The 130,137-nt window shown below is 43.9% G+C and overlaps 2 protein-coding genes across 2 annotated transcripts; both read left to right on the top strand.

Moving 5' to 3' along the window:
* Nucleotides 1–25,128: 25,128 nt before the first annotated feature.
* On the top strand, nucleotides 25,129–119,546 carry LOC138663730 (zinc finger protein 585A-like). The gene is made up of 9 exons (XM_069750051.1): nucleotides 25,129–25,174; nucleotides 27,644–27,793; nucleotides 35,229–35,408; nucleotides 35,492–35,615; nucleotides 35,699–35,862; nucleotides 36,585–36,675; nucleotides 37,608–38,565; nucleotides 79,135–80,228; nucleotides 118,596–119,546. Exons 2-9 carry the CDS (start codon nucleotides 27,716–27,718, stop codon nucleotides 119,411–119,413), a joined length of 3,507 nt encoding a protein of 1,168 aa, XP_069606152.1. The 5' UTR covers nucleotides 25,129–25,174; nucleotides 27,644–27,715; the 3' UTR covers nucleotides 119,414–119,546.
* On the top strand, nucleotides 111,139–117,857 carry LOC138663728 (gastrula zinc finger protein XlCGF66.1-like). The gene is made up of 5 exons (XM_069750050.1): nucleotides 111,139–111,266; nucleotides 112,276–112,404; nucleotides 112,510–112,686; nucleotides 112,769–112,892; nucleotides 117,739–117,857. Exons 2-5 carry the CDS (start codon nucleotides 112,321–112,323, stop codon nucleotides 117,816–117,818), a joined length of 465 nt encoding a protein of 154 aa, XP_069606151.1. The 5' UTR covers nucleotides 111,139–111,266; nucleotides 112,276–112,320; the 3' UTR covers nucleotides 117,819–117,857.
* Nucleotides 119,547–130,137: the final 10,591 nt, after the last annotated feature.

The following is a 130,137-nucleotide window of genomic DNA, read 5'->3' as shown; positions in this document are numbered from 1 at the left end:
ATGAAGAGTGTGCTCCATTTTAATGATTTTGGCACTATAAACGTCAGTAAATAACTCAAGACAAAAAAATGCTTTAAAGAAATGAACCCACCTCCCCACAAATGATGAAAAGGGACTAAAATGTCTGATTGTTGACCCAGGTTATTGTCAAGGGTGGGAGAGTAGAGCCAGCTTTGACATCATGTACGGTATCAATGTAATAATGCCTGTTACAATATGGAGCCTTGCTGAAAATGTTTCCTGAAATGGCAGGATGTATGAGTCTAAAATAGCACCTGACTTTTAACAGGAATGCCTTTATCTCTGAACTATAGTCCAGCATTGCGATCTGTATAAAATCACTTTTTTTTTTAGCGCTAAAATCACATGGAAAATCCAAATATGCATTTTGGACCTAATCTGTTAAATGGTTTTGTCCTCATCAACAGGATAAGGGATAAATTGCTGATCACTGGTGGTCCAACTGCAAAGACCACCATGAATCCTGAGCTCAGGAATTTGGTACTCCGAGATTAGAGCTCTGTAGTTCTGTCTTGATTAGAGTGGAAATGCAAACTCACAGACTCTACTCCATTCATTATCCATGGGATTCTGCAACATTCAGATGCTATCAGCAATCCTACAGAAAATGGAGCAGAGACCACGCATGCTCACCCTCACTCCAATCAAGATGGGACAGCAGAGCCCCATTATCGGTGTTCTAATGCCCAACCTAGGGACTGCTCAGGGTTCCAATGGTCAGACCTCCAGAAATTAACAAGGTAATACAAACAGAGGTGACAAAAATACCAATCATACAAACATACACCCATAAACAACATACAAACACTGGGGAGTGGATGATTGGGTTAAACCAAAGTAAGAGAAGAAAGGGAATTATCACACACTCAAAACCTAGCAATAGTCACAGATAAATCCACCAAACGCCTTTCTCCAATAAAAACCACCAACAACCTCCAGCCATGCAGCATAAGCTAACTCTGACAATGAGTGCTAGCCATGTGTTATGACCTGGTGGTCAGGACAATAATGGACCTGGTGGTTAAGAGCACATGGAATGACCTGATAGTTACTGATAATATAGGACGAGCTCTGGGACGTGGGAACTCTGCTGACCGCAATCCCTAATCCTATCACACACACTAGAAATAGCCGTGGATTGCTCCTAACGCTCCCTATGCAACTCGGCACAGCCTAAGGAACTAGCTAGCCCTGAAGATAGAAAAATAAAGCCTACCTTGCCTCAGAGAAATTCCCCAAAGGAAAAGGCAGCCCCCCACATATAATGACTGTGAGTAAAGATGAAAATACAAACACAGAGATGAAATAGATTTAGCAAAGTGAGGCCTGACTTACTGAACAGACCGAGGATAGGAAAGGTAGCTTTGCAGTCAGCACAAAAACCTACAAAAAGACCACGCAGAGGGCGCAAAAAGACCCTCCGCACCGACTCACGGTGCGGAGGCGCTCCCTCTGCGTCCCAGAGCTTCCAGCAAGCAAGACAACAAACAAAATAGCAAGCTGGACAGAAAAATAGCAAACCAGAGAAAAACAAGCAGGCACTTAGCTTCTGCTGAGAAGACAGGTCACAAGAACGATCCAGGAGAGAACAAGACCAATACTGGAACATTGACAGGTGGCATGGAGCAAAGATCTAAGTGGAGTTAAATAGAGCAGCCAGCTAACGAATTAACCTCGTCACCTGTGGAAGGAAACTCCGAAACACCCACAGCCACCAGAGGAATTCCATGGATAGAACCAGCCGAAGTACCATTCATGACCACAAGAGGGAGCCCGACAACAGAATTCACAACAGTACCCCCCCTTGAGGAGGGGTCACCGAACCCTCACCAGAGCCCCCAGGCCGACCAGGATGAGCCAAATGAAAGGCACGAACCAGATCGGCAGCATGAACATCAGAGGCAAAAACCCAGGAATTATCTTCCTGACCATAACCCTTCCACTTGACCAGGTACTGGAGTTTCCGTCTCGAAATACGAGAATCCAAAATCTTCACCACATACTCCAACTCCCCCTCAACCAACACCGGGGCAGGAGGATCAACGGATGGAACCACAGGCGCCACGTATCTCTGCAACAACAACCTATGGAGCACATTATGGATGGCAAAAGAAGCAGGAAGGGCCAAACGAAATGACACAGGATTGATAACCTCAGAAATCTTATACGGACCAATGAAACGAGGCTTAAACTTAGGAGAGGAAACCTTCATAGGAACATAACGAGACGACAACCAAACCAAATCCCCAAAACGAAGTCGGGAACCCACACAGCGCTGGCGGTTAGCGAAGCGTTGAGCCTTCTCCTGGGACAATGTCAAATTGGCCACCACATAAGTCCAAATCTGCTGCAACCTATCCACCACAGTATCTACACCAGGACAGTCCGAAGACTCAACCTGCCCTGAAAAGAAATGCGGATGGAAACCAGAATTGCAGAAAAACGGCGAAACCAAAGTAGCCGAGCTGGCCCGATTATTAAGGGCGAACTCAGCCAACGGCAAAAAGGACACCCAATCATCCTGATCAGCAGAAACAAAGCATCTCAGATATGTTTCCAAAGTCTGATTAGTTCGTTCGGTTTGGCCATTTGTCTGAGGATGGAAAGCCGAGGAAAAAGACAAATCAATGCCCATCCTAGCACAAAAAGATCGCCAAAACCTCGAAACAAACTGGGAACCTCTGTCAGAAACGATGTTCTCCGGGATACCATGTAAACGAACCACATGCTGGAAAAATAATGGCACCAAATCAGAGGAGGAAGGCAATTTAGACAAAGGTACCAAATGGACCATCTTAGAAAAGCGATCACAAACCACCCAAATGACCGACATCTTTTGAGAGACGGGGAGATCTGAAATAAAATCCATAGAAATATGCGTCCAGGGCCTCTTCGGGACCGGCAAGGGCAAAAGCAACCCACTGGCACGAGAACAGCAGGGCTTAGCCCGGGCACAAGTCCCACAGGACTGCACAAAAGAACGCACATCCCGTGACAAAGACGGTCACCAAAAGGATCTAGCCACCAAATCTCTGGTACCAAAGATTCCAGGATGCCCAGCCAACACTGAACAATGAATCTCAGAGATAACTCTACTAGTCCATCTATCAGGGACAAACAGTTTCTCCGCTGGGCATCGGTCAGGTCTATCAGCCTGAAATTTTTGCAGCACCCGCCGCAAATCAGGGGAGATGGCAGACAAAATTACCCCCTCTTTGAGAATACCCGCCGGCTCAGGAACACCCGGAGAGTCAGGCACAAAACTCCTTGACAGGGCATCAGCCTTCACATTCTTAGAGCCCAGAAGGTACGAAACCACAAAATCCAAATGGGAGAAAAATAACGACCATCGAGCCTGTCTCGGATTCAACCGTTTGGCAGACTCAAGATAAGTCAAATTCTTGTGATCTGTCAAGACCACCACGCGATGCTTGGCTCCTTCAAGCCAATGACGCCACTCCTCGAATGCCCACTTCATGGCCAACAACTCTCGATTACCAACATCATAATTGCGCTCAGCAGGTGAAAACTTTCTAGAAAAGAAAGCACATGGCTTCATCACCGAGCCATCAGAACTTCTTTGCGACAAAACAGCCCCAGCTCCAATCTCAGAAGCATCAACCTCAACCTGAAACGGGAGCGAAACATCTGGCTGGCACAACACAGGGGCAGAAGAAAAACGACGCTTCAACTCCTGAAAAGCCTCTACAGCTGCAGAAGACAAATTGACCACACCAGCACCCTTCTTGGTCAAATCAGTCAACGGTTTAGCAACACTAGAAAAATTAGCGATGAAGCGCCGATAAAAATTAGCAAAGCCCAGGAACTTTTGCAGGCTCTTCACAGATGTCGGCTGAGTCCAATCGTAAATAGCCTGGACTTTAACAGGGTCCATCTCGATAGTAGAAGGGGAAAAAATGAACCCCAAAAATGAAACCTTCTGAACTCCAAAGAGACACTTTGACCCCTTCACAAACAAGGAATTCGCACGAAGGACCTGGAACACCATTCTGACCTGCTTCACATGAGACTCCCAATCATCCGAAAAGACCAAAATATCATCCAAATACACAATCAGGAATTTATCCAGGTACTCTCGGAAGATGTCATGCATAAAGGACTGAAACACAGATGGAGCATTGGAAAGCCCGAATGGCATAACCAGGTACTCAAAATGGCCCTCGGGCGTATTAAATGCTGTTTTCCATTCATCGCCTTGTTTAATACGCACAAGATTATACGCCCCTCGAAGATCTATCTTGGTGAACCAACTAGCCCCTTTAATATGAGCAAACAAATCAGACAGCAACGGCAAAGGATACTGAAATTTGACTGTAATTTTATTGAGAAGGCGGTAATCAATACAAGGTCTCAAAGAACCATCCTTCTTGGCCACAAAAAAGAACCCTGCTCCTAACGGTGATGACGACGGGCGAATATGGCCTTTCTCCAAGGATTCCTTTATATAACTCCGCATAGCGGCGTGTTCTGGCACAGATAAATTGAACAATCGGCCCTTAGGAAACTTACTACCAGGAATCAAATTAATTGCACAATCGCAATCCCTATGAGGAGGTAGGGCACTGGCTTTGGGCTCATCAAATACATCCCGATAATCCGACAAAAACTCTGGAACTTCAGAAGGAGTGGAAGACGAAATAGACAAAAATGGAACATCACCATGTACCCCCTGGCAACCCCAGCTGGACACAGACATAGATTTCCAGTCCAATACTGGATTATGGACCTGTAGCCATGGCAACCCCAAAACGACCACATCATGCAGATTATGCAACACCAGAAAGCGGATATCCTCCTGATGTGCAGGAGCCATGCACATGGTCAATTGGGTCCAGTACTGAGGCTTATTCTTGGCCAAAGGCGTAGCATCAATTCCTCTCAATGGAATAGGATACTGCAAGGGCTCCAAGAAAAAACCACAGCGCCTAGCATACTCCAAGTCCATCAAATTCAGGGCAGCGCCTGAATCCACAAATGCCATAACAGAATAGGATGACAAAGAGCAAATCAGAGTAACGGACAATAGAAATTTAGACTGTACCGTACCAATGGTGGCAGACCTAGCGAACCGCTTAGTGCGCTTAGGACAATCGGAGATAGCATGAGTGGAATCACCACAGTAAAAACATAGCCCATTCCGACGTCTGTGTTCTTGCCGTTCAGCTCTGGTCAAAGTCCTATCACATTGCATAGGCTCAGTGTTGTGAATTCTGTGGCTGAATTCACTCCTGTGGTCACAAGTGGTACTGCAGCTTCTGAGCTGCCTTCCTCAGGTGTTCTGGTGAGCTCGTTAACTGCTTCGTTACTTAACTCCGCCTGATGCTGCTATCGCTGCCCCTTGTCAATGTTCCAGTGTTGGATCAGAAATCTATGTTAGAACCAAGAATTCCTATTCCTGATTTGTTTTTTGGAGATAGAACTAAGTTTCTAAGTTTCAAAAATAATTGTAAGCTATTTCTGGCCTTGAAACCTCATTCTTCTGGTAATCCTATTCAACAGGTTTTGATTATTATTTCTTTTTTGCGCGGCGACCCTCAAGACTGGGCATTTTCTCTTGCGCCAGGAGACCCTGCATTGAGTAGTGTCGATGCGTTTTTCCTGGCGCTCGGATTACTGTACGATGAGCCTAATTCAGTGGATCAGGCTGAGAAAAATTTGCTGGCTTTGTGCCAGGGTCAGGATGATATAGAAGTATATTGTCAGAAATTTAGGAAATGGTCAGTACTCACTCAGTGGAATGAATCTGCGCTGGCAGCTTTGTTCAGAAAGGGTCTCTCTGAGGCTCTTAAGGATGTCATGGTGGGATTTCCTATGCCTGCTGGTTTGAATGAGTCTTTGTCTTTGGCCATTCAGATCGGTCGACGCTTGCGCGAGCGTAAATCTGTGCACCATTTGGCGGTATTGCCTGAGGTTAAACCTGAGCCTATGCAGTGCAATAGGACTATGACCAGAGTTGAACGGCAAGAATACAGACGTCTGAATGGGCTGTGTTTCTACTGTGGTGATTCCACTCATGCTATTTCTGATTGTCCTAAGCGCACTAAGCGGTCCGCTAGGTCTGCCGTCATTGGTACTGTACAGTCCAAATTCCTTCTGTCCATTACCCTGATATGCTCTTTGTCGTCGTTTTCTGTCATGGCGTTTGTGGATTCAGGCGCTGCCCTGAATCTGATTGATTTGGATTATGCTAAACGTTGTGGGTTTTTCTTGGAGCCTTTGCGGTGTCCTATTCCATTGAGAGGAATTGATGCTACACCTTTGGCCAAGAATAAACCTCAGTACTGGGCCCAGCTGACCATGTGCATGGCTCCTGCACATCAAGAAGTTATTCGCTTTCTGGTGTTGCATAATCTGCATGATGTGGTCGTGTTGGGGTGGCCATGGCTACAAACCCATAATCCAGTATTGGATTGGAATTCCATGTCGGTGTCCAGCTGGGGTTGTCAGGGGGTACATGGTGATGTTCCATTTTTGTCGATTTCGTCATCCACCCCTTCTGAGGTCCCAGAGTTCTTGTCTGATTATCAGGATGTATTTGAAGAGCCCAAGTCCGATGCCCTACCTCCGCATAGGGATTGTGATTGTGCTATCAATTTGATTCCTGGTAGTAAATTCCCTAAAGGTCGATTATTTAATTTATCCGTGCCCGAACACGCCGCTATGCGCAGTTATGTGAAGGAATCCCTGGAGAAGGGACATATTCGCCCATCATCATCACCACTGGGAGCAGGGTTCTTCTTTGTAGCCAAGAAGGATGGTTCGCTGAGACCGTGTATTGATTACCGCCTTCTTAATAAGATCACTGTTAAATTTCAGTATCCCTTGCCATTGTTATCTGACTTGTTTGCTCGGATTAAGGGGGCTAGTTGGTTCACTAAGATAGATCTTCGTGGTGCATATAATCTGGTGAGAATCAGGCAAGGAGATGAATGGAAAACTGCATTCAATACGCCCGAGGGTCATTTTGAGTATCTAGTGATGCCGTTCGGACTTGCCAATGCTCCATCTGTGTTTCAGTCTTTTATGCATGACATCTTTCGTGAGTATCTGGATAAATTCCTGATTGTTTACTTGGATGACATTTTGATCTTCTCAGATGATTGGGAGTCTCATGTGAAGCAGGTCAGAATGGTTTTTCAGGTCCTGCGTGCTAATTCTTTGTTTGTGAAGGGATCAAAGTGTCTCTTCGGTGTGCAGAAAGTTTCATTTTTGGGGTTCATCTTTACCCCTTCTACTATCGAGATGGATCCAGTTTAAGGTCCAAGCCATCCAGGATTGGATTCAGCCGACATCTCTGAAAAGTCTGCAAAAGTTCCTGGGCTTTGCTAATTTTTATCGTCGCTTCATCTGTAATTTTTCTAGCATTGCCAAACCATTGACCGATTTGACCAAGAAGGGTGCTGATTTGGTTAATTGGTCTTCTGCTGTTGTGGAAGCTTTTCAGGAGTTGAAGCGTCGTTTTTGTTCTGCCCCTGTGTTGTGTCAGCCAGATGTTTCTCTTCCGTTCCAGGTCGAGGTTGATGCTTCTGAGATTGGAGCAGGGGCGGTTTTGTCACAGAGAGGTTCTGATTGCTCAGTGATGAAACCATGTGCTTTCTTTTCCAGGAAGTTTTCGCCCGCTGAGCGTAATTATGATGTGGGCAACCGAGAGTTGCTGGCCATGAAGTGGGCATTCGAGGAATGGCGCCATTGGCTTGAAGGAGCCAAGCATCGCGTGGTGGTATTGACTGATCATAAGAACTTGACTTATCTCGAGTCTGCCAAGCGCTTGAATCCTAGACAGGCCCGTTGGTCGTTATTTTTTGCCCGCTTCGACTTTGTGATTTCGTACCTTCCGGGCTCTAAAAATGTGAAGGCGGATGCTCTGTCTAGGAGTTTTGTGCCCGACTCTCCGGGTTTATCTGAGCCAGCGGGTATCCTCAAGGAAGGAGTCATTGTGTCTGCCATCTCCCCTGATTTGCGGCGGGTGCTGCAAAAATTTCAGGCGAATAAACCTGATCGTTGTCCAGCGGAGAAACTGTTCGTCCCTGATAGGTGGACTAATAAACTTATCTCTGAACTTCATTGTTCGGTGTTGACTGGTCATCCTGGAATCTTTGGTACCAGAGAGTTAGTGGCTAGATCCTTCTGGTGGCCATCTCTGTCACGGGATGTACGTACTTTTGTGCAGTCCTGTGGGATTTGTGCTAGGGCTAAGCCCTGCTGTTCTCGTGCCAGTGGGTTGCTTTTGCCCTTGCCGGTCCCAAAGAGGCCTTGGACACATATTTCGATGGATTTCATTTCTGACCTTCCCGTTTCTCAAAAGATGTCAGTCATTTGGGTGGTCTGTGATCGCTTTTCTAAAATGGTCCATCTGGTGCCCTTGGCTAAATTGCCTTCCTCCTCTGATTTGGTGCCTTTGTTCTTTCAGCATGTGGTTCGGTTGCATGGCATTCCTGAGAATATTGTTTCTGACAGAGGTTCCCAGTTTGTTTCAAGGTTTTGGCGAGCCTTTTGTGGTAGGATGGGCATTGACCTATCCTTTTCCTCGGCTTTCCATCCTCAGACTAATGGCCAGACCGAACGAACCAATCAGACCTTGGAAACATATCTGAGATGTTTTGTTTCTGCTGACCAGGATGATTGGGTGTCCTTTTTGCCGTTGGCTGAGTTCGCCCTTAATAATCGGGCCAGCTCGGCTACCTTGGTTTCTCCATTTTTTTGCAATTCTGGGTTCCATCCTCGTTTCTCTTCAGGACAGGTTGAGTCTTCGGACTGTCCTGGTGTGGATTCTGTGGTGGACAGGTTGCAGCAGATCTGGACTCAGGTAGTGGACAATTTGACCTTGTCCCAGGAAAAGGCTCAACTTTTCGCTAATCGCAGACGCCGTGTGGGTCCCCGACTTCGTGTTGGGGATCTGGTTTGGTTATCTTCTCGTCATATTCCTATGAAGGTTTCCTCTCCTAAATTTAAACCTCGTTTTATTGGTCCGTATAGGATTTCTGAGGTTCTCAATCCTGTGTCTTTTCGTTTGACCCTCCCAGACTCCTTTTCCATACATAATGTATTCCATAGGTCGTTGTTGCGGAGATACGTGGCACCTATGGTTCCATCTGTTGAGCCTCCTGCCCCGGTTTTGGTGGAGGGGGAATTGGAGTATATTGTGGAGAAGATTTTGGATTCTCGTGTTTCTAGATGGAAACTCCAGTATCTGGTTAAATGGAAGGGTTATGCTCAGGAAGATAATTCCTGGGTTTTTGCCTCTGATGTTCATGCTCCCGATCTTGTTCGTGCCTTTCATGCGGCTCATCCTGGTCGGCCTGGGGGCTCTGGTGAGGGTTCGGTGACCCCTCCTCAAGGGGGGGGTACTGTTGTGAATTCTGTGGCTGAATTCACTCCTGTGGTCACAAGTGGTACTGCAGCTTCTGAGCTGCCTTCCTCAGGTGTTCTGGTGAGCTCGTTAACTGCTTCGTTACTTAACTCCGCCTGATGCTGCTATCCCTGCTCCTTGTCAATGTTCCAGTGTTGGATCTGAGCTTCTCCTGATTGTTCCTGTGACCTGCTGCTCTGTATAGCTAAGTGTTTTTTTGCTATTTTGTTGCTTTTTTTTCTGTCCAGCTTGTCTTTTGTTTTGCTGGTAGCTCTGGGAAGCAAAGGGTGTTCCGCCGTGCCGTTAGTTCGGCACGGTGGGTCTTTTTTGCCCCCTTTGCGTGGTTTTTGCTTTAGGGTTTTTTGTAGACTGCAAAGTTCGCTTTACTATCCTCGCTCTGTCTAAGATTATCGGGCCCCACTTTGCTGAATCTATTTCATCCCTACGTTTTGTCTTTTCATCTTACTCACAGTCATTATATGTGGGGGGCTGCCTTTTCCTTTGGGGTATTTCTCTGGGGGCAAGTCAGGCCTATTTTTCTATCTTCAGGCTAGCTAGTTTCTTAGGCTGTGCCGAGTTGCATAGGTAGTTGCTAGGCGCAATCCACAGCCGCTATTAGTTGTGTTTAGGATAGGATCAGGTGTGCAGTCTACAGAGTTTCCACGTCTCAGAGCTCGTTCTTTTGTTTTTTGGTATTTGTCAGATCACTGTGTGCGCTCGGATCGCTAGGCACACTGTGTCTCTGGATTGCCTTCATTACACCTTTCATTAGCAGACATAACAGCTCAGGCCCATGCTCAGATAGTACCGCCAAATGGTGCACAGCTTTACGCTCACGCAAGCGTCGATCGATCTGAATGGCCAAAGACATAGACTCAGACCAGCAGGCATGGGAAATCCCATCATGACATCCTTAAGAGCTTCAGAGAGACCCTTTCTGAAGATTGCTGCCAGGGCACATTCATTCCACTGAGTGAGCACACACCACTTTCTAAACTTCTGACAATATATCTCCGCTTCATCCTGACCCTGACACAGAGCCAGCAAGATTTTCTCTGCCTGATCCACTGAATTAGGTTCGTCATAAAGCAATCCAAGCGCCAGGAAAAACGCATCAACATCACGCAATGCCGGATCTCCTGGCGCAAGGGAAAATGCCCAGTCTTGAGGGTCACCACGTAACAAAGAAATAATGATCTTTACTTGTTGAACAGGGTCACCTGAGGAGCGAGGTTTCAAGGCAAGAAACAATTTACAATTATTTTTGAAATTCAAGAACTTAGATCTATCACCAAAAAACAAATCAGGAATTGGAATCCTAGGCTCTGACATCGGATTCTGAACCACAAAATCTTGAATGTTTTGTACACTTATAGTGAGATTATCCATCAAAGAGGACAGACCTTGAATGTCCATATCTACACCTGTATCCTGAACCACCCAGAGGTAAAAGGGATAAGAGAGACAAAACACACTGCAAAGAAAAAAAAATGGTCTCAGAACTTCTCTTATCCCTCTATTGAGATGCATTAGTACTTTGGGCCACCTGTACTGTTATGACCTGGTGGTCAGGACAATAATGGACCTGGTGGTTAAGAGCACATGGAATGACCTGATAGTTACTGATAATATAGGACGAGCTCTGGGACGTGGGAACTCTGCTGACCGCAATCCCTAATCCTATCACACACACTAGAAATAGCCGTGGATTGCTCCTAACGCTCCCTATGCAACTCGGCACAGCCTAAGGAACTAGCTAGCCCTGAAGATAGAAAAATAAAGCCTACCTTGCCTCAGAGAAATTCCCCAAAGGAAAAGGCAGCCCCCCACATATAATGACTGTGAGTAAAGATGAAAATACAAACACAGAGATGAAATAGATTTAGCAAAGTGAGGCCCGACTTACTGAACAGACCGAGGATAGGAAAGGTAGCTTTGCAGTCAGCACAAAAACCTACAAAAAGACCACGCAGAGGGCGCAAAAAGACCCTCCGCACCGACTCACGGTGCGGAGGCGCTCCCTCTGCGTCCCAGAGCTTCCAGCAAGCAAGACAACAAACAAAATAGCAAGCTGGACAGAAAAATAGCAAACCAGAGAAAAACAAGCAGGCACTTAGCTTCTGCTGAGAAGACAGGTCACAAGAACGATCCAGGAGAGAACAAGACCAATACTGGAACATTGACAGGTGGCATGGAGCAAAGATCTAAGTGGAGTTAAATAAAGCAGCCAGCTAACGAATTAACCTCGTCACCTGTGGAAGGAAACTCCGAAACACCCACAGCCACCAGAGGAATTCCATGGATAGAACCAGCCGAAGTACCATTCATGACCACAGGAGGGAGCCCGACAACAGAATTCACAACAGCCATGGCTCAGTTTATATAGGAGAAGTGAATGGCTAACGGTGCACAACTGAGAGCCTTAGTGCAGGAAAGCTTCCAGTAGCTCTCAACTAAGCAGATTAACCCCCATACTGCTAAAAGAAACTTACACAGATTAATATGAAGGTAAAGTGCTTTTAATCAGTGCAGGACACTGCGGTCTTCTGGCTCCTCTCCGTCACTGTAAATCCTTGACAACTGTATTATTGGAAGTAATAAGAACAAAATAAATGCAGAGGATGTTCTTCTGGTGGTGATGCATGCACAGGAAAGATCTGATGATACAGCAAGATCAGGACTATGGATCTCTGCACTGCACCCGCTGAAAAAAACACCGGTGTCGGGAGTGACTGGCTGCACGAGATTTCCAGTGGGGAAGGCTAGTCACTGAGCCAACTCTGACCTGTCAGTCAGGGAGCAAATGATAGTGGCGGGCAGGGATTATTGAAGAGGTGACAAAGAGCTGTTAATTCAGGGCCAAACCCTCTGCACTTGAGACACATTGGCATAAGAATTGAACAGAGGATTAGTTCAGAATGCAAAGAAGGATTACAAAGCTGAAGGTATGGATTGATTCTGGATTATAGGGATTTAACATAGATGTTTTTGGTTTGTTGTTATAAAACCTTCTGACAGGTTCTGTTTAACGAAAATAACACACATAAAGGTGCAACCTACATCAACGCATTTCATTTCCAAACTCGGGAATCACCCTCAGGCATAATAATACGTAGGTTCGATAGTAAATATACATGTTTTTGATCCACTCATGACCAGAAACTGATGCTCTAATAGTGTATTCAGGGGTATCTGAATTAATCTGCATCTGTTGCTCCATAAGGGACAACATCCAAAGGAAATAATCTTCAGGCTGTATTTTTATCGAAGAAGAAAAAACAGCCAAGAAGTGTACCGACAACCTTTAGGCAATGGATCGTGCCACGATCCTCTCAGATAAAACATTGTGTATGTAGCAAGGAGAGAAGTATTAACATATAACATTTAATGTATATTAGAACGAAAAAAATAAACCTTAAAGGGCTATTAAAAGAGAGAGATATGGTTAAAAGTAATTAAACCAGTATTCCCAGAATGGGACGATTCTCACAAAATAACAAGCTGTGGCTACCAGTTGCAACAAAATCAGTCCACAAATGTACAAAAAAGGTGGTCATGAAAAACAGTACATGATGATAAATGGTTGGATTTCACCCCATTTCCAGGAACAGATCTGTGATGTCCAGGAGCAGGTAGGTCAATTTCGGGCTATGTATTGCCTAAACCTTCTTGTTGTGCCCCATGCATTTGATCCCTCCATTACAAGGGTAGTACCCAAGTGTAGGATACTGGTGCTATACAGTATCTAAAATAGCCTCCCGACTCATTTCTTTCTCTGTCATGAGGATTCATCATGGGATATACTGGAGGAGGGTTTAAAATACATCAGGCGAACCATTGTCATCAGGACCTCAGCACCAGACATGCAGAGTGCTGCACTACCTAGAGAAAGTGAGGACATATACAGTGCCTACAAGTAGTATTCAAAGCCCTACAGATTTAGCAGGTTTAATAAGATGCAAATAAGTTAGAGCCTTTAAACAAGAGCAGGATTTATTAACAGATGCATAAATCTTACAAACCAAAAAGTTTTGTTGCTCAGTTAAATTTTTATAAATTTTAAACATAAAAGTGTGGGTCAATTATTATTCAACCCCTAGGTTTAATATTTTGTGGAATAGCCTTTGTTTGCAATTACAGCTAATAATCGTCTTTTATAAGACCTGATCAGGCCGGCACAGGTCTCTGGAGTTATCTTGGCCCACTCCTCCATGCAGATCTTCTCCAATTTATCTAGGTTCTTTGGGTGTCTCATGTGGACTTTAATCTTGAGCTCCTTCCACAAGTTTTCAATTGGGTTAAGGTCAGGAGACTGACTAGGCCACTGCAACACCTTGATTTTTTGCCTCTTGAACCAGGCCTTGGTTTTCTTGGCTGTGTGCTTTGGGTCGTTGTCTTGTTGGAAGATGAAATGATGACCCATCTTAAGATCCTTGATGGAGGAGCGGAGGTTTTTGGCCAAAATCTCCAGGTAGGCCGTGCTATCCATCTTCCCATGGATGCGGACCAGATGGCCAGGCCCCTTGGCTGAGAAACAGCCCCACAGCATGATGCTGCCACCACCATGCTTGACTGTAGGGATGGTATTCTTGAGGTCGTATGCAGTGCCATCCAGTCTCCAAACGTCACGTGTGTGGTTGGCACCATAGATCTCGATCTTGGTCTCATCAGACCAGAGAACCTTGAACCTGTCAGTCTCAGAGTCCTCCAAGTGATCATGAGCAAACTGTAGACGAGCCTTGACATGATGCTTTGAAAGTAAAGGTACCTTATGGGCTCGTCTGGAACGGAGACCATTGCGGTGGAGTACGTTACTTATGGTATTGACTGAAACCAATGTCCCCACTGCCATGAGATCTTCCCGGAGCTCCTTCCTTGTTGTCCTTGGGTTAGCCTTGACTCTTCGGACAAGCCTGGCCTCGGCATGGGAGGAAACTTTCAAAGGCTGTCCAGGCCGTGGAAGGCTAACAGTAGTTCCATAAGCCTTCCACTTCCGGATGATGCTCCTAACAGTGGAGACAGGTAGGCCCAACTCCTTGGAAAGGGTTTTGTACCCCTTGCCAGCCTTGTGACCCTCCACGATCTTGTCTCTGATGGCCTTGGAATGCTCCTTTGTCTTTCCCATGTTGACCATGTATGAGTGCTGTTCACAAGTTTGGGGAGGGTCTTAAATAGTCAGAAAAGGCTGGAAAAAGAGATAATTAATCCAAACATGTGAAGCTCATTGTTCTTTGTGCCTGAACTACTTCTTAATACTTTAGAAGAACCAAACAGAATTCTGGTGGGTTGAGGGGTTGAATAATAAATGACCCTCTGAAAAGACTTTTCACAATTTAAAAAAAAAAATAAACAAAGAAATAACATTCTTTTTTGCTGCAGTGCATTTCACACTTCCAGGCTGATCTACAGTCCAAATGTCACAATGCCAAGTTAATTGCAAATGTGTAAACCTGCTAAATCTGCAGGGGGTTGAATACTACTTGTAGGCACTGTACATGCGATACCCAGCCCTCATTTTCTCCATGCAGTGCAAAACTACCCTAACTGCTCACCGTTTTTTTTTTTTTTCCAACATCCCATGCCGCATCTCCAAGACCTCCAGCCGTGTCCAGGCCCCAGGAGGTCACTGTGCGGCATAAGGTTACAACATTGATGTCTTGACCTTATGAAGAACAATGCCCTTCAAGGCCTGGACAAAGCCAGAAGTCCTGGTCTATAATGAAAAGGCTGGATATATAGTGCATGATGGTGGAAAGAAGACTGGATGGTGGGCAGTGAGAAGAGTATGTTTTTTTCTTCACAGCCTGTTCCAACATACATACATATTTGTGTTATGACTTATGAACAAAGCTATAATACACGTCCAGCTCATAATCTACGAGGATCATCTTGTCGTTGGCTGCTGAGCATACATGAATTGTCCAATCTATGCACTAACAGTGTTATTTTCTAGAGCAGTAATGCAATTCCAACTTCATATATTTTCATGTTTGAGTGAAACTTTATTTGCTAGTGATATATAGAGATGGCTACTCTTAGTAGTATGTATCTGTTCACACCAGGTCTCTGGAAATGACGGTCAGTCTTTGATATTCATAACCCGGGCACTGCCTGTACATAAATAGAACAAAAAGTCATATAAAAAAAGGTACAATTGTAAAAAAAACAATGCAAAAACTAACTATAAGTTGTAAAAAAGTTTTTTTGTAGCAAAACATAAAAAACTAATATAAATGTAGCTGTGATCCTACTCACTCAAATAGAGAGAGCTATCTTATCACTGTTGAAGAAAACCAAAAGTTGCTTTTTGTTTACCCAAGAATTGTTATGTAGTCCATAATAGTACCTGTAAAGACTATAATTCTTCTTACAAAAACTAAGCTCCCAAAAAACTCGCAATGAAAAAATGTGAAGTTTATAGGTCTGAGAAAATGTTGATGTGAAAACAAATATATTTTTTATAAAACTGTGTTTTTAACTTTCAAAAATACTAAAATATACAATTACAATATAACCCTGGTGTCGCTGTAATTGTATCTGAATAAAAAGTGATTAAAAATTATTATTTTAGTCCCAAATGGCACCAAGAAAAACTTCAACTTATTCTGGAAAAAAACAAGACTCTAGATACATCTGTCATGTCAATGCAAAAAGTGAGTCTATCCCAAATCAAATTCTTGATGGGTGCAGTTTCCAAAATTGAGTCACTTTTGATATTTCTGCTGTTTTGCCACCTCAGGGGCTCAAGAAATTCAACATGGCATCCGCAATCTATTCTGTAAAAATCATGCTCCAAAGTTCAAATCGGGATCTTTCCCCTTTGAGCCCTCCTCTGTGCCCAAACAGTAGTTTACGACCATATACAGTGGGGCAAAAAAGTATTTAGTCAGTCAGCAATAGTGCAAGTTCCACCACTTAAAAAGATGAGAGGCGTCTGTAATTTACATCATAGGTAGACCTCAACTATGGGAGACAAACTGAGAAAAAAAAATCCAGAAAATCACATTGTCTGTTTTTTTAACAATTTATTTGCATATTATTGTGGAAAATAAGTATTTGGTCAGAAACAAAATTTCATCTCAATACTTTGTAATATATCCTTTGTTGGCAATGACAGAGGTCAAATGTTTTCTGTAAGTCTTCACAAGGTTGCCACACACTGTTGTTGGTATGTTGGCCCATTCCTCCATGCAGATTTCCTCTAGAGCAGTGATGTTTTTGGCTTTTCGCTTGGCAACACGGACTTTCAACTCCCTCCAAAGGTTTTCTATAGGGTTGAGATCTGGAGACTGGCTAGGCCACTCCAGGACCTTGAAATGCTTCTTACGAAGCCACTCCTTCGTTGCCCTGGTGGTGTGCTTTGGATCATTGTCATGTTGAAAGACCCAGCCACGTTTCATCTTCAATGCCCTTGCTGATGAAAGGAGGTTTGCACTCAAAATCTCACGATACATGGCCCCATTCATTCTTTCATGTACCCGGATCAGTCGTCCTGGCCCCTTTGCAGAGAAACAGCCCCAAAGCATGATGTTTCCACCACCATGCTTTACAGTAGGTATGGTGTTTGATGGATGCAACTCAGTATTCTTTTTCCTCCAAACACGACAAGTTGTGTTTCTACCAAACAGTTCCAGTTTGGTTTCATCAGACCATAGGACATTCTCCCAAAACTCCTCTGGATCATCCAAATGCTCTCTAGCAAACTTCAGACGGGCCCGGACATGTACTGGCTTAAGCAGTGGGACACGTCTGGCACTGCAGGATCTGAGTCCATGGTGGCGTAGTGTGTTAATTATGGTAGGCCTTGTTACATTGGTCCCAGCTCTCTGCAGTTCATTCACTAGGTCCCGCCGCGTGGTTCTGGGATTTTTGCTCACCGTTCTTGTGATCATTCTGACCCCACGGGGTGGGATTTTGCGTGGAGCCCCAGATCGAGGGAGATTATCAGTGGTCTTGTATGTCTTCCATTTTCTAATTATTGCTCCCACTGTTGATTTCTTCACTCCAAGCTGGTTGGCTATTGCAGATTCAGTCTTCCCAGCCTGGTGCAGGGCTACAATTTTGTTTCTGGTGTCCTTTGACAGCTCTTTGGTCTTCACCATAGTGGAGTTTGGAGTCAGACTGTTTGAGGGTGTGCACAGGTGTCTTTTTATACTGATGACAAGTTTAAACAGGTGCCATTACTACAGGTAATGAGTGGAAGAAAGAGGAGACTCTTAAAGAAGAAGTTACAGGTCTGTGAGAGCCAGAAATCTTGATTGTTTGTTTCTGACCAAATACTTATTTTCCACCATAATATGCAAATAAATTGTTAAAAAAAACAGACAATGTGATTTTCTGGATTTTTTTTCTCAGTTTGTCTCCCATAGTTGAGGTCTACCTATGATGTAAATTACAGACACCTCTCATCTTTTTAAGTGGTGGAACTTGCACTATTGCTGACTGACTAAATACTTTTTTGCCCCACTGTATGAGGTATTGGCATACTCAGGAAAAATCACTTTTGCAAATTGTATTGAACATTTTCTTCTGCTATCCTTGCGATGGGAAAAAATGGAACTAAAACAACATTTTTGTGGAAAAAATTATTATTTCTAATGTTTACATCCTACTATTATAAACTTTTGTGAAGCTCCTGTGGGTCCAAAAAGGTCATGATTACAATAGATGAATTCCTTGAGGGGTGTCGTTTAAAAAATTGGAGACAATTGTGAATACTTTCAGCTGTTTCAGCACCTTGGGGACGTGCAAATGCCCCACGGCGTTTGCAGTCTATTCCAAGCAAAATTGCGCTCTAAAACGCAACCAGCGCTCCTTCATTTCGGTGCCAAGCTGTGGGCCCAAACACTAGATTCCAGCCCCATGTTGGACATCAACGCATTCAGTAGAAATTCTGGAACAAATTTTGGGTGCATTTTAGTTAAAAGAATGTAAGTTTTCATTGTTTCGGTCAATTTTGCCTTGATTCCCATGAAGCAACAAAATGGTTAATTAACTCCCTGAATGCAGTTATGAATACTTTAAGGGGTACAGTTTTTAAAATGATAGCAGTTTTGGGGATTTTCTGATGTACAGTTATGTGCAAAATAATATCAATGTTTTAAAACAACTGATAAAAAGCTCAATCCTCAGAATAGCATTTGTTTCCATATACGCAAAGGTGCTGGGAACATGAACAAAAATATCAATTTGTAAACTGAAAAGGAAAAATCGGCTGCTCAAAAAAATAACATCATTTGCATTTTAATTTACAAACTGGAATACTTATAGTATAAACTATATCCAAGAAGTATTGTTTCTCCTTGCGGAGATTGACATGCTAAGCATGCCGACATGAGGAGACTTAAAGCCGCAATGCTCCTCTGGCAAATATGCTAATTGTCTCTTCAGAGAGGAAGAGGACTAGAACTCTAGTGCCACCTATTGGAAGTAGCAATCCTAACAGTTAATGTTGACCCTTTAGCGAGCCTTGTCACATGAATTAGAATAATAGCCAAACCAGAATCTCCATTTGCAGACACTGTGTTTCAGGGTACTGGCCCTCGTCAGTGTAAAGCAGAGATCTGGTTGGGCTGAGTGAGAGGTGTCTGACAGTTATCCAAGAAGTATTGTTTCTCCTTGCGGAGATTGACATGCTAAGCATGCCGACACGAGGAGACTTAAAGCCGCAATGCTCCTCTGGCAAATATGCAAATTGTCTCTTCAGAGAGGAAGAGGACTAGAACTCTAGTGCCACCTATTGGAAGTAGCAATCCTAACAGTCAATGTCGACCCTTTAACAAACCTTGTCACATGACTTAGGATAATAGCCAAACCAGAATCTCAATTTGCAGACACTGTGTTTCAGTATAAACTGAAATTTGTTTCCTGACTTTGCTTTTCTGTTAAGCACTCAGCTAATATTTAGTTTTATAACCTTTTATTTCTGATCACTGCTTTACATCTGTGCGGTATGGAGTCTACTAACCTCTAACACCTGTAAACAGATGTTCCAGCCCAAGCTGACTGCACTACATTCCACTGTTTTATTGCATTTTAGGTTTTGTAACAAAAAGAGCATTTTATGTCACTCCACAAATTTTCAATTGGATTGATGTCTGGGGATTGGGCTGGCCTCTTCATAACATCAATTTTGTTGGTCTGAAACCAGGATGTTGCTGGTGTGTTTAGAGTTGTTGTCCTGCTGAAACATCCATTTCAGGAACATTTCTTCTTCAGCATGAGAAAGCATGGCCTCTTCCAGTATTTTGATATATTCAAATTAATCCATGGTGCCCAGTGTGCAATATATGGGCCAAACTCCATAGTATGAGAAACATCCCCAAACCATTATGCTTGAATTCAGTGTTTATGGGTCGTCTCACAAACTTCCTCCAGTCTTTAGACACAATAAGAACAATCTTGCTCTCGCCTGTTCATGGAATGCTGCACCACTTCTCTTTAGGCCTATCAGTGTGTTCTTAGGCTGCAACCTGTAATTGTAACTTATTCAACTCATGTCTTTTTTCAGCAATTTGCTAGGGTTTTTGCAAGTAGTTTGGCTTCAAGTAGGCATCTTCTGACGTTTGAGTCATTAAACTCAGTCACGAAGTGTATTCAATATTAAAACCAAACCTTTATTCACATATAAACAATACAAAATGTTAAAACAGTGCCTCAAAATCAGACTATATATTCTATCAAGGTAAGCGACGGGAAATGCAGGTATATTGTATCCAATGACTACAAAAATTAAGTAGTCCCAAAAAAAGGATATTTCCTTATGAACAATATCGCAGTCATAGGGTGATCCTTAACCAAATTGTTAACACATCTCTCCATGGAAACCACTCGATTTCTCAAAGTGTCCTGGATCTCACCAATATAGTACATCGTTATGGGACATGGGATTTGTGTAATATTTTGCAATCTCCCTTGGATTTGAATATTTGTGGAAGGGATTGGCCCTGGGTCCTGAGCATATTTCTCCCCTATGTGGACCATTCGCGATTTATTAAAAAATAATTTTGGTGCACTGACACTTTGAGAAATCGAGTGGTTTCCATGGAGAGATGTGTTAACAATTTGGTTAAGGATCACCCTATGACTGTGATATTGTTCATAAGGAAATATCCTTTTTTTGGGACTACTTAATTTTTGTAGTCATTGGATACAATATACCTGCATTTCCCGTCGCTTACCTTGATAGAATATATAGTCTGATTTTGAGGCACTGTTTTAACGTTTTGTATTGTTTATATGTGAATAAAGGTTTGGTTTTAATATTGAATACACTTCGTGACTGAGTTTAATGACTCTATGGTCAGTATGTTCATAGCTTATTTGGAGTGTGACTCATCCTTTATTTGAGGAAATGGGTTGGTGCTGTATGTTTATTATCTTCTGATGTTTGCAGGACTCAATAACTGAAGATCTTCTTGGATCTCCCTGGAGCTGATCATTGGATGCTTCTTTGCCATTCTTGTTATTCTGTAATCTATGCAGATGGTAGTGTAATTGTGTGAAAAAGTGTTTGTCCCTTCCTAATTTTCAATTCTTTTGCTTGTCACACTGAAATGTTTCAGCTCACCAAACTAATGTAAACATTAGACAAAGATAACACAAAATGCAGCTTTTAAATGAAGGTATTTATTAGAAAAAGAAATCCAAACCTATAGGGCCTTATATGAAAAAGGGATTGCCCCCCCCACTCTTACTTAAAACAACTTAACTGGGGATTATCACATCTTTCGTAACTGAAGTTCAAAATCCCTTACAAGTCCTGATTACTGCGACACCTGTTTTCAATCAGGAAATCACTTAAATAGGACTTGCCTGACAAAGTGAAATGGACCAAAAGGTCCTCAAAAGCTATACATCATGCCGTGAACAAAAGAAATTTTGTAACAAATGAGAAACAAAGTAATTGAGATCTACCAGTCTGCAAAAAGGTAATAAAGCCATTTCTAAAGCTTTATGACTCCAGCGAACCACAGTGAGAGCCATTATCCACAAATTGCAAAAACATGAAACAGTGGTGAACCTTCCCAGGAGTGGCCGGCCAACCAAAAATACCCCAAGTGTGCAGAGACTACTGATCCAAGAGGACACAAAAGACTCCACAACAACATCCAATGAACTCCAGGCCTCATTTGCCTCAGATAAGGTCAGTGTTCATGACTCCATCATAAGAAAGAGACTGAGCAAAATGGCCTGCATGGCAGAGTTCCAAGACGAAAGCCACAGCTGAGCAATAGGAACATAAAGGCTTGTCTCGGTTTTCCCATGAAACATCTTGATGATCCCCAAGACTTTTGGAAGAATACTATGTGATTTGACAAGACAAAAGTTGAATTTTTTGGAAGGTGAATGTCCCATTACATCTGGTGTAGTAGTAACATAGCATTTCCGAAAAGGACCATCATACCAACAATAAAATATGGTGGTGGTAGTGTGATGCTCTGGGTCTGTTTTGCTGCTTCAGGACTGGGAAGATTGCTGTGCTAAATGGAACCATGAAATCTGTCTACCAAAATATCCTCAAGGAGAATGTCTGGCTATCTGTTCGTGACCTCAAGCTGAAGTACACTTGGGTTATACAGCAGAACAATGATCCAAAACACTCCTCTGAATGGCTTAAGAAAACTAAATTAAGACTTTGGAGTGGCCTAGTCAAAGTGCTGACCATAATCCGATTGGGATGCTGAGGCATGACCTTAAAAAGGCTGTTCATGCTCGAAAACCCCTCCAATGTGGCTGAGTTACAATAATTCTGCAAAGAGAACTGGGCCAAAATTCTTCCAGAGCATTGTAAAAGACTCATATCCAGTTATTGCAAGTGCATGATTGCAGTTTTTGCTCCTAAACCTGTTTGTGGCTCTTGAGGCCAGGAGTTGGGGACCACTTCTGTAGAATGACAAATCTGTGTCCCTCGTGATGAAGCCATGATGTCTTGGCTGCTGTCCTGAAGAGAGTCTCTGGTTCTTTGGATGTCTGGGCTGAATATCTGTTTGAAGTTACAGAGGCATTTAACTTCTTTTTATAGTCAACAAGTGTCCTTCAAGCCAACATTCACAGGTAAATGGGAAGAATGGTGACGAGATCAAGTTGCATTATTTGATTATTTAATCTATTTGCATAGTTTTTCCTCCTCTGTTTTGCAAACTAAGTCAACAAACTGGCTGGCATGGACAATGTGTAATCAGCATATCAGCAAACATCATTGTTCAATGACACTGTATCACTAGTCATCCAGGATAACAGCACAATATGTTACATCAAATGTCAACTTACAAGTCAATATTACAGGCTTATACGAACAAAAGTGTTTTCTTGACCAACAAGAAAGAAACACTTACATTCACAAGTCAACATATAGATAAGTCTATTCTTACTGGCTTGCTCAAAATAGATGCATGGTTAAATACAAGTCTGTCATCACAACATGCTGTTGTGCTTAATAACAACTACTTTTCTCTTTACAGCAATTTACAGCATATGGCTTCTTTTACACTTACTGCGTTTCTTTGCGGCCCGTTATTGCGGGCCTTTTTTGCGGGCCGTATTGCTGCAATTTTCACGGCTTGCCGCAATAACGAACCACAAAAAACTTGCTGATCGCTGTTTTTCGGGTTTCCAATACCATTGCAAAAGTATTGGAAAAAAAATGGCGTTCTGCAAAACTGGAAGTCACGGTGCACCGCAAAAACAAGCTTCTGTTTTCTTGCAGCCCCATTCATTTTCCATGGGGTCCATGTCCGTAAGCTGTGAAAAATATCGAGCAGGCTTGATATTTTTTCACTGCCGTAAATACGGCCCTCACGACCATACGTCGCGCCATGGAATTATTGCGGCCCCATAGGTGTAAAAGAAGCCTAAGGGGGAAGTCATATCCGACTCCCATCACTTTGATAAATTAATACAATAAAATAATAAAATATGTATTCAAACATAGTTGGCCTCCAGGAAGCGCTGGCTATATTGTTGCTCTGTCATACAGTCAGTAACTGTCTCCCCTCACTGTGCCATTTACAGTGCTCTTTAATCCGGGTCCACCTTACAAAGCAACAGAGCTTTGAGCTCACAAGAAGTTGGTGGCGGTGCTGCTCTTTTGCAGAGCATGGAGGATGTGACATAACTGGGGAGTCCTGGCACACACCACACAGACTTATCGAGCCATGTACAAATGTCTGTCTTAGGCTGGAGTCACACTAGCGTATGGCATTCAATATGAGAGCATCGGATGTGATATGCTAATGACACACGGGTTCTGCTATGCTGCGAGCGTGAACCGAGTGTCAGTATGCTGTGCTCCGAGCCTCTCTCAGGAGAGAATCACAGCACAAGTGCGGAGGAGACTGAGAAAGTAATTTCTCCATCTACTCCATTGCCGGTGTCCAAGGGAATTGCACTGCACTCGGGTGATATCCAAGTACACCTACACATACAAGTCTATTGGTGCGTGCTATCCGATTCTCAAGCCAATCCCAGCATGAAGTACACACACGGCTCTGCTCCATACACCTCGTACACACACGTCTCCGCTCTGTACATCTTGTACACAAATGTGGCTCTGCTCCGTACATCTCGTACACACACAGTTCTGCTCTGTTCACATCGTACACACACGGCTCCGCTCCGTACACCTCATACACACTCGGCTCCGCTCCATACACCTTGTACACACATGCGGCTCTGCTCTGTACACCTTGTACACACATGCGGCTCTGCTCCGTACATCTCGTACACACGGTACTGCTCTGTGCACATCGTACACACACGGCTCCGCTCCGTACACCTCACACACACTCGGCTACACTCCATACACCTTGTACACACGGCTCCGCTCCATACACACGGCTCCGCTCCATACACCTCATACATACTCGGCTCTGCTCCGTACCCCTTGTACACACATGCAGCTCTGCTCTGTACATCTCGTACACACGGTTCCACTCTGTTCACATCGTACACACACGGCTCCGCTCCGTACACCTCATACACACTCCGCTCCGTACACACTTCTCCGCTCTGTACACCTCGTACACACGGCTCTGCTCCGTACACACATGCGGCTCCACTCTGTACACCTCATACACACTCAGCTCTGCTCTGTACAACTTGTACACATGCAGCTTCGCTCTGTGCAACCCGTACACGCGGCTCCGCTCCGTACACCTCATACACATGCTGCTCCATTTTGTACACCTTGTACACACACGGCTCCACTCCGTACACCTTGTACACACTCAGCTCCGCTCTGTACACCTCGTGCACACGCGGCTCCGCTCCGTACACCTTGTACACACGGCTCCGCTCCGTACACCTCGTGCACACGCGGCTCTGCTCCGTACACTTGTAGACACACGGCTCCGCTCCGTACACCTTGTACACACGGCTCCGCTCCTTACACCTCGTGCACACGCGGCTCCGCTCCGTACACCCCGAACACACACGGCTCCGCGCCGTACACCTCGTGCACACGCGGCTCTGCTCCGTACACCCTGTACACACACAGCTCCACTCCGTACACCTCGTACACACGCGGCTCCGCTCCATACACACACACGGCCCCGCTCCGCACACCTCGTACGCACACGGCTCTGCTACATCCACCCTGTAAACCCCTCCTGACCCCACACATAAACTTCCCCTCATCCAGCACCATGACAACCAGCACAGCAGAGTCCTGCATACACTGAGGCCCCTGATCATGTGACCCCTGACTCCTCCCCTCCTGTGACCTCATCACAGGTCCTGTGCACAGAGCAGCCATATATATGGAGTGTGGCTCTGTTGGTGGAGGTAGGTGCTGGAGCCCCGTTACAGGGGCCACATAAAGGCTAGGGTCACATTGCGTTAGTGCAATCCGTTTAGCGCTAGCGGATTGCGCTAATGCAATGTTTTCTATGGGGCTGCGGTCGGGGTCGTGGTAACGTCCCCGCTCTCGCAGATCCCCGATCTGCGAGAGCGGGGAACGGACCGCGGGCGCGCCTCGGATGCTGCAAGCACCGTCCGCGGCGCGCCAGGAATCACCGGCGCGTCGCTAGCGCGTGCCGAACATGGCACGCGCTAGTGAAGCGCGTTCCCATTGCCTTCAATGGGCGCGTTAACGGACGCGTTGCACGGCGTTAATTTCGCCGTGCAACGCTGTCCGTTAAACGCGGTCCCATAACGCAATGGGAACCCAGCCTAACCCTTCCATCACTTAGTTACCCTTTTTTCCTGTTGTCGTGTGTTCTTATTAGTTTTTCCCTGTATTTTCGGCCACATATTATCAGTGGTGTAGTTGTTTGTGGAGGAGAAAGTAAGCAGGTGTCAAATACCAGAGTGGCTCAAAATTGTTCCCCCTCCTTCACCACCACCGCTGTCAATATGATGCTGGACCGGCCCCTAAGGAACGTTCATTGAGGGCTAACAAGCCCTGTCTACCCTCGGTGCTCCCGGCCACCTTAATTAACCCCTTTGCCTTTGAAGCCAATTTCAGCTTTTGTTTTTCCTTCCCTTCTTCCAAGAGCCATAACTTCTGATAGTTTACCCTCCCCATAAACACATGGGGCTTGTTGTTTTAATTTTTTTTGCGGAAAAAAAAAATTAATTTTAACATGCAAAGTACAGGAAAATGGTGAAAAAATCCAAATACATCGAAATGGTGAAAAAGCCCACAATTTTATAGTTTTTTTTGCTTGTTTTTTTTTAACGACGTTCATTGTGCTGTATACATTACACTGCACTATGTTTTTATTTTTCAGCTTGGTACGATTAGGGCGATAACATCTTGTATTGATTTTTATAGGGAAAAAATGTTAAGTTTATTTTTTTAGAATTTTTTTTAGGGAGGAGTGGTGAAAAAACTTAATATTGGTGGTTTGATTTTTTTTTTCCTAGGGGTTAATTCATTTCAGACTTTTATGAAGGCAGGAATCTCAAATGTTTATTTTTTTTATTGTTAATGTGGAAAAAGGTAGGTGGGCCAAACTTTTATATTTTTTTTTATATATATTTTCTGAACACTTGCTATAGATTGGAGCTCGGTGCCTGAAAATGTGATCATTTGCAGATCTTACTTTCACCTGTCATTTCTTTGATTTGCATGACTTTTTGACTAGTCCTTCATTAGGTTGAAAATTCAGTGTATTACTGATTGTTCTGTGCACATCTGAAGTGCGGTTGGTCCATCTAAACAGGCTAATAAATTATCGCTGATCGACAAATTTGTAGCTGATCGGCAGTTTTAACGCCACAGATGTGTGAACACGACTAGTGTATACCCGCCTTAAGAGTGAAGACTGTGTGGACAGTGGCATAATATGCAACCGCCCCCCCCTACATACAAGGCTAAGTTCACATTTCCGTACAGTAACCTTCGACTCTGCCCTGTCCTTCAGACCACATGCGTGGGCAAACATAGTTCCGGTACGTGTGTCGGCGCATGACACTTCTGTTTTTCGGCTTTGCCCGCAGTTGGGTAAAGCATATACTGCACAGGTGCGAAATGCTATATTTCTGAGCAGGTGCGAGATGTCGCATGGTGCAAGAGTTCTAGAGAAAAAGACGTGCACTCTGCTGGATATGAGGTAGGTGCAGACTGGAGTCAATCCAGTCATAATCATAGAATAGAAAAAACAGCTGCACTCAGAGTATAGATTTTCAAATGCATAACAGAAGTCAGGTATTTATTTGAATCGCCACAGAAGTAGAAAGAAGTGTCAAGGTAACGTTTCGACCCCGTAATGGGTCTTTATCAAACCTCACTTTTAAGAAGATAAGAGTAGGAGAAGAGGAGCCACAGTAGAGTATAGGGGCTCACAGACAGAGCTATATGGAAGTATTTGAGTAAATCCAGAAAGGCACGAAAAAGGACATTGGTCCTGGTGGGAAATGCGGCTCCCGTATGGCGGGGATCTGTGGTAATTCAAATAAATACCTGACTTCTGTTATGCATGGTGCAAGAGGCGTCATCCATGAAGTACGACGGCGAGCAACAGCCGATGGGAGTGATGTAGAGGTCCGAAACCACGCACATTGGACCAGACTGAGATTACCATACAGTGCGGGAGAAATTGAAAAGGTTTTTCTGGAGTATACAATGGGAGTCGGGGTTATATAAGGATTTAGGGAATGCATAGCAGACGTTGAATAAGGTGATATTTTTAGCTGCTATGTCACAAAACTGGTGACAGGTTCCCTTTAACAAATTTTTAATTTCCATTAATAGTATCATTATACGGCATTCTTTATGCGTTTACATCGGTTCATCTACTTCCCATTCAGGACCCTTCAATATCGGATCCTCTCAGTGGAGATCTTCTATATAAGAGCATTTTCCTGATTGACCCATTAAGGATGAATAAGGATAGGGACAAGATGGTGAAGAGGATATTACACCTCACCCTAGAGATCCTCTTCCGGCTTACTGGAGAGGTGAGAGATTCTGATGTCACATTTTAACATTTTTATTTATGGGAATTAGTGATGGGCAAACTCGTGGATGCTTAGTTTCGGCCAGATATCTAAAAAAAAGTTTGATTCTGGTACCAGAATTGTACTTAAACCCAGACCCCATTCAGATTACTGGGGGGCTCGAACATCAATTGCACGCCACACCGCTGATGGGAGTATTCATCAGCCGGTGCCTGTGCTATAAAGAAATATGTTTTTTTCTCCAGTCACCTTCCACGACAGTCACCTTGGGAAGATGTCTGCCCGCCCTAATGGGGGACAGGAAACACAAAGAAGTTAAATAACCCTCCCCTTCATGCTGTCTCCAGTGTTTTTTCCTGTCCCCCAGTGGGGCATGAAGAGGTCCGTCCAGGTGCTGCCGCGGCCGGCGAGCGGAGCCCTGAGAAAGCGTTACCGTAAGGCCGGGCAGTCTGAAGTCTGAGGTTTCCCCTCTCCTCCTCCAGGTGACTGCTCCCGTCTCCATGTCTGGTGTGACTCGGGACCCCTTTCCGTGCCTCTTTGGGAGATAAATCGGGGCTGTGATGTGCAGCTGGGGTCCTCTCCGAGCTCCCCGTCGTCCTCCTCCCCTGCAGCCGCGCGCACCAGAAGTGACGGGGCGCGCACCGGAAGTGGGGCCGGCGTTCACTTCCGGGTTCACATTTCGGCACCATGCCTGATCGCGCGCGCAGTTTGCGGCAGGGACGGCACCTCCAGTCCTGGGTCATTCCTTGGATCCTCCCTACGGATCATGGGAGGAGGAGCACACAAACGACGCTGGACCTCGATCTCTATATCCTGGTCGTGAGCCCCCAGGTAAGACGCAGAGTCTCTGTCTTGTGTGACTGGTGACAGGTCTGACCATAGATGGCGACAAACCTATTGCTGCATCTGCAGATCCCAGCGTTCACCCTCCTACCGTGAGTAGCTGGGCTGGTCCCTTTCTATCCGGGCTAACACCTATGGGTCACTTTAGTATACCTTCTCTTTTAGGGAGAAAAGGTCTCTGCCCCAAAGAGCAAACCCAGCCGAAAGTGTGGTGTTTGTGGTTCCAGGCTCCCTTCAGGCTATAATAAAACCTTATGCCAACCGTGCACGGACGATATACTGTACTACGTGCCGAACAGCCCTCTCTCCTGGATAGTATAAAAACTCTCATCAAACAAGAGGTGCAAACTTCCATGGCAGCCCTTTCCCAGCCTCCTGTGCCTCATCCCCCTCCCCCTAAAAAGAGGAAATTGGCATCGGCTGAATCGGACTCTGACTCAGGCAAGATTCATACATCATGGTCAGACAACATTTGGGAAAATGAGGGCTCCACATCCACCCCTATGCCTGACAATAAAAAATACTATTTTTCTTCCATGGATATGGAAGAACTTATTTCCATAGTGAGGAGTACCATGGGGGTGGAGGACGTAGAGATAAAACATTCTATTCAGGATGAGATGTTTGGGGGGCTGAAACCCAAGGGTAAAAAAGGGTTTCCGGTTCATGAAAATGTCCAGAACCTTATATTTCAGGAATTGTCTTCCCCAGAAAAGGGACTTGGCATACCCTCAAAGTTGAAAAATCGCTTTCCCCTTGAGGGTGATAGCTCTATTTCGGAAATCCCTAGGGTAGGCATCCAGGTCTCTAAAATAATCAAGAAGATGTCCCTCCCCTTTGAGGATTCATCCCAATTAAAAGATCCAATGGATCGAAAAATTGAAAGTCACCTGAAAAAAACCTGGGAAACCTCTACTAACCTGATTAAAAATAATATAGCTTCTACTTGTGTCGCCAGATCCCTCTTTCTCTGGCTGCGTAAATTAGAGGAACACCTCTCCCAGGGGACCTCTAGAGAGGAGATCCTTCACTCCCTTCTCCAAAAAGCCACGGGCTTCTTAGCCGATGCCTCAGGAGAGTCAGTTCGGGTAGCAGCAAAATCCTTAGTCCTCTCTAATTCCGCTAGAAGGGCTCTTTGGTTAAAATCGTGGGGGGGGGGGGAGAATGGACATTACCTCTAAGACTAAACTCTGTGGCATCCCCTTCCAGGGACACCACGTATTTGGTTCAGTCTTGGATGATATCCTTGAGAAGGCTTCTGATAAGAAGAAGTCGCTTCCTGAGCAGAAATGTACTAGGAAGCGTTTTTTTCGTCCCCCTCGTGAACAGCCCCAGAAGGAATTCAGGGGAAAGGGTAATTCTGAACGGTGGAGCTACCCGATAGGAGGTAAAGGCAGGAACATCCTTGTCCCTCAACAACAACAGACCCTGGACAAACAGTGACTCCCGTGGGGGGCCGACTCTCAGACTTCCTTGCCCAATGGCAGTCTATATCCACAAACCAGTGGATCCTTCACACCATACAGTTCGGGCTGAAGTTGGAATTTGAGTCTTCCCCCGAGTGTCTGAGGATTACTCCGTCACAGCATCCAGACGTCCAAAACTCCTTCCTCCTACAGATACAGGACCTCTTGTTAGAAAAAGTAATTTCTCAAGTACCCCATCAGGAGATGGGCAAAGGCCATTACTCTCACCTCTTCCTCATAAAAAAAACCCTCCAGAAAATGCAGGGTCATCATAAACTTAAAACCCCTAAATCAGTTCATCAAATACCGGAGGTTCAAGATGGAGTCGATCAAGATGGCAATCCCTCTAATTGGAAAGAACTGGGTGATGGCTACAATAGACCTGAGGGACGCTTACTACCACGTTCCGATCCATCTGGATCACAGGACGTTCCTTAGGTTCGTAGTCGCCCACAACCAAGAGATCACCTATTTCCAATTTAACACGCTACCATTCGGTGTGTCCTCAGCACCGAGAGTGTTTTAAAAAATCATGAGGGAAGCGTTTATATTCATACGGCTCCAGGGAATATGTCTCGTTCCTTATTTGGACGACTTCCTCATAGTCACCCCATCGACATCGCGGTTGAACCAGGATGTATCGAAAACCCTGGAGCTCCTTGAATCTCTAGGCTGAATCCCAAACCTTCTAAAATCAGACCTCCACCCTTCCCCAGGGAAGACATTTCTGGGGATCCTCCTAGACTCAGAAAAAAGGACATTCTTCCCAATGATTGTCAACACGACCTTCGCCGGAGGATCTCAAAATTCAAACAGCTGAGATCACCAACATTGAAGGAATCCATGTCCATTCTGGGATCGCTGACCTCATGTATTCAGGCAGTATCCTGGGCTCAGGCGCACACTCGAATGCTCCAATCCCACATCCTTCTATACTCTTGAAGGTACAACAACGTACTGTCCAGGAGAATTCCGCTTCCCGGACATGTGAAATTGTCTCTCTCCTCGTGGCTGAATTGCAAGAACCTGCGGATTGGGGTGAGCTGGGACCACCTCCCCCTAAAGATTCTTTGTACAGATGCCAGCCGAAGGGGTTGGGGAGCTGTGGTGGAGGAAACATATTTTCAGGGGTTATAGCCCCAGAACATAAGATCCAGATCATCGAACCTGAGGGAGCTAAAGGCAGTGGAGGAAGCACTGATAGCTGCCTCACCTCTAATTCAAAACCATCGTGTTCGGATCTACTCCGACAACGTAACGACAGTAGCCTACCTTCGACATCAAGGGGGAACGAGGTATGCCAGCCTAAAGCTAGTCGCGGAAAGAATATTCTTCCGGGCAGAAAAACACCTGTTGTCTATCTTGGCAACACATCTCAGAGGCTCAGACAATACCCAGGTGGACTTCCTAAGCAGGAGGGATGTCCATCCAGGAGAATGGTGCCTGAACCAAGCGGTCTTCCTATCCCTGACTCCGAGATGGGGGAGCCCGGATGTAGATTTGTTTGCAAATGCTCAGAATGCAAAAACAAAAACTTTTTTCTCCCTCAGTCCGGCTTATGGGGCTCGGGGGGTAGATGCTTTCGCCCATCCGTGGAACTTCAACCTGGCCTATCCCTTCCCGCCTATAATAATAATTTTTATTTATATAGCGCCAACATATTCCGCAGCGCTTTACAACTTATAGAGGGGACTTGTACAGACAATAGACATTACAGCATAACAGAGATCACAGTTCAAAACAGATACCAGGAGGAATGAGGGCCCTGCTCGCAAGCTTACAAACTATGAGGAAAAGGGGAGACACGAGAGGTGGATATCCTATCACCAACATATCCCTATGTTGGTGAAAACTCTGCAGAAGATTCGATTGGACCAGGTCACAACGATCCTAATTGCTCCAATGTGGGCAGGGCGCAGCTGGTACAGCGCACTGATGGACATGGCATTAGAAGAACCCTTACTTCTACCTCAGACCTCCGACCTCCTTAACCAGGGTCCCCTACATTACGTAGACTTGAACAGACTAAACCTAGCGGCTTGGTTACTGAAGCCAGCATCCTAAAAGCCAGAGGTCTCTCGGACAGGGTAATCCAAAGGCTCCAAAAGAGCAGGAAACAGTGACGAATGCCATCTATGGCAAAGTATGGAAAAAGTTATCTTCCTGGTGCCTTCCCAATGTCCATGACCCCTTCCACCCCAACATTGCTCAGATCCTTGACTTCCTCCAGAAAGGGTTGGAGCTAGGTTTTTCCCCGAGCACTCTGAAAGTCCAGATTTCTGCTCTTAGTTCTTTCTTTGACCAAGACCTGGCGGGCCACTGCTGGATTAAACGATTTATAACCTCTGCAAGTAAAATACGTCCTAGGCTCCCTAACCGGGTCCCTCCCTGGGACTTAAATTTAGTGCTCAACAGTCTAACCCAGACTCCTTTTGAGCCCTTGTCCTCAATATCTTTCAAAACCCTGACTCCTAAGACAGTTTTTCTGGTAGCAATTACCACGGCCAGACGCGTAGGAGAATTGCAGGCCCTGTCAATACAGGAACCCTACCTAACTATAAACTCTGATAGTATAGTTCTGCGTTTAGATCCCTCCTTTGTGCCCAAGGTTGCCTCAGACTTCCATAGGGGTCAAGAGATTGTGCTGCCCTCATTTTTCCAAAATCCTTCTAATGCGAAGGAAGAGAATTTCCAAACTCTGGATGTCCGTAGAGTAGTGCTCCATTACAATCTAGGGATTGGAGGGTCGACCAGAATCTTTTTATTCAATTTTCAGGTCAAAATAAAGGTAAAGGTAAAGGTTTGCACGATTGCAAATTGGATCAAACAGGCCATTTGCCTAGCGTACTCGATAAAAGATCTTCCTTCTCCTGCTTCACTAAAGGCTCACTCCACCTGGTCGGTCTCTACATCCTGGGCAGTGAGAGGGAACGCTTCATCTGAGCAGATATGCAGAGCGGCTACATGGTCTTCTGTACATACCTTCACCAGACATTACAGACTGAGCTTTAACAGGGATCTAATATTCGGCAGACGTGTTCTGCAAGCTGTGATCCCTCCCTAAAGAAAAAAAAAGTGGAAGGTGACTGGAGAAAATAGAATTAGTCTTACCGGTAATTATTTAAATACATAATAAAAAAGTCATGGGGTCTCCCTCATTTTTGAAAACCAGCCAAGTTAAAGCAAATAGCTGGGGGCTGGTATTCTAAAACTGGTAAGGGGCCATGGATATTGGCTCACCCCAGCCTAAAAATAGCAGCAGGCAGCCATCCCAGAAGAGGCGCATCTATTAAATGTGCCAAATCGGGCACTGTACCTGGCTCTTACCACTTGCCCTGTTTCGGTGGCAAGTGGGGTAATGATTGCGGGGTTGATGTCAGCTGTTTTACGGTCGCTGACATCAAGTCCACAGGTTAGTAATGGAGAGGTGTCTATAACACGCCCCTATTACTAACCTCATAGTTAAATTGTAAAAAAGACACAGCCAGAATAAAATCCTTTTATTGAAAAAAAAAAAAGATACTGACACCTATATTTGCAATCAAAAACAAAAGTTATACTCAAAAGAACCTGAAGACCTACCTCTTCCGGCAAGCCTATAACCTGCAGTAACCACCGATCGACCAAACCGCTGCATGACCAGCTCTACCCTTGCCTACTGTATTCTCACCCATCCCTTGTAGATTGTGAGCCTTCGCGGGCAGGGTCCTCTCTCCTCCTGTACCAGTTATGACTTGTATTGTTCAAGATTATTGTACTTGATTTTATTATATGTGTGGTCTATTTATAAAAAAAAAAAAACAAAACAATCAGGTTCCTCGCATCATGTTCTCATACACTTTATGCAGTTAATAGCCCTCTGTGTCTGTACTGCTACATACTTAGGCAGTTAACTGGTTCATGCAGCTTTACATGAACACCCGAGCCTTACACTATGGCCGGTCCGAATAACTAAAGCAATTGTTACCATCCACCTCTCGTGTCTCCCCTTTTCCTCATAGTTTGTAAGCTTGCGAGCAGGGCCCTCATTCCTCCTGGTATCTGTTTTGAACTGTATTTCTGTTATGCTGTAATGTCTATTGTCTGTACAAGTCCCCTCTATAATTTGTAAAGCGCTGTGGAATATGTTGGCGCTATATAAATAAAAATTATTATTATTATTATTATGTATACCCCTCCTTACATGTAAAGCGTCATGGAATAAATGGCGCTATAACAATAAATAATAATAATAATACTCACCTTACGCCTATTCCATTTAAGCCCTTGTCACCTGTAAAAAACAAAATAATAAACAACCGTATTGCTCACCTTTCGCCCATTCTGTTGAAGCCCTTGCCCCTCATAAAAAAAAAATAAAATAAAAAATAAACAACCATATCCCTCACCTGATAAGGTGAATATATATTCAATTTTGTTTGTTATAATTAAAATACACCAAAGCTAAGTTTACTTTTGGATATTTTAATTATAACAAATAAAATACATTTTTTACGGAATATATGTTCACCTGTTTTTGACTCCCTTTTCTTGATTGACACTTTTGATGAAGTGAACATAAGCCATACTTTCCCATGCCATAATACATCTCTGCGATATCTGGTTTACAACCTGGAAAGAAAATGCTTTTTATTTAATTTATTTATAGCACAGGCACTGGTTGTTGAATACAGTCATCAGCGGCAATTATCAGCAACAGTAGGCATAGGCTGATGGGAGTAGTACTCTCTCCCAAGCCGATACCTGTGACCGAGTGTAATCTTTTTACCGCCAGTCACAGATGCTGGCTCACGCTGTCATCTGTCAGCTTGGAAAACGCAGCTCTCTGAACGGCGGTAGTGATCTTACCGCTGATCAGAGCCGGTGGTGTTTCTCGCACTGTCATGCAGATGACATCGTGTAAAGCACTCAATGTTGGGAGTGCCGAACCCGAACAATAAAACGGACTTCCTGGAGAAGTCCATGTTCTGGTCCATGCCCGAACACTAGGTGTTCAGTACAGTCCTCGAACTCTACTGTTCGGTTTCACTCTTCTTTAATTGGAATAATAGATGGACAGAATTGGAGAGTTGAGGACTCTGAAAATGTCTGTAGTGAGAATTATTAATGCGTCTCTCCATAACCAGGATTATACAGTGGTGAAGAAAATTTCTAGCGAGCGCTCTCAGGCCCCTGTGTCTGAGGGAAAGGGAAGACCCTTGAGCCCAAAAACTGGTCCTTCATTTCACCCCCTGATACATGAGGACATCAATGACCAGAAGATCCTAGAACTCGTCTACAAGATGATTGAGCTGCTGACTGGAGAGGTGACACTGCTGGGAATGCTGGGACATTATACAGTAACGTTATGAAGGGATCGGCGGGATGATGGTATAATTGTATTTGTTAGGTTCCTATAAGGTGTCAGGACATCACAATCTATTTCTCCATGGAGGAGTGGGAGTATTTAGAGGGGCACAAAAATCTATACAAGGATGTCATGATGGAGGTTCCCCAGCCACTCACATCACCAGGTAATAGACAGGACTAAATACACACCAACAATAATTATCTGTATGTAAAAAATGAATTCAGTCCCTGTATGTGTTTCCTCCAGATCTATCCAGTAAGAGGACAACACCAGAGAGATGTCCCCATCCTCTTCTTCCACAGGATTGTAAACAAGAAGATCCCAATGTTCCTCAGGATCATCAGGTCGATGGAGATCGGGAGTTACAGATAAATGGTCTTGGCAACTATGAGCCTATTGAAGGCCCCCAGGTTTGCCATTTTTTGTAATCCTATTTCTTGTATTATACCAGCATTTGAAAAATGACAGATTCTTTGAAACCATTTAAAAAAAAAAATAAACATTGAAAAATAATACAATATGGACAGACTATAAAAGTTTAGATTATCCCCATTTTCAGAATTGTAATACAATTTAAACAATAAAAAACTCTTAAGAATTACCGTAGGATTTTTTTAGTATAGAAATTTATCATAAAAACGATAGTATTTGATATCGCTCTAATCATCTTGACCCAAAAAAAAAAGTTGAAAAGAACCAGTCAGTCTATTCATGCTGTCCAAACCGCAGGTGGCATGAATCGGAGCGTAGCTGAATGATTTCAGATGGGCATCCTTTTCCCTAATGCGCTTTGACATTGTAGAGAAGACATAGTTTAAAGATCTACTAGATACGAGTAAAGATCTAGAGACTAGTTCGGAGCTGCCTCGGGCTGGCTTGTCACCCCACTCCTCTAGGTGATTGACAGATATCTCCCATGTGTGTATGTTGAGAGAGATTACCTGCACAGCCGCCTGGGGGCAGCACAGGACTAGGCTGATTTCTGCCTTTGGCCCCCTTGCTATATCTTTAAATTGTTCCTATGAAACATTTTGAGTGTTTCATAAAAAACATGGCTGAAATTCACACTACAGACGTAGGAATCATTATTTTTCTTCTGAAAGATTTTTTTTATTTTATTTTTTAATTTCAGGGTCAGGATCTGACCCATCTTAGTACTACAGAGACATATGTGAGAGGTGTTGAACGGTGTAAAGAGGAGATTCCTTCAGATAACCACACAGGTGAGTAGTAATCACTAAATGCTGAGAAGTCACAGATTTTGCTCTGTCACAAGCCACTGTCCAATTTTGTATTTGTTTCATCCTCTGGTTTTAACAACTGTTTCAGTTTTAGTCTCTCTCTTTCAGTCAAAATGCTCATTAACTATGGCTAAAAATGTAATACGTTATAGGTGATAACACAGCGTAAGAGGGTGTCAGGAAAAAGTGGTTGACCGTGTGTGTGTGTGTGTCACCTAGGGTGACTGGCCTTGGTGCTGTAAATCCTGGGAAGACTGTACCAGTAACACTACAATACTGAGTAGCTTGTGTAAGTGGATTTTGAGTCCAGGATTTAGGTGGGACCAAAAGAGCTTGGGTGGTAAAGGATGCTCCTCTACTCCTGTTTGAATCTTACAAGCTGAATGAAAGACAGCTGAGACCGCTCAAAGAGTGCGTTGTGCTGGAGCTGAACAGAGGTGCGTTTGTTGATAAAAGCATTTAAAACTGTGAGCTGCCATTGCCTGCAATACCAAGATTGGTTAGACCGTCACATTTTCTTTGTTGTAATGTACTGAAGAATGGACTGTTCATTTGTGTTGTAGAAAGGCTGCTTTCATTTTGCAGTGGTAAAGAATATTAAGGACAATTAACTTTTTTTTGCTTTGACTTTGAAACCCGGTGCCTGTGTGCAATTCTAAGTGAATAGTAGGGAGCTAAACCCCTAGAAGAGATAAAACCTAAATATGAAATTGAACATAAAATATTTCATCTCTGCTTTGTGCAAAACTGCGGGTGAGTAAGTGTGTGAAACAGACATCAATACAGAAGGCAGAAACTTTTACAACTGTTAGAAAATTGACTACATAACTTGCAATTATAACATTTCTATTTAGAAAATGTTTAAAAAAATAATTGATTTAAAAAACTAACAAAAGTAGGTTTGTTCTTAACAGATGACTGTTCATGGAGCCCAGAAGGAAATCAAGTATCTTCAGTTTTTAAAGCAGATGATCATGTAATCACACAAGACATATATGAAGCGAATGCTGTTATTCCAGATATACACTCAGATTTTTGCTGTGAAGGACTATCACCTGAACCTTTTCCACAGGTCCGATCTTCTGATTCATCACGAATTGTTAAGCAAAATAAAAAAGCTCACATGGGAAAGAAGCCATATTCATGTTCAGAATGTGGAAAAAGTTTCAACCATAAATCAGATCTTGTCACTCATGAGAGAATACACACAGGGGAGAAGCCATATTCATGTTCAGATTGTGAAAAATGTTTCAATCATAAATCAGATCTTGTTAAACATAAAAGAACTCACACAGGGGAAAAGCCATTTCCATGTTCAGTATGTGAAAAATGTTTTAGCCAGAAATCAACTCTTGTTAAGCATCAGAGGGTTCACACAGGAGAGAAGCCATTTTCATGTTCACAATGTGGCAAATTCTTTAAACAAAAATCAGTTTTGGCTGCACATGAAAGAAGTCACACAGGGGAGAAGCCATTTTCATGCTCAGAATGTGGAAAACATTTTACCAAAAAATCACATCTTGCTACACATCAGAGGCTTCATACAGGGGAGAAGCCTTTTTCATGTTTAGAATGTGGGAAACGGTTTAACCAAAAATCAGTCTTGGTTACACATCAGAGAAGTCACACAGGAGAGAAGCCATATTCATGTTCAGAATGTGGGAAATGTTTTAGCCAGAAGTCAAATCTGGTTACACATCAGAGAATTCACACAGGGGAGAAGCCATATTCCTGTTCTGAATGTGGAAAATTTTGTTCTCAAAAATCAGATCTTTTTAAACATCAGAAGAGTCACAGAGGGAAGAATACATTTTTATGCAGTGGATGTGGGAAGGGCTTCAACCAATACTCAGATCTAATTGAACATCAAAAATCTCACACTGAGAATCCTTGTCATGTCGAGAATATAGATAATGTTTTACCCACAGATCCCTTGTTCTTGGACATCAAGGAATTCATATATAACTAATATATTAATAACCATACATTAAAGGAGTTGCCTGTGTGTCTTTCAAATGGCCACTATACTGGCTACTATACAGCTCTGGAAAAATTAAGAGACCACCACATCAAAACCCTGTCATGGACAGCCCAATAACCAGACCTGAACCCCATTGAAAATCTCTGGAATGTAATCAAGAGAATGATGGATAGTCACAAGCCATCAAACAAAAAAGAACTTACATTTTTGCACCAGAAGCAGTGTGAAAGACTGGTAGAAAGCATGCCAAGATGCATGAAAGCTGTGATTAAAAATCCACAAAATATTAATTTCTGAACTCTTCCTGAATTAAAACATTAGTATTGTTGTTTCTAAATGATTATGAACTTGTTTTCTTTGCATTATTTGAGGTCTGAAAGCACTGTTTTGTTTTTAATTTTGACCATTTTTCTTTTTCAGAAAAAAATACAAAATGTATTGCTTGGAAATTTGGAGACATGTTGTCAGAAGTTTATAGAATGAATGAACAATTTACATTTTACTCAAAAATATACATAGAAAGAGAAAAATCAGACAAACTGAACATTTTGCAGTGGTCTCTTAATTTTTGTCAGAGCTCTAAGTAGCAACTGTCATCTCCTATCTCTGTAATGTAACAATCTGTCTCTAGCGAATACAGATTTTACTGTGAACTGAGGATTGTGAAAATTAATTGCTAGTCCTGGTGGAGAAAGTAGTAGATTTATAATGATTTGCTTATTTTCACTTATACTATTGATTTATGAAATAAAAACTAAAACGACCGTTACTCTTTAAGAACCCTTTCAATGCTCTGGAACATAAAGTGTGACTAATTTCCTCAAGCTTTCCAAAATGTTTTAACAATAAAGAAACATTATAATTGTGTAATCGTTATCTGACATCCAATGTATTTGTTGTATGGCCAATACATTACAATTATTTACATGTGAGCTAAACGTGGATTTTCTATGATTTTTGTTTTTTACAAAAGAACTTGGTGACAAAAGTGTTTCTATTGTTGGAGTCTTTTGGAAACAGACCCACCCCAAAGCTATTAACATAACTACAATTTTCAATTCATTCTGGAAGGATGATACTTCTTTACTTTTTATTTTATATGTGTAAACTATTTATTACAAGTAGTTACAAAGATCACAATTTGTTGATTTTTCATTTTTGTTGTATTTAATAATTGTAATTTTCATAAAGTTTTCTGATTTAGATTCTTGTTTTTTTGTAGGACTCTTCAAATAATGTCCTGGGAATTCCCAACCTTTCTGTCACAGAGTTTTTAGGTTTTACTTTAAAGATCGCATCTTTTGACCCGTTCCTGAGAAGTCTACTTAGCTAACATATGCAATATTTTTTGGACTATAAGAGGTACTTTTTTCCTCCAAAATTTTGGAGGAAAATAGGAGTGCGTCTTATAGTCCGGATATACTGGCTGTGGATGGGGGGGTGGGGCAGAGGGTCACAGGAGGCAGGAGAAGGTGGCTAAAGCCTTTGCCCGCTGTTAAAAAGAAATGAATATTCACTGCTCCCCACGCCCATAGCCCCCCACCTCTATGCACTGAAGCCGGAACCGAGAGGTGGGAGGGACTATGGAAGGCACACTGTTAGCCACAGCCGCCAGTTTCCTGCAGCGGCTAGATTATCACGTGTTCCCGCTATTAAAGAGAATGAATATTCACTTCTCCCCACGCCCATGGGCATTTGACAAGGTTTGCCAGGTTTGACAAATTTTTTCAAAAAAATTGATTCATAGTGAATTACAATACTGCAAAATCTTCAAATGCCATCAAAAGCCATGACTAAAATTCTGAGTTTTCTTAAGACAATATCCATCACTTCATGCTCTTTAACACAGACACAGCCTATGTAACATCAAAGTGAAGAATAGGATAGTAACCCAGAAATACCAAAAAGTAGGATGGTAACCTGTAGTAAATTATAGCCTATTTAAAAACTTAGTGCACTGATTTTTCAAAAAAACATTTTTATCAATTGTTGGTTATTTATTCTCAGGTAGACCATTCTTTGCAGAACACTGTCTTAAACTGTGTTGCTGTCAGAGGTAATATATTTTCCTATGACTGAAAAAGTGATGTGCTATATATTCCATAATGACCTTCATTTCACACCCACTAATAAGGTTCCAGAGGTAATGGAGGCTAATTGTGGTAGCATCTTGCCCTGATCGCTGGTTCCATTGGTGGTGGTGCTTGTGTGGTTGCTAGTGGCTCCCACATTCTTAGCTGTGGTATGTTTTTTCTTCCCCCCTTTTTCAATACCCTGTACGTTGCCTTTTTCACCTTTTCTTTTCCCATACATTTTGAATAAAATTATAATTTAACTTTTCTTATTTTCATTTAAAAAAAATGATTTAACAAGAAATGCTGAGCAAGGTAAGTACAGAAGGCAAAATGTCGCAGCATTTCACAGTATAGATGTAGTATGAACAGTTGTCAAATTGGAATAGTAAAACAAAGTCCGACATTTACTGTTAAATGTCTACTTTTCTTCTAAATTCAACTCCCTTCCCAGAAATATAGCTATTTAAAGGGAACCTGTCACCCCGTTTTTTCAGTAGGAGATAAAAATACCGTTAAATAGGGCCTGAGCTGTGCTTTACAATAGGGTATTTTTTGTCTCCTGATTCCCTACCTATGCTGCCGAAATACCTTACAAAAGTGTCCTTTTACGCCTGTCAATCAGGCTGGTCAGGTCAGATGGGCGTGGTCACAGCGCTGTTTCTCCCCCACATCTTGCTTAAGTTCCCGTTGGTGGCGTATTGCTTCTCGCATGCGCAAGTGCCGAATGCACTGCGCAGCTGTAGAAAAAGCGCGCTCGCCGCTATTCAGCGGTTTCTCGGTGGGCGCGGCCATCTTCCTGAGGCCGCGCGTGCGCAGATGGAGTCTCCTGCTTCCCGGGGCTTCAGGAAAATGGCTGCGGGATGCCGCGCGTGCGCAAATGGACATCGCGGTGGCCATTTTCCGGAAGCCGAGATTCGAACTTGGCTTCAAGAAAATGGCCGCCGCGATGTCCATCTGCGCACGCGCGGCATCCCGCGGCCATTTTCCTGAAGCCCCGGGAAGCAGGAGACTCCATCTGCGCACGCGCGGCCTCAGGAAGATGGCCGCGCCCACCGAGAAACCGCTGAATAGCGGCGAGTGCGCTCTTTTTCTACAGCTGCGCAGTGCATTCGGCACTTGCGCATGCGAGAAACACTACGCCACCAACGGGAACTTAAGCAAGATGTGGGGGAGAAACAGCGCTGTGACCACACCCATCTGACCTGACCAGCCTTATTGACAGGCGAAAAAGGACACTTTTGTAAGGTATTTCGGCAGCATAGGTAGGGAATCGGGACAAAAAATACCCTATTGTAACGCACAGCTCAGGCCCTATTTAACGGTATTTTTATCTCCTACTGAAAAAACGGGGTGACAGGTTCCCTTTAAAAAAAATATGTGCAACATACACTCTTTGTGAAGTAGACAATCCCTGTTAAATGTCTGGATTTTGGGGAATTTTCTTGTATTTTTAAAAAAACTAAAGAAATACAAAAACGCAGTACACTCATTGGTAACTTGCAAGCACACCGTCTGACACTGATTTCAGATTTTTCTTTCTGCAAAATATATTGTGCTGCCTTGCTGCTGCTCTTTAGTATATTAAGAATAAAAAAAAGTGTTATTGTAATTCAAATGCAATAAGGCAGACACTATAACACTGATCGATCACACTGAGTCTGCCACTGCTAACACCTCTGTCTCTCTCTCTTCCCCCATCAATTGAAAGTCTGTATTATTCACAGACTGCTGTAATTGTACAGTATATTAGTATGTGTACTATTTGTCCAATGTTTTAAGGCTCTCTCTCCCTTTATACTGTATATTGCTGAGCTGTGAGCTCTAATGTCCTCTCACTATCCTAAATGTGTAATGGCTGTTGCATTTCTGCCTTGCCTATGATAGTCACTTCAGATTGGCTGCTCTATACTACAAATGTGAAAGCTGCAAGTCATTATGGGGAAGCCTGCGTGGTCACACCTGAAGTAACATAGTAACATAGTAACATAGTTAGTAAGGCCGAAAAAAGACATTTGTCCATCCAGTTCAGCCTATATTCCATCATAATAAATCCCCAGATCTACGTCCTTCTACAGAACCTAATAATTGTATGATACAATATTGTTCTGCTCCAGGAAGACATCCAGGCCTCTCTTGAACCCCTCGACTGAGTTCGCCATCACCACCTCCTCAGGCAAGCAATTCCAGATTCTCACTGCCCTAACAGTAAAGAATCCTCTTCTATGTTGGTGGAAAAACCTTCTCTCCTCCAGACGCAAAGAATGCCCCCTTGTGCCCGTCACCTTCCTTGGTATAAACAGATCCTCAGCGAGATATTTGTATTGTCCCCTTATATACTTATACATGGTTATTAGATCGCCCCTCAGTCGTCTTTTTTCTAGACTAAATAATCCTAATTTCGCTAATCTATCTGGGTATTGTAGTTCTCCCATCCCCTTTATTAATTTTGTTGCCCTCCTTTGTACTCTCTCTAGTTCCATTATATCCTTCCTGAGCACCGGTGCCCAAAACTGGACACAGTACTCCATGTGCGGTCTAACTAGGGATTTGTACAGAGGCAGTATAATGCTCTCATCATGTGTATCCAGACCTCTTTTAATGCACCCCATGATCCTGTTTGCCTTGGCAGCTGCTGCTTGGCACTGGCTGCTCCAGGTAAGTTTATCATTAACTAGGATCCCCAAGTCCTTCTCCCTGTCAGATTTACCCAGTGGTTTCCCGTTCAGTGTGTAATGGTGATATTGATTCCCTCTTCCCATGTGTATAACCTTACATTTATCATTGTTAAACCTCATCTGCCACCTTTCAGCCCAAGTTTCCAACTTATCCAGATCCATCTGTAGCAGAATACTATCTTCTCTTGTATTAACTGCTTTACATAGTTTTGTATCATCTGCAAATATCGATATTTTACTGTGTAAACCTTCTACCAGATCATTAATGAATATGTTGAAGAGAACAGGTCCCAATACTGACCCCTGCGGTACCCCACTGGTCACAGCGACCCAGTTAGAGACTATACCATTTATAACCACCCTCTGCTTTCTATCACTAAGCCAGTTACTAACCCATTTACACACATTTTCCCCCAGACCAAGCATTCTCATTTTGTGTACCAACCTCTTGTGCGGCACGGTATCAAACGCTTTGGAAAAATCGAGATATACCACGTCCAATGACTCACCGTGGTCCAGTCTATAGCTTACCTCTTCATAAAAACTGATTAGATTGGTTTGACAGGAGCGATTTCTCATAAACCCATGCTGATATGGAGTTAAACAGTTATTCTCATTGAGATAATCCAGAATAACATCCCTCAGAAACCCTTCAAATATTTTACCAACAATAGAGGTTAGACTTACTGGCCTATAATTTCCAGGTTCACTTTTAGAGCCCTTTTTGAATATTGGCACCACATTTGCTATGCGCCAGTCCTGCGGAACAGACCTTGTCGCTATAGAGTCACTAAAAATAAGAAATAATGGTTTATCTATTACATTACTTAGTTCTCTTAGTACTCGTGGGTGTATGCCATCCGGACCCGGAGATTTATCTATTTTAATCTTATTTAGCCGGTTTCGCACCTCTTCTTGGGTTAGATTGGTGACCCTTAATATAGGGTTTTCATTGTTTCTTGGGATTTCACCTAGCATTTCATTTTCCACCGTGAATACCGTGGAGAAGAAGGTGTTTAATATGTTAGCTTTTTCCTCGTCATCTACAACCATTCTTTCCTCACTATTTTTTAAGGGGCCTACATTTTCAGTTTTTATTCTTTTACTATTGATATAGTTGAAGAACAGTTTGGGATTAGTTTTACTCTCCTTAGCAATGTGCTTCTCTGTTTCCTTTTTGGCAGCTTTAATTAGTTTTTTAGATAAAGTATTTTTCTCCCTATAGTTTTTTAGAGCTTCAATGGTGCCATCCTGCTTTAGTAGTGCAAATGCTTTCTTTTTACTGTTAATTGCCTGTCTTACTTCTTTGTTTAGCCACATTGGGTTTTTCCTATTTCTAGTCCTTTTATTCCCACAAGGTATAAACCGCTTACACTGCCTATTTAGGATGTTCTTAAACATTTCCCATTTATTATCTGTATTCTCATTTCTGAGGATATTGTCCCAGTCTACCAGATTAAGGGCATCTCTAAGCTGTTCAAACTTTGCCTTCCTAAAGTTCAATGTTTTTGTGACTCCCTGACAAGTCCCCCTAGTGAAAGACAGGTGAAACTGCACAATATTGTGGTCGCTATTTCCTAAATGCCCAACCACCTGCAGATTTGTTATTCTGTCAGGTCTATTAGATAGTATTAGGTCTAAAAGTGCTGCTCCTCTGGTTGGATTCTGCACCAATTGTGAAAGATAATTTTTCTTGGTTATTAGCAGAAACCTGTTGCCTTTATGGGTTTCACAGGTTTCTGTTTCCCAGTTAATATCCGGGTAGTTAAAGTCCCCCATAACCAGGACCTCATTATGGGTTGCAGCTTCATCTATCTGCTTTAGAAGTAGACTTTCCATGCTTTCTGTTATATTTGGGGGTTTGTAACAGACCCCAATGAGAATTTTGTCATATGAGTCTTCTGTGGCTGAGGCAATCTTCTTCAATATGTAAAAATGCAAGTTGTTTTTTTAGCTATTTAATTGCACATTTTTCAAATTTGCATGGACTTGAATTTCACAAAATTCGACACCAACTGGACTAGCTTCAAAGAGATTCCTTAATATCTATTTATTAGCAATTATGGATGACAGCATAAGAAATTGAATAACATGCAGTCATTTTCCTTCACTGCAAAGTTTCAAATACATATCCTTAACTCTCGAGAAAATAAGTAAAATCCACTTACCAGAAATTTTATTTTTCCTAGAATCCTGACTGAACCATCAGGAATGTAAAACCTAGAAATAAAAGGAAGTTACACCTTCCACGCCACAGTCTGAGGGCCACATTGTCATCTTTTTATACTTTATCGGGCCGCAATAAAATTTAAGCTGTTTTATATCTTTCTAACATGGCATTGGTAATCAAGTGTTGGCTAAATAATGAAACTCTTACTGTGTATACTCATTTTCAGAATTGCTCATTCTCTAGACCCTTTCCTGTTTGTGAAGACATGAGGGTCAGTGGGGGCTCTTGTCCGCTGGCATGGCTGCCTTTAGAAAGACCGCACAAACCAGGACTCATCCCACTGAATGTCCGCACTCATCCCCATAAGCAGAATATTACTCAGACAACACAGGGTGAGGGTAAAACAGTGTGGCAGGAGGTCATCGCTCATTGTTTGAGTAGTTAATCAATCTGCATAGTTTGTCTTTCACTGTTTGTAGGTCAATAAACTGCATGGCCTGGTACAATGGATAATCAAGATGTTAGCAAACATCGATTGTTCAATGACCCTGTGTCTCTGTACTCCAAAGACAGACAATAGTGATGAGCGAATATACTCATTACTCGAGATTTCCCGAGCACTCACCGGTGTCCTTTTTAGTGCTCGGAGATTTAGTTTTTATTGCCACAGCTGAATGATTTACATCTGTTAGCCAGCATAAGTACATGTGGAGATTCCCTAGCAACCAGGCAACCCCCACATGTACTTATGCTGGCTAACAGATGTAAATCATTTACCTGCGGCAATAAAAACTAAACTTCCAAGCACCAAAAAATACTCGGAGGACATCCGAGCGTGCTCAGGATATATCGAGTAACGAATATATTCACTCATCACTAATAGACAACAACCTGTAGGAGCAGATATAAGTGGTAAACAGCAGCCATTCAACAATTTGCAAACCTTATTTTCAAGAGTCAACACGCAGACTCATGACAACATTCTGTTTCTTCACCCACCAAAGAAAAACATTTAAAGGGAACCTGTCACCTGAATTTGGCGGGACCGGTTTTCGGTCATATGGGCGGAGTTTTCGCGTGTTTGATTCACCCTTCCTTACCCGCTGGCTGCATGCTGGCCGCAATATTAGATTGAACTTCATTCTATGTCCGCCGTAGTACACGCCTTTGAAAGGCAATCTTGCCTTGTCACATAGAGCACTTGCAGGTTTTTCTTCTGAGACCAGACAACCCTTTTAATTTTACTTTAAAAAAAATCTTTGTTCCTGGCAACACATTGTCCTGTGTAACCAGGAGATGTTTGCCAATAATACAATGTATAACTGAAAGAGCCAAATGGCAATACATATACACGAAAAAGGTGAAACACTATAATAAGGCTATCGCCTGTTCTCATCTGCCAATCAAATTGTAGTTAGTAACAAACAAGTTATTCATGGGCTACAATAATAAATATACACCAATGTACAATTAATATACAGTACAGACCAAAAGTTTGGACACACCTCATTTAAAGATTTTTCTGTATTTTTATGACTATGAAAATTGTACATTCACACTGAAGGCATGAAAACTATGAATTAACATATGTGGAATTATATACTTAACAAAAAAGTGTGAAACAACTGAAATTATGTCTTATATTCTAGGTTCTTCAAAGTAGCCACCTTTTGCTTTGATGACTGCTTTGCACACTCTTGGCATTTTCTTGATGAGCTTCAAGAGCTAGTTACCGGGAATGGTCTTCCAACAATCTTGAAGGAGTTCCCAGAGATGCTTAGCACTTGTTGGCCCTTTTGCCTTCACTCTGCGGTCCAGCTCACCTCAAACCATCTCGATTAGGTTCAGGTCTGCTGACTGTGGAGGCCAGGTCATCTGACGTAGCACCCATCACTCTCCTTCTTGGTCAAATAGCCCTTACACAGCCTGGAGGTGTGTTGGGGGTCCAACTAAATGCAAACCGGATGGAATAACATGCCGCTGCAAGATGCTGTGGTAGCCATGCTGGTTCAGTATGCCTTCAATTTTGTATAAATTCCCAACAGTGTCACCAGCAAAGCACCCCCACACCATCACACCTCCTCCATGCTTCACAGTGGTAACCAGGCATGTAGAGTCCATCCGTTCACCTTTCTGTGTCGCACAAAGACACGGTGTTTGGAACCAAAGATTTCAAATTTGGACTCATTAGACCAAAGCACAGATTTCCACTGGTCTAATGTCCATTCCTTGTGTTCTTTAGCCCAAACAAGTCTCTTCTGCTTGTTGCCTGTCCTTAGTAGTGGTTTCCTAGCAGCTATTTTATCATGAAGGCCTGCTGCACAAAGTCTCATTTTAAGGCCGGAGTCACACTACATCGAGATACGGCAGAGTCCCGCAGGTTAAAACCAAGCTCTGGCGCCGGCACTCCAGAGCGGAGCGTGCAGCTCCATGTATTGCTGTGCAGCTGCATGCTCTGCTCTGGAGTGCCGGTGCCAGAGCTTGGTTTTAACCTGCGAGACTCAGCCGTATCTCGCTGTGTGTGATCCCGGCCTAACAGTTGTTGTAGAAATGTGTCTGCTGCTTGAACTCTGGGAATGACCTGGTCTCTAATCTGAGCTGCTGTTAACCTGCGATTTCTGAGGCTGGTGACTCGAATAAACTTATCCTCAGAAGCAGAGGTGACTCTTGGTCTTCCTTTCCTTGGGCGGTCCTCATGTGAGCCAGTTTCTTTGTAGCGCTTGATAGAATTATTGTGCTGTTCACGTTTAGCAGTGTATACACTTTCCTTGCATTTTAGCTGATACAACTCATCTTTGATTTTTCCTCCTGCTCGTGTACAACCTACTTTTGAGAAGATACAGCTGACATCTTTAAACCCGGGCCATTTTCAGTTTTCGTTTTTTGCTCCCCTTCTTCCCAGAGCCATAACTTTTTTTTATTTTTCAGTCAATATGGCCATGTGAGGGTTTATTTTTTGCAGGACGAGTTGTACTTTTGAATGACACCATTGGATTTACCATATTGTGTACAAGAAAAAGGGAAGAAAAATTGCAAAAAAAAAGAGCAATCCCACACTTGATTTTTGTTTGGCTTTTTTGCTAGGTTCACTAAATTCTAAAACTGACCTGCCATTATGATTCTCCAGGTCACTATGAGTAAAAGGAAACCGAACATGTCTGGGTTGTTTTTTATATAAGTGGTGAAAAAAAATCCAAACTTTGGTAAAAATAATGGCTCCATTTTCCAAGACCTGTAGGGTATCCATTTTTCGTGATCAGGGGTCGGGTGAGTGCTTATTTTTTGCGTGCCGAGCTGACGTTTTTATTAATACCATTTTGGTGCAGATATGATCTTTTGATCGCAATCTTTATTGCAAGAACTCTGAAGTAACCGTTGCCATTATACTGACAAGTCAGCGGAAGGGTGAGACTCTAATGTGCACCAATAGGAGAATTATGCTGGGAATGTTCTACGTGTTATCTGCCTGTTTTGTGGTTCAATAAAGCATTGCCACACCGTGTTGTCTGAGTAGCATTATGCCCACGTTAAAAGGAGAGCTGGCGTGCAGCGGAACGATCCCTGATCCTGATCCAATTTTCAATATGGTGTGACCCCAACCTTATATGAATCACTGTCAGAGAAAGAATAGGCACCTCTATTACAGAGATTTAGGATGTCAGATTCATCAGAGAAGGGCTCCTTGTACCCCGTTATGTGTTCAGATGAGCTATCATCACAGAGTATTAAAGGGAACCTGTCACCCCCAACAGGGCCGCCATCAGGGCATAACTGCCCTGACTGGCATATGGGGCTCGGTGGGCAGAGGCGGCCCGCATCGGGCCCCATCTCATTTGCTCACTGGGCCCCTACCGGCAGGCTAAATCGGGCCATTAGCGGCGCTGCGGTAGTTTAACGCTATTGATGTGCGGGTGCTGGCTCGCGCCCGCATGTCAATGGTTAACAACCGCCAGCCAATCGGATGCTGGCAGCTGACGTCAGCCGCAGCGCGCACATTGCCGGCGTCTGACGTCATTGTCAGTCGCCGGCGAGTGCGCGCTTCAGCTGTGCAGAGGGGAGCTTCGCCGCAGGAGCACGGCCAGGTAAGAAGAACTTTTTTTGTTTCGTTTTTTTTTTATTGAGAGCGGCAATTCGGGGGAGCCGGGCAGACTGTAAGACACGGGGGCAGACTGTAAGGCAAGGGGGAGACTGTGAGACACGGGGGCAGAATGCTGGACACACGGGCAGAATGCTGGACACAGGGGCAGAGTGCTGGACACACGGGCAGAATGCTGGACACACGGGCAGAGTGCTGGACACACGGGCAGAGTGCTGGACACACGGGCAGAGTGCTGGACACACGGGCAGAATGCTGGACACGGGCAGAGTGCTGGACACGGGCAGAGTGCTGGACACATGGGCAGAATGTTGGACACAGGCAGAATGCTGGACACACAGGCAGAGTGCTGGACACGGGCAGAATGCTGGCCACGGGGGACAATGCTGGGCAAGGGAGGCAGAATGTAGATATGGGGCATGATTGGAGACACAGGGCAGGATGAAAGACATGGGGGCATGACTGGAGACAATGGGGGCAGGATTGGAGACACGGGGAAAGATTGGAGTCACTGGGGGCAGGATTGGAGACAGATGGGGGAAGGATTGGAGATACGGGGCATGAGTGGAGACACGGGCAGGATGAAAGACATGGGAGCATGACTGGATACACTGGGGGCAGGAGTGGAGACACTGGGGGCAGGATTGGAGATACGGGGCAGGATTGGAGACACGGGAAAGAATGAAAGACACTGGGGGCATGACTGGAGACACTGTGGGCATGACTGGAGATACTGGGGGCATGACTGGAGTCACTGGGGGCAGGACTGGAGACACGACTGGAGACACTGGGCGCAAGATTGGAGACAGATGGGGCAGAATGGAGACAGGGGGCATGATTGGAGACACGGAGCAGGATTGCAGACATAGGGGGCATGATTGGAGACATGGGGGCAAAATGCAGATACGGGCATGGGGCAGAATGGAGATACGGGGCATGATTGGAGACACGGGGCATGATTGGAGACAGATGGGGCAGAGTTGGAGACAGATCGTGCAGGATCATGGGGCAGGATGGATACAATGGAGACGGATGGGGAGATCATATGGGGCAGAATGGATACTCATGAGAGCAGGATGGGAGAACATATGGCTGAAGCCAGGAATCAGACACACAGAGGCCAGGATGGGGAATATTATTACCATAGGGGCTATTTAAGGGATATTATTATGGCAGTGATGTATTTATTTTATTTTTTGAGTATACTGTTTTAAATGGGGGGGGGGGGGCGGTCCTGTTACTGTGTAGAGGGATAGAGGGATACTATGTCGCCTTTTTTTCTTCATGTGGTGTAATGTAGAAGTTGGGAAAAATTAACTAATGTGTTCTGCAAGCGGAGCTCGAGATAACTGTTATTTCCTGCAGAGACAAGCCCTGGCTGGAAGAAGTGATGGCAATCTGTGCTGGGTGAAAGATGAAAAACAAAGATGAAGGACTTCACCCAGAGACGTCACTGGTGAGTCAGTGTGTTACCTATACACTGACACTATACACTGTATACTATATAGAGAGCTCCTGTGTATAATGTCACCAGTGAAAACTGCATTATCTGTACACGGACACTGCATACTAAGTACAGATCTCCTGTGTATAATGGCACTGATGGTGATAGTATTGTGGGTTTTTTTTAATTACTGATCAGTATTGTAGTATTCAGTCACTATGTGGTGGTAATATGTTGTCCGGCCATGGTGTGGTGGTGTTTGTTCCTTGTATGTGCTATTTTGTCACTTTGTGGTGGTAATATGTGATCTGGTCATAGTGTAGCGGTATTTGTTCCTTGTATGTGATATTATTGGTCATTTTAAAAATTGAAAAATAAATTAAAATTTACCTAAATTGTATTGCATATTTTAACAAATATTTAATAGGTTACAGCAGAGTAGGGCCCGGCCAAAAGTGTCAACAGTATTATGGTGGCGGCTTAAAAAATATTTTGGCCAAAACAAAAGCTGCTGACTATATGTGTGGTCTGGTGATGGGAACTGTTAATGTGTGATTGGTGAGAAGTGGAGTTTTTCCAAGAGAGAGTGGGTGTACTGTGGACAGTTCGAGGGGTGGAGGTTGGGGCTGAGGTGGAGCCTGGGCGGAGACTCAAGAGGGCCCCGAAAATTTTGCCAGTATGGGGCCCAGAAATTGCTAGTGGCAGCCCTGACCCCCAAAATTGAAGATGAGCTAAGCCCACCAGCATCAGGGGCTTATCTACAGCATTCTGTAACGCTGTAGATAAGCCCCCGATGTATCCTGAAAGATGAGAAAAAGAGGTTAGATTAAACTCACCCAGGGGCAGTCCTGGTCCGGTTCTGGTCCGATGGGCATTGAGGGCAGAACAAAGTACTGTAGTGCGCAGGCGCAGGGAACGGTCAGACAGGCCCGGCGCCTGCACACTGCAGTACTTTGCTCTGCCCTCAATAGGGCAGACAAAGTACGCCTGCGCCAGAGCCACAGCCTGAAGACAAGAAGAGGACGTCATCCTATGAAGATGGGAGGCGCCGGAACGGACTGCGACAACCATGGGATCGGACCGCCCCCCCCAGGTGAGTATAATCTAACCTCTTTTTCTCATCTTTCAGGATACATCAGGGGCTTATGCCTGATGCCGGTGGGCTTAGCTCACCTTGGATTTTGGGGGTGACAGGTTCCCTTTAAGAGTCAAGATACAAATACATTTTTAGAAATCTGCATGCATGGACAGGGAATATTAAGCATGGGCCTACATACACAAGCGGCTATGCTTTGTACACATCATACACATACGGCTCTGCTCTGTATGCTTTGTAAACACACGGCTCTACTTTGTACATATTGCACACACGCACCTCCACTCCATACAAGTCATGAACAAACATGGCTGTGCCATACACCTCGTATACACACGGCTCTGCTCCATACACCTCGTACACACACGGCTCTGCTCCATACACCTCGTACACACACGGCTCTGCTCCATATGCCTCGTACACACACGGCTCTGCTCCATATGCCTCGTACACACACGGCTCTGCTCCATATGCCTCGTACACACACGGCTCTGCTCCATACGCCTCGTACACACACGGCTCTGCTCCATACGCCTCGTACACACACGGCTCTGCTCCATACGCCTCGTACACACACGGCTCTGCTCCATACACCTCGTACACACACGGCTCTGCTCCATACACCTCGTACACACGGCTCCGCTCCGTACACCTCGTACACACATGGCTCCACTCCGTACACCTCGTACACACATGGCTCCACTCCGTACACCTCGTACACACGCGGCTCTGCTCTGTACACCTCGTACACACGCGGCTCCACTCCGTACACCTCGTACACACACGGCTCTGCTCCGTACACCTCGTACACACGCGGCTCCACTCCGTACACCTCGTACACACACGGCTCTGCTCCGTACACCTCGTACACACGCGGCTCCACTCCGTACACCTCGTACACACATGGCTCCACTCCGTACACCTTGTACACACACGGCTCTGCTCCGTACACCTCGTACACACGCGGCTCCACTCCGTACACCTCGTACACACACGGCTCTGCTCCGTACACCTCGTACACACGCGGCTCCGCTCCGTACACCTTGTACACACGTGGCTTCCCTCCGTACACCTCGTACACACACGGCTCCGCTGCGTACACCTCCTACACACACGGCTCTGCTACATCAACACTGTAAACCTCTCCTGACCCCACACATAAATTCCCTCCTCCAGCACCATGTCAACCAGCACAGCAGAGTCCTGCATACACTGAGGCCCCTGATCATGTGACCCCTGACTCCTCCCCTCCTGTGACCTCATCACAGGTCCTGTGTGCACAGAACAGCCATATATGTGGTGTGGGGCTCTGCAGGTGGAGGTAGGTATTGGAGGTTCCCTATTACTGGGCGCGGGTGGCATTAACCCCTTCAGCATTTATCTATATTTTATCTGCTGCTATAAATATGCCGGCAGAGCAGTGACGGGGGATGGGCTGGGCCTCAGTGGGGAGGGGGCAGGTGTGCCCCATGTATGCTGATAGATACCTGTCTGTTAGTAATTATCCCGGTGGGGGGCTATAATAGATGAGTTGTCCACTACCCATCATTAATAATACACTGCAGACTTAGGCTGGTTTCACATTTGCGTTTTAAACGCAAACTCATTTGGTGAAAAAACGCATGTAAACGCGTTTAAACGCTGCGTTTTTGCATGTTTTAACACAAACGCGGCGTTTTGACGCGTTTACATGCATTTTTTCCTGCGTTTGCGTTTTTGAAATGCATGATGAGAAGTGTGTGACAGCTGCCAATCATCAAAATCAACAAGAAAACCCACTATAAACAGAAATAGCTAGGGTTAGGGTTAGGATCCCTAGTAACCCTAGGGATCCTAACCCTAAGGGATCCTAACCCTAGGGATCCTAACCCTAAGGGATCCTAACTCTAACCCTAGGGATCCTAACCCTAGGGATCCTAACCCTAACCCGTGGGGTTAGGGTTAGGATCCCTTAGGTTTGGGGGTTGGCTTATCAGTGTGTATTCTTGTGTTTTTCTATTAAAACGCATGCAAACGCATGTGCTTCAAAACGCATGCGTTTACATAGGCAGCAATACGTTTTTTTGCCGCAAAAAACGCATGCGGTTTTTTACGGCAAAAAAACGCCGCTAGAAATTACTACATGTTGCATTTCTGCAACCAAACACATGCATAGAAACGACGCATGCGTCGTCAAAACGCGGCAAAACGCATGCAAAAAAACACATGCGTTTTTAATGTTAAGTATAGGAAAAAACGCATGCGTTTTTTTGCGCTAAAACGCAGCGGCAAAAAACGCAAATGTGAAACCAGCCTTATCTGCTGATTGTCAATGTGCCCAGTTCTGTCACATGACTGATGCAGCCAATCAGTGATCAGGAAATCCCATGACAGACAACATGATCAGGGGCCACATTCTCCATTAAATGTCACCTGCTTTACCCAGAGGGGATTGCGGCGTCCCCACTAGACCCGCAGCCGTGATGACTCGATCATATTATTAGAGCACGCTGAAGACACTCGAGCTCACGAGCATGGTGGATAACACCTTGCTCGCCCCGACTCAGGGCTGTATTCTTTTTTTCTGCCATGTTGACAGATGCCTTTAGCAACTGTGATAACAGAATCCATGTTAGGCTGCAGTCACACTTACCGTATAAAAAATGGGTCCGATTTTGACAGATGAGAATCGCACAAATGTTCCCTGAACAGTGAATCGTATGTAATCCATTTGCAATGCGAGGATGCGATTTCCTCGCATCTAGTAACAGTGTGACATCCGTATGCAATGCGATTTTAACATGAGATTTACATTCAGCTGTTCTCTCTATGTAAAATGCTCATGTTAAAATCGCATTGTAAAGCACAACTGCAAACATTGTTTTCATACCAAATAAAACATAGATGTATATAGATATATATATATATGTATAGATTAAAAGCCTGCAAATGATCTGCCGCGTACAGTATAGAATAGATATTGTGAGGCAGTGACTCGTGTCACAGGTAGGGGTCGCTGTGCACGGAGACGGATGACGTCCATAGGTAGATTGTGAGCCTTCGCGAGCAGGGTCCTCTCTCCTCCTGTACCAGTTATGACTTGTATTGTTTAAGATTATTGTACTTGTTTTTATTATGTATACCCCTCCTCACATGTAAAGCACCATGGAATAAATGGCGCTATAACAATAAATAATAATAATAAATAATAATAATAATAGGTGTGCATGGCAGTCACGGATTTCCAGTCCGGGTTTTTCATGTGGCTGAAAGCCACAGGTTTGTGTGCCAAAAGCCCTGCAGTAAGGGGTATGGGTGTGTCAGGTACAACGTCAGTGTCAGTGTGCTCTTGTGCAGAGCAGAGGCCTGCAGACTGCTGGCTGTGTGAAGCAGCAGAGCCAGCAGCTATGGCAGCTGAATAGCCTGGCACCCACAGCGTACACAGCGATGCAATAATCCCTGGTAACTGGTCTTGGATGTGGACGGTCCTGTGCCCAAAAGAGGACTGACATGTGTAACGAATGCAAACAGCTGGATATGGTGCCCGGCTGCTATCCAGATGATATCCTTGGCTGTGTACAGCTGTGTGAGTAAAGAGTCTGATACCCACGGGAACTAGTCAGAGGAGGACTGGCGTATGTAGTGTCTGCAACATGTGAAGCTTTGTTTGGAGACTGTAATACGGCGTGCGGTCGCCCCACGTATACTGGACAAGGAGAGGTCCGGCGTGTTTAGGGACTGCAATCTAAAAGCCATATGATGTGTAGTACTACGAACTAGCACTGAGATGAGATTCAACTGTGTGACTTGAAAGATACCGTGTATTATGTAGTGCAATGTTTATGTGAACTAAACATGAATGCTATGCACCTTTATGTGTGAATTAACACATTACAGAGACTTTTGTGTTTGAACTTTGTGGGTCACTGCCTCTTCACTGCGTACGCTGCCACTGCAGCATTACAGTATTTAAAAAAAATATTTTCACTGAAAAAACTGCCGTGGGCTCCTGTGCAATTTTCTGCGCCAGAGAGGGAAAGCCACTGACTGAGGGCAGATATTAATAGTCTAGAGCCAATCCTGGCACTTAGAGCCTCTCTTCCCACTGCCCTGTAGCGATGGCATATGGGGTAATAAGGGGTTAATGTCACCTTTGTATTGTAAGGTGACATTAAGCCTGGCTTAGTAATGGAGAGATGTCAATAAGACAGCTAACCATTATTAATCCTAAAGTTTGTAAAGGGTTAAATAAACACACACATGCAGAATAAAGTATTTTAATGAAATGAAAGAACACACAGTTTTGCCATCTGTATTCTTCTGCCAATCCAAACGATGCCCTCGAATCTCCTTTAATAAATAAAAATACAATAATATACTCATACCTGTCTGGCGTACAGTCAGTCCCATGGCGTCATCCATATCTGGGGATAGTTTACAACCGGGAGCGGTGCTAATCCTACCGGCCCGGCTGTAAACCACTGAGGAATGAATGAGAAGCTGCTGGTGTCGGCATCAGTGACGTCAGCGCAGCCTCCCAGTCTGACCCAAGGTGAACTCTTGAGCGTGGGGAAGTGACAGTTCATTTTCCCACATTGCCGAGTTCATCACAGGTCAGGCTGGGAGGCTGCAGTGACATCACTGATGCTGACGCTGGCAGCTTCTCATTCATTCATCAGTGGTTTACAGCCATGGTGGTAGCATTAGCACCGCTCCCGGTTGTAAACTGTATATCCCCCAGATGTGGATTACGCCGTGGGATTGACTGTAAGGGCGTTAATGAAAGGGTTAAATGACTTTGGCCCACTGATCTCACACTAAGAATACACAGACAGTGATGCCCTGCATCAAACCCAGGTCCCTCTAGCCTGGCTCAAATGGGTTCTGGGCATCAGAACTGGCATCAAAGTGGGCAGACAGTCAATTTTCACAGATTTGAATAAGTAACTGATGTTTTTAAGGGGTTAAATAATGTTGGCCCAAAATCATTTAACTCTTTAGGGTATGTTTCCACGGTCAGTATTCGCTGCGGATTGGACGCTGCGTACAGTCACAATGTCCAGATGTTACAGCATAGTTGATGGGACTTTATGAAATCCCATCTCCACTATGTGTGCAGAGACGGCCCCAGCTTCCCAGCATAACCGGACATGTGGCACGTCTTTCTAGACCGCAGTATGTCTATTTATCTTGCGGAGATGCTCAGTCTCCTCAAGATAAATATCACCGTCCTATGTATAGGATGCGGTGATTTCTCATGGTTCAATGAACCCATGCAGAATCACCGCACATACAAAAGTCGGCAGCGCATTGGACTGAGCTGCGTCCAAAGCGCTGCCAATCCAGACTGTGGAAACATACCCTCAAACTCCAGTTACTTATTCAAATCTGTGAAAATGGGCTGTTTGCCCACTTAGATGCCAATTCTGATGCCCAGAACCCATTTGGGCAAGGCTGTAGTGACCAGGGTTTGATGTGGGCCATCACGATGTATGTAAGGGGGGGAGATCAGTGGCCAAAAGTCATTTAACCCTTTAAAAACATTACTTATTCAAATGGCCAAAATCGACTGCCCACTTTAATGCCAGTTCTGATTAACCCATTTGGGCCAGGCTGGAGAGACCTGGTTTTGATGTGGGGCTCCCTGTTCTATATGTCTGCAGTGTGATATCAGTGGCCTAAAGTCATTTAACCCTTTCATTAACACCCTTCGGTGCCCACTTTGATGCCCATTTTTGTGCCAGTTTTATAATTTTTGTAGCTGTTTTTAAGTGTGTTCACATCAGGGCACCTGGCTGTATTGTATGTTTTTATTGTGATGTTTATTTTTTTGTTGTTAAGCTTATAAAAAACAGAAAAGAAAAAATTGCAGAATAAGAAACTGATGAATAAGAATTATAGTGATGAGCGAATATACTCGAGATTTCTCGAGCATGCTCGGGGGTCCTCTGAGTATTTTTTTAGTGCTCGGAGATTTAGTTTTTCTTGCCGCAGCTGAATGATTTACATCTGTTAGCCAGCATAAGTACATGTGAGGGTTGCCTGGTTGCTAGGGAATCCCCACATGTACTTATGCTGGCTAACAGATGTAAATCATTCAACTGCGGCAAGAAAAACTAAATCTCCGAGCACTAAAAAATACTCGGAGGACATCCGAGCATGCTCTAGAAATCTCGAGTAACGAGTATATTCGCTCATCACTAATAAGAAACCAACTTCAGCATCGTGATTGAAGGCTGTTACAAAGGTGCATGAGACTGTTAGGCTAGGTTCACATTGCGTTAAAGCAGCCCGTTCAAGGCATGTGTTAAGTGCCGAAATGCTAGCGCAGATAGAGCTAGCAGATGCTCTATCTGCACTAGCTGTGACGGACCCGAAAACGCTGCAGCCTGCATCCGAGGGTCCGTCACTCAATGACGGCACATCGCTAGCGCACACCTATTATGGCATGCGTTGGCGATGAACCCGAAATAGAGGTTAATGGCAGCGTTAACGGACTGCGTTACACCGCGTTATGCCGTGGTGTAACGCAATCCATCTAACGGACTGCCAGAGCGCAGTATGAACCCAGCCTAATCTGTGACTTTTTGTTTGCTGATGACTGTGCTCTCATCGCCAGCACAGAACAACAGATGCAGTATGACATGGGCGTTTTTTCATAAGCTTGCGACAACTTTGGTCTTATTATCAATACTAGAAAGCCTGAAGTTATGCACCAACCTACTCCAGGAAAACAATACGAGGAGTCACTCATTACGGTGAAGGATCACAATCTCAAGTCGGCCAACAACTTCATCTTCCTGAGCAGCACACGCTCCCATTTAGTGACCATGGATGCTGAGGTCAACAACAAAATTGCCAAAGCCAACGCTGTCTTTGGGAGAATGCGTAGAATGTCTGCGAACGGAAAGTTACTCAGCCTTACAACCAAGCTAAGGTCTAAACTTGTCTATGCCAGCGAGATCTGGACTGTCTACAGCCGAAATGTGAAATGGATCAATCACTTTCACCTGTGTTGCCTCCGCAGAATTCACCAAATCCGGAAGCAAGACAATGTCTCCGACACGGCAATCCTGGAACAAGCTGGGCTCTGTAGTGTTTACACACTCCTGAACTCCCAAGCCAGGTGGGCTGGACATGTGGTTAGAATGCCAGAGTCGTTTTCCTAAACAACTGCTGTACGGAGAACTATGTCAGGAAAAGCGAACAGTCGGGAGGTAGACGAAACATTACAAAGACTGCCTTAAAGCATCCCTCAAAAACCTGGGAGTTGACATCAACTAATGGGAGAAGATTGCCCTGGTACACCTTGGCATGTCAGGATCACCTCAGGAGTACGTGCAACTTGGTGAGTCAGGATCACTTCAGGAGTAAGTGCAGCTGAAGATAGGAGACTCTTTGAGGCAAAAAGATAGAGAGCTATATCTACTTACTTATATCTTGGAAGTGGGTGAGCCTTCACAACTCGGTTTCCCCTCATCAGTGACCTCAGGACCCACAGCCACCTATCCTCCTCGAAACCCTGAAGTCATGGTCATCTTCGACTATGATGGACAAACAATACTGAGGCTTTCTAAGTGCTTAAAGAGCTTGAAATGCACAGCATAGGGTAAAACAGCCCTAGCTCACATCGCAAACTCGTCTTCTCCAGCAATGCTCTAGAAGTGCTGAACGGTTCTGGAGGAAAACTCGCATACCAGAAGACTCCATCGACTTCAAATTTACCATATTTTTCAGATTATAAGACACACTTTTTTCCCCCAAACTTGGGGGGGGAAATGGGGGTGCGTCTTATAATACCCAGTAGCGTTGCTGCAGGCCACAGGCTGGATGAGGGAGTGTCCGGCGCAGCTGGCGGTTCCATGGGGGTCTCCGGCGCTGCGGGTGGTGTGCGGTGCTGCGGGGGTGTCAAGCAGTGCTGCCCGGTGGTGCTCATGCTGGTTTCCTCCTGTGCGATGGACTCCGGGAAAATGGCCGCCGAGATCTCGGGAGATGAGATTTCAGTGCTGAGATCTCATCTCCCAAGATCTCCATTTGCACATGCGCCGTCCCCGGCGGCCATTTTCCCGGAGTCCACCGCACAGGTGGAAACCCATGGAACTGCCGGGCTCCACCGGAGACCAGCATGAGCACTGACAACCCGTAGTGCCCGACACCCCGTGGCACCGCCAACAGTGCCAGAGACACCTGGAGCGCCCCCAGACACAGGGCCACAGGTTACTCAGTACCGGTCCTTTCTCAGTTCAGGGGTTGTCACGGTGGCTGGACCCGGTCCGTGACCCTGCTAAGGGGCGTCCAATAAAAGGGGTGATGATAGTTTGTCAAGGTTTCGTGACGCCACCTGTGGTGTTTGGGATATAGTAATGGCGTGCCCTCAGTCAAAATTACGAGGTGCTGGTGTAGTGGATCAGATGATCCTATATACTAGTAAATATATTTACACCGCACACTCTAATGACAATGTGTGGTTTTTACTTGAATATTTATTAATCAAAATAAATTTAGATAAGGGAGCGAAACAGAAATATAATGCTGGAAGCGATATATAAAGCAAACGTTTCGGCTCACCCAGAGCCTTATTCATTGAATCGCTTATCCACAATAAGGAGTGATGTGAAGCGGAAAGGATAGAGATCCCTCAGTGCCAAGAGACGGCTATGGCTGAGATAATGATCCTATGTCCTTGAGGGTGATAACCCAGGAATAATATGGTAACCTGCAGAGTGGTTGATGTGAGCGGCGCTCCCGCGCCTTGCTAAAGTCAGCAGCTGCTGACTTTAGCAAGGCGCGGGAGCGCCGCTCACATCAACCACTCTGCAGGTTACCATATTATTCCTGGGTTATCACCCTCAAGGACATAGGATCATTATCTCAGCCATAGCCGTCTCTTGGCACTGAGGGATCTCTATCCTTTCCGCTTCACATCACTCCTTATTGTGGATAAGCGATTCAATGAATAAGGCTCTGGGTGAGCCGAAACGTTTGCTTTATATATCGCTTCCAGCATTATATTTCTGTTTCGCTCCCTTATCTAAATTTATTTTGATTAATAAATATTCAAGTAAAAACCACACGTTGTCATTAGAGTGTGCGGTGTAAATATATTTATTTGTGGTGTTTGGTCAGGGCGACCGACGCTGCTTGGGGTCCGCTGGGGTGATGGAATGGCAGCTAGATGGTATACCTTCCCACAGGTGAAGTATGTCCCCAGGGCTTCCCAGTAAAGTGGATGGTGATGGTGTGAGGTGCAAACAATAACAAGGACACACGTTTGCAGTCTCTTTACCGCTTTACTGAAGACTTCAGGATCCTCAATCCAGAGCAAAGAGTTAACAGGGCTGTCTGAGACCGGCCGGTCCAAAGGCACATCCAGAGTTCCCTTTGCAGGTGGAAATCGTTGCCTACCACTAGAAATCGTTGCCTACCTACTTGTGTTGTAGTGCTTCCGTGCTGAACATTCGGGATAGTCCTCACAACTTCTATTCTTTCTAATTCGTTCCAATTCTTTCTAGTTCTCTGTCCCCCAGGTATATTATGGCTAGGACGCACCCGTTTGACGGGAAGGTTCGGAGTTCTTCCGGGACCCTAGAGACGCCCCTCTCCACGCGTTGCCCCCTATGTCTGCTTAGGTGATATAAGGTAGACAGCCAACCTATAATTAACTGTCCTGCGGAGTTTGAAGTAAGGCATAGAGTCAGTTACTTCCTCGGTGTTCCGGCCACCGGCTACGCGCCTCAGTAGGATGTTGCCGTTCTCTGGGCACGACTCCTACTGGCTCTCTTTTGTGCTTGATCTCGTTTCTCACTGTCCACAATATCCTTCCCTTCGTGTCTCTTTCTTAGGATACCGCCGCGGGGTGTGCAGGTGCAGTTCCGTAACGTTCTGTTCTAGTCGCTAGGTACCTGCCAGGTTCCCACGCCTGACATGGACCCCCCTGAATCTTCTCCCTGCAACACCCCCTGCCACGGGATGTTGCCTGAATCCAACCCAGTCAGCTTCTAACTAACTTCCTATCCAACCCCTAGTTTTACCAGTGTGAGGAGTGGCCCAATAAATAAAGCCTTTTTCTCCCCCTAGTGGCCGGAGTGTGAAGTGTAATGTGTGCTGGTGATACCTGGTCAGAAGAACTCCTTTAGTGCCATCAGATGTACCATCACTCCCCTTAGCGGCAGAGCATCATACTGCAATGACCAGGTCTCTGGGGCGCTGCACCCCCCCGTAGCATCGGAGACACCCGCAGCTAATGCCACAGCAGGTACCTGGAGCAAAGTGCATCTTTCTATTTGGAGGATCTAGTACGTGTTTTTTTTACTATGTGACATGGACAGGTTACCAATTTCAGTGAGAACTGTGGTGACTCTTTAGAGCAGTGTTTTGCAAACTCCAGTCCTCACTGACCCCAACAGGTCATGTTTTCAAGAGTTCCTTAGTATTGCGCATGTGATGGAAGTATCAGGAGTTCTCTCACTTGTGCAGCACTATGGAAATCCTGAAAGCATGACCGGTTGGGGTCCGTGAGGACTAGAGTTTGGGAAATACTGCTTTAGAGTAATACACAGTTGCCTGGATTCCCTCACAGATTGCAGCTGACAACAGGGGGCAGCCTCTGGGCATATGTATCACTGTAAATAAGTTTTAGGCAGGTGTTGAAAAAAGCTGTAACGTAACAGTTTTTGTTACTGGGAGCCCGCTAAGGCGCGCCACACATTGGAACACCCCTCATCCTATCCTGCACCTCAAGCAGCGACCCTGGGACCCCGCTTCACTGCAGTCACCACACCCAGTAAGCAATGGATTATAAGAAGAACCACCATTTTATTAAAACAAAACATTTGTATTTTTTTTCCTTGGGGTGCGTCTTATAATCCGAAAAATATGGTATGTTAAGAACCTATAACTCTGCCCTTCACCTCGCCAAACAGACCTACTATACCACCCTGATCTCCTCACTATCCAACAATCCCAAGAATCTTTTTGACACCTTTCACTCCCTCCTCAGGCCAAAAGCATAAGCCTCTATCACACACATTTGTGCTGATGACCTGGCCTCCCACTTTTTAGAGAAAATAGATAATATTCAACAGGAAATCTGCTCCCAGCCACTAAGTGCTGTGACTCCCATCCCTCCCTGCATTTCCCCTGGCTCACTCTCCACATTTGATCCCATCACAGAAGAAGTCTCCAGGCTCCTCTCTTCTTCTCGTCTGACTACATGCACTACTGACCCCATTCCCTCACATCTCCTCCAGTCTCTCCGGTCGTCACAACTCACTTAACTACAATCTTTAATCTCTCCCTCTTCTCGGGCATCTTCCCACCCTCCTTCAAATACTTTATCATTACTCCATTACTTATCAAAGAAACCCTCTCTCGAGCCATCCTGCACAAATAACTACAGAGCAGTCTCCAACCTCCCCTTCATCTCTAAACTCTTGGAGTGCCTGGTCTACACCCGTCTTGCCCGTTACCTCTCCACTCACTCCCTCCTAGACCCTTCACAGTCCGGTTTCCACCCCCTACATTCGACAGAAACTGTAGTCATCAAAGTGACCAATGACCTTCTAACAGCAAAGTGTATCGGTGACCACTCTCTGCTAATTTTTCTCGACCTCTCTGCAGCTTTTGACACTGTTGACCACAATCTCCTACTCTCTAGGCTCCAGTCACTAGGCATTAAGGATACTGCCCTCTCCTGGTTCTCATCCGATCTTTCTGACCGCTCCTTCAGTGAGTGTTCTGTTCATTGGCTCCACTTCATCTCCTCTTCCTCTCACTCTCACAGTCGGGGTACCTCAGGTCCCAGTCCGTGGGCCCCACGGCCCCAATTAGACAGACCATCAGCAGATTTGGCTTTCAGTACCATCCTTATTGCGATGACACACAACTATATACATCATCTCCTGACCTTACTCCTGCTCTACTACAGAAGTCCAGTGACTGTCTGTCCGCAGTCTCTGACATCATGTCCACCCTCTATCTGAAGCTCAACCTCTCCAAAACTGAACTTCTTCTGCTCCATCAACTAGCCTACCTAAATCTGACATTTCCCTCTCCGTGGGTGGCACCATAATAACACCCCGGCAGCAGGCGCGTTGCCTGGGTGTTACGTTTGACACCAATCTCTCCTTCACTTCCCATATACAATCTCTTGCCCACTTGTGCTGCTTACACCTAAAGAACATCTCTATAATCCGCCCTTTTCTCACCATGGAAACAACAAAAACCCTCACTGTTGCCCTGATCCACTCCCACCTGGACTAATATAATGCTCTATTAATTGGCCTCCTCCTCACTAGACTTCCCCCTCTCCAGTCTCCATGAAATTCTCTAATGATTTTACATCTGCTCATTTTCTCCCCATTTAGGTCTTTACAATATCGGATCATCTCAGTGGAAACATTTCCTGACTCATCTGTTTAAGATGGACAAGGACAGGGATAAGATGGAGGAGATGATATTACAACTCACCCTAGAGATCCTCTTCAGGCTTACTGGAGAGGTGAGAGATTCTGATGACATCACATTACATCATTCTTATCTATGGGAATAACAGATGGACAGAACTGGAGAGGTGAGGACTCTGGAAATATCTGTAGTGAGATTTATTAATGTGTCGCTCCATAAACAGGATTACACAATAGTGAAGAAGACCTCTAATGAGCTCTGTCAGGACCCTGAGTCTGAGGGATGGGAAAGACCCCTGAGTCCAATCACTGGGCCTTCACCTCACCCCCTGATACATGAGGACATCAATGACCAGAAGATCCTAGAACTTACCTACAAGATGGTTGAGCTGCTGACTGGAGAGGTGACACTGGTGGGAATGCTGGGACATTGTATAGTAATGCTATGAAGGGATCAGGGGTAATGACGGTATCATTGTATGTGTCAGGTTCCTATAAGGTGTCAGGATGTCTCCGTCTATTTCTCCATGGAGGAGTGGGAGTATTTAGAAGGACACAAAGATCTGTACAAAGACGTCATGATGGAGGTTCCCCAAACCCTCACATCACCAGGTAATAGACAGGACTAAATACACACGGCCTGTAATTACCTTTTTTCGGACTATAAATAAGACGCACCTGACCATAAGACACACCCCAAATTTTGGGGTGCAGAATAGCAGAAAAAAAGATTTTTATAAGATAGGGGCCTGTTTGAATTTTAAATTATGCTTAATGTCTATTGTCTGTACAAGTCCCCTGTAAAATGTTAAGTGCTGCAGAATATGTTGGCGCTATAGAAATAAAATTATTATTATTATAAGGTATCTTACCTGAGGGCCGGCATTGGTACAACGGGGTCACAGAAGGCATGGTCCCTTCCTCAGGAAGCCTGCAGCAGCAGAAGTGGTTCAATGCTGCTGTCCCAGGTGCGATGCTGCGGGTCCTGTGTCGGCGGTGAGGCAGAGCATGGAGCAGGAGCATGGAGATCTCGGCAGCCATTTTCCTGAAGCCAAGAGATATCAATCTGCGCTCGCGCGGCCTCCAGCGGCCATTTTCCTGAAGCCTCTGGCGGCCCACGGCTTCAGGAAGATGACCGCAGGGAAACCTGTGATGCACTCGACTCTGCTCACCATGGACACCGGGCCACGGCGTCGTCACATTTCTGCTGCCGGCATCCTGAGGAAAGGAGCCTACTCAGGTACACTCCGCACCGCCCACTGCCGAAGCATCGCCACACCTCTGCACTGCCACAACCCCCCGGTAAGACGCACCCCCCATTATCCTCCCAAATTTTTTTGGGAAAAATTGCGCCTTATAGTCCGAAAAATACGATATCTGTATGTAAGGAATGAATTCAGTCCCTGTATGTGTTTCCTCTAGTACTGTTCAATAAGTGATATTCTACGCATTTACTTGTAGCACTAACTTTGTTTGAATTTTTTAGGCTTTGTATTGTTTTTTTCAACTGTATTTTCTTAGCATACAGTGGTGTGAAAAAGTGTTTGCCCCTTTCTGATTTCCTATTCTTTTACATGATTGTCGCACTTAAATGTTTCAGATCACCAAACAAATTTAAATATTAGACAAAAATAACACAAGTAAACACAACATGCAGCTTTTAAATGAAGGTCTTTATTAAAGGAAAAGAAATCCAAACCTGCAGGGCCCTGTGTGAAAAAGTGATTGCCCCATAAACCTAATAACTTGTTCGGCCAACCTTGGGCCTCTTTCACACTTCCGTCTTTGTAGTCCCGTCGAGATACGTCGTTTTTTTGAGAAAACAGGATACTGCAAAAAAATTTGCAGGATCCTGCATTTTCTCATAGACTTGTATTAGCGACGTATCTCAACAGGATGGCCACATGTTTCGTCCGCCGTGCACTGGATCCTGTGGAATTTGACTGCCCGTCTTTTCCCAAAAAACATTTCATGAAAAGTTTGCTGCAGTGGAAAAACGTTCCCCGACGCCTCCTGGAGCATACGTCGTTCCACAGAATGGGAGCCTATGGACACTGGATCCTGCGCACACTGTGCAACTCAGGAATCCAGTGACTGATGCAATTCTTACTTCTGAGCATGCATGGGAGCATATTCCAACCCGGGGAAAAGTGTGTCTCTCTCTCTCTCCCTCTCCCTCTCTCCCCCTCTCCCTCTCTCCCTCCCTTCAGGAGTTTTTTACCACAGCAAGTCTTCTAGGTGCCCCAGACCATCACATTACCGCCACCATATTTTACTCTTGGTATGATGGTATTTCTTTTCTGAAATGCTGTGTTACTTTTAAACCAGATGTAATGGTTAAGCTTTTGTCTCTTCCGCCCACAGAGTATTCTCCAAAATGTTTTGGGGATAATCAACATGTTGTCTGGCAAACTGAGACAAGCCTTTATGTTCATATTTCTGACTGGTTTTTGTCTTGGAACTCTGCCATGCTGACCATTTTTGCCCAGTTTCTTTCTTATGGTGGGGTCATAAACACTGACCTTAAAGGGAACCTGTCACCTGAATTTGGCGGGACCAGTTTTGGGTCATATGGGCGGAGTTTTCAGGTGTTTGATTCACCCTTTCCTTACCCGCTGGCTGCATGCTGGCCGAAATATTGGATTGAAGTTCATTCTCTGTCCTCCGTAGTACACGCCTGCGCAAAGCAAGATTACCTTGCACAGGCGTGTACTACGGAGGACAGAGAATGAACTTCAATCCAATATTGCGGCCAGCATGCAGCCAGCGGGTAAGGAAAGGGTGAATCAAACACCTGAAAACTCCGCCTATATGACCCAAAACTGGTCCCGCCAAATTCAGGTGACAGGTTCCCTTTAACTGAGGCAAGTGAGGCCTGCAGTTCTTTGGACGTTGTTGTGGGGTCTTTTGTGACCTCTTGTATGAGCCGTTGCTGCGCTGTTGGGGTAGTTTTGGTTGGCCAGCTACTTTTGGAAAGGTTCACCAATGTCCATGTTCTTCTGGTATGCAAGGCCCCCTCATCCCTATCCTGGTATGCATGGCCCCCTCATCCCTATCCGGGTATGCATGACTCCCTCATCACCATCCTGGTATGCATGGGCCCCCTCATCACCATCTTGGTATGCATGGCCCCCTCATCACCATCGTGGTATGCATGGCTCCCTCATCACCATCGTGGTATGCATGGCCCACTCATCACCCTCCTGGTATGCATGACTCCCTCATCACCATCCTAGTATGCATGGCGCCTCATCACCATCCTGGTATGCAAGGCCCCCTCATCACCATCCTGGTATGCATGGCCCCCTCATCACCATCCTGGTATGCATGGCCCTGATCCTCATAATGGTATTCATGACCCCCGTGAGAAAAACATAAACCATTCTACTTACTTTTCCTGCGTTCTTTTGCAGCGTCCTGCTCTGATGCCAGCAACTGATTTATGCTTGTAATCAGCTCATGGCAGGGACATCATGCTCTGTTTACAAGCCGAGGACAGCTGCCAGAATATTAAATGCTCCCCGCACCCGGGACTATGGGCGTATGGAGCAGTGAATATTAGTTTCTCTTTAATAGCGGGCATAGTGGCCGCAGCCACGGCTTACTGCAGCAGCCGGGCGATCACGTGTGCCCCTACTAAAGGGAATGAATATTCACTGCTCTCCATTTCCATAGGCAATGAGAGCAGTGAATATTCATTCCCCTTAGTAGCGGGCACATTTGGTCATCTGGCCGCTGGGTGATCATGTGTGCCTGCTATTAAAGAAAATGAATATTCACTGATCTCCAACCCCATAGTCCCTCCCAGCTCTCGGTGCCGAATTCAGTACATAGAGGTGGAAGAGACTATGGGCGTGGGGAGCAGTGAATATTAATTTCTTTTTAGCAGCGAGCATAGGGTTTAGCCAGCAGGTGGCTCTGCCTCCTATGACCCGCTGTTCCGACGCTGCCTCTCCCCACCTTCCCATCTACAGGCGATTCATCTGAACTTTAAGACGCACCCCCCATTTTTCTGCAAATTCTTGGTGGAAAAAAAGTGTCTTATAGTCCAAAAAATACGATAAATATTTGTGAAGTGTAAAGGAAATAATAGATGGTTTTCTAATTATTTTTCAAATATAAATTTAAAAATTGTGACGTGTATCTGTTTTCAGCCCGTCATCTCATACCCCTACGTAAAATTCTGAGTGACCGATTACCGCCAGAAGTCACATCATTAGTAAATGGAGTCTCCCTGTGTGTAATTTTTTGGTGCTATCATTCATATTCTCTGAAAAAAGGCCAAGAAAGCAAAAATTCTACCTGGGTTTGTAAACTTTTGAGCACAACTGTACCATGATATGGTTACTGCTTTCCAAAAGCTTCCTGACCTGTAGATCTGAATTTGTATGTGGTCTTTTTGGCAAAACCAGATCCAGCAGATTACCTCCCCTGATTGGTTCATCAACCAGCTGAGAGAGGCTATTGTCCTGAATTGTGGATAAGAAATTGTAGCTTTTAGCACAACGAACTAGAAGATTCTATGTCTCAATGAATGTCTGGATAGTTAAAATCCTCCATTATCAGAACCCTGTTACTGTTTGATGGTTTGCTGCCCTTCTAATTTGTTGCAGCATTTCATCCTCTACCTGTTCAGCTATATTAGGAGGCTTGTAGCAAACTCCAATTAGCAGCGTTCCATTATTGCCATCCCCATGTACATTTACCCATAGTAACTCCCCCCAATGTCTACATTGAGTACAGGTTTTAATGTGGATTTTTACGAAGATGCACACCCCTCCATCCTTTTTTTATCTTTCCTGTCCTTTCTAAAACTAGTGTAACTCTCTACATTTGTTACCCATTCATAGCTCTCCTCAAGCCAGGTTTCTTTAATGCCCACCACATTGTATTCTGTGACCTTCATAAGAGTCTCCAGTTCATCCATTTTGTTTGCTAGGCTTCTTGCATTTGCCAGCAGACATTTAATATTACTAGCAAATTTGTTACTCCTACTCAGCTCCCTCCTTTCCTTGCATATCCCAGCCCCCTAAATCTTCATTTACTCCTACTGCCTGCCTCTGTCTGTCTACTCTTATCTATCCCCTTATTAGCACAACTACCCTCCCTCCCCCAGATCCTAGTTTAAAAGCTCCTCCATCCGTCTTACCATTTTTACACAAGCACAGCTGCACCCTCCCCATTGAGGTGCAGCCGTTCCCTACCGTAGAGCCTGTAGCTGTCACAAAAGTCGGCCCAGTTCTCCAAGAACACAAACCCTTCTTTCCAGCACAAATTTCTAAGCCACTTATTTATCTCCCTAAGCTCCAGCTGCCTATCTAGTGATGCTCGTGGCACTGGCAGTATTTCTGAAAACACCACCTTGGAGATCCTGGCTTTCAGCTTCTCTCTTAGTTCCCTGTAATCATTGTTAAGGACCTTCCACCTTCCTCTAACTTTGTCATTGGTACCGATGTGTAACATGACCACTGGGTTTTTCCCAGCCCCACCCAGCAATCTGTCTATCCGATCTTCATTATGTCGAACCCAAGCACCCAGTAGACAACACACTGTTTGGCATTCACGGTCTCAGTGGCAGATGACCCTGTCTGTCCACCTAATTATTGAGTCCCCTATCACCAACATCTGTCTGGCCTTTGCTGCACTCCTATTTTCATCCTTCCTATAGAAGTCGTTTTCCTGGTTGCCAGGTGCAACGTCCTGCTGCAGTGATCCCAGTCTTAGGCTTGCATTCCTAATATCAGCCAAACAGGCATATTTACTAGGTTGTGCCAGATTAGGACTGGGCTCCCTGGCACTTTTCCCCCTACCCCTTCTTGTAACATACCCAGCTGCGTACTTCTCTGTCCTGATCTTCCACCCTCCTCCTGATCTTCCACCCTCCTCCGTATCACTGGCCCCAGCCAGCGCAAGCTCAGTGGGCGCTAATCTGCTCTCTAGGTTTGCAATGCTCCTGAGTGTTTCAAGCTGCACATTTAGATTCATTACCTGGGCTTCTAAACATGTAGCTACAAGTGATGAGCGAGTATACTCGTTGCTCGGGTGATCTCCGAGTATTTGTTAGTGCTCGGAAATTTAGTTTTTGTTGATGCAGCTGCATGATTTACAGCTGCTAGCCAGCCTGAGTACATGTGGGGGTTGCCTGGTTGCTAGGGAATCCCCACATGTAATCAAGCTGTCTAACAGTCGCAAATCATGCAGCTGCTGCGACTAAAACTAAATCTCTGGGCACTAACAAATACTCGGAGATCACCCGAGCAACGAGTATACTCGCTCATCACTAGTAACTAGCTCAGGGGTGTCAAACTGCATTCCTCGAGGGCCTCAAACCATGCGTGTTTTCAAGATTTCCTTAGCATTGCACAAGGTGCTGGAATCATTATCTGCAGGTGATTAAATTATCACCTGTGCAATACAAGGAAATCCTGAAAACATGACCTGTTTGCAACCCTCGAGGAATGCAGTTTGACACCCCTGAACTAGCTGACATCGAGCACAGACATATTCACCCTCAAACAGCTGTTCAAGGCATGCATACATCTCACAAGATGCACACCTGGTGGCATTGTCCATGGAGCTAAACCATACTGATAAAAGCAGAAAAGAAACAAAACAATGAAAGCTAGTAAAACTATGCTTTTGTGTTAAACTATGATATTGAGTTTAACTATGGACTTATCTGCAGCCTCGAATTTAACAGCACTCCCTTCGCTCAGCAGCCCTTGATTAGAGTGTTGGGAACTTGTAGTCCACTCAGCAGCACAGGTTTTCCTCTTAGAAAGTTCTGGAACAAACACTTGCCTCACAGATACCTGATCACATGCACCAATCACAGCCTTCCCCCCTTTTTTTTAATTAAACTAAACCCACCCCCAGACATACAACACAGTTAATTCCCAACAATTACAACAGTTACACAGTTATCACAACTATGATATTGCGTTTAACTATGAACTTATCTGCATCCTCTGACTTAACAGCCCTCACTCCGCTGAGGAGCCCTCGCTTAGAATGTCTGGAACTTGTAGTACACTTAGCAGCACAGCACAAGTGTTCCTCTTAGAACGTCCTGTAACAAACACTTACCTTATCAAAGACTCCACAAATCTGGCCTTTATGGAAGAGTGACAAGAATCCATTTTTCAAAGCAAGCCCTGAGAAATCCCATTTGCAGTTTGCAAAAAGCCATGAAGGAGACACAGCTAGCTTGTGGAAGTAGGTGTTCTGGTCAGATGAGAGTAAAGCAGAACATTTTGGGCTAAATGCAGAGTGCTATGTGTGATAGGAAAAATAATACTGTACATGACCCTGAAAACACCTGCACCTTCATACACATTGGTGACACTATCATGCTGTGGAGAGGTTTTTTTTTAAAGTAGGGACATGAGTTGTTGGTCAGAGTTGATGGGAAGATGGATGTAACTAAATGCAGGGTAATCTTGGAGGAAAACATGTTAGAGGCTGCAAAATAGTTGAGACTGGAGTGTAGGTTCAACTTCCAGCAGTACAACGACACTAACCATACTGTCAGTTCTACAACCCCTGTCAAAGATTATGGAATCACCGGCCTTGGAGGATTTTCATTCAGTTGTTTAATTTTGTTAAAAAAATAAAGCAGATCAGACATGACACAAAACTACAGTCATTTCAAATGCCAACTTTCTGGCTTTAATACATTTTGTCAGAAAAATATTTGTGAGATCAGATGCTGTTGTTGGACAAGAGGGCTGGGCTCGTAATCTCCATTCTAGTTTATCTCAAAGATGTTTGATTGGGGTTGAGATCAAGGCCCTGTGCAGCCAGTAAAGTTCTTGTGCACCAAACTCTCTTATCTATACTTCTATGGCCTTTTCTTTGTGCACTGGAGCATAGCCATTGAGAACTGAAAATGGCGTTCCCAAAACTGCTTCCACAGAGTTGTCCAAAATGTCATGGCATATTGAAACTTTAAGATTTCCCTTCATTAGGACTAAGGAGCTTTATTAAAGCCATTCTTTTTGGAAATGAGCACTTTTTTGTTGGGTTTGGCCATTTTCCAATAAAAGGGTAGTAAAGGGAAGAAACGAAACGAAACTGCTCTGCGATCTGTCAGTCAAAGTGCCAGGGTGTGTTTATATCTGCCACCATCAGTGCTATGAATGGTGACTGTAGCCGAAATAGCATGCATGTATGACTGAAAGCCGGCAGCTCCTGGGAGAAATAAAGTTAAATTTCTCCCAGGTGTCACACTTTCAGTATAGAGGCTGGGTGTCTTCTTAAATTTTCAAAACTACCTTCATTCAGATTCTTCATAAAAAATATTAGCTCCTATGTGACATTTCACCTGTATTTGCTCTATATCCTCAATTCCTGCTGCTGGGATCGCGTCACAGGGCTCCAATTATCAAGGAAAATACTTTATAAACTTTTATTAAACAAAAAAGGCTATAATCATTCATTTAAAGTAAACCATTGGAGGGAAACTTATGTTATTATTTATCTTCATCAATTAACCCCTTAACGACCGCCGATACGCCTTTTAACGGTGGACGCTAAGGGTACTTAAACCACAGCGCCGTTAGCTGTGGAAAAAGTAAATAGCGCCCCCCAGAGTCAGATTTTCTCCGGGGTCTCGGCTGCCGGGGGTAGCCGAGACCCCAGAGAACATGATTCGGGTCGGTTTTTACCGACCCCGCTTTTGCGATCACCGGTAATTAACTGTTTACAGGCGATCGCAAAAAAAACCAAAACGCGATTTTCTTTTTAATTTCTCTGTCCTCCAATGTGATCGCACATCAGAGGACAGAGAAATGGGGTCCCAGGTAGCCCCCCAATACTTACCTGTCTCCCCCGCTGCTCCTCATGGCTCCCGATGGGCGCCGCCATCTTTTTCCGGCAAAAAAATGACGGGCGCAGTGCGCCCGCCGGCCGGCACCGGCAGATTCTTTGGGGTCTCGGCTGCTGGGGGTAGCCGAGACCCCAAAGAACATGATCGGGGTCGGTTTTACCGAGCCCTGTTTTGCGATCGCCGGTAATTAACTGTTTACCGGCGACCGCAAAAAAAAAAAAAAAGTAATGTGTAATTCTCTGTCCCTAGGGTTAGGGCTAGGGTTAGGGCTAGGGTTAGGGTTGGGGCTAAATTTAGGGTTAGGGTTTGGGCTAAATTGAGGGTTAGGGTTGGGGCTAAATTTAGGGTTAGGGTTGGGGCTAAATTTAGGGTTAGGCTTCTTTCACACTTACGTCGGTACGGGGCCGTCGCAATGCGTCGGCCCGACATACTGACGCACGTTGTGAAAATTGTGCACAACGTGGGCAGGGGATGTAGTTTTTCAACGCATCCGCTGCCCAATCTATGTCCTGGGGAGGAGGGGCGGAGTTACGGCCACGCATGCGCGGTCAGAAATGGCGGACGCAATGTACCAAAAAACGTTACATTGAACGTTTTTTGTGCCGACGGTCCGCCAAAACACAACTGATCCAGTGCACGATGGACGCGACGTGTGGCCATCCGTCACGATCCATCGGCAATACAAGTCTATGGGCAAAAAACGCATCCTGCAGGCACATTTGCAGGATCCGTTTTTTGTCCAAAACGACCGATTGCGACGGATGCCAAACAACGCAAGTGTGAAAGTAGCCTTAGGGTTAGGGCTAAGGTTAGGGCTAGGGTTGGGGCTAAAGTTAGGGTTAGAGTTGGGATTAGGGTTAGGGTTTGGATTAGGGTTGGTATTAGGGTTAGGGTTGGCATTAGGGTTACGCTTGGGATTAGGGTTAGGTTTGGGATCAGGGTTAAGGTTAGGGTTGTGATTAGGGGTGTATTGGGATTAGGGTTAGGTTTGAGGTTAGGGTTGAGATTAGGATTAGGGGTGTGTTGGATTTAGGGTTTTGATTAGGGTTATGGTTAGGGTTGACATTAGGGTTGTTTTGGAGTAAGGGTTGTGATTATCGTTGGGGTTAGTGATTAGGATTATGGATCGGGTTGGGATTAGGGTTAGGGGTGTGTTGGGGTTAGGGTTGGAGCTAGAATTGGGGGGTTTCCACTGTTTAGGTACATCAGGGGGTCTCCAAACACGACAGCCAATTTTGCGCTCAAAAAGTCAAATGGTGCTCCCTTCCTTCTGAGCTCTGCCGTTGTAATGTGAATATAAAAATGGCTATTTTGAGTCCATTTTGAAATATACTGACTATTACAGAGCCGCATTTCTTGCTATACATTTACAGACAGACAATGCTCATTGTGACACAATCTTGAGAGCTGTTTATTTATTGTCTGAAGACCTTTGAGTTTACAAACTGTTTTAAGTTTGTTTGTTATTGTAAAACAGTAAGGTTTATTTAACCTCTGTCTGAGGTGGGTTTATCTAACCCGTGTGGGCTTTTATGCATCTATGGGTTTATGGCCCATTGTCTGATGTATGACTGATATCTTGGTCTCATCCTATCTTGAAAGCTGGCCACTTGAAGGGCTGGGTGAAGCCAAATGTAACATAGTGCAAATCACTATATAAGGCCAGAGAAACATGACTAAGACAGAAGCATAAACTGGTGTACCTGTACTTACATGTACAGTGTTGAGATACCTGCATAAGTGGGGACGCCCGTGCAGTGTTGAGAATTTTCCAGGGGTTCTCTGTCTTGGTGTTGCTTCTCTGATTTTCCAGACAGATGATGTTTAAAAGCTCCTTGGTGACGTATGATGTGAGTATATGTACTTAATTATTTAATCCTTATATGTTCTTAATCATTATATGTATTTAATCCTTATACTGTATGTACTTTGTATCTTAAAATATACAAATGTGTATGCAATCATACTATCCAATCATATTATTCCTTTAATTTTGTACTTTGAAATAAAATTGTGTTATATCGCAAATAGTAGCCTTCTTTAAAGTCGTATCTGAACTTTAGTCCTAAAAACTTGGCAATACAGCCGTGCGCCCAAACAGTGGGTTACCCCCACATATGGGGCATCAGCGTACTCGGGATAAATTGGACAACAACTTTTGGGGTCCAATTTCTCCTGTTACCCTTGTCAAAATAAAAACTTGGGGGCTACAAAATCTTTTTTGTGGAGAAAAGAATATTTTTTTATTTTCACGACTCTGCATTCTAAACTTCTGTGAAGCACTTGGGCATTCAAAGTTCTCACCACACATCTAGATAAGTTCCATGGGGGGTCTAGTTTCCAAAATGGGGTCACTTGTGGGGGGTTACTACTGTTTAGGTACATCAGGGGCTCTACAAACACAACATAACGCCAGCAGACCATTCTATCAAAGTCTGCATTCCAAAACGGCGCTCCTTCCTTCCGAGCTCTGCCGTGCGCCCAAACAGTGGTTTACCCCCACATATGGGGTACCAGCATACTCAGGACAAATTGGACAACAACTTTTGGGGTCCGATTTCTCTTGTTACCCTTGTGAAAATAAAAACTTGGGGGCTAAAAAAACCTTTTTGTGGGAAAAAAAATATTTTTTATTTTCACGACTCTGCATTCTAAACTTCTGTGAAGCACTTGGGCATTCAAAGTTCTCACCACACATCTAGATAAGTTCCTTGGGGGGTCTAGTTTCCAAAATGGGGTCACTTGTGGAGGGTTTCTACTGTTTAGGCACATCAGGGGCTCTCCAAACGCGACATGGCGTCCGATCTAAAATTCCAGCTGATTCTACATTGAAAAAGTAAAACGGCACTCCTTCTATTCCAAGCTCTGCAGTGCGCCCAAACAGTGGTTTACCCCCACATATGGGGTATTGACGTACTCAGGAGAAATTGCACAACAACTTTTGAGGTCTAATTTCTCCTGTTACCCTTGTGAAAATAAAAATTTGGGGGCAAAAAGATCATTTTTGTAGAAAAAATGCGATTTTTTTTTTTTTTTTTATTTTCACGGCTCTACGTTATAAACTTCTGTGAAGCACCTGGGGATTTAAAGTGCTCACCACACATTTAAATAAGTTCCTTAAGGGGTCTAGTTTCCAAAATGGGGTCACTTGTGGGGGGTTTCCACTGTTTAGGCACATCAGGGGCTCTCCAAACACGACATGGCGTCCAATCTCAATTCCTGCCAATTCTACATTGAAAAAGTAAAACGGCGCTCCTTCACTTCCAAGCTCTGCGGTGCGCCCAAACAGTGGTTTACCCTCACATATGGGGTATCGACGTATTCAGGAGAAATCGCACAATAACTTTTGTGGTCTAATTTCTCCTGTTACCCTTGTGAAAATAAGAATTTGTGGGCGAAAAGATCATTTTTGTGTAAACAAATGCGATTTTTTTTATTTTCACGGCTCTACGTTATAAACTTCTGTGAAGCTCTTGGGGGTTCAAAGTGCTCACCACACACCTAGATAAGTTCCTTAAGGGGTCTAGTTTCCAAAATGGTGTCACTTGTGGGGGGTTTCCACTGTTTAGGCACATCAGGAGCTCTCTAAACGTGACATGGCGTCCGATCTCAATTCCAGCCAATTCTGCATTGAAAAAGTCAAACGGCGCTCCTTCACTTCCAAGTACTGCGGTGCACCCAAAAAGTGGTTTACCCCCACATATGGGGTATTGGTGTATTCAAGAGAAATTGAATAACAAAATTTATGGTTACATTTCTGTTTTTACACTTGTGAAAATAAAAAAAAATGGTTCTGAATTAAAATGTTGCAAAAAAAAGTTAAATGTTCATTTTTTCCTTCCACATTGTTTCAGTTCCTGTGAAGCACGTAAAGGGTTAATAAACTTCTTGAATGTGGTTTTGAGAACCTTGAGGGGTGTAGTTTTTAGAATGGTGTCACACTTCGTTATTTTCTATCATATAGACCCCTCAAAATGACTTCAAATGTGATGTGGTCCCTAAAAAAAATGGTGTTGTAAAAATGAGAAATTGCTGGTCAACTTTTAACCCTTATAACTCCCTAACAAAAAAAAATTGTTTCCAAAATTGTGCTGATGTAAAGTAGACATGTGGGAAATGTTATTTATTAACTATTTTTGTGACATATCTCTCTGATTTAAGGGCATAAAAATACAAAGTTTGAAAATTGCAAAATTTAAAACATTTTCGCCATATTTCCGTTTTTTTCATAAATAATCGCAAGTAATATCGAAGAAATGTTACCACTAACATGAAGTACAATATGTCATGAAAAAACAATCTCAGAATCAGCGGGATCCGTTGAAGCGTTCCAGAGTTATAACCTCATAAAGTGACAGTGGTCAGAATTGTAAAAATTGGCTCGGTCATTAAGTACCAAATTGGCTCTGTCACTAAGGGGTTAAAAATTATCTGATTTCTTAACCCTTAATTCATTATAATGTACATGATTGCGGAGGTGATCATGTGTGGCAAGGGGTCAGGAGCTGAGCTCCTTCCACAAGTGGCATATACAGATGCTTCTGGTGATGAGCTTCGGCCATCGGTGTTAACCTTTTAAACACCGCTGAAAAATCTCTTGACAGCTGCATCTGAGTGGAACATGTCACTGCTCGCACATACTGGCTCTAATTGTGACGTGATCTCAGCAGCAGGAACTGAAATTATGGAGCGAATACAGGTGAAATGTCACATAGGAGCTAATGTTTTTTTTATTTCATGTTGCTTTAACTCTTTTTTTTTTCCCTTTGATATTTAAAGTAGAACATTACAGTAATTTAGTGCTAATCAAGAGATATCTTGGAGACAGGAATGGGAAGATCGAATTATTGAACATGTAATGCTTAGATCTCAAAATTACAAAACAGATTTGGTATACCGTATTTTTTGGATTATAAGACGCACTTTTTCCCCAAAAAATTTTCGGGGAATATGGGGGTGCATCTTATAATGCGGATATACCTTATCGGCAAAATGTCAGCAGAGCCGCCAGGAGCACCGGGGACACAGCGCAGCACCGCCACCGTGGACAGTGGACACAGTGCAGCACCGCCACTGGGGACACAGCGCAGCACCGCCACCGGGACACAGCACAGAACCACCACCGGGACATCCGCAGCGGTGTACCGCACTTTGGAACCCCCCCTCATCCCTGCCTGCGGCAACGCTCCACACTTGTCTCCTCCAGCAGCGACGGTGGGACTGTCGATTTACCGCAGCTACCACCCCCGACAAGCAATAAGACTGATGGATTATAAGAAGCACCACCATTTTATTAAAAAATAGTTTTTTTCCTATTTTTCTCATGAAAATTTGGGGTGCGTCTTATAATCCGAAAAATACGGTAATTTTTTTTTCCTAATTTAACTTTTGATTTTATGACTAAAAAGTCAGTTTAATTCAAGGTATTATTAAAAAAAATAATAACATTGTATTTATTTTTGCAGATGACTATACCAGGAGTTCAGATGGACATCTGATATCTTCATATTTTAAAACAGATGATCACCGTTTTATACATGACACATTTGAAGAACATATCATTGTCCCAGATATACCTCAAACCCATTGTACGAAAGATCTGTCTTCTGATGTCTTTAAAAAAGTCCATAATTCTAATTTATCACAGAATTTTAAGCTAAATGAAGGTTACAGAATGGATGCTGAACATGAAACCACTCATACAGGGGAGAAACCATTTTCATGTCCAGAATGTAGGAAATGTTTTACCCGGAAATCAAACCTTGTTGACCATCAAAAAGTTCACACACAGGAGAAGCCATTTTCATGCCCCCAATGTAATAAATGTTTTGCTCGTAAATCAAACCTTGTTGACCACCAAAAAACTCACACTGGGGAGAGGCCGTTTTCATGTCCAGAATGCGGTAAATGTTTTATTCAGAAATCAGATCTTGTTATACATTACAGAATTCACACAGGGGAGAAGCCATTTTCATGTCCAGAATGTGGGAGATGTTTTATTCAGAAATCAGATCTTTATAAACATCAGAGAAGTCACACTGGGAAGAAGCCATATTTATGCTCAGAATGTGGGAAATGTTTTAGTCATATATCACGACTTGTTACACACAAGAGAATTCACACAGGAGAGAAACCATTTCCTTGCCCAGAATGTGAAAAATGTTTTATTCAGAAATCAAATCTTATTGAACACCAAAAAATTCACACAGGAGAGAAACCATATTCATGTTCTGGATGTGGGAAATGTTTTACTCAGAAATCACATCTTAATATCCATCAAAAAACTCACATAGGGGAGAAGCCATTTTCATGCCCAGAGTGTGAAAAATGTTTTACTCGGAAAATAACCCTTGCTAACCATCGAAAAATTCACTCTGGGGAGAATCCATTTTCATGTTCAGAGTGTGGGAAATGTTTTATTCAAAAATCAGATCTTGCTAGACATCAGAAAATTCACACAGGAGAGAAGCCATTTTCGTGTTCAGAATGTGGGAAATGTTTTATTCAGAAATCAGATCTTGTTGACCATCATAAATCCCATACAGGGGAGAAACCATTTTTATGTTCAGAATGTGGGAAATGTTTCAACCAGAAATCAGATCTTGTTAGGCATAAAAGATCTCACACAGGGGAGAAGCCATACTCCTGCCTTGAATGTGGTAAATGTTTTACCAGGAAATCAACTCTTGTTGACCATCAAAAAATTCACACAGGGGATAAACCATTTGTATGTTCTGAATGTGGAAAATGTTATTCTCAAAAATCAGATCTTGTTAAACATCTAAAGAAGCCACACAGGGAAGGAACCTTTTTCATGTTGAATATCTGAAATGTTTAACTGGTAAAACAAGTCTTGCTGACCTGCAGAAAACGCACACAGCAAGTCATTCTTGCATTCATAATTTTGGTAAATGTTTTAATCATAAACCATATCCTGTTGGCACAGGAGTCACACGGGAGAAGGCATCAATATGTACCAAAAAGTCAAAAGTGTTTTTTCCAAAAGTCAGCTCCAATTGCTCAAGCAAGAATTGTTAAGGGAAAGAAGCACTTTCCTTTTTTAAGCCTATTTGGTTAACAAATTGTACAAGTAAAAAGTTACAAAACGGTCAAAATCACATTTCATACAAAGGCATAAATTATTGTGAATCTGTCTGACCATTCCAGGCACCACCCTCTTTCACTAAACTTCACTCACATTTGAGATAAAAAAAAGTCACAAAATGTTTGCACAACTAAGGTTTGTGCTGCACAAAAGTTTTCTTGCACAATGTGTTTGATTAATTTACCCTATCGCCAATCTGGGGCTGCCCTTTATATTAAGTATAACAATTGGCTGCTGCAAATTAGTGAATTTTCTAAATAGAATCAAGTAAGGAAGGAACCTTTTTCATGTTGAATATCTGAAATGTTTAACTGGTAAAACAAGTCTTGCTGACCTGCAGAAAACGCACACAGCAAGTCATTCTTGCATTCATAATTTTGGTAAATGTTTTAATCATAAACCATATCCTGTTGGCACAGGAGTCACACGGGAGAAGGCATCAATATGTACCAAAAAGTCAAAAGTGTTTTTTTCCAAAAGTCAGCTCCAATTGCTCAAGCAAGAATTGTTAAGGGAAAGAAGCACTTTCCTTTTTTAAGCCTATTTGGTTAACAAATAGTACAAGTAAAAAGTTACAAAACGGTCAAAATCACATTTCATACAAAGGCATAAATTATTGTGAATCTGTCTGACCATTCCAGGCACCACCCTCTTTCACTAAACTTCGCTCACATTTGAGATAAAAAAAAGTCACAAAATGTTTGCACAACTAAGGTTTGTGCTGCACAAAAGTTTTCTTGCACAATGTGTTTGATTAATTTACACTATTGCCAATCTGGGGCTGCCCTTTATGTTAAGTATAACGATTGGCTGCTGCAAATTAGTGAATTTTCTAAATAGAATCAAGTATTAAAACAGTTCAGAAAGTCCCCCAAAACTGACCAATTTTGCAACAAAGTTTGGGAAAAAATTCCGGGTTGTGTGATCCCACAACCCCCCTCAACCGCTCTCGAGGTGAAAATGAGATCTATCGAAAACTGCTGCATCTTTCATAAACTGTTTCTAAATGGGAACTACTGTAAAGATATTACCATTGGTAACAGCTTTAAGTGGCAGCGCTGGATCAGTGTAAAGAGCAAAATTTTGCTTGGGATACTGCTCTGTAAACTGGGACCTCACAACCAAGAAATTCAGGACGACTTAGCTAAAAAGTTGAGCCCTTTTGGGGACATTAGGGTCACTTTATAAAGGTTTTGAAACTGAATTATATTTAGAAAATGCACCTGTTTTATTAACTAAAAAGGGCACCCCCAGCTTGCAGCTAGGCAATTTAGTTATTTAAGTATTTCATATTATAATTAATTAGATTTCAAAACGTGTTGTTTTGTTAATAAATGCTTGCTTTTAAAATACATATTCTTTGGGCTCTGTTTCTCTTGTGTTTAGATGTGATGATTTTGCCTCCAGATCCTCTTCCGTTGAGGCAGAACTGGTAGGAATTTTGTACATACACTATGCATCCTAGATACGTGGAATTTGTTAAAGACACTGTCCGTTTTTGCAAACTATCCTTTCGTAGGGCATAATTGTGATTAAAAAGAAAAGTCGGAGGGATTGTATATGTCTGATATCCACGTGATTAATTTTTAATGAGGCTACCAGTGAACCTTTACTAGAATTTGGGCTATAGGTGTAGAAAAAAACATTGAGGTTGTTTTTTATATCTCGTTGAAGAGAAAGCAACATTTATGACACCTATGTTGGTGTTTTCTGGATTTAAAGGGAATCTGTCATCAGGTTTTGCCACCTAATTTGAGAGCAGCGTAATACAGTTGTGCTCAAAAGTTTACAGACCTCGGCAGAATTTTAGCTTTCTTGGCATTTTTTCAGAGAATATGAATAACACCAAAACGTTTTCTCCCCTCGTGGTTAGTGGTTGGGTGAAGCCATTTATTGTCAAACTATGTGTTTTCTCTTTTTAAATCATAATGACAACCGAAAACATCCAAATGACCCTGATCAAAAGTTCACATACCCTGGTGATTTTGGCCTGATAACATGCACAGAAGTTAACACAAATGGGTTTGAATGGCTACAAAAGGTAAGGCTACGTTCAGACTAGCGTTTCCCGACGCTGCGTCGGGAGACGCAGCGGCGACGCACGCGTCATGCGCCCCTATGTTTAACATGGGGGGACGCATGCGTTTTTGTGTGTTGCATTTTGCGACGCGTGCATCTTTTTTGCCGCAAGCGTCGGACCAAGAAAACGCAACAAGTTGCATTTTTCTTGCGTCTGATTTTCGGCAAAAAACGACGCACGCGTCGCAAAACGCAGCGTTTTTGCGTGCGTTTTGCCGCGTTTTTCCGCGCGTTGTGCGTTGCGTCACCGACGCAGCGGCGCACAACGCTAGTCTGAACGTAGCCTAACATCCTCACATGTGACCTGTTTGCTTGTAATCAGTGTGTGTGCATAAAAGCATGAATGAGTTTCTGAGATTCAGACAGACTCTTGCATCTTTCATTCAACCTCTGGCGTTTCTGGGTCATGTGGAAAGTAAAAGAATTGTCAATGGATCTATGGGAAAAGCTAGTTGAACTGTATAAAACAGGAAATAGATACAAAAAGATATCCAAGGAATTGATAATGCCAGTCAGCAGCGTTCAAACTGTGATTAACAAATGGAAAATCAGGGGCTCTGTAAAAACAAAACCATGGTCAGGTAGAGCAGCAAAAACTTCATCCACAACTGCCATAAAAATTGTTCTAGATGCAAAGAAAAACCCACAAATAACATCAGCTGAAATACTGGACTCTCTGAAAACTAGCAGTGTGGCTGTTTCAAGATGCACAATAAGGAGGCACTTGAAGAAAAATGGGCTGCATGATCGAGTCACCAGAAGAAAGCCATTACTGCGCAAATGCCATAAAGTATCTCGCCTATAATACGCTAAGACTGGGTTCACATAGCGTTAATGGCGTCCGTTAGACGGACTACGTTACACCGCGGTGGTAATGTCCCTAATGCCGCCATTAACTCCTTAACATTAACATTAACATTAAGTCGGACGCATCGCTAGCGCACGCCCACAATGGCCGTGCGCTAGCAATGTGCCATCATTGAGTGACGGACCCTGAGACGCTGGCTGCAGCATTTCCGGGTCCGTCACTGCTAGCGCAGATAGAGCTAGCAGATGCTCTATCTGCGCTAGTATGATGGAGAATGTCGGCACTTGCATCAGCAGCCTGTTCACGTATGTGTTGAACGGGCTGCTGTTTAACGCAATGTGAACCCAGCCTAAACAACACAGAGACAAGCCTCAAAACTTCTGTAACAAGGTAATTTGGAGTGATGAGACAAAATTGAACCTTTTGGCCACAACCATAAACTTACATTTGGAGAGAGGTCAACAAGGCTTATGATGAAAGGAACACCATTCCTACTGTAAAGCAAAGAGGTGGATCACTGATGTTTTGGAGATGTGTGAACTACAAAGGCACAGGAAACTTGATCAAAGTTAAAGGAAAGGTGAATGCAGCATGTTATCAGCAAACAATGGAGGCAAATTTGCAATCATCAGCCCGGAAGCTGGGCATGGGACATACTTGGACATTCCAACATGACAACAATCCAAAACGCAAGGCCAAGTCAACCTGTCATTGGCTACAGCAGAGCAAAGTGAAGGTTTTGGAGTGGCCAGCTCAATATCATTGAGCTACTCCGGCGAGATCTCAAGTGCGCAGTTCATGATAGACAGTCTAGGAATTTATAGGAACTGGAGGCTTTCTGCCAAGAAGAGTGGGCAGCTTTACAACCTGAGAAAATAACCTCATCCACAACCACCACAAAAGACTTCAAGCTGTCACTGATGTTAGAGGAGGCAATACACTGTATTAAGAAATGGGGTATGTGAACTTTTGATCAGGGTCATTTGGATGTTGCCATTATGATTTAAAAAGAGAAAACAACAATAAATGAATAAACAATAAATGGCTTCACCCAACCACTAACCATGAGTGGAGAAAAAGGTTTGGTGTAATCATTCATATTCTCAGAAAAAAGGCTAAGAAAGCAAAAATTCTTCCGGGGTATGTAAACTTTTGAGCACAACTGTATATGTGTAATTGGCTGGGTGGTGGAACCACTGTACCAAAGCCCAAGGAAGACCTGGAGGGGTGTTACTAGGAGCCTCACCCAATCCAGCCACAGACATGCAGCAGCTAGAGACACCGCGGTCCATGGACTAGGGAAGGTGATCCAGGTGCTACTCCTGGACTGACCTTGGGTAGATGGTGGCTGACCCCTAGGAACGGGTAGCTGAGATGGCCCAGGGAAATGTCCAACAAATGCAGGCAGGCAGAGAAGATGACAGGAACTGCAGGTGCAGACAGGACAGGTGAGTGCAGCTGGCTCGGCTGCCGTTGAAGCGAGCACTGGCATGAGCAGTCGGCTTGGCTGCCATTGAGGAATGCACTGGTGGGTGCAGTGGACTCAGCTACCATTGAAGGAAGCACTGGTGGATGCAGCTGGCTCCACTGCCATTGAGGAAAATACTGGTGTGTGAAGCAGACTGAGATGCAAATACTGAGAAATGACAAGCAAGTTAAGAACAAACTCACAACATTGCACAGGCACCTCCATGTTGGAGTAAGTGACCTCCAGCTGGGGACACATTAGAGGAACACATGTGGCCCCTTTAAGAAAGAGGAAGTGTGCGTGTGTGCACCCTAAGGTCAGTGCCGGGAGACTTGCTAGGAGTGCATGCACCCTGGGTAGCAGCAGACTCGGAAGGAGCAGGACAGGAGCTTTGGCGGTGAGTTTGCTGGTGTCTCTGCAGGGAGAGAGGGACTGTAGACAGAGACACAGGCACTACAGTACCCCCCACCCCTTACTTCCCCTCTTTTTCAAGCCAGAAAGTTTTACAGGAGGAGAGGGGCATGGATGTTCTCCCTGAGCTCCCAGGACCTAACCCCTTCCAATCCACAAGAAGGTCTTCCCTCTTACCTTCTTGGTGGCCAAAATGTTCTCTACTTCAAAAATGTCCTCAGCGCTGACAGGAGTCGGAGTGGCACCAGGAACCGTAAAGAAAGATTTGTCTTTCTCAGATGTTGTAGCAAAAACCTGGTGACAGTTTCCATTTCAAGGATGGCCAGATAGTTTGTTAGTTTAGTTAAACAAATGTCTATTACTCAGGACCCGTTGAAGCGCAGGCATGCACAAAACGACTATCGCCCTGTCTATGTGCTAATTTCATCCCTGAAGCCAGTTTTAATGATGCATTGAATAAAGACATTGGATTTTACCGCTTGGTGAGTGCCACTATTTTTTCTCTCTTTGCACATTTGTGGACCTTGTTATGTGAGTACCTTGTGACTGATTAGTCAAAAATCTAATCAAAGACGAAAGCACACAGGTTGTTAGTGTTGGCGCTTCACTTTTTTCCGTATTTTGAAATATTCTTAGGTCAACTAAAGGATAATTAACTACTTTCTAATCATGCTAAGGCCTCACTCAGATGTAATTTGTGGGCCTCCCCTGACTCAGTGAATTAAGACACCCCAGGGTCATCAACCCTGGTTTACTTCACACTTTTGGCACGTACTATTCCGATTTGAAATAACACAAATTTCGGCATATTGAGAATTTTCAAGGCTTCACAAAATGGATTGATAAAGGTATAACTATATTGTAATATGTATATTAATAATTTTTAGCAAACATTTGGGTTCACACAGAAGAAATACTTTCAATATCTTCAGCTTTTTTACTTGAAAACGGATCAATATACACTGCTCAAAAAAATAAGGGGAACACTAAATTCCCACATCCTAGATATCACTGAATGAAATATTCCAGTTGTAAATCTGTATTCATTACATAGTGGAATGTGTTGAGGACAATTAAACCTAAAAATTATCAACGTAAATCACAACTAATATCCCACGGAGGTCTGGAATTGGAATGATGCTCAAAATCAAAGTGGAAAATGAAGTTACAGGCTGATTCGACTTCAGTGGAAATGCCTCAAGACAAGGAAATGATGCTCAGTAGTGTGTGTGTGTGACCTCCACGTGCCTGTATGAAGCTCCTGATGAGTTGGCGGATGGTCTCCTGAGGGATCTCCTCCCAGACCTGGACTAAAATATCCGCTAACTCCTGGACAGTCTGTGGTGCAACGTGATGTTGGTGGATGGTGCGAGACATGATGTCCCCTGTGTGTTTAATCGGATTCAGGTCTGGGGAATGGGCGGGCCAGTTCATAGCTTCAATGCCTTCATCTTGCAGGAACTGCTGACACACTCCAGCCACATGAGGTCCTGCATTAGGAGGAACCCAGGGCCAACCGCACTAGCATATGGTCTCACAAGGGGTCTGAGGATCTCATCTCTACCTAATGGCTACCTCTGGCGAGCACATGGAGGGCTGTGCAGCCCTCCAAAGAAATGCCACCCCACACCATTACTGACCCACTGCCAAACAAGTCATGCTGAAGGGTGTTGCAGGCAGCAGATCACTCCACGGCATCTCCTGACTCTGTCACGTCTGTCACATGTGCACAGTGTGAACCTGCTTTCATCTGTGAAGAGCACAGGGTGCCAATGGCGAATTTGCCAATACTGGTGTCCTGTGACAAATGCCAAGCGTCCTGCACGGTGTTGGGCTGTGAGCACAACCCCCATCTATAGACGTCGGGCACTCAGCCCATCCTCCTTGAGTCGGTTTCTAACTGTGCAGACACATGCACATTTGTGGCCTGCTTGAGGTAATTTTTCAGGGCTCTGGCAGTGCTCCTCCTGTTCCTTGCACAAAGGCTGAGGTAGCGGTCCTGCTGCTGGATTGTTGACCTCCTATGGCCCCCACCATGTCTCCTGGTGTACTGGCCTGTCTCCTGGTAGCGACTCCAGCCTCTGGACACTATGCTGACAGACACAGCAAACCTTGCCACTGCTCGCATTGATGTGCCATCCTGTATGAGCTGCACTACCTGAGCCACTTGTGTGGGTTGTAGAGTCCGTCTCATGCTACCATGAGTGTGAAAGCACAAGCAACATTCAAAAGTGACCAAAACATCAGCCAGAAAGCATTGGTACTGAGATGTGGTCTGTGGTCCCCACCTGCAGAACCACTCCTGTTATGGCTGGCAATCAGGCAACACAGTGTGCAGTAATCAGCGCACATACAGAGATCTGGCAATAACCAAAAACAATAGGACGAGCTCTGAGACGTGGAATCTCTGTAGACTGCAGTACCTGATCTATCCTCACACAACTATAAGCAGCAGTGGATTGCGCCTATCACTACCTATGCAACTCGGCACTGCCTGAGGAGCTGACTAGCCTGAAGATAGAAATACAAGCCTGACTTACCTCAGAGAAATACCCCAAAGGAATAGGCAGCCCCCCACATATAATGACTGTTAGCAAGATGAAAAGACAAACGTAGGAATGAAATAGATTCAGCAAAGTGAGGCCCGATATTCTAGACAGAGCGAGGATAGCAAAGAGAACTATGCAGTCTACAAAAAACCCTAAAACGAAAACCACGCAAAGGGGCAAAAAGACCCACCGTGCCGAACTAATAGCACGGCGGTGCACCCCTTTGCTTCTCAGAGCTTCCAGCAAAAGTTAATAGCAAGCTGGACAGAAAAAAACAGAAAACAAACTAGAAGCACTTATCTAGCAGAGCAGCAGGCCCAAGGAAAGATGCAGTAGCTCAGATCCAACACTGGAACATTGACAAGGAGCAAAGAAGACAGACTCAGGTGGAGCTAAATAGCAAGGCAGCCAACGAGCTCACCAAAACACCTGAGGGAGGAAGCCCAGAGACTGCAATACCACTTGTGACCACAGAAGTGAACTCAGCCACAGAATTCACAACAGTACCCCCCCCTTGAGGAGGGGTCACCGAACCCTCACCAGAACCCCCAGGCCGACCAGGATGAGCCACATGAAAGGCACGAACAAGATCTGGGGCATGGACATCAGAGGCAAAAACCCAGGAATTATCTTCCTGAGCATAACCCTTCCATTTGACCAGATACTGGAGTTTCCGTCTAGAGACACGAGAATCCAAAATCTTCTCCACAATATACTCCAATTCCCCCTCCACCAAAACAGGGGCAGGAGGCTCCACAGATGGAACCATAGGTGCCACGTATCTCCTCAACAACGACCTATGGAATACATTATGTATGGAAAAGGAGTCTGGGAGGGTCAGACGAAAAGACACCGGATTGAGAATCTCAGAAATCCTATACGGACCAATAAAACGAGGTTTAAATTTAGGAGAGGAAACCTTCATAGGAATATGACGAGAAGATAACCAAACCAGATCCCCAACACGAAGTCGGGGTCCCACACGGCGTCTGCGATTAGCGAAAAGCTGAGCCTTCTCCTGGGACAAGGTCAAATTGTCCACTACCTGAGTCCAGATCTGCTGCAACCTGTCCACCACAGAATCCACACCAGGACAGTCCGAAGACTCAACCTGTCCTGAAGAGAAACGAGGCTGGAACCCAGAATTGCAGAAAAATGGAGAGACCAAGGTAGCCGAGGTGGCCCGATTATTAAGGGCGAACTCAGCCAACGGCAAAAATGACACCCAATCATCCTGGTCAGCGGAAACAAAACATCTCAGATATGTTTCCAAGGTCTGATTGGTTCGTTCGGTCTGGCCATTAGTCTGAGGATGGAAGGCCGAGGAGAAAGATAGGTCAATGCCCATCCTACCACAAAAGGCTCGCCAGAACCTCGAGACAAACTGGGAACCTCTGTCAGAAACAATATTCTCAGGAATGCCATGTAAACGAACCACATGCTGGAAGAACAAAGGCACCAAATCAGAGGAGGAAGGCAATTTAACCAAGGGAACCAGATGGACCATTTTAGAAAAGCGATCACAGACCACCCAAATGACCGACATTTTTTGAGAAACGGGAAGGTCAGAAATGAAATCCATCGAAATATGTGTCCAAGGCCTCTTCGGGACCGGCAAGGGCAAAAGCAACCCACTGGCACGTGAACAGCAGGGCTTAGCCCTAGCACAAATTCCACAGGACTGCACAAAAGCACGCACATCCCGTGACAGAGATGGCCACCAGAAGGATCTAGCAACCAACTCCCTGGTACCAAAGATTCCTGGATGACCGGCCAGCACCGAACAATGAAGTTCAGAGATAACTTTACTAGTCCACCTATCAGGGACGAACAGTTTCTCGGCCGGACAACGATCAGGTTTATTAGCCTGAAATTTCTGCAACACTCTCCGCAAATCATGGGAGATGGCAGACACAATGACTCCTTCCTTGAGGATACTCGCCGGCTCAGATAACCCCGGAGAGTCGGGCACAAAACTCCTAGACAGCATCCGCCTTCACATTTTTAGAGCCCGGAAGGTATGAAATCACAAAATCAAAACGAGCAAAAAATAACGACCAACGGGCCTGTCTAGGATTCAAGCGCTTGGCAGACTCAAGATAAGTAAGGTTCTTATGATCAGTCAAAACCACCACGCGATGCTTAGCACCCTCAAGCCAATGACGCCACTCCTCGAATGCCCACTTCATGGCCAGCAACTCTCGGTTGCCCACATCATAATTACGCTCAGCAGCAGAAAATTTCCTGGAAAAGAAAGCACATGGTTTGAACACTGAGCAACCAGAACCTCTCTGTGACAAAACCGCCCCTGCACCAATCTCAGAAGCATCAACCTCGACCTGGAACGGAAGAGAAACATCAGGTTGACACAACACAGGGGCACAGCAAAAACGACGCTTCAACTCCTGAAAAGCTTCCACGGCAGCAGAAGACCAATTAACCAAATCAGCACCCTTCTTGGTCAAATCGGTCAATGGTCTGGCAATGCTAGAAAAATTACAGATGAAGCGACGATAAAAATTAGCAAAGCCCAGGAATTTCTGCAGACTTTTTAGAGATGTCGGCTGAGTCCAATCCTGGATGGCCTGAACCTTAACCGGATCCATCTCGATAGTAGAAGGGGAAAAGATGAACCCCAAAAATGAAACTTTCTGCACACCGAAGAGACACTTTGATCCCTTCACGAACAAGGAATTAGCACGCAGTACCTGGAAAACCATTCTGACTTGCTTCACATGAGACTCCCAATCATCTGAGAAGATCAAAATGTCATCCAAGTAAACAATCAAGAATTTATCCAGATACTCACGGAAAATGTCATGCATAAAAGACTGAAAAACAGATGGAGCATTGGCAAGTCCGAACGGCATCACCAGATACTCAAAATGACCCTCGGGCGTATTAAATGCCGTTTTCCATTCATCTCCCTGCCTGATTCTCACCAGATTATACGCACCACGAAGATCAATCTTAGTAAACCAACTAGCCCCCTTAATCCGAGCAAACAAGTCAGAAATCAATGGCAAGGGATACTGAAACTTAACAGTGATCTTATTAAGAAGGCGGTAATCAATACACGGTCTTAGCGAACCATCCTTCTTGGCTACAAAAAAGAACCCTGCTCCCAATGGTGACGACGATGGGCGAATATGTCCCTTCTCCAGGGACTCCTTCACATAACTGCGCATAGCGGTGTGTTCAGGTACAGACAAATTAAATAAACGACCCTTAGGGAATTTACTACCAGGAATCAAATCGATAGCACAATCACAATTCCTATGCGGAGGTAGGGCATCAGACTTGGACTCTTCAAATACATCCTGAAAGTCCGACAAGAACTCTGGGATGTCAGAAGGAATGGATGACGAAATAGACAAAAATGGAACATCACCATGTACTCCCTGACAACCCCAGCTGGTTACCGACATAGAGTTCCAATCCAATACTGGATTATGGGTTTGTAGCCATGGCAACCCCAACACGACCACATCATGCAAATTATGCAGTACCAGAAAGCGAATAACTTCCTGATGTGCAGGAGCCATGCACATGGTCAGCTGGGCCCAGTACTGAGGCTTATTCTTGGCCAAAGGTGTAGCATCAATTCCTCTCAACGGAATAGGACACCGCAAAGGCTCCAAGAAAAATCCACAACGTTTAGCATAATCCAAATCCATCAGATTCAGGGCAGCGCCTGAATCCACAAACGCCATGACAGAATACAATGACAAAGAGCACATTAAGGTAATGGACAAAAGGAATTTGGACTGTACAGTACCAATAACGGCAGAGCTATCGAACCGCCTAGTGCGTTTAGGACAATTAGAAATAGCATGAGTAGAATCACCACAATAGAAACACAGTCTGTTCAGACGTCTGTGTTCTTGCCGTTCTACTTTAGTCATAGTCCTGTCGCACTGCATAGGCTCAGGTTTACTCTCAGACAATACCGCCAGATGGTGCACAGATTTACGCTCGCGCAAGCGACGACCGATCTGAATGGCCAAGGACATAGACTCATTCAAACCAGCAGGCATAGGAAATCCCACTATTACATCCTTAAGAGCTTCAGAGAGACCCTTTCTGAACAAAGCCGCTAGTGCAGATTCATTCCACAGAGTGAGTACTGACCACTTCCTAAATTTCTGACAATATACTTCTACATCATCCTGACCCTGGCATAAAGCCAGCAGATTTTTCTCAGCCTGATCCACTGAATTAGGCTCATCGTAAAGCAATCCCAGCGCCTGGAAAAATGCATCAACATTACTCAATGCAGAATCTCCTGGTGCAAGAGAAAACGCCCAGTCCTGTGGGTCGCCGCGCAAAAAAGAAATAATAATCAAAACCTGTTGGATAGGATTACCAGAAGAATGAGGTTTCAAGGCCAAAAATAGCTTACAATTATTTCTGAAGCTCAGGAACTTAGTTCTGTCACCAAAAAACAAATCAGGAATCGGAATTCTTGGTTCTAGCATCGATTTCTGATCAATAGTATCTTGAATCTTTTGTACATTTACAACGAGATTATCCATTGAGGAGCACAGAGCCTGAATATCCATGTCCACAGCTGTGTCCTGAAGCACTCTAATGTCTAGGGGAAAAAAAAGACTGAAGACAGAGCTAAGAAAAAAAAATGATGTCAGGATTTCTTTTTTCCCTCTATTGGGAATCATTGGTGGGGCTCCTTGTACTGTTATGGCTGGCAATCAGGCAACACAGTGTGCAGTAATCAGCGCACATACAGAGATCTGGCAATAACCAAAAACAATAGGACGAGCTCTGAGACGTGGAATCTCTGTAGACTGCAGTACCTGATCTATCCTCACACAACTATAAGCAGCAGTGGATTGCGCCTATCACTACCTATGCAACTCGGCACTGCCTGAGGAGCTGACTAGCCTGAAGATAGAAATACAAGCCTGACTTACCTCAGAGAAATACCCCAAAGGAATAGGCAGCCCCCCACATATAATGACTGTTAGCAAGATGAAAAGACAAACGTAGGAATGAAATAGATTCAGCAAAGTGAGGCCCGATATTCTAGACAGAGCGAGGATAGCAAAGAGAACTATGCAGTCTACAAAAAACCCTAAAACGAAAACCACGCAAAGGGGCAAAAAGACCCACCGTGCCGAACTAACAGCACGGCGGTGCACCCCTTTGCTTCTCAGAGCTTCCAGCAAAAGTTAATAGCAAGCTGGACAGAAAAAACAGAAAACAAACTAGAAGCACTTATCTAGCAGAGCAGCAGGCCCAAGGAAAGATGCAGTAGCTCAGATCCAACACTGGAACATTGACAAGGAGCAAAGAAGACAGACTCAGGTGGAGCTAAATAGCAAGGCAGCCAACGAGCTCACCAAAACACCTGAGGGAGGAAGCCCAGAGACTGCAATACCACTTGTGACCACAGAAGTGAACTCAGCCACAGAATTCACAACACACTCCTTTATTGATAATTGCCAACAATTTCCATCATGTCTATTCCATTTGCACAACAGCATGTGAAATTGATTGTCAAAAAGTATGCTTCCTAATTGGACAGTTTGATTTCACAGATGTTTGATTTGCTTGGAGTTATATTCTGTTGTTTAATTGTTCCCTTTATTTTTTTGAGTAGTGTAAATTGTATTCACTGATAATGGGAGAAAATAGATCAATGGAAAAATTAATAGATGTGATTGGTAAGAAAAATGGAGTGTTGTCACAGTTTTATCGATCATTGTTGGATGCTTGGATGACAAATTTCAGTTTTACATACAAGAAAAAACGGGAACACGATTTTGGGAATGGGCTAATACAGGTCCTTCTCAAAAAATTAGCATATAGTGTTAAATTTCATTATTTACCATAATGTAATGATTACAATTAAACTTTCATATATTATAGATTCATTATCCACCAACTGAAATTTGTCAGGTCTTTTATTGTTTTAATACTGATGATTTTGGCATACAACTCCTGATAACCCAAAAAACCTGTCTCAATAAATTAGCATATTTCACCCATCCAATCAAATAAAAGTGTTTTTTAATAACAAACAAAAAAACCATCAAATAATAATGTTCAGTTATGCACTCAATACTTGGTCGGGAATCCTTTGGCAGAAATGACTGCTTCAATGCGGCGTGGCATGGAGGCAATCAGCCTGTGACACTGCTGAGATGTTATGGAGGCCCAGGATGCTTCAATAGCGGCGTTAAGCTCAACCAGAGTGTTGGGTCTTGCGTCTCTCAACTTTCTCTTCACAATATCCCACAGATTCTCTATGGGGTTCAGGTCAGGAGAGTTGGCAGGCCAATTGAGCACAGTAATACCATGGTCAGTAAACCATTTACCAGTGGTTTTGGCACTGTGAGCAGGTGCCAGGTCGTGCTGAAAAATGAAATCTTCATCACCATAAAGCATTTCAGCCGATGGAAGCATGAAGTGCTCCAAAATCTCCTGATAGCTAGCTGCATTGACCCTGCCCTTGATGAAACACAGTGGACCAACACCAGCAGCTGACATGGCACCCCACACCATCACTGACTGTGGGTACTTGACACTGGACTTCAGGCATTTTGGCATTTCCTTCTCCCCAGTCTTCCTCCAGACTCTGGCACCTTGATTTCCGAATGGCATGCAAAATTTACTTTCATCAGAAAAAAGTACTTGGGACCACTTAGCAACAGTCCAGTGCTGCTTCTCTGTAGCCCAGGTCAGGCGCTTCTGCCGCTGTTTATGGTTCAAAAGTGGCTTTACCTGGGGAATGCGGCACCTGTAGCCCATTTCCTGCACACGCCTGTGCACGGTGGCTCTGGATGTTTCCACACCAGACTCAGTCCACTGCTTCCTCAGATTCCCCAAGGTCTGGAATCGGTCCTTCTCCACAATCTTCCTCAGGGTCCGGTCTCCTCTTCTCGTTGTACAGCGTTTTCTGCCACATTGTTTCCTTCCAACAGACTTACCATTGAGGTGCCTTGATACAGCACTCTGGGAACAGCCTATTTGTTGAGAAATTTCTTTCTGGGTCTTACCGTCTTGCTTGAGGGTGTCAATGATGGCCTTCTTGACATCTGTCAGGTCGCTAGTCTTACCCATGATGGGGGTTTTGAGTAATGAACCAGGCAGGGAGTTTATATAAGCCTCAGGTATCTTTTGCATGTGTTTAGAGTTAATTAGTTGATTCAGAAGATTAGGGTAATAGGTCGTTTAGAGAACCTTTTCTTGATATGCTAATTTATTGAGACAGGTTTTTTGGGTTATCAGGAGTTGTATGCCAAAATCATCAGTATTAAAACAATAAAAGACCTGACAAATTTCAGTTGGTGGATAATGAATCTATAATATATGAAAGTTTAATTGTAATCATTACATTATGGTAAATAATGAAATTTAACACTATATGCTAATTTTTTGAGAAGGACCTGTATAATGGAGGAGATTCATAGTCTCATTTATTATTTTGCACTGTATGACACATCGTACATAGATTATATAGATACCAAGGTATTTTTACGCAAAATTGGGATTAGACAGTGTGGAAAATGATTTGGCCCATGAGGCTGACGTGAGTATGAAGTTACATACAGTAAATATAGGTTAGATATATTCAAGATAGTTGAACATGTAATTTTGGCCATGAATTTTTGCATTTCTTGTAGGTGAAGCATTTTTGTCAATTCTATTTCATGTTCATATTTTATAAAGCGAAGATAAATAAGACAATTTGCAAAAAAATCCCACACTGCAACAGAGATTAGAATGGAGGTCTATCCTCTTCAGCAATGAGTCCCGACATGTACTGGCAGCCATGGCTGGTATGCAGACAGGTTGGTGCAGGCGGGCACAACTCATATGCTGGCAAGCAGGTGGGCACGGCTGACACCCTGCAGTCAGGTGACAGCATTCACAGGTAGGACCCAGTTCAGGCTGGATGGACAGGAACCGCTTCAGGAAGAACTAGGTCACTGGCAGGTATGGCTGGAGTACAGGAATGGGTAAGAGCCAGTTCTGACTGGATGGACAGGAATCGCAGGTGTGAACAAGCAGGAAACTGTTATGATAGGCAATTCAGTAACACAATGTACATAGCGATCAGAGCACATACAGTGATCTGACAATAACCCAAAATAATAAAACGAGCTCTGAGACGTGGAAACTCTGTAGACCGCAATTCCTGATCCTCTCCAAACACAACTAGAGGCAGCCGTGGATTGCGCCTAACGCTCCCTATGCAACTCGGCACAGCCTGAGAAACTAACTAGCCTGAAGATAGAAAAATCAGCCTACCTTGCCTCAGAGAAATACCCCAAAGGAAAAGGCAGCCCCCCACATATAATGACTGTGAGTAAGATGAAAAGACAAACGTAGGGATGAAATAGATTCAGCAAAGTGAGGCCCGATATTCTAGACAGAACGAGGATAGAAAAGATAACTTTGCGGTCTACACAAAACCCTAAAGAAAACCACGCAAAGGGGGCAAAAAGACCCTCCGTACCGAACTAACGGCACGGAGGTACACCCTTTGCGTCCCAGAGCTTCCAGCAAAACAAATAGACAAGCTGGACAGAAAAAATTGCAACAAATAGCAAAGAAGCACTTAGCTATGCAGAGCAGCAGGCCACAGGAATGATCCAGAGAAACACAAGTCCAACACTGGAACATTGACAGGAAGCATGGATCAAAGCATTAGGTGGAGTTAAGTAGAGAAGCAGCTAACGACCTCACCAGATCACCTGAGGGAGGAAACTCAGAAGCTGCAGTACCACTTTCCTCCACAAACGGAAGCTCCCAGAGAGAATCAGCCGAAGTACCACTTGTGACCACAGGAGTGAACTCTGCCACAGAATTCACAACAGGAAACCAGGGATGCGGACAAGCGGGAAACCGCGGAGGTTTCCCACAAGATGGACAGGAGCAGGTTCACAAAGAACAAACAGGGTAAGGATAGGGACAAACAGGACAGACTGGACCAAGTTCGCACAGGACGAACAAAAACAAAAAAAAACACCTGTCAGACAGCCAGATTCACAAAGGGTATTTTCTATGAAGTAGCAAGTGTATGCACAGATCACTAATTATTATTATTATTATTTATTATTATAGCGCCATTTATTCCATGGCGCTTTACATGTGAGGAGGGGTATACATAATAAAACAAGTACAATAATCTAACAACAATACACTAATGTTGCACAGTGACAACAGAGTAAACATGGGTACTGGTTCATACACTGCAGGTTTTAGAGATAAGTATTTATTCAGACACTGCAGGCTTTAGAGATAGGTACAGGTTCAGACACTGAAGGTTTAGCAATTGGTACAGGTTCAGACACTGCAGGTTGGCGATAGGTATTGGGTCAGACCTGGGAGATTTAAGTAAAGGTACAGAGTCAGACACAGTATATTAGAAAAGGAAGTTGCTACAGCAGATAAGGGATAGGGACTGATTCAAACACCGAAGGATCAAGGTACAAATACTGACACAGCAGATACAGGAAAAGATACAGACTGGATACAAACAGGATTTGCAAGGGTGTAGTGAATCAAAACTATTCTATCATACGTCCGATCACATCTGGTAGTATATAGATGCCTCTGTAGAGATAGTTGATTAGAGATAAGGACTGACAATACTTTGTCCATAGGCTTCCAGTATAGCAGCATTATTAGAATATCAGTTTAGCTGTTTTCATCGAGTTATATGAGTCATAATAATTGAGGACAATCATAAACTATAGCAGTCTTTTCAGAACATCAGTCAAGCTATCATAATAAGAGAGACCAATCTAGACGTCCATACTACATATACATTCCTCTTTTTTCTCACCAGCCTATTCATCATCTTCCTCACCCCCTGCCACTATAGGGCCCAATAGGGTGAGCAGGGAGAGCCGTCGAGGAGCGGGGGCGCCACTGCGCAGGTTAATAGGGTGCCAACCTCCGCAAATAGGTAGGTTCAGCTAGGCCAGTGTAGGGGTAGGCACACCCCTGGTTCGTTTTCTTTCTTGTGTTTGGTGTGATATTTATTATAGATTTAATAAAGGTTATATTTTTTTAATATAGGGTGGATATCTATGAGTAGTTTATATATTATCCCTCTAATAGATTACGTAGGAGTTGTTTACATTGTTTTCCAGATGTCCCAAACAATCGAAAAAAGGATTCATCAGAGAAAATGACTTTGCCCCAGTCCTCAGCAGTCCACTCCCTGTACCTTTTGCAGAATATCAGTCGGTCCCTGATGTTTTTTCTGGAGAGAAGTGGCTTCTTTGCTGCCCTCCTTGAAACCAGGCCTTGCTCAAAGAGTCTTCACCTCACAGTGTGTGCAGAAGCACTCACACCAGCCTGCTGCCATTCCTGAGCAAGCTCGGCACTGCTGGTAGTCCGATCCCGCAGCTGAAACAGTTTTAAGATACGGTCCTGGCGCTTGCTGGTCTTTCTTGGGGGCCCTGGAGCCTTTTTGACAACAATGGAAGCTCTCTCCTTGAAATTCTTGATGATGCGATAGATTGTTGACTGAGGTGCAATCTTTGTAGCTGCAATACTCTTCCCTGTTAGGCCATTTTTGTGCAGTGCAATGATGGCTGCACGTGTTTCTTTAGAGATAACCATGGTTAACTGAAGAGAAACAATGATACCAAGCACCAGCCTCCTTTTAAAGTGTCCAGTGATGTCATTCTTACTTAATCATGACTGATTGATCGCCAGCCCTGTCCTCATCAACAACCACACCTGTGTTAATGGATCAATCACTAAAACGATGTTAGCTGCTCCTTTTAAGGCAGGACTGCAATGATGTTGAAATGTGTTTTGGGGGTTAAAGTTCATTTTCTGGGCAAATATTGACTTTGCAAGTACAGTAATTGCTGTTAAGCTGATCACTCTGACATTCAGGAGTATATGCAAATTGCCATTAGAAAAAAATGGAGCAGTAGACTTTGGAAAAATTTATATTTGTCTCATTCTCAAAATTTTTGTCCATGACTGTAGAGACTTTCAATATCGATTGAAGCTAAAAAGAAATTGTCCTGCCATTCAAATTCCTTTAGAATGCCCAGAAAATCCTTCATATCCTTTACAAAACAAGGTATTTTAATTTAGCAAAGGGCATAACAGCCAATCTAAGTACTGGGACAGGGGCTCAGTGATTGACTCTATCCCAGACACTATAGGATGACCTGGGGGTTGGGACACGGACTTATGGATCTTGGGTTAAATGGTAGAAACGTGTGCACTACTGGTGGTGGTGCAAAGGTAGGTTCCTACACCTTACAGTATATATAAAGAAAAACCTTGCACTCAACTTTATGCTCTTAGTGAATTTTAATGTAGTACCCAAAAAAAAGTTTCGGTACAACACACGTGACTCCGCGTCTATGCACAGCACACACCACCCCCTCCTCTGTTTAAGTGGATGTTAACTCTTGCCTGTCTTCATCTCAGACGCTGCTCTGTCTGTGTGCCCAGAGACACTGTTTTTGTCTCTCCTCGTATCTCCTCACATAGTACGTAACTGATGAAGGTCCGGTGTGTTGGACCGAAACTTTTTTTGGGTACTACATTAAAATTCACTAAGAGCATAAAGTTGAGTGCAAGGTTTTTCTTTATATATTATGGATCTTGGGGACATGATACCAATGGGCTTTTCGTGGAAACTACGGAAAAAGATTTTCTGCTTTTTTTCCTGGGAAATAACCTTTTTTTTTTCTACTTGTTTTCTTAAAAATGAGCGCAGGCTATTCTTAAATTTCTGGGTAGGGTCCGTCTCCAGTTTAGCATATGTCATTTTATTGGATAATTGTCTAAGGGCTTCCGCAACATAGTAACCCTTAGTAAGGAGCAGTGCGTTGCCGCCTTTATCCGCTGAGCGGACTACAGTATCTGACCATCCTTGAATTTCTTTTATGGCCCGCCTTTCCTCATCAGAAAAATTACTTGGTAGTTCTTGGTAGATAAGAGCCTCTACATCTTTGATAACCTGCGTTTCCTGGAAAAGTAGGGGGCATGTATGTGGACTTGACACCTTCTATAAACGGGGAAAATGTCCAACAATGAAGCCGCATCTTCCTTAATGTCTGCTAGGGTATTACACCCTCCCATAAACCCTAGAGGACCTATAGACCCCTGAGGGAACTTATCTAGATGTGTGGAGAGCGCCTTGAAACCCCAGGTGCTTCACAGAAGTTCATAACGTAGAGCTGTGAAAATAAAAAAAAATCAGATTTTTCTAACAAAAATGTTTTTTAGCCCCACCTTTTGTATTTTTACAAGGGTAACAGGAGAAAATGGACCTCATTGTTGTGCAATTTCTCCTGAGTTCACCGATACCCCATATGTGGTTGAAAACTACTTTTGAGGCACAGTGCAAAGCTCAGAAGTAAATGAGCACCATATTTCAGGGCAGATTTTGCTGCACTGGTTTGAGGGTGCCATGTTACATTGGCAGAGCCCCTGAGGTGCCAGAACAGCGGAACCCCCCATAAGGGACCCTATTTTACAAACTAAACCTCTCAATGAATTCATCTAGAGGTGCAGTGATTATATTGACACCACAGGTGTGTCACAGACTTTTATACCATTGGGCAGTGAAGAAAAAATAATTACATTTTTACCATCAGGATTGTGTGTTAGCCCCAAATTTTACATTTTCATACTGGGAAATGGGTAAAAATGGCACCAAAATCTGTCCCACAATTTCTGCTGAACATGGCAATACCCCACATGTGGCTGTACAGTACTACTTAGTCATGCCGAGAGACTCTGGAGGGACACAGCGCGATTTGGCTCCTGGAGCGCAGATTTTCCTAGACTCCATATACTGAACCCTTAAATGTTAGAAAAGCAGAATCTACCCCTCAAGTGACCCCATTTTGGAAATTATACCCCTTTAGAAATTTACAGGTCCGTACACCTCGTACACACGGCTATGCTCCGTACACATGCGGCTCCACTCCGTACACTCACGACTCCCCTCCATACATCCTGCACACACGGCTCCGCTCCGTACACCTCGTACACACACGGCTCCGCTCCGTACACTTCGTCCACACGTGGCTCCGCTCCGTACACACCCGGTTCCGCTCCGTGCACCTCATACACGCACAGCTCTGCTACATCCACACTGTAAACCCCTCCTGACCCCACACATAAACTTCCCCTCATCCAGCACCATGACAACCAGCACAGCAGACCTGCATACATACACTGAGGCCCCTGATCATGTGACCCCTGACTCCTCCCCTCATGTGACCTCATCACAGGTCCTGTGTGCGCACAGAGCAGCCAGCCATATATGTGGAGTGCGGTTCTGCAGGTGGAGGTAGGTGCTGGAGGCTCCATTATTTGGGGGTTGTCATCATTATCATTAGCCCCTAAGGTTAACCCTGTTGCTGACCAGAGACATTTTTCTTTGTTTTTTTTTGGTATAACCGGTTTAAACAGCTGTAAAAATAAATGTACTGCTTCGAATATTCAAATAATTTTTCCCTTTTTTTTAATTTTTACGTTACAGTCATATTATTTTTTGTTGTTTTCATGCTGATGTCGGTGGGAGATAAGGGAATTAAATGTGTTTTTACCATATATATTTTATTTATGACAACCCAAAAGTGACTATAATACATTTAAAAACGTGTTTGCCGATTTGTAACCATGATTATTTTGTGACTAGGTTTTATTTACAGTGGCGGGGCTAATTACCTATTTGGATTGTCAGTGGCATTTTCTTTTATTTTCCACACTTGGGGGACGGATCAATATATAAATATTTTTATTTTCCTGGTATATTGGCTCGGCAGCTCCCACTCCTCACTGTACACGGTGATCACTGTGTACGGGTGAGGAAGCGCTAGTTTAGCATCGGCACAGGCAGTAATAAGCAATCTGTGCCTTATGTAGAGATGGACGGATCTCCGCTCCCACTGCTGCATGATGTGTAGCACAATGGCGTTGAAGAATGGCGGATTGTCCCGGCTTTTACAGTCTATGGCCAGTTTAAAAGCAGTTAAATAAAATCGAAACATTTTTTATTTGTATTTTATTGCTAAACTGAAAACATAATGTGGGCACATTTTGTATTTTGGGTAATTTTCACTATTTTTGCTGCCTTCATACAAGAAATAGATGATAAAGTGCAGCATTACAAAGTGCACAGCCCCGTCCACCACACATGGAGCTCTGTGACTGCTGGGTGGTCACTTTATTTATATATTTATTCAATGGTCTTAGGGCTCAATCTCGAGCCATGGCAACTTAATGGATGAACGTTCTGAGGATAAATCGGTCTTTTGCAAGCCTAGATAAGTCCACCAGGGTCTTCTCCATCGTTATCTTGATAGAATAAAACCATCATGTTGCTGGTCTTCCTCTTCGCCTTGTTCCTTCTATTCTTCCGACTGTGATGTCCGTCTCCGGTGATTGCGCTCTTCGTATGATGTAGCTTGGTTATCCTTGCTTACAATTACATGTCTGGCTTGATTTCTCCCAAAATAGTTTTGTTTGTTCTTCTTCCCATCCATGGTATTGATAACATCCTTCTCCAGCACCACATATTGATGGCGTTGATTCGTCTTCTGTCTTTTTTTTTATGTTAGAGTTGGATGGGACCTCCAGGGTCATCGTGTCCATCCTCCTGCTCAATGCAGGATTCACAAAACCATCTCAGACAGATGTCCAGACTCTGTTTGAAGACTTCCATTGAAGGAGAACTCACCACCTCACATGGCAGCCTGTTCCACTCACTGTCAAAAAGTTTTTTTCTAATATCTAATCTGTATCTTCTCCCTTTCAGTTTCATTCCATTGCTGCTCATGTTTCCATGTGCAAATTAGAGTAAGGATGATCCCTCTACACTGTGACATCCCTTCAGATATTTGTAGACAGCTATTAATTCTCTCCTTAGCCTTCTTTTTTGAAAACTAAACATTCCCAGATCCTTTAACCGTTCCTCGTAGGACATACTTTGCTCTCCGCTCACCATCCCGATAGCTTTTCTCTGAACTTGCTCCAATTTTTCAATGTCTCTTTTAAAATGTGGTGCCCAGAAATGGACACAGTATTCCAGATGAGGCCTGACCATGGAGGATTAGAGGGGGATAATTGCTTCTTGTGATCTAGACTCTATGCTTCTCTTAATACAGCACAGAACTGTGTTTGCCTTTTTTGCTGCTGCATCACACTGTTGACTCATGTGCAGTCTGTGATCTATTAGTATACCCAAGTCTTTTTCACACATGCTGTTGCTTAGTTTTATTCCTCCTATTTTGTAGATGTAATTTTTGAATTTCTTGACCAGATGTAGCATCTTGCTTTTCTCCCTGTTAAATACCATTCTACTAGTCGCTGCCTATTGTTCAAACTTATCTAGATCCTTCTGAATCCTTCTCTATCTTCTCTTGTGTTAGCTATCCCTCCTAACTTTACATTATCTACAAATTAGATTACTGTATATACACGAGTATAAGCCGATATTTTCAGCCCATTTTTTTAGGCTAAAAGTGCCCCTCTCGGCTTATACTCGAGTCACTGTCCCAGGGGGTTGGCGGGGAGGAGCTTCAGCAGGAGTGGCGGCTGTCACATCATACTCATCTGCTACCAGCGTGGTCTCTACACATCCCTGCTTTTCAGATGGTCTCCGCTGCCGGCAGCTTGTTCCTGTGTTCAGCGGTAAGGTGGTACCGCTCAATAAAGTAATGTATATGGACGCGACTCCACTACCATAGGCATGGAGCGCAAATTCATTACTTTAATGAGCGGTATCATGTGACTGCTGAACACAGGAACAAGCTGCCGGTGCCAGAGATCATCTAAGAAGCAGAGACCGCGCGCAGGATGGGGTGAGTATGACGGGGGAGGATGAGCCATGCGATATTCACCTGTCCCCTTTCCACCGCCTCGCTGTGTCTTCCGCTTCCTCTGGTTGTGACGTTCAGGTCAGCAAGCACCATGACGTGGTTAGTGTGTGCCCTGCCTGAACAGTCCCTGCACAGACACAGCGGAGCGCGGCGGTGGAACAGGGACAGAATGATATCGCAAGTGCCGGTGTCCTGAGCCAACGGCGGCTCCCGCCTCTGGCCCCCATAACGCTCCGGTGTCCCTGCCTGCTCAGGACACCGGCACCGGACCCCCAGCAACGAGATGTGAATGTCATTTTTTTATTTTTTTTATCGCAGCAGCAGCATATGCGGCATAATTCTATGGAGCATCTTATGGGGCCATCATTAACCTTTTATGCAGCATTATATGGGGCATATTTTAATATGGAGCATCTTATGGGGCCCATCATGAACTTTATAGAGCATTATATGGGGTGTGTTTTGTATGGAGCATCTTATGGGGCCCATCATGAATTGTATGGAGCATTATATGGGGCTCCTGATTCAATATGGATATTAAAAAACACTTAACCTACTGATGCCTCAATTAATTTTACTTTTATTGGTATCTATTTTTATTTTTGAAATTTACCAGAAGCTGCTGCATTTCCCACACTAGAAAGCCAAAAAAAGATGGACACAAGAGCTAAAACTAACAACTTTATTAAGACAATTCAAAGTATTACAAATAAATACATCAATAAAAACAACAAGTAAGATGCAAAAAAGAGAAGAGGCAAACCTAGTACCACGCACAAATACAGCTATCAAATGAAGAGCAAATCAACAGTAATAAATATACCGTAGTAGTAAATATACCGTCTCAGGCTGGTTTCACACTTGCGTTTGTAAACGCATGCGTTTTTAAAAAAAAGCATGGTGAAAAAACGCATGTAAACGTGTGTAAACGCTGCGTTTTTTTACGCATGCATTTAACGCATGCGTCAAAAAAACGCAGCGTTTACATGCGTTTTTGCATGCGTTTGCGTTTTTTTTAACATTTCACAAAAAAAATCTAGGAGCCAAAAAAAGATAACCTGACACCACCAATGGGAATAGAGAGGGCGTATATGATGGGCTCTGTATATATTGACCCTAGGGGTACAGAAATTTTAACAGCTTGCTACTGTTTCCTGTGTCATGATGGATCTTTCCATGGAGAGCTTTTATTTCAACCTGGATTTCAGCTTCAAGATTTTTCTGGCCGTGCTTTTGCTTGGGAGCAAGACCGAAACCGCCAAAGATGGAGAAGGAGACAACGTAGGCGTTTTTGGAGGCACCCCATAATTGAAGTGTGTGAGAGCCGTGGAGCCTATCACACGCTCTATGCGGAGCGGAATGCCAACCCGGAGAAATTCCAGGATTACACGAGAATGTCCCAAGAATCGTTCCGGGATTTGCTGTCTCGTGTCCAAGGAGCCATACGGCGACAGGACACACGGCTCCGTAGAGCGATTCCACCCGAGGAACGTCTGCTGGTGACATTAAGGTACGTTCAAAATCTAAACCAATGACAGTCCAAATTTTGGTTATGACATGTATTTTATGTGTTTTTTTCTTTTTGTTATTTCTAAACACACCATAAAAAGAGTAGATTTTAATGGGTTTTTTTTTTGTTTCTTTTTCTTCTAGATTTCTTGCCACAGGAGAGAGTTTATCTTCCCTCCACTTCCAATACCGCCTTGGAATATCCACCCTCTCCGGAATAGTTGTGGACACCTGTCGTGCGTTATGGAATGTACTCCGTGAGGAGTTTATATCAGTACCCACCGTGGACATGTGGCGTGAAATTTCCGATACATTTTTGAATGTGTGTGATTTCCCCAACTGTTTAGGGGCGGTGGATGGAAAGCACATCCGCATTATCAAACCTGCCAGAACCGGATCAGAGTTTTTTAATTACAAAAAATATTTTTCGGTAGTGCTCATGGCAATAGCTGATGCGGACTGTCGCTTCATCGCCGTGGACATTGGAGCTTTTGGCCGTGGCAATGATTCCCAGACTTTCAAGAGCTCGGATATGGGCCGTCGGGTGTATGGCAACAATTTTAATTTCCCCCCTCCACAGCCTCTCCCCAACACTCAAGGCCCACCGCTGCCATTTGTTATGGTTGGGGATGAGGCCTTCCAGATGTGTGAAAATCTCCTGAAGCCATATTCTAGTCGGGACTTGGACCACACTAGAAGGATCTTCAACTACAGACTGACCAGGGCCAGAAGAACAGTAGAGTGCACCTTTGGCATTCTGGTAGCTAAATGGCGCATTCTTGCAACAGCCATAAATCTAAAAGTGGAAACAGTGGACGAGGTGGTCAAAGCCTGTGTGGTTCTCCACAATTACATAATGACTAAGGAGTGACCCCACATTGAACTGGATGAACCAGTTGCACACCCACTTCCTGATTTTCAGCATCACCCGATGCGGTCAACCGCAGCCGTTGGTCTTATGCGGGACCAATTTGCGGCCTATTTTGTTTCCGATATTGGACGGGTGTCATGGCAGGACAATGTTGTGTAAATGTCCTGTTGTATGTTTATCTTTACCAATTATTATATACTGATAAAAATATTTCAAATTAATAAACTTGAGTGTTGGTTGTGTTGACCGTGTCTCCTATCTTTTTCCTCTCTAAACAAAGGTTTACCAAAGACGGTCAGTAGATATGTATGTATATCATATTTTGTAATCCAAAACCAGGAGTGGGTGATAGATGATGAGGTAATAGTTATTATTTTAATATCATAATTGACCTCTTATATTGTTGCACTCCCTATTTTGATTTACAAATAATGATATAAAACACTGGCCGCATACTTCTAATAATGGCAACCATGTTGATTTATTGGTAACCATGTTGATTTATTGGTAATCTTGATGACGTCATTGCGTCGACACTGTGACAATTCTTGTCACGCTATCTATACCCATCAAGTCAAGTGTCAGAAATAATGAATTCATGATAAACATATACATGCTCATGAATTCACAATTTCTTACACCTGGCCAGGTGAGCATAGATATGTAGCGTGTGACAACCATTGTCACATCATTTGTTAGGTATAAAGAAGAGAATATGGTGAATATACAAAGCAGTTATCAACTCAGTAGGTCAGGTGTCTTAACTTATGAGTTTTTGGACACGTGACCTGTTCAGTAGAGTACTGAACTTGATTTCCACCATTTTCTCTTTGTACTGTCACACTAGGTACAAAAAAAAGAGTATGGAAATAACTGTTATATTTTTTGGGCCAACTCATATCTGTATACTAAAGAAACACATATAGATGTAGTCTTGTATTTTATACAACTGGAGATATGTTTTGGCCCAAAGAATAAGTGTGTGGCGAAGTTTATTGGTGTGTATTGACAGCGGTGAAATATACAATAAACCAAACATAATTGTTGCAAATTAACATTTTTTTTATTTAGTTAAGAAACAAATTTAAACATTTATTTTTTTGTACCGCGACGGGTTGTACCGCGACGGCTTGGGGTAGAGTGACGTAAACGGGGGGTATTAAGAACTGAAGCCTGGCTCACCGTGGAGGAGGCAGAGGTGGCAGGAGAAGGGGCAATAAAACTGGAAGGGTCTGGAAGTTCGGGGATGGGGCTTAACACATGAGAGGCTTGAGACGCACTGGAAGGGTGAGACAAAACTGACAATACAGACACATCGGTAGGTGATGGGGGAGGAATACTAAGAGTTTTTTGTTTTTTATGGGTTTTCAGAGTTTTCTTTTGTGTTTTCCTGGTTGGGGGATGTCTTGGTGGGCTCATATGTTGTTGCATGGTGGCGGGAGACATGTCAGGGTCCGGCTCTACTATTTCACAGTCCGTTTCGATTGTGGAGTCCAACTGCATCGTAGTGGGGGGGAAACATAAAGCCCTGCCAGGGTCCTGGTGCATCGTTGGGGGGGGGGAACATAAACCCCTCCCAGGGTCCTGCTGCATTGCTGGAGGGGGGGAACATAATGCCCTCCCAGGGTCCTGCTGCATTGCTGGTGGGGGGGAACATAAAGCCATGCCAGGGTCCTGCTGCATCGGGGTGGGTCCTGCCCGGAAAGCCATGCCTGGGTCCTGCCGCATTGGGGGGGGGGCCGGTCCGATATGCCATGCCTGGGTCCTGCTGCATCGGCGGGGGCGGTCCTATATGCCATGCCTGGGTCCTGCTGCATCGGGGGGTGTCCTGCCCGGAAAGCAATGCCTCGGTCCTGCTGCATCGGGGGGGGGGGGAGACGGTCCTATACGCCATGCCTGGGTCCTGCTGCATCGGGGGGTGTTCTATGCCATGCCTGGGTCCTGCTGCATCGGGAGGGGGCCGGGCCGAAAAGCCACGCCAGGGTCCTGCGGCATCGTGGTGTCAGCGGAGGAGGTCCAAGCTGGAGCAGCGGTTGTCACGGTGGTGGCGGTGGGATGTCCAACAGCACTCATCATCGTGTTGGCGCTGTAGTGGAGTACACCTGTGGATGGAATAGAGGTGGCAGTGCAGTGGTATGCAGCAGAGGTAGGAATGGAGGTTAATCGTGACAGTGACGGCACAGTTGGATATGCCGCCACTGTCTGCTGTAAATTGCGACTCTGCTGCATAGCCTGCACAAAAGCAGCATTGCAGGCCTGCATCACACTCAGCTGGAGATCAGGGCTAAGGTGTTCCGACATGCCCTGCTCTATTTGGTTAAAAAAATGATGAGCTGGCCTCTGGAGGTCAGCTTTAACTTGATCAAGGCTTTTGGTGACATCCTGGATCCTGCAATTTAAGAGGTTATGAGACACATCAATTCTGTCACCTAAAGCCTTGATTGCTTCGTGTAAAACCGAGCTCAAGTGCAAAAACTCGGGCATGAGTGACCTATCCGAAGCCCTCTGTCGCTGCCGGGATGAGCCCGCAAAAAGGGGTGCAGTGAAAGAGGACTGCGAAAGGGGAATACTTGATGGGCCAGCTCCCTGGTCTCCAGTGAGTGTGGAAGGCCCACCTGCTGCTGCGCTGCTGGATGGCTGGGACGGGTCCGTGGCTGCCGGCTGAAGGACCGCTCCAGAACCTGGTGCGACAGTCGTGCTGTGTGTGCTGTGAAAAAAGAAAACAGAAAATTAATACCAAAATATAACAAGACGGTACATCCTGTGGAATTTGAAATTACATATTATGTCAATGCAATACAACCGGAAGCATGTGAGAAATACTTACGTTCTCATGAGAAGGACCTGTCTTAAAAAGTACAGCACACGATGGTACTTGTACAGCCGGTGCCTTGCTCCGGAACCACTTGCAGCACGATTCTCTGCGCGCAGGGCCTTGTTGAAGCGGTCCTTCATGGAACGCCAACGTGTTCTTATTTTCTCCACTGTGAAATAAAAATAAAATATAGTGGTCAGAAAATGGACTTTTGGCCGTGCAAAGACAACTGTGTGTGATGAAAGAAACTCCGAAAAGTTTCTTTCATCACACACAGTCAAGAGAGCACGGCCAAGGTCTCTGCTGCTTCACACTGCATTGCAATACTTACCAAATGCATTACGGACCCGTGGCGGGGCATTCTCCCAGCCATCCCACAACGCTTGGGCCACCTCACTCCACAACCGATGGAGCGTACTGTTCACTGCGTGCTGTGGATCCCGGCTGTCCCACAACGGGACTCGCTCCTGAACAATGGTTATCAGGAGGTCGTTATCTATCCTGTCATCGTCCCGTTGTGAAACCTAAAATTAAAAGAAAGTCATTTAAGTTTGCTCAATCACATTAGGAAAAAAAATTAACAGATGATGAGAAATGGCATGAATATGAAAGTCAACTCAGAAAAGGATTCTAGAAGAAAAATTAAAAGAAATACAAGGGTAAAGAAAGGAAGATTCAAGAATATTACAATGAGGACAGTCTGCCTTGTATACATACCCTCTGCCGTCTTCCCACCGGACCTTGACTCCGCTGCTCAGTCCCTCTCTGTCCCTCAGTAGAAGTGCTCTAAAAAAAAAAAAATCAAATTGTCACATGTGTCGATGTGACAGTGAATACTTTCCAAGCTGACGGGCCAAAAACTAACCTCACTCACATGATCCACTTCCGACTGACGTGGCTCAAACTCCTCATCAGATGAAGACTCCGCAGAAGACATGTACGTCCAAAAAATTGAAAATACAGGCATTGGCTAGGATATACTCACATTGCTCTGGGTCTTGTCCACCAAAATGCGTCCTGGCAGTGTCTTGTCTTCTTTGGAGTCTGATGAGAAGTGACCAGAAACTTCCCCCAACCTCCCTTTTATCACCCTGCTAGGGGGTGGCTTATCAGTGTCTAGACCACCTTATCTAAATTGAAACGCATGCGTTTAAAACGCATGCGTTTCCATTGACTCCAATGTATTTTTTGACACAAAAAACGCATGAAAACGCATGCGTTTTTATGTGTCAAAAAAAGCCTCTCAAAAATACTACATGTTGCATTTCTGCAAAAGAACGCATGCAGCAAAAAAACGCATGCGTTTCAAAACGCGACCAAACGTGTACAACTAAAAACGCATGCGTTTTTAATGTTAAATATAGGGAAAAAAACGCATGCTTTTTTTGTGCAAAAAACGCTGCAGACAAAAACGCCAGTGTGAAACCACCCTCACAGTGGCACTTTGGTCGCTACGATGGCACGATCCGTGACGTTCCAGCGATATACTTACGATCTCGCTGTGTCTGAGACACTACTGCGATCAGGGACCCCGCTGAGAATCGTACGTCGTAGCAGATCGTTTGAAACTTTCTTTCGTCGTCAAGTGTCCCGCTGTGGCGGCATGATCGCATCGTGTAACAAAGGTGTGCATGATATTCTCCACCTCCTCTGCTGATTCTACATTGCAATTGAAAAAGCGCATGCGCAATTGAAAAAGTGGATTGGGGCGACGGATCCGCCGAAATGACGGTCGCAACGGATCCGTCGCCCATAGGCGGCCATTCTATGGAATGGCGGACGCGACGGATCCGTCGCGATCCGCCATTTCGGCGTTGACAAAAAACGTTATAATGTCCGTCTATGTCTAGATGACGTCCGCCAAATTTCGACGGATCCGTCGCATGGCGGATGGAACGGACGACCATCCGTCACAATCCGTCGCTAATGCAAGTCTATGGGAAAATAGCGGATCCGTAAAAAAAAAATGACGGATTTGTTATTTGATGTAAATGGCGGTTTTAGACTGACGCCAAACAACTGAAGTGTGAAAGAGGCCTTATACTCGCATCAATAAGTTTTCCCAGGTTTTTGCGGCAAAATTATGGGTCTCGGCTTATACTTGGGTCGGCTTATACTCGAGTATATACAGTAGTTTACCTTCAGTTCCCTTATGTAGATAATTTATTTAACTTGGTCTTGTTTCTTTATCTTCCAGGTTTCGCATTTATGTTACCACAGAAAAGACCAAACTACGAGCCATGTCTTTGTCGCCACTGAAATGTTCCTCAATTTGAAGACCTTGTCCAATGACTTCATTGTTGATTTGCCCATAGCTATTCTCCTATTGACTTCCAGTATTTTCGCTGCATCTTGAGTGATCATTGATCTAAGTAGGTTGTACCTCTTTACAACTTCCAGTTTGTCGCTCTCCATCTCAAATGTGTCGCGGTCGTACCTGGCAGTAATCAATATTTTTGACTTCTTTGTGTTGAGTGTTCACTGTACCCGCTTTTTTTTTTAGGTTGGAACCTGTTATGGTCGCACTTGTCTCTGTGATCTGATTTCTTTACAAGCGCTCTCCCTGTGCCATATCACTATGGTCTTGAGATGAGGGAATCGTTTCGCAGAGGCCACATTAGTAGTCTGCGGCTGCTGAACAGGAGCCCTGTGAACTTATTTTTATTCTAAAAACCCATATGATGGAGCCCATATGAATCAATGGAGGACCTTTAGAAACAAAAATACAGCGGATCCTAATTCCATTGGTCTATTCTAAACTAAAAGACTGGGACATTTATTGTTTTTGTTCTTTTGTATTTTCCTCCTCTTATTCCAGGAGCCATAACTCTTTTATTTCTCCATCCATACAGTCGTATGAGGGCTTGGTTTTTATGAGAGATGAATTGTCGTTTTGAATGACACAATTTATTTTACCATAAAATGTATTGGGTGACAGGAAAACATTTCAAAGTATGGTTAAATGGTGGAAAAAAAAGTACTTCCATCAATGCTTTTTGAGTTTTGATTTAACTAAGTTCATTGTGATAAAAGTGATTTGTTGGCATGACTCCCCAGGTCAGCGCAATTACAATGATACCAGAATTGCATAGTTTATTTTTATATTTTCCAATGCCGGTAACATTATTATTTTGTGTCAATGGAGCTGCATGATGAGCTGACATTTTCATTTATCCCATTTTAAATTATATATGATATGTTGATCACTTTTCATTGTATTTATATTGCTATACAAATAATTTGGTGCTTTTATGGGTAAGCTTTATTACTTGTGCACTTAAGTTGGACATTTCATAAAGAAAAAAAGATTTTTTTGTGCTAACCAATTGATATCTTACCTCTTATTATCTCCAGTAATTTTGTCCTCTCCTTCCCATTCAGGTCCTCATAATATTGAATCCATTCAGTGTATTTCTTCTGTCAAGAATGGATAGAAACAGGGACAGGGACAAGTTGGCGGAGAGGATATTACACCTCACCCTAGAGATCCTCTTCCGGCTTACTGGAGAGGTGAGAGATTCTGATGTACGGGAATAACAGATGGGCAGAAGTGGAGAGGTGAGGACTCTGGAAATGTCTGTAGTGAGATTTATTAATGTGTCTCTCCATAACCAGGATTACACTGTAGTGAAGAAGACCTCTAGTGATCGCTGTCAAGACCCTGTGTCTGAGGGATGGGGAAGATCCCTGAGCCCAATCACTGGGCCTCCACCTCACCCCCAAATACATGAGGACATCAATTACCAGATCCTAGAACTCACCTACAAGATGATTGAGCTGCTGACTGGAGAGGTGACACTGCTGGGAATGCTGGGACATTATACAGTAACACTATGAAAGGTTCTGGGGATGACTGTATCATTGTATGTGTCAGGTTCCCATAAGGTGTCAGGATTTCGCCGTCTATTTCTCCATGGAGGAGTGGGAGTATTTAGAAGAACACAAAGATCTGTACAAGGACGTCATGATGGAGGTTCCCCAAACCCTCAGATCACCAGGTAATAGAAAAGACTAAGTACAGACGACCTATAATTATCTGTGAATGTGAATTCAGTCGCTGTATGTGTTTCCTACAGCTCCATCCAGTAACAGATATTCTACTCATTCACTTGCACCACTAATTTTGTGTTGAAAATATATAGACTTTCTCTTCTGTTTCTAGTGAAATTTACACTGTACATTGAACAAACTTTGCATAAATCAATAGCAGTAGCAAATATAAGATATTTTGTAATGTATTTTATCAGAAAAATATGCTGCTTTATACATATATCATCCATTTCCAAGACCTCCTAAACTGGGGAGAGGAATCGCATTAGGATACGTCCCCAACAACAGGAGATCTCCTTGTTGTTGACTGCTTGGTATGCATAAATTGGCCAAATTACGTGCTAAGAATCTCCATTTTTTTCTTATCTAGAACAGTAATGCAATTAAAATTTCATATATTTTATATTTACATGCTATAGCGCTACAGAGTGCTACTTTAATTATTAGTTTTGTATAGAGATGGCTACTTTTAGTTTGCTCCTGTACACACCAGTTTTCTGTTCAGAAGTCATTTGTTTTTTTGGAAAAAAACAAGCCATCATACAGCTACAGTGGGGCAAAAAAGTATTTAGTCAGTCAGCAATAGTGCAAGTTCCACCACTTAAAAAGATGAGAGGCGTCTGTAATTTACATCATAGGTAGACCTCAACTATGGGAGACAAACTGAGAAAAAAAATCCAGAAAATCACATTGTCTGTTTTTTTAACAATTTATTTGCATATTATGGTGGAAAATAAGTATTTGGTCAGAAACAAAATTTCATCTCAATACTTTGTAATATATCCTTTGTTGGCAATGACAGAGGTCAAACGTTTTCTGTAAGTCTTCACAAGGTTGCCACACACTGTTGTTGGTATGTTGGCCCATTCCTCCATGCAGATCTCCTCTAGATCAGTGATGTTTTTGGCTTTTCGCTTGGCAACACGGACTTTCAACTCCCTCCAAAGGTTTTCTATAGGGTTGAGATCTGGAGACTGGCTAGGCCACTCCAGGACCTTGAAATGCTTCTTACGAAGCCACTCCTTCGTTGCCCTGGCGGTGTGCTTTGGATCATTGTCATGTTGAAAGACCCATCCACGTTTCATCTTCAATGCCCTTGCTGATGGAAGGAGGTTTGCACTCAAAATCTCACGATACATGGCCCCATTCATTCTTTCATGTACCCGGATCAGTTGTCCTGGCCCCTTTGCAGAGAAACAGCCCCAAAGCATGATGTTTCCACCACCATGCTTTACAGTGGGTATGGTGTTTGATGGATGCAACTCAGTATTCTTTTTCCTCCAAACACAACAAGTTGTGTTTCTACCAAACAGTTCCAGTTTGGTTTCATCAGACCATAGGACATTCTCCCAAAACTCCTCTGGATCATCCAAATGCTCTCTAGCAAACTTCAGACGGGCCCGGACATGTACTGGCTTAAGCAGTGGGAAACGTCTGGCACTGCAGGATCTGAGTCCATGGTGGCGTAGTGTGTTACTTATGGTAGGCCTTGTTACATTGGTCCCAGCTCTCTGCAGTTCATTCACTAGGTCCCCCCGTGTGGTTCTGGGATTTTTGCTCACCGTTCTTGTGATCATTCTGACCCCACGGGGTGGGATTTTGCGTGGAGCCCCAGATCGATGGAGATTATCAGTGGTCTTGTATGTCTTCCATTTTCTAATTATTGCTCCCACTGTTGATTTCTTCACTCCAAGCTGGTTGGCTATTGCCGATTCAGTCTTCCCAGCCTGGTGCAGGGCTACAATTTTGTTTCTGGTGTCCTTTGACAGCTCTTTGGTCTTCACCATAGTGGAGTTTGGAGTCAGACTGTTTGAGGGTGTGCACAGGTGTCTTTTTTATACTGATAACAAGTTTAAACAGGTGCCATTACTACAGGTAATGAGTGGAGGAAAGAGGAGACTCTTAAAGAAAAAGTTACAGGTCTGTGAGAGCCAGAAATCTTGATTGTTTGTTTCTGACCAAATACTTATTTTCCACCATAATATGCAAATAAATTGTTAAAAAAAACAGACAATGTGATTTTCTGGATTTTTTTTTCTCAGTTTGTCTCCCATAGTTGAGGTCTACCTATGATGTAAATTACAGACGCCTCTCATCTTTTTAAGTGGTGGAACTTGCACTATTGCTGACTGACTAAATACTTTTTTGCCCCACTGTATGTGTACGTGACAAAAAAATAAAAAGATGATGGTTGTGTATAGATGAAATTATTAATAATTTTTTTATGGCTAATTAACCTCTTTTCTATTACTCTTTGTATATACAGTGAAGGAAATAAGTATTTGATCCCTTGTTGATTTTGTAAATTTGCCCTCTGACAAAGACATCAACAGTCTATATTTTTAAAGGTAGGTTAATTTTAACATTGAGAGAACATCAAAAATAAAATCCAGAATATCACATTGTATAAATAGTTTAAGTCCTCTTTTTTCTGAAGAGGCAATTTGCATATTAAATTTTCCAGATGAGCATTGCATGGCGAATAAGCCTCCTTACCTTGACAAGCCAGAGATGGTATGTCACTCTCCATAAGGAGAAACGTTACCCCTTAGACCCCAGTCCAGAGCCTCTCACCTAGCTAAATCAGTTCTCATGCTTCGCACTGACGAGGGCCAACAGCCCGAAACACCGTGTCTGCGAATTGCGATACCGATTTGGCTTTTATCCTAAGTCATATTGCAAGACTCGTTGAAAGGTTGATTGTGACTTGTAGGATTGCTACTTCCAACAGGTAGCGCTATAGAGTTTAAGTCCTATTTTTCTCTGAAGAGGCAATTTGCATATTGTATAAATATAAATTTATTTGCACTTTGCAGTGAGAAATAAGTATTTGATCGCTCTGGCAAACAAGACAATACTTGGTGGCAAAACCCTTTTTGGCAAGCACAGCAGTCAGACATTTTTTGTAGTTGATGATGAGGTTTGCGCACATGCCAGAAGGAATTTTGGTCCACTCCTCTTTCCAGATCATCTCTAAATCATTAAGATTTTGAGGCTGTCGCTTGGCATCTCAGAGCTTCAACTCCCTCCATAAGTTTTCTATGGGATTAAGATCTGGAGACTGGCTAGGCCACTCCATGACCCTAATGTGCATCTTTTTGAGCCACTCCTTTGTTGCCTAGGCTGTATGTTTTGGGTCATTGTCTTGCTGGAAGACACAGCCACGACCCATTTTTAATGTCCTGACGGAGGGAAGGAGGTTGTCACTCAGGATTTTACGGTACATGGCTTCATCCATTCTCCCATTGATGCGGTGAAGTAGTCCTGTGCCCTTAGCAGAGAAACACCCCCAAAACATAATGTTTCCACTTCCATGCTTGACAGTGGCGATGGTGCTCTTTGGGTCATAGGCAGCATTTCTCTTCCTCCAAGCACGGCGAGTTGAGTTGAAGGGACTCTGTCACCTGAATTTGGAGGGAACAATTTTCAGCCATAGAGGCGGGGTTTTCGGGTGTTTGATTCACCCTTTCCTTACCCGCTGGCTGCATGCTGGCCGCAATATTGGAATGAAGTTCATTATCTGTCCTCCGTAGTACATGCCTGCACAAGGCAATTTTGGCGTGCACATGTTCCTTCTTGAGCAGGGGACATTGTGGGAACTGCAGGCTTCTAAGCATTTACGGCGTAATATGTTAGCAATGGTTTTCTTGTTGACTGTGGTCCCAGCTGGAATGAGATCATTAACAAGTTCCCCCCCCCCGTGCAGTTTTAGGCTGCTCTCTCACCTTCCTCATGATCAAGGATACCCACGAGGTGAGATTTGCACGGTGCCCCAGATCGATGTCGATTGACAGTCATTTTGTATTTCTTCCATTTTCTTACTCTTGCACCAACAGTTGTCTCCTCGCCCAGTGCTTTACATTTGGTTTTGTAACCCATTCCAGCTTTGAGCAGGTCTATGATCTTGTCCCTGACATCATTATAAAGCTCTTTGGTCTTGCCCATATTGTAGAGGTTAGTCTGACTGAATAATTGAGTCTGTGGTCAGGAGTTTTTTTTATTATAAAGGTGGCTATGTAAGACAGCTGTTAATGCAGGTAACAAGTTGATTAGGAGCGTCTAACTGGTCTATAGGAGCCAGAGCTCTTAATGGTTGGTAGGGGATCAAATACTTATTTCTCACTGCAAAATGCAAATTTATATAATTTATACAATGTGATTTTCTGGATTTTATTTTTGTCATTCTATATCTCAATGTTAAAATTAACTATTAAAATTACTCTCTGAACCCTGCTCATACAGGTAATATACAGGTTTTTAAATACATCAGATAGGGATTGCATACATCAGTTAGGACTGCTCTATATGGGTATACCTTGACGTTTGGTGGAGCAGCTTAATATACATTTTTTGCAAAAAAACGCATCAACCAAATACCCTGTTTTTTCCATCTTTTTACTAGCACTTGCTTATTACTGTGATTTTTTTTTGCAACAGAGTGTTTCTGGTCTTACTGTGCTCTTTTGTGTCTTCTACTATTAAAATTATAGACTGTTCATATCTATGTCAGCGGGCAAACTTACAAAATCAGCAAGGAATTAAATAATTATTTCCTTTACTGTATAGCACCATCATATTTCAACGCACTTCGTAAATGAAAGGGGTGGTACATATTAAAGCCAAATCAAACACTACAAAGTAAAACAGTTAACAATTCAAACAGCAGTGAGGATCTTTGGTGCAAGCTTCAGGATGAGGAAAAGATGGCACTTTGTTGTATAAAATGCTGTAAGAATAAAGGTTTATACATGATAGGTATGTGAGTCAGAGTGCCACCCTTTTCTCTTCCTGAAGCTTGCACCAAGGACTTGTTTTCTTCGGGTGGATCACCTGTATACCACGATACTAGTAAGCTGTTATCAAGTCTCTGCTGAATACTAGTCAAGGTATGTGGTCAGCATAGTGCTGTTTTTTTTGCTTTTCTTTGTGAGCAATGAAGGTCTTGTTTGCAAGAAATTATAATCTGAGGAAACAGGAATGGCAGAAAAGCAAAAGAGGTTGTTGTATATCCTCCAACTGTCCTTTGTAAAAAAAAAAAAAAAAAATGAAAGCAAAAAAACAAGGTAGTATAGCAATCTCCTTGAGCTATTCGCTACACACAGATGGGACGCATTACCAAGACAGGGAAGGGGAATGGTTTGGGTATTGAAATTAATAGTCAGTCCTGATCTCCCTTGACAACCTTAGAATTACCTTCTAACCATCCATTTGACTCACACCTGCGTTTTGATCTGCTACCTTCCTGATAACCTCACCTCAGACTGTTTATTGAAGATGTAATTGGTGGATCCTGAAATTCGAAAACAGATTTGGTATAATTTCCATTTCTAATTTTAAATTCTGATTTTATGATTTAAAAAAAAACAGTTTTCTTTGAAGGTATTATTAAAAAATAATAACTTTGTGTTTCTTTTTAGCAGATATCTGTATTGGGAGTTTAGATGGACATCTAATATCTTCAGAATTTAAAACAGATGATCAAAGTATCACACATGATTTATATGAAGAACATGCTATTGTCTCAGGTATACCTCCAGGCCTTCTTAGGAAAGATCTATCATCTGATCTTTTCAAACAAATCCAAAGTTCTGATTTATCACAGCATTTTAAGCAAAATAACAGTTACAGAAGGGATGTTGAACATGAAACATTTCATACAAAGGAGAAACCGTTTTTATGTTTAGAATGTGGGAAATGTTTCACCAGGAAATCAAATCTTGTTGACCATCAAAAAATTCACTCTGGTGAGAATCCATTTTCATGTTCAGATTGTGGGAAATGTTTTACTCAGAAATCAGATCTTGTTAGACATCAGAAAATTCACACAGGGGAAAAGCCATTTTCCTGTTCAGAATGTGGGAAATGTTTTATTTTGAAATCAAATCTTATTGAACACCAAAAAACTCACACAGGAGAGAAGCCATATTCATGTTCACTGTGTGGGAAATGTTTTACTCAGAAATCTCATCTTAATATCCATCAAAAAACTCACACAGGGGAAAAGCCATTTTCATGCCCAGAATGTAGAAAATGTTTTACTCGGAAAATAACCCTTGCTAACCACCAAAAAATTCACACTGGGAAGAATCCATTTTCATGCTTAGAGTGTGGGAAATGTTTTACTCAGAAATCAGATCTTGCTAGACATCAGAAAATTCACACAGGGGAGAAGCCATTTTCATGTTCAGAATGTGGAAAATGTTTTATTCAGAAATCAAATCTTATTGAACACCAAAGAACTCACACAGGAGAGAAGCCATATACATGTTCAGAGTGTGGGAAATGTTTTACTCAGAAGTCACATCTTAATAGTCATCAAAAAACTCATACAGGGAAGAAGCCATTTTCAAGCCCAGAATTTGAAAAATGTTTTACTGGGAAAATTAACCCTGTTAACTATCAAAAAATACACACAATGGATAATCTATTTTCATGTTCAGAGTATAGGAAATGTTTTACTCAGAAATAAGATCTTGTTAGACATCAGAAAATTCACGTAGTGGAGAAGCCATTTTCATGTTCAGAATGTGGGAAATGTTTTATTCAGAAATCAGATCTTATTGACCATCATAAATCTCATACAGGGAAGGAGCCATTTTATGTTCATAATGTGGAAAATGTTTTAACCAGAAATTAAATCTTGTTATACTTCAAAGATCTAACACAGTGAGATGCCATACTCATGCCCAGAACGTCGTAAGTGTTTTACTAGGAAATCAACTCTTGTGGACTAAAAAAAAAAAAAAAAATCACACAGGGGTGAAACCATTTTTTGCTTTAAATGTGGAAAATGTTCTTAGAAATCAGATCTCATTAAACATCTAAAGAAGCCAAATGATCCTTTTAAATGTTGTGAATATATGAAATGTTTAACTGGTAAATCAAGTCTTGCTGACCCAGAAAACTCACACAGTGGAGAATTTATATTTGCATTCAGAATTTGGCAAATGTTTTAATCATTAAAAATATATCCTGTTGTCACAGGAGTCACACGGGAGAATGCATCAAAATGTACCTTAAGTTTTTTTTTTCCAAAAGTCAGCTACAATTCCTAAGGTGAGAATTGTTAAGGGAAAGAACCATTTTCTTTTTCTTCCTTCTTTCTTTTTTTATTTTAAACTTATTTGGTTAACAAATAGTACAAATAAGAAAAAAATGACAATACAGTTAAAATCGCATACTTAGGCTGGTTTCAGACTTGTGTTCGGCAGGGCTGCGGAGGAAAGCCTTTTTCCTCTGTTAAGCCCCGCCCACTACCATGACTCTTCCATCAGCTCCGCCTACGTCTGCATGCGTCCTGCGTACCTTATCTTTAACATTGGCTACGCAGGCCATGCAGATGCCTCCGCATTCGTTGTTTTGACGCTGCGCTGACCTGTGTCGAACGCAACATGTTGCATTTTGTAGTGGTTGGCGCAGAGTCAAAACGACGCATGCAGAGGCATCCACATACATCCGTATGGCCTGCGTACCCAATGTTAAAGATAGGGTATGCAGGACGCATGCAGATGTAGGTGGAGCAGAAGGAAGAGGCGTGGCAGTGGGCGGGGCTTAACAGAGGAAGAAGGCTGCCATCCGCAGCCCTGCCGAACGCTAATGTGAAATTAGCCTTAAGCATAAATTGCAGACTGTTTCAAACATCTCCTTCATTCACTAAACTCCGCTCTCATTTCAGAAAATAAAGTGTCAAAGGTCACAAAATGCACAATTAGGGTGTGTGTTGTGCAAAAGTTTTCAGGTTTTTAGCGCAAAATGTTTGATGCGATTCCCCTTAGAGTACCTATCAACAATCTGAGGCTTCCCTTTCTCTTTAATCTAGCACTTGACAGTCGACAATTAATGCATTTTCTACATATCCAGTATCAAAACTTCTAGAAGTGTCTCTGAAAAGGGATTGTGAGATCCCATAGTCCTCAGATACCACTCTCACAATTATAGCGTGAGATCTACAAATCCAGTGGTGATGAATCTTTAAGCGGTTTTTGGATTTTAATTACTGGAAAGATGTTACCAATCGCTAACAGTTATGGCCAGCTCTGGATTAGTAGAGAGCGCGTGATCTCGCTATTTCACTTCAAAATTAGCCATGGAAGGTTGTTGGATCTTGGTCTGCATACGGAGTTCCCGCAACCTGGAAGTTTGGGCCCAACTTTGCTATTAAGTTGAGCCATTTTGGGAGTAATTAGGGACATTTTTGAAAGGTTTTGATACTGGATTATATTTGGAAAATTCACTAATCTAGGGCTGCTCGCAGGTTTTATTAGCTAAAAAAAAGGGGAGCCCTAGATTGGAGATAGGACCTCTACGTATTCCACATTGTATATACAGTGGGGCAAAAAAGTATTTAGTCAGTCAGCAATAGTGCAAGTTCCACCACTTAAAAAGATGAGAGGCGTCTGTAATTTACATCATAGGTAGACCTCAACTATGGGAGACAAACTGAGAAAAAAAAATCCAGAAAATCACATTGTCTGTTTTTTTTAACAATTTATTTGCATATTATGGTGGAAAATAAGTATTTGGTCAGAAACAAAATTTCATCTCAATACTTTGTAATATATCCTTTGTTGGCAATGACAGAGGTCAAACGTTTTCTGTAAGTCTTCACAAGGTTGCCACACACTGTTGTTGGTATGTTGGCCCATTCCTCCATCCAGATCTCCTCTAGAGCAGTGATGTTTTTGGCTTTTCGCTTGGCAACACGGACTTTCAACTCCCTCCAAAGGTTTTCTATAGGGTTGAGATCTGGAGACTGGCTAGGCCACTCCAGGACCTTGAAATGCTTCTTACGAAGCCACTCCTTCATTGCCCTGGCGGTGTGCTTTGGATCATTGTCATGTTGAAAGACCCAGCCACGTTTCATCTTCAATGCCCTTGCTGATGGAAGGAGGTTTGCACTCAAAATCTCACGATACATGGCCCCATTCATTCTTTCATGTACCCGGATCAGTCGTCCTGGCCCCTTTGCAGAGAAACAGCCCCAAAGCATGATGTTTCCACCACCATGCTTTACAGTAGGTATGGTGTTTGATGGATGCAACTCAGTATTCTTTTTCCTCCAAACACGACAAGTTGTATTTCTAACAAACAGTTCCAGTTTGGTTTCATCAGACCATAGGACATTCTCCCAAAACTCCTCTGGATCATCCAAATGCTCTCTAGCAAACTTCAGACGGGCCCAGACATGTACTGGCTTAAGCAGTGGGACACGTCTGGCACTGCAGGATCTGAGTCCATGGTGGCGTAGTGTGTTACTTATGGTAGGCCTTGTTACATTGGTCCCAGCTCTCTGCAGTTCATTCACTAGGTCCCCCCGCGTGGTTCTGGGATTTTTGCTCACCGTTCTTGTGATCATTCTGACCCCACGGGGTGGGATTTTGCGTGGAGCCCCAGATCGAGGGAGATTATCAGTGGTCTTGTATGTCTTCCATTTTCTAATTATTGCTCCCACTGTTGATTTCTTCACTCCAAGCTGGTTGGCTATTGCAGATTCAGTCTTCCCAGCCTGGTGCAGGGCTACAATTTTGTTTCTGGTGTCCTTTGACAGCTCTTTGGTCTTCACCATAGTGGAGTTTGGAGTCAGACTGTTTGAGGGTGTGCACAGGTGTCTTTTTTATACTGATAACAAGTTTAAACAGGTGCCATTACTACAGGTAATGAGTGGAGGAAAGAGGAGACTCTTAAAGAAGAAGTTACAGGTCTGTGAGAGCCAGAAATCTTGATTGTTTGTTTCTGACCAAATACTTATTTTCCACCATAATATGCAAATAAATTGTTAAAAAAACAGACAATGTGATTTTCTGGATTTTTTTTTCTCAGTTTGTCTCCCATAGTTGAGGTCTACCTATGATGTAAATTACAGACGCCTCTCATCTTTTTAAGTGGTGGAACTTGCACAATTGCTGACTGACTAAATACTTTTTTGCCCCACTGTAACTGTATTTCAGAACTTGTTGTTTTGATAATAAATGCTTGCTTTTAGAATATATATTCTTTGAGCTCCTTTTTCTCTGTTGTTTAAATGTGTTTATTTTGCCTAGGAACCTCTGAAGCTAAGGCAGAGCTGGTTGGCATTTTGCACATACACTGCGTTCCAAATCATTAGGCAAATGCTATCTTTCTTGTATTCAGCTAAATGGCCAATGCAAATAAGTCAGTATAATGTTTAAAGGGAACCTGTTACCAGGATTTTGTTAAGTAAACTATAGACATTGTCAGGTTGGCGCTGTTACACTGATTAAAATGATACCTCGGGTGAAGAAATCTGTCTTGTGTTTCTTATATAATCAGAGTTATAAGTTTTCAGTTAATGACATGCTCATGATGTGGGGCGGGACTGTAGGCAGAGTCTTATCTTCCTGCTCTAAGCCAGAGAAACCAAGGAAAGACCTGCCCACAGGCCCACCCCAAAACAAAAACTTGTTATTCATCATAGAGACAGACTGTTTGTGCTTCGCGGCGGCCTATTTTACATACTATACCCCCTATTTTACATACTGAATATAGTATGCTTTGAAAAACAAAATTCACATTCAGTAGGCAGGCGCCTGCACTGTATATGCATTTAATTATTTTATTTAGTGATACAAATTTATAAAGCAAAAAAAATTATTTCTCAATATGGCAATGGTCCTGCCTGCGCAGTAGCATCTATCGCCGATCGAATAGATGCTGATCTTGGCACCATTTTTGTGGAGACAAATTTTTTTTTCCCTCTAGCAAAATGGTACTGGCGGCGCCTGTGCAAGAGCATCTACCGGATTGCCAATACATGCTACTGCGCTGGCGAAGCCTGCGCCATTTTGAGAAAGAATTCAGTATGTAAAATAGGGGGCAGGTCAGTGAGGGATCAGTGACCTTTCATAAGCAATCAGTATGAATAGCTAATCAGAGCACCACATAAAGCCTCCCACAGGCTGCTTCGGAGCACGATAATCTCATAAACTGAAAATAATGATTAAACAACAACCAAAAGACGGATTTCATCAACCAAGGTATCATTTTCATCAGTATAACGGTGCCGACCTGACAGTGTCTGTAGGTTACTCAGCACAATCCTGCTGACAGGTTCCCTTTAACAGGCCAAGTTACATGAAACAAAGGAGTCTTCTGATATGTCACCTTCACAATTCTTGTATCCATTGAACCTGAGAATGTTGGGGTAGTTTCTGCTTGAATTTCTTTGCAGGATGTCACAATACGAGTAAAATAGAAACAATGTGGTTTGAAACCACAGCCAGCTTACCGACCAAACCTGCAGGTGCACGGAACTTCGTCTAGATGGGACGAGATGTAGGTTTGAGGTCATGTGAGGCTGGTGACACACCATCAGTTTCTCTCCTTTTATGTCTATAACAACCAATGACTCAGAGGGATTCTTTTTATCATGAGATGGTGCATTGTCTGCATGAAGATGATATTGCTACGGATGGCACGGATCTTCCCTTTGTACATTGGAAGAAAGTGGTCATTCAGAAACAAGGACGCTAAAGGGGCCTTCAAGTTTCTTTCCCCATGATTACGCCCCAGAACATGACTCCGCCATCTCCTTGCTGATATCTTAGCCTTGTTGGGACATGGTGGCCATCCACAACCTTGGTTTGGGCCCAGTGCAACCATTTCTGCTTCTGAGCAGTTTAGTGGTGGTCGAATAGTAGGTTTATGCACAAGCCTCTGGAGGATCCTACACCTTGAGGTTTGTGGGACTCCAGAGACACCAGTAGCTTCAACTACTGTAGCTGTTTGCTGCTTTGTAATGGTATTTTAGCAGCTGCCCTCTTAATCCAATGAATTTATCTTGCAGAAACCTTCCCCCTTCATGCCTTAATCTGCAGGAATACGTCTGTGCTGTGTATCAGCCACAAATCTCTGTACAGTACTATGATCATGCTTAGTTTGTGAAATATCTAATGTTTTCATACCTTGTGTAAAGTATTACACTATTTGACACTTTTCGGCAGTAGAGAGATCCCTTTTCATTCCCATATTGCCTAAAAGCGGTGGTCTGTGTAAAAATGTGGAACATCCTTCTTAAGTAGCTCACCTGGCAAACTATCATAGGTGTCAGAGGCTGATTTCAGTGATCCAAAGAGCCCTGAAACACAATAAAGGAGTTTATTTGAAAACAAAAATTAAATCTTTGACACTTAAATCCAATTTGCTTAATATTTTGGAATGCAGTATATATAGAGAGGGGAGAATTACACTATGCATCTTAGATATGTGGAATTTGTTTAGACACCCTGCCCTGAGTTAAAGATTTTACGCCAAAAAAGTGGCATAAAAGCTTTGAAAAGTCCCAAAATGTTGGTCCAAATTTTGTTGGCTTTTTGATGTTTTCACACCTGTTGTTAGGGTTGGCGGAACGCACCGAATATATTTATTAGGAGAGATAGGTGCGTTCGCAACCCGGGATCCACCGTGCAGGAAAGAACCTGCTTCTAAGCAAGGCGGCGAAGCAAATTAGTACAAACGAACTCTGTTACTCCACAGAGCCCGTAGTAAAGAGAATGCTGTGCCCTGTTAAGCTCACAGGGAACACAGCTACTGTGTGGAGCTGACAGTGGTCATGCAGTCCAACCAACATGCAGCTCCTCTCCGGTGAAGCCGGAATTCTAATGGCTATTAGCCAGCCCTGAATTCACACATAAACTCCTCGCCGGAGGTGCCAGCATTCTAGGGGATTATTTCAGCCGGGTCCCTAACCACACACACGACCACACTGGCGCTTAGCTCGTACATGTTTGATACTAGCGCATGGCCGTGCGGTCATGAGAACCTTTTATAGGTGCAGCAACTTCAGGACCTTCCCAGAAGGACCAATGGAAAGCTGCCACAGAACTTGATCAGGTACAGGACCTTCCTGGAGGACCAATGGAAGTTGCTGCAGTGCCTGAGCATGTGACCCTTGATCTCCACTGAGAGATCTTACCCTGGGCATGCTCAGTGTGTGCAAAGCAGGACTTAGTCCCAGAAAAGCCTGCTCGCCGCAGACCAGTGCAGGGTACAATAGCACAGCCTGTAAAGGCAGCAGTAACCCTTTGCACTGTATCAGATTCAGTGAGACGCTGGGACCGACGTCTCCGCTGAGCAGGCTCCACTGCGGCCGATGCAGAATGGGAGACTGCAGCAGACATGGTTCGAGATTCCCCCTGTGCAGCGGCGGGAACTTGACTCCTAACACTTGTTTCTCAGTCCAAGTGGGCAGAGCTAGGGTTGGAGAGGGGTACGGCGTGGGTATAAAATCACTTTATCACTAGAGAACTACTAAAGCTGCTGCCAGGTAGTTCTCCATATTCATATGCACTGTATTATTATTTATTATTATAGCGCAATTTATTCCATGGCGCTTTACATGTGAGGAGGGGTATACGTAATAAAAACAGGTACAATAATCTTGAACAATACAAGTCACAACTGGTACAGGAGGAGCGAGGACCCTGCCCACGAGGGCTCTCAATATACAAGGGATGGGTGAGGATACAGTAGGTGAGGATAGAGCTGGTCGTGCAGTGGTTTAGTCGATCGGTGGTTACTGCAGGTTGTAGGCTTGCCGGAAGAGGTAGGTCTTCAGGTTCTTTTTGAAGGTTTCGATGGTAGGTGAGAGTCTGATATGTTGTGGTAGAGAGTTCCAGAGTAGGGGTGATACGCGAGAGAAATCTTGTATGCGATTGTGGGAAGAGGAGAGGGGAGTAGAGAAGGAGATCTTGTGAGGATCGGAGGTTGCGTGCAGGAAAGTACTGGGAGACGAGGTCACAGATGTATGGAGGAGACAGGTTGTGGATGGCTTTGTATGTCATGGTTAGGCTTTTGTACTGGAGTCTCTGGGTAACGGGGAGCCAGTGAAGAGATTGAAAGAGGGGAGAGGCCAGGGAATAGCAGGGGGACAGGTGGATTAGTCGGGCAGCAGAGTTTAGAATAGATTGGAGGGGTGCGAGAGTGTTAGAGGGGAGGCCACAGAGCAGGAGGATACAGTAGTCGAGGCAGGAGATGAGGACGGCATGGACTAGGGTTTTTACAGATTCTTGGTTTAGGAATGTACAGATCTGTGAAATATTTGTGAGTTGAAGGCGGCAGGAAGTGGAAAGGGCTTGGATATGCGGTTTGAAGGAGAGATCAGTGTCAAGGATTACCCCGAGACAACGAGCTTGTGGGACTGGGGAGAGTGTACTGTAATGGATAGGTTCGTTGGGGGAAAGACAATGAAATCTGTTTTGTCCATGTTAAGTTTTAGAAATCTATCGGAGAAGAAGGATGAAATAGCGGATAGACATTGAGGGATTCTGGTTAGTAGGGTGGTGATATCTGGTCCAGAGATGTAGATCTGTGTGTCATCAGCATAGAGATGATACTGAAAACAGTGAGAGTCTATGAGCTGTCCCAGGCCAAAAGTGTAAATGGAGAAGAGCAGGGGCCTTAGAACTGAACCTTGCGGGACTCCGACAGATAGGGGGCGAGGTGAGGAGGTGGTGTGTGAATGGGAGACGCTGAATGTTCGGTCAGTTAGGTATGACGAGATCCAGGATAGGGCCAAGTCTGTGATGCCAAGGGATGAGAGTGTCTGTAGTAATAGGGACTGGTCCAGTGTGTCAAAGGCAGAGGACAGGTCTAGGAGGAGGAGGATAGAGCAGTGTCGCTTGCTCTTGGCGGTTAATAGGTCATTTGTGACCTTAGTTAGGGCAGTTTCAGTGGAGTGGTGTGACCGGAAGCCTGATTGTAAGCGGTCGAAAAGGGAGCAGGAAGATAGATGGAAGGATAGTTCAAGATGGACGTGTTGTTCCAGTAGTTTTGAGGCATAGGGGAGAAGTGATATAGGGCGATAGCTAGATACAGAGGATGGGTCCAGAGAGAGCTTTTTGAGGATAGGTACGTCCATAGCGATCGGCCGCGCTCACGGGGGGAGCGCGGCCGATTGCGGCCGGGTGTCAGCTGCCTATCGCAGCTGACATCCAGCACTGTGTGCCAGGAGCGGTCATGGACCGCCCCCGGCACATTAACCCCCGGCACACCGCGATCAAACATGATCGCGGTGTGCCGGCGGTACAGGGAAGCATCGCGCAGGGAGGGGGCTCCCGGCGGGCTTCCCTGAGACCCCCGCAGCAACGCGATGTGATCGTGTTGCTGCGAGGGTCTGCTCACCTCCCTCCCTACTCCAGGCCCGGATCCAAGATGGCCGCAGCATCCGGGTCCTGCAGGGAGGGAGGTGGCTTCACAGAGCCTGCTCAGAGCAGGCACTGTGAAGCCTGCAGTGCTGCAAGTCAGATCGGTGATCTGACAGAGTGCTGTGCACACTGTCAGATCACCGATCTTTGATGTCCCCACCTGGGACCAAGTAAAAAATTTAAAAAAAAAATTCCACACGTGTAAAAAAAATAAAAAATAAAAATTCCTAAATAATGGAAACAAATATATATATTATTCCCATAAATTAATTTCTTTATCTAAATAAAAAACAAACAAACAATAAAAGTACACATATTTAGTATCGCTGCGTCCGTAACGACCCCACCTATAAAACTATATCACTAGTTAACCCCTTCAGTAAACACCGTAAGAAAAAAAAAAAAAAAAGAGGCAAAAAACAACGCTTTATTATCATACCACCGAACAAAAAGTGGAATAACGCGCGATCAAAAAGACTGATATAAATAACCATAATACCGCTGAAAGCGTCATCCTGTCCCGCAAAAAAAGAGCCGCCATACAGCATCATCAGCAAAAAAATAAAAAAGTTATAGTCCTCAGAATAAAGCGATGCAAAAATAATTATTTTTTCTATAAAATAGTTTTTATCGTATAAAAGCACCAAAACATAAAAAATGATATAAATGAGGTATCGCTGTAATCGTACTGACCCGAAGAATAAAACTGCTTCATCAATTTTACCAAACGCGGAACGGTATAAACGCCTCCCCCAAAAGAAATTCATGAATAGCTTGTTTTTGGTCATACTGCCTCACAAAAATCAGAATAAAAAGCGATCAAAAAATGTCACGTGCCCGAAAATGTTACCAATAAAAACGTAAGCTCGTCCCGCAAAAAACAAGACCTCACATGACTCTGTGGACCAAAATATGGAAAAATTATAGCTCTCAAAATGTGGTAACGCAAAAAATATTTTTTGCAATAAAAAGCGTCTTTCATTGTGTGACGGCTGCCAATCATAAAAATCTGCTAAAAAACCCACTATAAAAGTAAATCAAATCCCCCCTTCATCACCCCCTTAGTTAGGGAAAAATTAAAAAAAATGTATTTATTTCCATTTTCCCATTAGGGTTAGGGCTAGGGTTAGGGCTAGGGTTGGGGCTTGGGTTGGGGCTAGGGCTAGGGTTAGGGTTGGGGCTAGGGTTAGGGTTAGGGCTATGGTTGGGGCTAGGGTTAAGGCTACAGTTAGGGTTGGGGCTAAAGTTAGCGTTAGGGTTTGGATTACATTTACGGTTGGGAATAGGGTTGGGATTAGGGTTAGGGGTGTGTCTGGGTTAGAGGTGTGGTTAGGGTTACTGTTAGGATTAGGGTTAGGGGTGTGTTTGGATTAGAGTTTCAGTTATAATTGGGTGGTTTCCACTGTTTAGGCACATCAGGGGCTCTCCAAATGCGACATGGCGTCCGATCTCAATTCCAGCCAATTCTGCGTTGAAAAAGTAAAACGGTGCTCCTTCCCTTCCGAGCTCTCCCGTGTGCCCAAACAGGGGTTTACCCCAACATATGGGGTATCAGCGTACTCAGGACAAATTGGACAACAACTTTTGGGGTCCAATTTCTCCTGTTACCCTTGGGAAAATACAAAACTGGGGGCTAAAAAATAATTTTTGTGGGAAAAAAAGGATTTTTTATTTTCACGGCTCTGCGATATAAACTAGTGAAACACTTGGGGGTTCAAAGTTCTCACAACACATCTAGATAAGTTCCTTGGGGGGTCTAGTTTCCAATATGGGGTCACTTGTGGGGGGTTTCTACTGTTTAGGTACATTAGGGGCTCTGCAAATGCAACATGATGCCTGCAGACCAATCCATCTAAGTCTGCATTCCAAATGATGCTCCTTCCCTTCCGAGCCCTGCCATGCGCTCAAACGGTGGTCCCCCCACACATATCGGGTATCAGCATAGTCAGGACAAATTGGACAACAATATTTAGGGTCCAATTTCTCCTGTTACCCTTGGAAAAATACTAAACTGGGGGCTAAAAAATAATTT

This window comes from Ranitomeya imitator, chromosome 2, assembly GCF_032444005.1.
Source record: "Ranitomeya imitator isolate aRanImi1 chromosome 2, aRanImi1.pri, whole genome shotgun sequence".
NCBI classification, from domain to species: Eukaryota; Metazoa; Chordata; class Amphibia; order Anura; family Dendrobatidae; genus Ranitomeya; species Ranitomeya imitator.
Note: the sequence above shows the minus strand (reverse complement) of the source record. Positions and strands in the feature narration are given on the sequence as shown.

Coding starts and splice junctions, on each gene's coding strand:
- LOC138663728 (XM_069750050.1), top strand. CDS start 112,321: ATGGATAGAAACAGGGACAGGGACAAGTTGGCGGAGAGGATATTACAC. Junction 112,687..112,768: donor TTGAGCTGCTGACTGGAGAG/GTGACACTGCTG, acceptor TGTATGTGTCAG/GTTCCCATAAGGTGTCAGGA. Junction 112,893..117,738: donor CCAAACCCTCAGATCACCAG/GTAATAGAAAAG, acceptor CTCTTCCTGAAG/CTTGCACCAAGGACTTGTTT.
- LOC138663730 (XM_069750051.1), top strand. CDS start 27,716: ATGAATAAGGATAGGGACAAGATGGTGAAGAGGATATTACACCTCACC. Junction 35,616..35,698: donor CCAGCCACTCACATCACCAG/GTAATAGACAGG, acceptor TGTTTCCTCCAG/ATCTATCCAGTAAGAGGACA. Junction 38,566..79,134: donor GATCTAATTGAACATCAAAA/ATCTCACACTGA, acceptor TGAACATGAAAC/CACTCATACAGGGGAGAAAC.